Source organism: Artemia franciscana, chromosome 1 (assembly GCF_032884065.1).
Source record: "Artemia franciscana chromosome 1, ASM3288406v1, whole genome shotgun sequence".
Classification (NCBI taxonomy): Eukaryota; Metazoa; Arthropoda; class Branchiopoda; order Anostraca; family Artemiidae; genus Artemia; species Artemia franciscana.
Genome location: NC_088863.1, coordinates 18,538,129 through 18,682,307, shown reverse-complemented (window position 1 = coordinate 18,682,307; position 144,179 = coordinate 18,538,129). Strand labels below are relative to the sequence as shown.

The 144,179-nt window shown below is 35.2% G+C and overlaps 3 protein-coding genes across 4 annotated transcripts in view; all 3 read left to right on the top strand.

Annotated features, from left to right (window-relative positions):
* LOC136026593 (cofilin/actin-depolymerizing factor homolog) overlaps positions 1-11,408 on the top strand; it is a 29,596-nt gene extending 18,188 nt beyond the window's left edge. Inside the window, exons 4-5 of the mRNA XM_065703309.1 lie at positions 2,790-2,918; positions 10,512-11,408. Coding sequence (XP_065559381.1) covers positions 2,790-2,918; positions 10,512-10,580 — 198 coding nt within the window. The 3' untranslated portion in view covers positions 10,581-11,408. The remainder of the gene's footprint in view (positions 1-2,789; positions 2,919-10,511) is intronic.
* A 15,892-nt stretch (positions 11,409-27,300) lies between these two features.
* On the top strand, positions 27,301-87,994 carry LOC136026585 (cyclin-dependent kinase 12-like). Its single transcript, XM_065703297.1, has 13 exons — positions 27,301-27,433; positions 47,062-47,794; positions 52,796-53,388; positions 58,419-58,658; positions 59,739-59,902; positions 62,159-62,355; positions 65,589-65,793; positions 68,585-68,853; positions 70,549-70,737; positions 75,996-76,278; positions 79,277-79,412; positions 83,903-84,028; positions 87,773-87,994. The coding sequence occupies exons 2-13, from the start codon at positions 47,073-47,075 to the stop codon at positions 87,787-87,789; spliced, it is 3,141 nt and encodes a 1,046-aa protein (XP_065559369.1). The 5' UTR covers positions 27,301-27,433; positions 47,062-47,072; the 3' UTR covers positions 87,790-87,994.
* A 12,045-nt stretch (positions 87,995-100,039) lies between these two features.
* Positions 100,040-122,757, top strand: LOC136026572 (uncharacterized). Of its 2 annotated transcripts, none has more exons than XM_065703285.1 (3): positions 100,040-100,170; positions 106,207-106,525; positions 121,241-122,757. In XM_065703285.1, the coding sequence occupies exons 2-3, from the start codon at positions 106,217-106,219 to the stop codon at positions 121,508-121,510; spliced, it is 579 nt and encodes a 192-aa protein (XP_065559357.1). In that variant the 5' UTR covers positions 100,040-100,170; positions 106,207-106,216; the 3' UTR covers positions 121,511-122,757. The 2 variants fall into 2 exon arrangements, with proteins under 2 accessions (XP_065559357.1, XP_065559349.1); XM_065703277.1 differs by having other exon boundaries at positions 100,045-100,156.
* The last annotated feature ends 21,422 nt before the right edge of the window (positions 122,758-144,179 follow it).

The window sequence follows — 144,179 nt, the reverse complement described above, 5'->3', positions numbered from 1 at the left end:
TAATGAAATTTGATATTTAGAAGGAATTCATGTCTCAGAGCTATTATTTCAAATCCCGACCAGATCTTTTGATATTTGGGGGAGTTGGAGGGGAAATCTTGGAAAACACTTGGAGTGGAGGAATCGGGATGAAGCTTGGTGGATAGAATAAGCAAATGTCCTTGATACGTGATTGACGTAACCGTACTGGATTCGCTCTCTTTGGGGGAGTTTGGGGGAGGGGTTCAGTGATTTGGCGAGTTTGGTGCTTCTGGACGTGCTAGGACGATGAAAATAGCTCTTGTGTTTTCGGATAATTGTTATCTAAAGCGCGTTATTGTTCCTAGGTTTTGCCCCCCCCCCCCACGTGATACTTCTTGACGCATCCACTCAGATGCTATTCTCTCAATATTAGAAATTATAGGAAGTGTTTTAAAATGTGATTTTTGTCAGGGAATAACAGCAAAGAGGCGCTGAATATGTAATTATGCACAGTATCACAGAATTTCATCAAATAGTGTACATATTTGATGGGGGCTTTATTTAATTAATTTTCTATAAATATACTTTAAAAATATCAAAATCGTTTAGTTGCTTTAGTTAATCAGTTTGTCGAAGAAAAAATTAGACACCAAAGTTTCTGAATTGTGGTGCAGGATAAGATTTCGTGGTGCAGGACAACCACCAAAATAAACTTAACGAAATCTCAATTTTAAGAAGCTTTAAAGATAACATACCAGATCTAGTCGTAAAACTTTCAGGCCACGACCCCCCTCCTCCTTGTAGGTGCTACAGGAACGTTGTTTTTCTTTTGTGGTCCTATTTTAAGTTTTTTTTGTTTTTGTTTTTTCATTTGATTTTATGTTAATTAAAAAAAACACAGCAAAAAAAGAAAGATAATTTTGTGACATGAGTTTAACTGATAAATTGGACTAAATAAACAATGATAATCTATTCATGCAACAAGAATGCGTTTGAGTTTTTTGTTTCGATAACAGCTTGACGTTTCTATCTTAATAATACGTTAATTTTTTGTTGTGTTAAATCTGAAAAGAAAATACTGGTCAACTAGACCGCCTTATCAACAAGGAGTGAGTCATTCCATTAGGTGACAATCTTTCGGGGAGTCATATGGGTCAATCCATGGGGGAGGAGCACATACCCCAATTCCTCTGAGAGGGTGATATATATACTTAATTACTTATATTTTTCAATATTGGCCCATGTTGTCAGTCTTTTCTCTGGGTAGAGATTAAATTAAAAAAAAAAATCAACGGAAAGTAAGGAGCAACATTAAAATTTAAAACAAACAAATTGTTTTTTTTGTTTTTTTACATGATGGGGACTGTTCCCTGCTCACCTCCTCGCTCTTTACGCTTAAATTAGACTTTTTATTAAAACTTTAAGAACAACTCCTGAATGTAAGGACAGTTGAATTGAAATAATAAGCATTTTTAAAGCGCTACGAAATTTAATAATAACAAGCGAGGGCTTGATGAGGGGGCAGCTCCGGTCACGTACGGAATAATCTCTATCTCACGCTTTGTTGCCACGAACTGTTTTAAATGGAGAGCTTTTATATCTTTAATGTTGATGTTGTAAAACCATTTGCTTGCATATTCACATTCAGAATATCATGTTTTTATTAACCACAATGAAACTTTTTAGGAGCAAAAGTTTTTCTCTTGATGTTAACTCTATTTTCTTAATATTTAATGAACAGAAAATGGAAAAAAATATACTGATTCTGTGACGCTTAACACAAATGTTCTGGCCAGAAAACATCGCATTAGCCAGAAACAACTCCAATCTGTTTTCTGTTGTTTTCTCTAATCATTTTTATGCCTGGTGTTATCTATTTAAACAGCAAGTACAACACGGGTGAACTCATCCTTGCATATATTGTTGTTGAAACCGTGAAAAATGTGTTTTTTTGTGTGTGTGTGATCTAAATAGCTTGTATAGTGGCTATAAACGAATACTTGTCAACCACTGTTACATCATATCCATCTTTGTCCCCAGAGAAAAGTGGCCTTTGTTTTGGCCAAAATTCACACGTAGCTGAGGGTTTTTGTGGCTGAGGTGTATTTTAATCAATAGTACATAAAAGAAAATGTTTGATTTTACCATAAACTGTCATCTTTAAGTGAGTATTGGGTCTCCTATATGTGGACAGAGGCCTTAAACACCTAATCTCTTTCCATTTTTTTTCTCTCGCTCAATGGGAATTCAGATCATAAAATCCCGGCTATAATCAATCCCCTTTGTCCTGATAGTTTGAATTGATTCTTCCAAAAGTGCTCAACACAAATTTTCTTAACATTTACTAAGTATGGCCGCATCTAGGGAATATTTAGGGGAGGGAGGGGTTGCTTAAAGGAGACCTAATCATGAACATGAAGGAGAACAAGAATGTTTTTATTTATTAAATTAAATTCAAAAAAGTTCAAGTTCAGGTGGGGGGGGGGGGGGGCATTTTTTATCTTTTTATTGGAAAGACTAAAAAGTTATATATCAAAATATTGGTCCTGCCTACCCCCATCCCCTAATTGGCGACCCTGGGAATACTTCTCTGCAGTTTCCATGACCTTTTCATGGATTCAATGAGCCCATAAAAAAGTAGCAAAGTAGCAAAATTCTAAGTGATCACTAGAAATCTGGAAACACGTATTCGTATAAAAATCATCCCTTCAGGGGGTAATTTGTTTATAAGACCCCTCCCATGAAGACAGAGTGGTTTGTTTTAAGAGCGTAAATGGTCAAAAGTATATTAGTATTAATAGCATCAATATAGCTTTATATTGTTTCAGGGTAAGAAGGAGAAACTATTTCTGATGAGCTGGTGTCCAGACAACGCCAAAGTAAAGAAGAAGATGTTGTACTCTTCTAGTTTTGATGCCCTTAAGAAGTCCCTTGTTGGAATAGCAAAGTATATTCAGGTAATTTCTTTTTTTTTTAAATTTAGCTGTATAAGCCTTGAACTTCGTTACGTTGCTATTTAGAATAGAATGGGTTTTATTTTCAATAATAGCTTTAAGCTAATTCGATTAACTTAATATTTAAAAAAGAAATTATATAAACTAAAGAGCTACAAAAAATAGCCAGATCAAAAATCTAAAAGCCCAATTACATTGAGATTTTGTTTCCTATAACAGCTCTAAGCTAACATGATCAAATTAATAAATGTTTAGACCAAGGAGTTAAAATAAAAAAATAGCAATGACGAAAATCTATATGCCCAATCACCTTGAGATTTCACTACTACAAAGATTTAGCTAGCGCTAATTTCGGGAATCAGTTAAATTCATCCATAATAGAGGTTCAGCTGGCGTCCTAAACTGGGTCAATCCAAAAATGAAGTTCAATTGATGTGAAGTTAGTCAAGGCTGAATCAAAAAGAATTTTTCAAAGAAATTTTGATTGATAAGTGTCTGAACCTGATGAAAATAGATAAAAAAAAAATGATAATAATAAATGGAAAGGTGAAATGAAAAAAGAAGTAAAATATTGGGGAGAGCTACTAGATAAATACAGGGAATAATACAGTATTAGTTGGCTTCAGAGATTAAGTTATTCATTGATTATGATAAAAATTTAGTCACAACTATCATTTAGTACAGAGTTTTAGAAGAAGCTGAGCTTCAATACTGATAAAAATCTCATTGCAGATGGGCCTCAAAGTAGCAAGTTGTACTTCAGGGTAAACAAAAAAATGCACACCAATATTTTACAAATATATTACGATATCTTTTCTTTTAGGGAGTGAAAGTACTTAAGTTAGTAGTCTAAGATAGTTATTTTTTTTTGAAAATTGATTTGGTTGGAAGGACGAATATGAAAGTGGATGTTGGACAATGGGGATCGAACCAACTTATGTTTTGCTTATTGTTCAGTAAGTTGGATGAAGATGGTATTGCTCCTACTCACGAGCAGCAAAGATGAACTTTTAGATGAACTAAAGAAAATTTTAGATCCCTTTTTGAAATGTTCTCAGTTAAGACATCTGATTTTATTTATAAAAATGCCAGACGAGACAAGCGTAATCAGGTGAAGGTTGAACGCAAACAACGAATAGTTGTTAAACTAGTCACTTGTCGGATTTATCACCTGTGGTAACGTAATAAACTAATGAACTTGACTTGTTTGAGTTAATTCTAATCAACTTGAGAATGAAACCTAAGGTCATTATCTAACCAAACAGCTAAGAGCTTTACGGAGCTTTCGATTCTCAGCTCATAGTCAGTGTTGCCAGTTAAATTTGTTTTAGGTAACATGACCAATTAAATGTTCAAATAATTAATGTTCAAATTAAACTTCAACTTTAAACTTTTGTCAAGGTCGTATTTCCGTGTCTTAAATAAGGGGTCGATTTCAAGTTCTGTAGAAAGAGAATCATTTAAAGTTTACTTCATTATATTTATTCAGTTTGTGTCTTACATTTTGTTGTCTTGATTTTGGCCGTATACGATCATGACCTTAGTTTTAGTTGTGTGGCTGTTGAAATTTTTTATTTTGACTTATGGTAAATTATTGGACTAAAAAAAGAAAAAATTTAATTATCAAAGGCTCTTGAAGTACCAGTAAAAATAATTGTGGCACCCGATCCGTGCTTATTAATGTTTACAGTTTATCCATTGTGAAATAAATATAATCAAAAGCACACATTTAAACTACTTAAAAGTCAATAAAATCTAAAAATAGAAGAAAATTGATTGTCTTTTATTAACTTTTAAAGTTAGAAATATCCATCTGCTTCCGAATGGGCATCGCATACTAATTGATTATTGCCACGGGAAAAATTTCGAAATACCAAGAAAAAGGGTTTTTTATATTGCTTCAGTATCATATTTTAATTCACCCGGAATGTGTCATGATGCATGTTATGGTATAGTAATTGTTTCCAAATTTGGAATAAGTTTTTATTCTATAGAAGAAAGCAAAGATTCTTGTCGGAAGATACGTAGACGGTGTTGACACATCAGCTGGAAATGTTTGTCCTAAAGTCTTCGTGGTTATTCTGTTGATAATTATCAACCCAGTAATGTCACTTAAATTAGGATTGGAGTCATATAATATAAAAGGGTTGCCATAATCCTTGTTTTGACCATACTGTTGGATTGTGTGTGTGTGACAACCGTGCTTAGTATGTGCCTAACCCCACTTCTGTCAATAGGCTCCCCGAAAATGGCGCACAATTAGGTTTTTTAAACAAGGCTAGTAAAATGTTTTGTTTTTTGTTTTTTTACGATTTTTGTGTGTGTATCCTAATTTATTCATGAGGCTAATGGTTTCTTATAGCTGATTTTTTTCTCCATTATTTTTCTCTTGGGATACAATAAAATAATAAGTATATTATGAATCAATCAATCAATTTCTGAAATACAGCATGGCATGCCTCAGATAATACTTTAATTCTATCATCATCAGAGAGGAATGGGCAGCCACATAGCAGATTATTTAGGGTTGAAACAGCCATTTCAGAATCATCTCTATGTCTTTCTTACTTTTATTGCTTCATTATCAAATACCTTGCAAATCCTTTGTCTTGACAATTATTTTTTCGAAGTTGGAATAGTTTACGGCAAAGGCAATAGGAAACTAAATGGAAGCGAGTCCTTAGTGTTTTAACATGATTGTGGTAAGTTCAAACTACTAGAGCCAGGGACAATGCAGTGCTACTCAGCAGAATTAGGAGGATTCTAAACAAGCTTGCATTGAGTTTAATCTAATTTGCTCATCATCAATTTACTAAAACTTGGATTTTAATCCAAGATCTTCAGGTTCTTTGGATCCGTCCCGGTATTTTTTTTATTGGTCTTGAAATTTTCCTGAAAAGGACTTTTTATTTTATTTATCGTGAAATAATGGTTGGTTGGTTTGCTGAATGTAGACTTGCACTTGAACTTCTTGAATAAACACAGTACGCAAGACATCTACTTTTGAAATAATGGTTGGTTGGTTTGCCGAACGTAGACTTGCACTTGAACTTATTGAATAAACACAGTACACAAGACATATACTTTTAACAAATGTATACATAGGTCAGATGCGTTTGCTTTGTCACACACATATACACACAAACAAGAAAAAAAAAGATGCGCTTTTCAATAAAGAAAGAAGAAAAAAGTAACTTGAGATTATTTTGGGATTTGCAAAATAATCTTGAACTTAACAGGACAACCTGCCACTGTGCACTGAAAGACTTTTCTTCCTCAAATTATATTAATAACAACAACCGTGATTCATATACCAGTTCAGATAACTTATATTTATCTATATACTAAATGTTGGGCGCGCCACCCAAACACCTAGTTGGTGGGGCGCTTCGCGCCCCCTCCAAGCCCCCCCGCGCGCTATATTAGTTACGCGCCATTGTAATTGTGTCCCTGTGTCCCACCTGTGAATATATATATATATATATATATATATATATATATATATATATATATATATATATATATATATATATATATATAAAAATAAGTTGTCTGTGTGTGGATCAGGTGACGTCATGTTTCGGCTGACGTCATGAAATTAGTTGCCATCATTTTTGCTTTGAAGGTGAGGTCGTTCAAGTTATATAAGACATATGTTCGCGTAGATTTCTATTAATGTTTAAGTTTACAATGACTGATGAAGATGCTCAAAGAGTCTATGCCAAAAAACTTGCTGCTGATAGAGAAAGTCAGAAAAGAAAGCGTGCCGAGGAATCAAAAGAACAGCAAGGAAACAGGCTTGAGGCTAAAGAACGCAAAACCGCGCAGTTAGATGAAGATCCACCTGGACAGCAAGAGTCAAAACATATTAAAACTGAAAATGATAGCGATGATGATTGGGTTTGGGATTTTGACTTGGAAAAGGTCATCAATGACTACCAGATTTTAGTTAAAAAAACAAAGGTTCGGCGATATGTATTTCATAGTGAAGCTGAAAAATAAAGAAGAAAAAGAAAACTGAAAAAAGAAAAAAGAGAAATTACAGACTGGGATACCGGGACACAAATGACGACCGGGACACAGGGAATATAAATGACGACCAGGACACAGGTATTTAAGAATATCGTTCAAAGACAAATTTTTAATTGTAAGAAGACCGTTGAAAGAGAAATTTCTAATTGTAAAATGACTGAAAAACCTACAATGGCAACGGTACCACCATCGAAGTAGATAACCAGTGGGTTTACGGCCAACCTACCATCTTCAAAGATACCACGATGGGAAGACTCTACACCGTTCACCCCAATCAACATGAATGCTTCTTTCTACGCCTGCTTTTGGTGAATGTACCCGGTCCGACATCCTTTGAGTATTTGAGAACTGTAAACGGTACTATACATGACACTTACCGTAGTGCATGCCAAGCTCTGAATTTATTGGAGAATGACCAACACTGGGATAACTGCATCAATGACGCGTGCGAAACGTCAACCCCAAGTCAAATTCGTACACTTGCTCTCCATCAGCTCCTACAGAGTTATGGGAAAAATATAAGTCAAAAATGTCCGAAGATATACTCCATCGAAAACAGTTAGAGACGTCAGAAATGACTTTTGATTTTACATCAGAAATTTATAACGACACTTTAGTTATTATAGAAGATTTGTGTGTACGTATGGCAAACAAACCTCTTCAGGATTTGGGAATGCCTTCACCTAACCGTATCGCTGCTGTTTCGACATGTGTAGAATTGGATCGTGAACAAAGTTACAGTACGAGTGATCTATTGTCGTATGTACAAAATAACATTTACAAGTTAACGTCGGAACAAAAAGACATTTATGATACGATAGACTCAATTTCAGGACGTATACAACTACCTGCTGATTTCTGTAGTTTAGTGACGTCCAAAAATGAATTGATTGAAAAAGTATTTCCGAATATTCTAAAAAATTATAAAAATAATAAATGGCTAAGTGAAAGAGCGATTCTCGCACCCAAAAATATAGACGTCCACGAAATCAACAATATTGTTTTGACCAAGATTCGAGACCAGGCAGTCCTTTGCAAGTCAGTCGACACAGTTTTGGAACCAAATGAAGCGGTTAATTATCCATCTGTATTTTTAAATTCCATATATCTTTCAGGGTTTCCACCACACGTGCTACAACTAAAAATAGGCGACCCACCAAAGCTTTGCAATGGCACGCGACTTGCCGTAAAAAAAAACAATGGAAAGCCTAATAAAGGCGACAATCTTGACAGGGCATTTTGAGGGTAAGGCTGTTCTTATTCCTCGCATTCCCATGATTCCAACGGATCTGCCTTTTCAATTTAAAAGATTGCAATTCCCAATTCGATTAGCATTTGCAATCACCATTAACAAAGCTCAAGGTCAATCATTAGAAAAATGTGGTATAGATCTTAATACTGATTGTTTTTCCCATGGACAATTGTACGTTGCATGTTCGAGGGTCGGTAAACCTGACAATCTATTTATATGCAGCGACAATTGGACAGCGAAGAATGTTGTATATTCGCAAGTTTTACGCAGTTAATTTGTATTGTATCCATCTATCTATCTATCTATATAAAAACGAGTTGTGTGTATGCATGTTTGTTTGTTTGTAAAAAGAGCGTTTGCATATGACGTCATTATTAGTGCATACGGCTTTGTATATGCACAGACAATGGGAAAGCCAAGAATGTTGTATATTCGCAATTTTTACGTAGTTTAACTCCTGCAGACGAAATGAATGCTTGCCTGAAAAATTCTAATTTATGGGCACACGTAAAAATATTAAAATTAACTACAAATATGCGTGTCCGATTGCAAAACGATGATTCTGGTCAAACATTTTCAGATCAATTGCTGGCAATTGGAAACGGAAAGCTTCCAGTAGTGGGAAAGCCAAAAATGTTGTATATTCGCAATTTTTACGTAGTTTGAAACACATATATAAATCTATCTATATTCACAGGTGGGACACAGGGACACAACTAAAATGGCGCGTAACGACTTACGCGCGCGGGGGGGCTTGGGGGGGCGCGAAGCGCCCCACCAACTAGATGTTGGGGTGGCGCGAAGCGCCACCCCAACAGCTAGTATATATATATATATATTTAACTACTTAAAACATGCGAATATACAACATTCTTCGCTGTCCCATTGTCTGTGCATATAAATAGATTGTCAGCTTTACTGACTCTTGAACATGCAACATATAACTGTCCATGGGAAAAACAATCCGTATTCAGATCTATACCTCATTATTCTAATGATGTGTCCCTGTGTCCCGGTCGTCATTTATATTCCCTCTGTCCCGGTCATCATTTGTGTCCCGGTGTCCCAGTTTGTAATTTCTCTTTGAGTGTCCCGGTCGTCATTTATATTCCCTGTGTCCCGGTGTCCTGGTCGTCATTTATGCCCCGGTCTGTAATTTCTATTCGAACAATCCCTGTGTCCCAGTCGTCATTTATATATCCCGCCTGTGCCCCCGGCGTCCCCGTTGTAGTTGTGTCCCTGTGTCCCGGTCGTCATTTATATTCCCTGTGTCCCGGTCGTGATTTGTGTCCGGGTGTCCCAGTCTGTAATTTCTCTTTGAGGTTCCCGGTCGTCATTTATATTCCCCGTGTCCCGGTCGTCATTTGTGTCCCGGTGTCGCGGTATGTAATTTCAACAGTTGACAAACATGACGTCAGTCGACAAACAACTTCATGACGCATACAGCTCAATCCTTATAATTTCGTCAGTCGACACACAAACATGACGTCACTCGACAGACACACACACAGACAACTTATTTTTATATATATAGAAGATAGATAGATATAAAAATAAGTTGTTTGTCTGTCTGTTGACTGACGTCATTATAAGGATTGAGCTGTATGTCGTCATGAAGTTAGTCATATACCAATTCAAAAACGAGTGTATTCAAGCCGAAGTAGCTGAGCTGGTAAAGCGTTATGTTCCAGGTTCTAGGTCCGAGAGGTTCCAGGTTCGAACCTTGGCTTTAGCATTGATACAAAAGAAGAAAAAAACTAAAAAAGGTAAAAACTACAAAAAAAAACTAAAAAGAAAATACTAAAAAAAACTAAAAAAGAGAAATTACAGACTGGGACACTGGGACACATATAACGACCAGGACATATAATTCGCAATAAAAGGAAGTTGTTACATTATACTAGTTTCAAAAATGGGTGCAAATATACTTATTGTAGCTTTTTGGCTTACTAATGTAAATTAAAAGTAAAAAAAGGAGATAAATAAAATAATTATAATCAGCTTTTTAATTTTGCTTATTAATGCGGGATTTCTTCGTTTTTCTTAACTTGAGTCTCCTGTCATATCCTTTAATCTGTATAAAGTCACTCTTGTCTTCTTATTGTATTGCTTGAAATCTTTTCGGTATTGAATTTGTTGCACGTGCAACTCTTACTATCGTATATAGCTTACATCCACCAATAAGGAAGAAAGCATTGAGATTTACATGTGACGAACCTTACGAGCATAAAAAAAAATATGTGGTTTTACTTTTTAACACGTTTCAAAAGTTTAAGCTTATAAGATTATGAAATTAATCTTTTCTTTTTTAGGCAACTGATGCTAGCGAAGCTGCTGCTGAAGCCGTGGAAGAAAAACTTCGCGCCACTGACCGCATGTAAAGGAGTTCATTTACATTAGGAAAGCGTTTTTTCTCTTCTTGTTTTCATATTCCTTTTGGCACAGTTGGAAAAGCGACTTTATAAAAGTTTCTTATTTCTAATGTCATGTGATTTATCAGTTGCTTTTTGTTTAATTTTTATTATGCTTTTTCGACAATTTAAAACTGAAAGCATTGCTATTTCAATAAATTGAATGAACAGTGTTAGAATATACAAAAAACAGCTGTGTTGTGCTTATTGTAACAGTATGTTCAGTGTGAGTTGAAATTTATGTAGAGGCACTAACTTTTGCCTTAAGTAAAACAAATTCTTCTTTAAACTTTTTCTCTGTAGCCAAAGCGTAACGAATCAGGAAAAGTGCCCTAGTCACTTTCATTGGAGTGTTTGTACCTGGTTTTTGTTTGGAAGTGAGCCAGAATTTTCAATGTTGCTGGCGTAGTACACATTAGTTTGTTTTTTTTTTATTGTAAAAAGGGCCAAAGAACAAATATGTCTGTTTAAAGTTCATAAAGTTAGGAACATCACATATGGGATTTTTTTCATTCGATTATTCGGGTGTATTGATCAGTTTGATAGTTAATCACGAAAATATTAAAAATAAAGAATTCCATATTCTGCTTAAATTTTAAACACGTGCAGTGGTGGCTGGTGATTTTGAGAATTACTGGTTCTTGAGTCTATCTGGGATTAATTAGTAGTTGTACGTTTTCTTGATTCGTAAAATAGCTTTCCTTCTGTGTAGATGGCATGAAAGCGATAGAGTGGCGCTCAAATGATTTGAATGTTTCAATGAAAATATTTTTCACTTAAATAAAATAAGTTGATGTATTTGTGTTTACTTTTCAAATAGTACCGATTCGAGGACGATCCGCTTTTCGTTTGACCCTAGATGGTTGGCCGACAAGAAAAATCTTCGGTAATCGGTAAAAATCTTCGGTAAATAAGCTGCATGTAGGGTATGACGATCTTTCTTACAAAACAGATGAGCCGTGTCTGATAAAAACAACAGTATAGGGGCGCAATAAGCGTTATAAATCATGCTCAAACCGTTGCGGTTGTAACGGCTTTTGTTTGGGGATATTTTTACGTAAGCGACGCGTAGGTTTTTCACGGCTTGATTCACTAGGGATGAACAGGTAGTAGAAAGTGTTGGACCAAAACACAGACCAAGCCAACTAACTAAAGAAGAACACGGCAGAACTACAGTCTCTGCAACGAATGGAGCGACCGCATAAGGGGTATTAAAACAAATAAAACCGCATTTAGACGAATTAACTGACAATCCAATCTTAAATAGTTCATTGGTTAATTTAGTAAAATTGGAAAGTAATCCACGGCGAGTCCGGGCAATAAGGAGAACGTCGTCTGCATATGCAACAGAAGACAAACCAATATTACTGTATGAAACAGAACTTTTAAGGGGATGCAGAGACAATGCAAGCACACATTTAAATATACAAGGAGACAATACGGAAGCAGTTACAACCTATTTATTTCTAGCAGCAGTTTACACACATGGCAAAAACCATGAGACTAAGTCGGAAATCCTGATAAAAAAAAGAAGAATAAAACAAGAGCTCATATGACACATGTGACGAGGTGGGAAGAGCCAAGAGCTCATATGACATGAACTCTAGCAAAATTATAAGAATCAATAGATTAATTTAAAAGAAAAATCAGAGGCTTAATGCCGGCCGGGATTTAAAAAAATAGCTCTGAGACACAAGGTCCTTTTAAATATCAAAATTCATTAAGATCCGATCACCCAGTCGCAATTTAAAAATACCTAATTTTTTTCATTTCAAATAGTACATAATGTGAGAAAATTAGTATTGATCTTAACGTGGGATCTTGATAAGTAAAACTTCTTGAAATCGTTTTCCTATTTTATACCATAAGCGACAACTGACCGCAGCACTAAGTCGCTCGAGGCCAACAAGACTACGCACGCTCCTCCTCCATCCCAATCTATGGAAAGCCTCCCTCTTTACACCCTCCCAAGAAGTTCCCTCAAATCGTTCCTTACGACATTGTCCTACCCCATTCGAGGACGATCCGCTTTTCGTTTGACCCTAGATGGTTGGCCGACAAGAAAAATCTTCGGTAATCTGTCATTGCTTCATCTGCGAAAACATTTCTTAGTCATCTCATCCTTTCACCATAACCCTAGAAAGCGGGATTGAGTCACTTTTCTTACAGCTTACTATTTGAGATACGGTCAGTCAGTCGGGTATCCAAAATAATCCGTTGGCAATCTCTGGAAAAAGTCGTGCAGCTCCTCTTGTTTTTCGAAGCGCCCACGGTTCAAAACCATACTTACCGGCTGTCATCACTAGCTTCGAACATTTTAATTTTGGTTCAGGTTCTTTTATTTTTTACAATACAACGTAAGAGTGACCTACTCCCGGCAGAGAGCATTGCGCGAATGGCACGGAAGTTATAAATGAAAACAGCAACTTTCTTCAAAATAAGAAAGAGAAAAGAAGACTTATCTGATTCGCAGACTTATCTCCCTATTCCTCGAAACTTTTTTCAACTGAGAAAAAACAACCTGGGCTATGGCTATTCTACTTTTGACATTTTCACTGCATCCACAGTCTTTACTAATAATACTAACTTGGCAAGTGAAGCTGTCCACTTGATCGATCTTCTCGTTACCCAGCATCACCTCTTTACCTTCACTTATCTCTAGTCGTCCTGACATTAATTTTCAAACTTTTATTCTACCACTCTGAACTCGCAAAACATCTAAAGTTTCGTTCATTTTGCTAACATTTTTACCTAAGATGCTTAAATCGTCAGTAAAATCTAAGTCTAGGGAGTTTTACTTCGCCATTTGCTTCCGTGTTCTCTCATTGCCTTTGCTGTGCTATTTAGGACAAAGTCTATTAAAATGATCCATGTAAGTGGGTATAGGACGCAACCCTGCTTAACTCCTGATTTAGTACGAAACCAGCTACAAACCTCATTTCTACCTTAACCGTAGCAATGTTATTTTCATAGATAGTACTATTCACGTTAATGTATTTATCTGGTATACCATACAAGGATAGGACCTTTGTCAAAGTTGTTTTATTAGCTTAATCGAACGTTTGGTCATAATTTATGAAATTGGGTATTAATGGTGTTCAGGCACTTCTTATTATTAATCTAAGAATGAAAATTTGGTCTAACCATTTAAGTAAAAAACCAAAACCTCTTAAAACTTATCTACAGCATCTCGAACTCTAAACGAGTATCATCATACTAATTAATTTGCTTCCTACAGAAACCAGGCTAATGCTTTTATAATTGCCACGCTCACTCTTAGCTACATTTCTTACAGAGGGGTTTAATTAGAGTTTTCCTAAAATACCACCATATACGGTTTATGGTACAATGTTTGGCAAAAAAAATGTGAATGAAAAATAAACTAGGAACACGGTAATACCAAACAGCTTTAGAAGGTGCAACTTTCATATGTAGGTGCGGTTGTCTTCGGGAATAAACAGATTGGTGATGTTTCAGTTTTATGAACGAATAGCCTTGTCCAATTTAATAAACTAGTCTTTTCTTATCGGTTCTCCGTAGAAACACTGACGGAAATGTGGTGCTCTCCTAACAACCCTATCATTTTGAAACAATCCTTAGAAAATTACGGTTTTCAGCTATGTGTAGATTGAATTGTAGTCCAAGGGAGAAAAAACATGTATTTTGATGTCCTTAGCTCTTTAAAGCTCAAGAATCGCTTTTTCCCAGTGGCTTCATAAAACATATTCTTAAATAAGCCTTTTCCTTATTCCCACAACCTCTAGACATCCTGAATAATCCTTAGAAATCAAAACCAAGACATAGAAATCCAGGCAAACTCATAAAAATCAAGACCAAACTGTAGAAATCAAGGGCAACCTCTAAAATCAAGACTAATACATAGAAATCATAACCAATGCACAGAAATCCACATGAATTCATAAAAATCAGGGTCAACCGTTGAAATTCTGACCAAACCGTAGCCATCATGACCAATCCAAAGAAATCAATAGATCAATAAAGGGAAATCCAGAAGAATACTTAGAAATCACAACCAGTGCATAGAAATCCACTCCAAACCATAAAACCTCAAGACTAAATTGTAGAAATCAAAGGCAATCTTTAAAAACCAAGACCAGTCGGAGACCAATGCACAGAAATCAAGAGACCAATGCTTATGAATCCAAACCAAACCATAGAAATCTATAGCAAACTATAGAAATCTAGACCAGCCCATAGAAATCAAGACCAAGCCGTAGAAATAAAGAGATCAATATGTAGAAATCTTGAGTAACCCCATAGAAATCGAGACCAACACATAGAAATTCAGACGAACTCGTAAAAAACTAGAGACCAATGCGTAGAAATCCAGAACAATCCTTCGAAATCGAGACTCATGCATATAAATTAAGACCAAACCATAGAAATCAAGGCATTCTTCTAAAAATCCAGACAAGTTCATAAACATTAAGACCGAACTGTAGAAATCAAGAGCAACCCCATAGAAATCGTAACTAATGCATAGAAATTTAGACGAACTCGGGAAAATTAAAAGATCAATGTGTAAAAGAACAACCCAGAACAATCCTTAGAATCAAGACCAATACAAAGAAATCAAGACCAAACCATAGAAATCAAGACCAAACCGTAGACATCATGACCAATACATAGAAATCCAGACCTAGCCACGAAAATGAAGAACAAACTCTTGAAATGAAGGTCAACCTCTAAAAGTCAGGACCAATTCGAAGCAATCAAGGACAGCATCTATAAATAAAGAACAATGCATACGAATCATGACCAGGCCCTAGAAATCCGGACAAATTCATAAAAATCAAAACCAAACTGAAGAAACCAAGTGGTTAATCTGTAGAAATCTAGAGCAACCCCATAGAAACTATGACCAACTCTTAGAAATGCAGACGAACTCACAAAAATCAAGAGATCAATATGTAGAAATCTAGAACAATCCTTAGAAATCAAGATCGCATAAACGGAAAGATTCCATTTTTTTTTAAACAGTTTTTCTCAGTCTTATAATCGAGCGTAAAATTTACACATTGATCTAGATGTCAAACTTTTCAGCCTGTAAAAAAAATGCTGAGCCTAATTGATCATTAGTACAAAATATATAGCCCGTCAAAAAGTTTTTGAGGTACATTCTTTTTTAATAATTATAACTCTGCTTCTATGCGGTTGAACTGATTTCTGAAAGAAAAAAGTAAGTTGTATCTATTCTATTCGTTCTTTTCTCTGTGAAATTCCAAACCCAGGCGTGTACTACGGAGACAGGACCTAAATAAAAGAGACAACCACAGGAAAATAATGTAAGATTTGGACATAAAACCTAACCAATTTAATATGAACCAAAACCTATTCACAAAGATCTGTTAAATATATTAAAAAAAAGCATAAATCTGCATATAATTCAAAGTCTCGCCTTAGTCCGAGCAACAATTGGAATAAGAAACTTGGCAATTATATTCACTTAAATTAGTGCTATTCTGTTTCCATCGTACCTAAGTGAAGATTGCACTTGCAGACCATGCGGAAATAAATTCCCTAACCTAAGCGGAGAGCGATGCAGAATAGCGTTCCATGCGCTAAATCTTTCAAATGAGCCATTAAATGTCACTAAAAAGTCCTGGTCACCCAATCGCCCCAGCTTTTCCACTTCAGACACGATACCAAAAGTGCTGTTTTTAGTGCCATTTGGAACTTCCTGATGGTAGAATTTATAGGAAGGGCGTAGAAAGGGACACAATTTGCTATGGGACAGGGGGTGGGGGGGGGGGGGTTTACTACCCCGATTTTCACTTGATTTGGGAAAATTGGCTCCATATTTACTTCCCCCCCCCCCCGATTTTGACGAAATGACTCCACTGGACGTAGATAGGATTAATATCTTTTACATCAGCTATTCAATATTTGTCTAGGTACCTGCCATATCAATGAGCCGAAAAACAATACGCTCATACCGATACGCGTGATATAAATACGTCCTATACCTATACAGTGTGCAGCCCTGTCCCCAGGGACTATGGAGGCTCATATCCTCACCAAAACCAAAGATATTTGACCTTTGAACTATGTCGAACAAAATGGCATTCTCAAAATTGTGATTGGATGACTTTGGGGGGAGAGGGCCTTTAGGGAGGGGGGCTAGTTGCCCTCCAATTTTTTTGGTAACTTAAAAAGGGTACTAGCAAATTTAATTTCCGTTCAAATGAGCTATTATACATCTCTCTATGATGTTCTAGTCAACCTTTAGCCCTACTAGGAAAAAAAGAACAAGAAAAAAAAGGAGACAGATCAGTGCTACCTATGCAAAAATGTCATTTTCCTTGTTGTTCAAGGAATGGGGTTGTAATTTCCCATAAGTAAGTTTTCGACCGTAATGATTTGAACTTTTCATTTTGATTTGAAGCCATTTTTGAGGTGTTTCAGACTTTTTTTGAAATCACCATAAATTTCTTTTCGCAATAAACTTTTACTTTTAAACTATTCCTGAATCAGTGTCAGATGGCATTTGTTTTCACTACGTAGTTTTTTTCTAAACGCATTTTTTAGCTTTTAGTTACTATTTGAAGGGATTCGCTCCATTTATTAAGGGGTTTTGGGCCAATTTGTTTTGAAATATTTGGAAACCATAGAAAACGTTGGAAATATTGAAAAACCGTAATGAAAAAAACACCCGGTGCTGATATGACCGATTCCAATACATGCGACACCAATATGTCCAATAACAATACGGTCATTCCGATACGTTTGATATCGATCCGATACTGATACAGCGTACAGTCCTTTCCCCAGGGACATATAGGGGATCATGTCATCACGAAAACCATATATATTGACCTTTGAACTATGTGGAATAAAATGGCTGTCTCAAAATTTTGATTCGATGACTTTGAAGAGAGGGGGGCTAGTTCCCTTACAATATTTTGGTCACTTAAAAAGGGCCCCAGAAAATTTAATTTCCGTTCAAATTAGCTATTACACACCTCTCTATGATGTTTTGGTCACCCCCTAGCCTGCTAGAAAAATAGAAAAAAAAAACAGGAGACAAATCAGTGCTAGGCTACCCATGCAAAAAAGTAATCTTCCTTGTTGTTAAAGAAGGGGGACTTTAATTTCCCTTTACAAGGTTTTCAACCATGCTAATTTATATAGTAAAAAGAGGGGTCTCAGGCTTTTTTGTGAAATCGCCATAACTTTCTTTTTGCAATAAACTTTTACTTTTAATACAAACCCAAATAATGGTTACCATTCCCGAATCAGTGTCACATGGCAATTTTTTTCACTAGGTAGTTTTTGTTCTAAACACTTTTTTAACTTTTGGTACTATGGACTGTGGTTCACTCTTTATTAGGTTGCAGGTACCACTGCAACCGTGATAAAGATGGGTGAAGTTTAATAAGTGAGGACTCCCTTAGCCTATTCATTTTTCAGCTGAACAAGCTTGTCTTCCTTATTACGATGATAATTTTTATATGTTTATATATATATATATATATATATATATATATATATATATATATATATATATATATATATATATATATATATATATATATATATATATATATATATATATATATATATATATATATATAATATATATATATATATATATATATATATATATATATATATATATATATATATATATTTATACTAGCTGTTGGGGTGGCGCTTCGCGCCACCCCAACACCTAGTTGGTGGGGGCGCTTCGCGCCCCCCCCCAAGCCCCCCCGCGCGCGTAAGTCGTTACGCGCCATAATAGTTACGCGCCATTGTAGTTGTGTCCCTATGTCCCACCTGTGAATATAGATATATATATATATATATGGTTTTAACTACGTAAAACTTGCGAATATACAACATTCTTTGCTGTCCCATTGTCTTTGCATATAAATAGATTGTCAGGTTATCCCCCTGTTTCCCCCGGTGTCCCCGTTGTAGTTGTGTCCCTGTGTCCCGGTCGTCATTTATATTCCCTGTGTCCCGGGTCCCGGTCATCATTTGTATCCCGGTGTCCCGGTCTGTATATACATTCGTTTTTTAGTTTTGTTTTTCTCCTTTATTTTTTTCCTTTTTTTTTCTTTTTTAGCTTATTTAGATTTTTAGATTTTTTAGTTTTTTTTATTAGTTTTTAGTTTTTATTTCTTTTTAGTTTTTTTGTCCCGGTCGTCATTTATATCCCCCTGTTTCCCCCGGTGTCCCCGTTGTAGTTGTGTCCCTGTGTCCCGGTCGTTATTTATATTCCCTGTGTCCCGGTCGTCATTTGTATCCCGGTGTACCGGTCTGTATATACATTCGTTTTTTAGTTTTGTTTTTCTCCTTTATTTTTTTCCTTTTTTTTCTTTTTTAGTTGATTTAGATTTTTAGATTTTTTAGTTTTTTTATTAGTTTTTAGTTTTTTTTTCTTTTTAGTTTTTTTGTAGTTTTTACCTTCTTTTTAGTTTTGTTAATTTTTTTTTTTTACTTGTGTCCTGGTCGTCATTTATACTCCCTGTGTCCCGGTGCTTTGTTGATTGCTAATCGAACATTCCTTTTGTCCTGGTCGCTTTCTCTTTGAGTGTCGTCATTTATTTTTTTCTTTTTTAGTTCTTTTAGTTTTTACCTTTTTTAGTTTTTTTTTAGTTTTTAGTTTTTTTAGTTTTTTACCTTTTTTTAGTTTTTTTAGTTTTTTAGCTTTTTTATTTTTTTTATTAGTTTTTAGTTTTTTTGTAGTTTTTGCCTTTTTTTTTAGTTTTTGTCCTGGTCGCTTTCTCTTTGAGTGTCGTCATTTATTAGTTTTTTCCTTTTTTTTTAGTTTTTTATTGGTTTTTACCTTTATTCTAGCTTATTTTTCAGTTTTTTCCTTTTTTTTAGTTTTTTTTTATTTTTTATTTTTTTTAGTTTTTTACATTTTTTTAGTTTTTTTAGTTTTTTTAGTTTTTTAGCTTTTTTACTTTTCTTATTAGTTTTTAGTTTTTTTTTGTAGTTTTTGCCTTTTTTTAGTTTTTTCAGTTTTTTTTTTAGTTTTTTATTGGTTTTTACCTTTATAGTTTTTTTAGTTTTTTAGCTTTTTTATTTTTTTTATTAGTTTTTAGTTTTTTTTGTAGTTTTTGCCTTTTTTTAGTTTTTTCAGTTTTGACGTCACCTAATCCAGTTTTTTCAGGTGACGTCACCTGACACATCCATCCACACATCCACAGACAGACAGACAACTTATTTTTATATATATAGATATATATATATATATATATATATATATATATATATATTTATATATATATATATATATATATATATATATATATATATATATATATATATATATATATATATATATATATATATATATATATATATATATATATATATATATATATATATATATATATTTATATATATATATATATATATATATATATATATATATATATATATATATATATATATATATATATATATATATATATATATATATATATATATATATATATATATATATATATATATATATATATATATATATATATATATAAATATATATGGGGTGGCTTCGCGCCACCCCACCACCTAGTTGGTAGGGGCGCTTTGCTTCTTATTACCTATTTTTTAGTTTTTTTTTAGTTTTTTTTTCTTTTTTAGTTTTTTTTGTAGTTTTTACCTTTTTTAGTTTTTTTCTTCTTTTGTATTAATGCTAAAGCCAAGGTTCGAACCTGGAACCTCTCGGACCTAGAACCTGGAACATAACGCTTTACCAACTCAGCTACTTCGGCTTGAATACATTTACCTTTTTTAGTTTTTTTATATTTTTTTTATTATTTTAGTTTTCTTTTTCTCATTTATTTTTCAGTTTTTTTCCTTTTTTAGTTTTTTTCTTTTTCAGTTTTTAGTTTGTTTTTTTATTAGTTTTTAGTTTTCTTCTTTTTAGTTTTTTTGTAGTTTTTACCTTTTTTTAGTTTTTTTTAGTTTTTTTGCTTTACATTCTTCGCTGTCCCATTGTCTGTGCATATAAATAGATTGTCAGGTTTACCGACTCTTGAACATACAACATATGATTGTCATTGGGAAAAACAATCCGTATTCAGGTTTATACCTCATGATTCTAATGATTGCCCTTGAGCTTTGTTGATGGTGATTGCTAATCAAACATTCAAAAATTTAAAGTATCATTATATTTTTATTACTAACCTTTCATTTTCAGTCGCTAAGGCTTGATACACAGAGAGATGTGTTTGTCTAGGAATTTTGGAAGCTGGAAGTGGGACTTACGAAAAACGAGACAAAGGTGACTGCTTGTCTGTCTCTTATCTTGATTGTTGCGGACGACCTCAAGAAGAATAAAATTATTTGTAAGTGAAAGAATAAAAACATCAGTATAAAAATACTAAATTGTGCCATATTTTACCATAATTTCGCAAAATATACCAAATTGTATGTGATTGTACTAAATTGTACCAGTAGAGGTGAAATGTATTAAAATGGTACAATTGTACCACTGTTGGCATCACTGCAAGACACTTTTGAGACACAGCCTCCACGCACGCTGCTCTGAACCTCTGACTGAATGGCTGAGTCAAAATTAAAATTACCCCACATCCTTTGAAGATGTATTAATCATAGTCTTCTACATTTTTTTGCTTGAATTAATTAGGGAATTCTTTCAAAACGTCTCGTTGTAACCGATCGATCTAGAGTTTAAACATTAAGATTGAAGATAGATAAGTTGAATTTACAAAAAAAGTATTTTTCTGATGAAAAGGGGCCAGAGGTCCCAACAATTCCTTTGTCAAAAATATAAAGCTGCAAAATGTCAGCAAGTTAATAAAGTAAAACAGATAAAACTAAAAAATGAAGGAAAATAAAATGTATATTAAAAAGGTTTGAAAATGAACATATTTAAAAGGGAAAGAACAAAACAAGCAAACGAACGTTAAACTTACCAAAAAAAAAATAATAGAAAGGAAAATTACCGGTACATTTTAACAGTAATGAAGGGGGCAAAGATTTTTTCATGTCTAAAGGTAAAGCAACGAATGGGGGACAAGTTAGGAACGGGCTCAGAAACAGTTTGTAGCAAGTGATGTCTTTCTAGGGGGTGTCTTTTGGGGAAAATATTTTCCGTGCGAAGGTTTGTTATTGCATTTTTGCAAACGGAGGTACAACATACTTTTCCTGTGCTCAAGTGTTTTCAACCTGGCATTTTCTAGAAAGAATGGGTACAGAAACTAGCCTTCTTTGAAAATTATTCTCATGTCTTTTATTTGAATTGATTCAATTGTTTCTGATTCTTCACAGGAGATGCCAGAATGCCAAACTGGACAAACATATTCAACATGTGGGTGGACAAAGGAGGTGTAAATTCTTAAAGAAGAGGAGGGGGAACGATAAATTTATTTTTTAGCTTAAGCAGGAATATGGAAGCACTAGCTTTATCGTCAACATCATTAACACGGATATCCCCTTTTAGTAGAAAAAATAGTGACCCCAATGAATATAATTTTTGGTCCCTGTCTTGCACTGATTCTGGGACCATTGCTTTTGTTGAAGCCAAAATAATTTCAATGATTTCAATAAGTTAAAACTGCAACTTAGAATGTTATCTCGTTAAATAATAACTACCGTATCGACAATTCTACTGACGAATTCAGACACTTGGGACTGAACTTATTAGGAGTTTCAGAAACTCATATCCCAGTAGAAAACACATAATTAGGCGACATAGAATTAATGCACTCAGGCGGGACGGATAGGATATATAGGATATATAAGAAGTAGACCTCATGATGAATCAGGAAGGCTCTAATCTTGTTTAGGTTGGGAAAGCATTGATAATAGAATGCTAATCGCTCATTTCATACTAAAAAGTGCAGGGTATCATTCAAAGTAGTATATGCCCCTGTGGAATCGACTGACGGAGATAGCAGTGACTCAGATGAATTTTAATTACAGTTACGGAACATATAGACAGGGCCACAGGTAGAAATGTGGTGTCTTTATAAGGAGATCTCAATGCCCAGGTCGTTAGAAATAGGGGTAGATGGTATCCTAGCCAAGGTAAAATTGGTGTAGGAAAAGAAAACAGTAATGGCTAACATGCTGCAATTCTGTAGGTAGAACGATCTAGTTATAACCAACAGAGTATTTAGTCATAAGACAGTTCATAAGTTACCATGGTATTCACATAATGGTAGGCTAACCTTGTTGATTATGTCATTGTAAACTGAAGACTGGCAGGATCAATACAAGATTCTACGATATATATGAGTGTTGTTGTTGAAGTTAAAAGTAAAAAGCACCATCTAGTAGTGTCTAGGATTAATTTAAAGTTGAAATTTCTAAAGTGTGCCAAGAAGCCATGATGTTGGTAGACTCCAGGATGAGGATTCGAGAAAAACTTTCCAGCAACAGTTGAATACTACGCTGGACGATTTAAAGTTTGACAATGTAGAAGATGGATGGAATAATTTTAGAAAAATAATTTGCGAAGTTGCTGATGGTATCTTAGGGAAGAAAGTTAGGAACGCAGCTAGGATTATTAGTGAAAATGCTTTTTGTTAAATAGAGAGGAGAGAGGGCTTGTACAAGAATTTTCTGACTGATAGATAATTTGAAAATAACAGGAATGTGAAGAAGGTAGAGCATACATTAGAATATGAATTAAGGAAGCATGAAGTGGAAGCCATGGAAAAAATTGACGAAGATCTGGAAGATATAGCTAGACTATATAATAGCGTCGTATAGTCCTAGTTAAAGATATAAATTAAAGATACAATTAAAGATAAGGAATAAGTTAAAGAGAGATGATCAGGACATTTTGAGATTGCGCTGAACCGGGATAGAGTTGCAGCAAAAGATATAAAGGAAAATAAAAAGTTTGTGATCCCTTGGACGTGAAGGAAATTATACTTATTTTGTGCTAAAGAAGTAGTAATAGAGTTTAAAAATAATAAGGACCCAGGTGCTGATACTGTGGTAAAAGAGTTTTTTTTTGCATATAGTGACTATGAGGTTTGAAATAAGTTGCTGAGGATTGTGTATCTGATTCTTGAAAAAGAGAAAATACCTAGCGATTTTAAGAAAACCCTGATTAAACTCCTGCATAAGAGAGGTGATAAGAGTGAGTGTGGTAGTTATAAAGGCATAATGCTGGTATCTATAATTACCAAATTACTTATTATGATAATATTGTTTTAGACTTAACCATATTGTTGACAAAGTTTTAAGAGAAGGACAGTGCAGATTTCGGAAGAGCAGATAAAATACTGACCAAATTTTCCCTCCTTGGTTAATAATTGAGAAGTGCTGTGGTCATCAAACACCTTTAGTCTTCAATCGTATAGATTACAAGCAAGTGTTTGATTCAGCTGATTGAAGAGGTTTAGCAGAGGTCGTATCATCGTATAGTATACTAGACAAATATATTAAAGTGATATATGGTGATAACACTACTCCGGTTAAGGTAGGAAATGAGGTTAGTTGCTGGTTTTGCATCAAATCAGGAGTTAAACAGAGTTCTGTTCTATCCCCCTTTTACATGGATCATTTTGATGGACTTAGTCTTAAGGAGCACACGAAAGGCAAAGGAAGAATACTGAATCAAATGGGAAAGAAAAACTTTCTGTTACTTAGATTACGCTGATGATTTAGGCATCCTAGATGAAAGTGTGAAAAAAATAACTGAACTTTTATTGGTTTTGCGAGTTCAGAGTGCTAGAATAGGCTTCAAAATCAATGTTAAGAAGACTAAGTCGCTAAGACTAGGAACAAGCAAGGATGAAAAGGTGACGTTCGGTAACGAAAAGATCAACCAAGTGGACAGCTTCACTTACCTTGTAAAGATGGTGGGTCCAGTGAAGATGTCAAAAGTAGTATAGTCAAGGCTCAGGGTATTTTTTTTTTCAGTTCAAAGAAAGTTTGAAAGACCAGGAAGATAAGACTACGAACCAAGATTAGAATAACAGAAAAACAGTGATGACAGTGATCAAATAGGGTTCTAAATTTCGGGCTCTAAAAAAAAAACAGAGGAAGATTTGCTAGATGCTTTCCAGAGAAAGGTTGAGAAAGGCAGGATACGGTTCAATCCCGCTGTGTAGGACTCTAATAAGAGAAAGTTTGAAATGGCTAGAGTCCGTTTGGCGAATGAAGGATGACAGATTGCTAAAAATTATCCTTTTCGGTCAGCCATCTAGGTTAAACGGAAAGCAGGTCGTCCTTGGTTAGGGTGGGAGGATGTCACAAGAAATGATTTGAGGGAAACGGGAACTTCGTAGGAGAGCACGAAGAAGGAGGTTTTGAATAGATAGGAATGCGAGGAGGAGCGTGCGTAGCTGTGCTGGCCTCAGGTGGCTTGGTGCTGTGGTGAGTCGTTAGTAGTAATAGCATAGGATTTGTAGTAATTTCACCATTGGAAAACTGTTCGACTTTAATTATGCTCATCTTTGGTTTAATGTTGCTCTTTACTTTTCTTGAAAAACTTCCTTTGTTGAATTTTGTTTTTTTTCCATTTATACATAAACAGTAAAGAATATTTCAATTTTGCGCGATGGATCTCTTGGGCCGATTCAAAGACCTTTTTCTCTTCACAGGATTAATTTAGCTGTACAAGCAACACGTTTTGTTGTTTCTGTACTAATTTTCTTGAGGGTGTGGGGCAGATGAGAAACAGCGGTTCAAGGGCGCTTAAATAAAAATTTAGGGAAAATGTACAGCCAATTTTATTTTGAGTTATCTCATTAAAAAAAAATAATAAAAATAAAACAAGAGATACAAAGTAAGATCTGTGAAACCTTAACAAATTGTAATAAAAAGAGAAAACGTATACGAGAATATTCATTCAGTATTTATAGATAAGGCATTGACAGACCTTTAATATTAGAGTGGCTAGTTTATTTACAAGATATGCAGTAAAACTGGTTCCATTAATGGCTAGTTACATACAATTTACCCCCACCCCAGATCTTAGATCTGGGGGACAGATCCCCCTCCTGTCCCATAGAAAGTTACGCCCCTGAAAGAAATTAAACGCTAACTGAATGAATGAAACCATAAAATTGACAATCAGAATTTGGGAGAGATTCTAGTGAAAGAATCATGAAAACTAAGTTTAGAATTGCAATTCAAGCAAAATACGAATCGCATAGTAAATTTTTAAAAGATAAAAGACTTTTGCTGCAAAGATACTAGCTTTTGAGATTAAAACAGAAGATACTCTATTTTAAGTAAGAAAATTTTACTACAAAATTAGCAATACTAACAAACACGTAGACAAAACTGAGTTATTCCTTTTCAAAGCCACTACCATCAATGTCAAAACGGTCTCTTTCACTACGTAATGGAGCAGAAAGTTCGCCTATAATTCTTGATATTCTGCATCTTTCAGGCTTGAAGCATCATCACATTTGGCATATGCTTTATCTTTATGCTCAACAAAGCCGAAGGTTGGGGGTTTCTGGACAGCCCAAATATTCTTCAATATGGAACATATGGTGAATTTACTTTCGATATGTTTAAGATAAACAGCATGCGCCAGGTTACCAGGATTTAGTCTTTATCTCGTTGTCTACAAGGATGTCCCTGCCTTATTTATCCCGAAGAGATAATATGACGAGGTAAAAAAAAGGTAAAGGATACGACACTAGCTTTTACAGTCCCTACCGGCGGTGCTGATCTCTGTTTCTTGGCCCTTCAGCCAGGAAGTGCAATGGGGGTTGGGAGTCAACCATCCTGTGCTTTCGCACACCCTTCCTGTTTACCTTCCCCAGGTTTCTCCAGGTACCCATTTAGAGCTGGGTCGACTCTGGCCAAGCTTAGAGAGTCACGCCACTGACCCCCGTCCCAAACTGAACAATTAGGTACACTGGGATCCGAACCCGCGTCCTCTCAGACAAAGGATCCTGAATCCAGCGCACCAGTCCACTCGGCCAATATGACAAGGAACGTGAGCAATAGCTAAGAGCTTTGAAAACAAATATAGCTTAACTCAGAAACATGAATAACAGCTGATATACTCATATTTTTGGATAAAAAATGAGTTTTTGCTCGCTCAAATATAAGCTAAACTAATCAAGCCACTATGATGAACCAAAATATTTTTTTTTGTAAATTACTATTTGATGACTTTTCAAAATTTGGCTTCCTGAACAAAATGACCCATGCCAATTATTTTAATTGCAGCTAGGGATATACTGGTAAGTTAACGGACAAAGAATATAAAGTCAGCTTTTATTTTAGGTCAATCATTGTGATGGATGGAACTACGTAACATTTGTCCTTTTACAAAACTAGTTACAATTGCTGTCATTATTTCAATTCGCTATTACTCTCTTCAGTAATTTGGCCAGTTCAGTAATTTGATGTCAAAAAGTTACTTTAAACACGCGTCGAAGGATATTAGGCTACACTTATTTAACGTCTGAACTGCTAATTTAGTTATTTTGGATTAAACATGTCGAGTCAACTTCAGTCTGATTGCTGAAGCTTTTGCAAATTTTGTATTTCTGTTTTTCAAAGAAAATAAGTGACAGCTGCTTCCCATGATAGGTGAAGAAGGAAAACACGTCAAAACTTCAAACTAGAACTGAAGGAAAGATGTTGGAGAGGTGGAACTTAAGCAAATTGCGCCAAAATTATTTTGGAGACTGAAAGCTTTTATCAAGTGTGCATTTATCGCTGCCTTGCCGTAATTGCAGCAAGTGAATTACAGATGGCGTTTAAAATTAAATTTCATAACATTCATGATCATGAAGAGAATGATTGAAAATATTTTTTAACAAATTGAATTGTTTTATCTCTACCAATCCTCTGTGATAAGATATAAATTGGGGGATAACATTAGTTATAGTCAAGTAAGTACTGTTTATTTTGTTTAGAGTCCACATCTGTGGTAATAATATTAAATGACAGATTATTGTAGGCTAGTTCTGTTGACTAGATTCTCATGTTCACCACTATCTACTTACGCCATTAAGGGTATTTTAAGCTACTGCCCCCAGATCCTCACCCTCTAGGACACTGATTCCTTATAAATTACGAAAACTTTGCTTTTAGCACCAATGAATGAATGTTTATAGTTCATTGTTTAGTATAAAGTCAAAAAAACCATGTAAAGAAGGTATGCCTTAGCCTCACTGTCTGGTATATACTAGTTTCACAGTCTGGTGTGTCCCCTGGTCAAAGTACAGAAAAGCCAAGTCTTAAGAAAACCCTAAATTGTGAGAAGTAGCCTATCTTATAAAAGGCTAAACACCCCTACTATTCCTAGGTCTTGGGTAGTACTTGATCTTGGGCAAATGTCTTCCTAAACTTAAAAAGGGGATAAAATTCTAGTTTAGCGACTTTTGGCTATCTTGGAAAGGGGTTAGGCTAAGAAAATGAAACTTTCAGGGGTAGGTCTAAAGGCTAAAGTATATCCCAGGATGGTATTTTGAAGTACCTACCTCTACTCCTTCTCCCTCTTGAGGGACCTGACCTTTGATGACCTTTAAAAACATGTGTTATAAAAGTGAAACCCTGCAAAATAGATCTTCTGCTTAAATGAAGTAGCCTACAACAAAATTGTTTTCAGCTTCACAACTTTGGGTAAAATTCTAGTCCATTGACTTCTTGCTATCTTGGAAAGTTGCTGGGCTAGTGAATTGAAACTTTCAGGGATGTGTCTACAGGCTAAAGTATATCCCGGGAAGTTATTTTTAGGTCCCTAACTATACCCCTTCCCCCTCTTCTATATAATGCAGCTTTTTGTTCATTACAGCTTATATTTTGGTCAAATTTGGTCCTATATTACAATTAAAAGTGTAAATCCTTGCTTACCTTAGAAAAATTCAACTTTTCACTGTTTTTTAAGCTACTATATTCCATAATTAGATCACAAGCATTGAAAAACAATTATTACCTTTTATGGTATAGTTAAGACTGGAATGTAGGCATTTAAACAAACCCTCTTGTCAAGTTTAGATAACAATGTTTTGAAGTGTTTTATCTAAGCCTTTAAACAGGGTTAATTTAAGGGGTTTCTCACTCCAAATTATGATTAAGTGCAGGTTATCCTTAGCAATTCTTCTAGTAATTATTTATGCAATATAATTTTTTTTTTATGTTAATCTATGGAAACTTTCAATATTTATTTATCAAAGAAGAGGCTTTTTTAATTGATGTAATATAGAATGTGCCAGCTATATGTGATTACTATGGTGCTACAACAGGGCAGTTGCCCAAATAAAAACTTCAACAATTTCGTTATTCAAGAATTAGTTTTTATAATATGGCAACCCTGCAAGTCTTCTGTTCTTTCTTAGTTAAATTTTTTTTTCTCTTATTGGCTTTTCAGGTTTGTTTTTATTTATTCAAATTTCTTGTGTGTTCAAGGGCATATGCAAGTTTTTGTTGGGGGGAGGAGGGGTGAAAAAAGTACTAAACATGGAACGATTTGTTTATATGTGTTTTGTTACTTTTTGCGAGTTGAAAAAATTTGGGGTGGGGTTGAAACTTGGTAGCCAACCCCCTGGGTACGGCTTTGGTAGTTTCTATGTTTAAGTGTATCAATAACATCTACCTTTTAAATCATAATGGTGTAGAGAAAGTCCATTTTTTCAAGAAGGCTCAATAGCAATTTTTAAAAACCTGAAGAGAGGCAAAACAGAAATCCGAGACCAGTGGCGTCAATTACAAGAGGGACAAGGGAATCACCCCATACTCTCCCTCTAGATTTTTTTTTTAAATACTTTCATTGAAAATGCCTTTATTTGTGTTTTCTTTGAAAAAGAACGACAGATTCCCCCCCCGCTATATTTTCAAAATGCATTTTACACCTCTCTAAAGTTTGTGATTTGACACTGTCTTAGACAGGACCTCTCAATTCAACAAACACAAAGAAGACTTACAAACATCTTACAGATTTGTTAGCAATCTTTAATGATATTTCCGTCATTATAAATTTTTCACAGATATATTAAAAATAAGAATGCTAAAATACCTTATAACTTCATCAAAAGCTCCTTTCAGATCCAGGAAAGCTGTTCTGGCTTGCTGGGGAATTGCTATGTCACTCGTAATTACCTTTCCATGTGTCATCCAGTATTCAAAAGAGTAATTAATGTAGAGTCCATATATTGAGAAGACCATTTATTTTAATGGCAATGTAAAAGGGGCTGCTTCCTCGTAAACGCCCCACTCTTTACGCTAAAGTTAGACTCTTTCTCTCAACTCTTCTTTTTAAAACAGTAAAAAACTAAAAATAACTTTCCGGGATATACTTTAGCCTGTAGACACATCCCTGAAAGTTTCAATTCACTAGCCCGACAACTTTCCAAGATAGCAAGAAGTCAATGGACTAGAGTTTTACCCAACTTTACTCAATCCCAATTTAGCCTATAAGGTTTTAAAGATATACAAATGCATTGGTCAATATTGATATTACCTGAAAAATTATTTTGGGTCATGAAAGTATTATTAATAGATGCATTTTGACTTTTTGAACATCTTTTCTCTCTTGCAAAACTACTGCAAACTCACTGTTATGGAGTTATTATATATTTGCACATTAAGGGGTGGGGGGTAAAGCATAGCATACATTAAATACAGCAATGGTTAGTTTATGTATTTAATATATGCTATGCTTTACCCCCACCCCCCTAATGTGCAAATATATAGTCCAAATTTGTTTCTAAACTATTACAGATTCACAAATTTCAAATATCCAATCAACAAAAATGGAAATGATTGCAATTCTGTAGGCTATGTATAAATACAAGAATATTTGGGCCGGAATAACTCCATAACAGTGAGTTTGTGGTACTTTTGCAAGAGAGAAAAGATGTTCTAAAAGTCAAAATGCATCTATTAACAATAGTTTCATGACCCCAAACAATTGTTCAGGTAATATCAACATTGACCAAGACATTTCCCAAATTTTGAAAAAAAAACCATTGATAAGGCTCAGAATTCTACTAAAATAACAGGAATTGCCTTTTCAGAACTAAAGGCAGAGAAAAAGCAACTGGTAACTGAAATTTAAGGTAAAATATGGTTTTGTCAAAATTTCAATAGGAATACCTGTCATGTAGGTGAATTTCAGGGCCCTCTAGAGGGAGAAGGAGTAGAGGTAGGTATTTAAAAATACCTTCCTGGAATATACTTTTGCCTGTAGACCCATCTCCAAAAGTCCCACTTTCCTAACCTAACCCCTTTCCAAGATAGCAAGAAGTCACTTAACTAGAATTTTACCCCCACCTCCACTCCTTCTTCCTCTAGAGGGCTCTGAAATTTGCCTACATGACCTATTTAAATTTTGACAAAATAACATTTTACCTTAATGTTCAGTTACCAGTTGCTTTTTCTCTGCCTTTAGTTCTAAAAATGCAATTCCTGTTATTTGAGTAGAATTCTGGGTAAATTTATAGCAAACCACATAACTGGCTTTCATATAAAGTTTATGTGCCACTTGATGCCTTTTTTTATGCTCTTTATGAATATAATAATTGCTTCTACTGCAAATTCAGATTTAAGCACCTTTTTGGCTCTTAAAAATGACAAATTAAAAAAAAATGATAGTTCATATAACTGACTTACCAATAAAGCAAATATACCACTTGATGCCTTTTTTATGTTCTTTACAAATATAATAATCACTTCTACCAAAAATTCAAATTTAAGCACTTCTTAAGCTCTTAATAATGACAAATTTTCAATTAAAGTACAAGTTAACTGCCATTTTCAACAAAATAATGCTATGTTTCTCTGCACTGCTTTCAACAAAATAATACTACATTTTTTCAGTGCTAAAATTATTTATAATAAGGTTAGGTTAGCTTAAAAAGTACATAAATCTGAAATTACTGTAGAAGTAATTATTATATTTGCAGAGCATAAAAAAGACATCAAGTGGTATATTCACTTTACTTGAAAGCCAGTTATATGGTTTGCTATAATTTACCAAATTCTGAGCCATATCAATGTTCTTTTTTAAAATTTAGGAAATGTATTTGCATATCATTAAAACCTTATAAATTAGGATTGAGCAAAGTTGTGAAGCTGAAAACAATTTTGTTGTACTTCATTCAAGCAGAAGATCTATTTTCCAAGGTGTCACTTTTATAACACACATATTTTAAAGGTCATCAAAGGTAAGGACCCTCTAGAGGGAGTAGAGGTAGGTACTTCAAAATACCTTCCCAGGACATACTTTAGCCTGTAGACCCATCCAGGAAAGTTTCATTTTCCTAACCTAACTACTGTTCAAGATAGCAAGAAGTCACTAAACTAGAATTTTACTGTAAATAATATGAACAATGAAAGTCACCCCTACCTCAACTCCTTCTCTCTCTAGAGGGTTCTGAAATTTGCCTGCATGACAGGTAGACATGACTTGACCAATTAAAATTTTAACTAAACAACATTTTACCTTAATTTTCAGTTATCACTTTCTTTTTGTCTGCCTTTAGTTTTGAAAATGCAATTGATTAGAATTGTAAGGGATGTCAATGTTTTTTTTTCTTAATTTAGGAAGTGTATTTGTATATCTTTAAAACCTTGTAAATTAGGACTGAAAAGGGTTTTGAAGCTGAAACAATCTTGTTGTACTTCATTTAAGCAGAAGATATATTTTGCAAGGTTTCAATTTTTTAACACACAGGTTTTTAAAGGTCTCTAAAGAGAAGGAATAGAGGTATGTACTTCAGTGTACCTTTCTTGGGACATACTTTAGCCTGCTGATTCATCCCTTAAAGTTTATGGAACAACAAAGTTATGGAAACTACAGCTTAAAACAAATGTTAATATAAAAAAATTTTAAATATAGTAATGATTTGAAAATACCACTTAAGACATGTCAAAGAAATTGCAGTAACAAATGTTATTCTACTGTAGCAAACCATGTATTGACATGCAAACTGACTTTTTCCATACATGACCTAGTTGTACACTTCCAAATATAGTCTTTATCAAAAAAGTATTAAGTCTTGCTGTGTCCATTGACACATTGTTTTGTTTTGGTCAACACCCCCTTATCCTGGAAAATTCTAATTGCCTCTCCTTCAGTCCTTGGCAAATCCTAAATTTTCATTTTTAATATCCATGGTTAAACACTATTTCCTTTCAACACAGATTGCAAACTGAATGAATTTTACCCTATCATCTGAAAAATGAGTTCTTACCAAAATTCACTTCTCAACAGGACTTGAGTGCAGTGGCTATAAGACACAAGTACCAAATTATGTTGCAGCAACATAACCCCACTCCTTCTCTCTCTGTTGGACAGTGACCTTTGATGACCTTCGAAAATCTTTATACTGTGAAGATGAAACATTTGAAAATAGATCTTCTGCTTAAATGAAGTACAAGACAAATGTTTTCAGCTTCACAACTATGCTCAATCCAAGTCTATGAGGTTTTAAATTCCAAAACTATAAGGTTGAAAAGATTTGCAAATACATTTCCTAATTTAGAAAAAACAAGAACTAAGAGCTCATATGGATTTTGTGACAAGGTTCGAAGAGCCAAGAGCTCATATGGTATGAGCTCTAGCAAAATTCTAAGAATCAATAGATTGCTTAATAGTCCTTCTAAATTTCAAAATTCATGAAGATCTGATCTCCCACTTGTAAGTTAAAAATACCTCAATTTTTTATCTTTCTTCAGCCCCCCAGATGGTCAAATGTGGGAAAACAACTTTATCAAGTCAATTTTTGCAGCTCCCTGACACGCCTACCAATTTCCATTGGCCTAGCACGTCCAGAAGCACCAAACTTGCCAAACCACTGAACTCCACCACCTAACTCCACCAAAGAGAGTGGATCCAGTCTGGTTAGGTCAATCACATATATACAACATTTATAAGCATTTTCCAAGATCTCCAGTTTCCCCCATCCAACTCCCCCAATGTCAAAAGATCTGGTCAGGATTTGGAATAAGAGCTCTGAGACATGAGTTCCTCCTAAATATCAAGTTTCATTAAGATCTGGTCACTCTTATTTAAGCTAAAAATACCTCAATTTTTCTGATTTCCCCAAATTAACAACCCCCAGCTCCCTCAAAGAGAACAAATCTGTACCAATTATGTCAATCTTGTATCTATAACTTGTCCTTATTCTTCCCATCAAGTTTCATTGCAATCTCTCCACTCTAAGGGTTTTCCAAGATTTCTGTGTCCCCCCTCCAACCCTCTATATCCCCAGATCTGATTTGAGTTGAAAATCCAACTCCCTTCAGTGTCACCAGATCTGGTTGAGATTCAAAATGAGAGTTCTAAAGCACAATATCCAAGATATCAAATTTCATTAGGATCCGATCACCCATTTGTAAGTTACAAATACCTCACTTTTTCTAATTTTTCAAATTGCCCCCCCCCCAACTCCACCAAAGAGAGTGGATCCAGTCCAGTTATGTCAGTCACCTATCTTGGACCTTTGCTTATTCTTTCCACCAAGTTTCATTCTGATCTCTCTGCTTTAAGCATTTTCCAAGATTTCCACCCCCCCCCATTACACTGGATCTGGTTGGAATTTAAAATAAGATATCTGAATTTTGTGGTCCTTCTAAATATGAAATTTCAATAAGATATGATCACTCTCTCGTAAGTCAAAAATACCTCATTTTTTCTAATTTTTTAGAATTAACTCATAGAATTATTCACTCATTTGTAAGTTAAAAATACCTCGTTTTATTTAATTTTTCAAAATAAACCATCCTCCCCCAACTCCTCCAAAGAGAGCAAATCCGCCCCAGTCAGTCCAATCATGTATCTAGGACTTATTATTATTTTTACCACCAAGTTTCATCCTGATCCCTCAACTCTGAGCATTTTCCAAGATATTTGGTTCCCCCCTCAATTCCCCCCAATGTCACCAGATCCAGTCAGGATTTAAGATAAGAGCTCTGAGACATAATATTCTTCCAAACTTCAAGTTTCATTTAGATTCAATCACTCCTTTGTAAGTTATAAATACCTCATTTTTCTAATTTTCAGAATTAACCTCCCCACAACTCCCCCAAACAGAGCAGATCCATTTTTGTAATATCAATCAGGTATCTAGGACTTATTTTTCCCACCAAGTTTCATCCTGATCCCTCCATTCTAGATGTTTTCCAAGATTTTAGATTCCCATACCCCAATTCCCCTCAATGTCACCGGATCTGGTCGGGATTTAAAATAAGAGTTCTGAGAAACAATATCCTTCCAAACATCAAATTTCATTTAGATCCCATCACCTGTTTGTAAGTTAAAAATACTTCATTTTTTCTATTTTTTTCCAAATTAACTGACCCCCCACTCTCCCCCAGACGGTCAAATCGCGAAAACGACTATTTCTAATTTGATCTGGTATGGTCCCTGATACGCCTGCCAAATTTTATTGTCCTAGCCTAGCTGGAAGTGCCTACAGTAGCAAAACTAGTACAGACCAACAGAATTTGCAATTGCTGTATGTCACTTGGTTAATACCAAGTGCCATAAAAACCATTGACATGACTTAAAATTTTACTCAAGTAACAGGAATTACATTTTTTCTACAGAAAAAAAAACTGACAACTGAAAAATTAAGGCACAATGTTATTCAGTCAAAATTTCAGTAGGTTTAGAACTGTCAAGTAGGCAAAACTCCCAAGATTTACAAATCAGAAGAGGGGTGAATTGAAGCTTGTCAATACCTTCCCAAAGTATGTTTTGACCCTGGATTTATTACTGAAAGTTTGATTTTCCTAACCTAACCCCTTTCCAAGATAGCCTTGCTAAACTAGAATTCTACCAAGATGTTGAATAGCAGATAATTCTAATTAACCAATTTTATGCTCATTTTCATGTTTTTATTTGCATTTTGACAATTCATCAATAGTCCTGTTCCAAATGGCCTCAAAGGCTTATAGCTCTAGACATAATGTATTTCCTGCTCTATTATATACAACAAATTGCCAGTTAGTCATATCAAGTAAATCATGTTTTGATAATATACAGGCCTATATACATTTTCTGATGAACATAGTACTGAGATAGCTAAGAAAGAAATAGACAAGACATATCTTTGAATCAGAATTTCACCCATTTGAATCAGAATCAGTCATTGGCATTGACATGAACTCAACCAACCCCCCCCCTACCATCCAATGCACAAATATATGCCCTCAATTGCATATATGCCATGAATTTTCCAATTATTTTGAAAAGCTATTAAATCAATTTGCAGAAAAGTGTGATAAACAGAAAAATTCAGTGTATATGTGCAAATCAGGTCATATATTTGCTTATTTGGGGGGGGGGGGTGTTGGTAAGGTCTATTTTCCAAAGCAGTAAATGTTAAATTTGGCTGCCACTATGTCCTTAAACCTAAAAAAGTTTTTTGAAGTCCCTAACAAAGCTTGAAAGTCTTCTTGTACCAAAACTTTGTTTTACTTAATGATAATTGGGAGATGGTAATGTTGACAATGAGGGGGGGGGGATTAATGCCAGGTTTTTCTTCTCACTCAATTGGACTATCTGTCTTAACTTTTTCTGCATTTAGCCATGACTTGATGCCCGTGACTATTCCATTTTAATTCAACCAAGAGTGATGAACAGTGAATCCTTTGGTAGAACCCCAACAGCTTGACTTTAGTTCATCATTGTGGAGTGACATGAGAGATGTAAGAAAAGTGGGAGATGGTAACGTCGGCAATGAGGGGGGGGGTATTAATGCCAGGTTTTTCTTCTCACTCGATTGGACTATCTGTCTTGGATTTTTCCACAATTAGCCATGACTTGATGCCCATGACTATTCCATTGTAATTCAAAACTTAATGATACTGCAAAAGTATGTTCTTCCAGCCAAGTATGTCAACCAAGGGGTCTTTTTAATATGTCAGTGTCCTAATGACTGCAGAGCAATTTCAAACTATAATGTTCAAGTCTTCTTGACAACAATTTAAAAATGATTGTTGTTGTCTTAGATATGTATTGTTGGAGGTTCAATTTCTTTTTATATTGTTTTGTTTTTTGTAAACTAATAACTTCTCTTAAGTAGCCATTGATGTCAAACCCTTAATTACCTAACCCTTATGTCATGGTTGCAATTGTGGCCACAACATAATCAATCAATCCGTTGCCCATAGTAACAAAATATGATTCTGAAAGGACTCAAGTAAAGGTGCTCAGGAATGGTAACCATTTTGCAGGTTTAATTTAACTTTAATTTTTTATCCTGAAAAAAAAAAAAAACTCAAGCCTTCATGTTGTGAAATAAAAAATCCTGGAAAGAGCCATATGGGAAGCCAAATGGTTATATCACCATGATATTACCTGTGGCTTTCCTTAAGATGATAATTTTATAGCTGATATTGCCTTGTTTATATCTATTAGTCCTGGTTGAGCTTTGTTGCAGTAATGATTCTGGGACTGTTTTAATTTTAGTTTTAAAGGTTGCATTGTAGTTTAGGTCTTATTTGATTTATATGTGTTTTGCTGAGTATGGCCCTTGGATATAGGGCCAAAATATTTGTGTGATGTTTGAGCAAGTTTCCCTGTCTTATAAATATATCTTTTATTAGTTTGCCATCTGGACCTTTGTCTGAAGCTAAGGCTATAGGCCAACACACAGATTCTGTACAGTGAATCTAGAAAGTCAAAGTTGTGGGAAGAATACTGAGATTTTCTTGTCCAGCATTAGTATTGTTCACAGTGCAGTCCTGCAAGGAATAATGCAGAGACCTACACTTTTTAACATTTAAATAAATGATACTTAATAGCTATTCAGAACAAGATAATAACAACTTTGAGATTATTGTTCCTTCTAGTCAGTCCTCATTCCAGTATGACCTTGATAAGTTCAGTAATTGAGAAGAAAGGTAGCATTGCAGTTTGAAATCCAGAAGTATTGAACAATCTGCTTTGAAAAAAGTGTTAAACTCAAAAACAGGCCTATTATATAGCCTCCACTGATGGACGTCAATGCCCTTTCCTTGGAAGTGATACTGAGAGAGATTTTTCAAACAGTTCGTGGTAACGAACTGTAGTAAGGAGCGACCCGGCTCAATAGTAACCAAAACTCTAAAAAATGGAATTTTGATACCAATACCTACATCAAAAGAATCGCATTTTAATGCTGATTTTAAATATATAAGTTTAATCAAGTTTAGTCTTACCCATCAAAAGTTACGAGCCTGAGAAAATTTGCGTTATTTTAGAAAATAGGGGGAAACGCCCCCTAGAAGTCTTAGAATCTTAACGAAAATCACACCATCAGATTCAGCGTATCAGAGAACCCCACTGTAGAAGTTTCAAGCTCCTATCTACAAAAATGTGGAATTTTGTATTTTTTGCCAGAAGGCAGATCACGGATGAGTGTTTATTTGTTTGTTTTTTTTTGTTTTTTTTCCCAGGGGTGATCGTATCGACCCAGTTGTCCTAGAATGTTGCAAGAGGGCTCATTCTAACGGAAATGAAAAGTTCTAGTGCCCTTTTTAAGTGACCAAAAAAATTGGAGGGCACCTAGGCCCCCTCCCACGCTAATTATTTTACCAAAGTCAACGGATCAAAATTCTGAGATAGCCATTTTATTCAGCGTAGTCGAAAAACCTTATAACTATGTCTTTGGGGACGACTTACTCCCCCACAGTCCCCATGGGAGGGGCAACAAGTTACAAACTTTGACCAATGCTTACATATAGTAATGGTTATTGGGAAGTGTACAGGCGTTTTCAGGAGGATTTTTTTGGTTGGGGGAGGGGTTGAGAAGAGGGGGATATGCTGGGGGAACTTTCCATCGATAATTTGTCATGGGGGAAGAAAATCTCCATGAAGGGAGCGCAGAATTTAATAGCATTATTTAAAAACACAATGAAAAAATAAATATGAAAAAGTTCTTTCAGCTGGAAGTAAGGAACAGCATTAAAACTTAAAACAAACAGAAACTATTACCCATTTGAGGGGCTCACCTCCTCCTAATACCTCGTTCTTTACGTTAAAGTATTTTTAGTAATTTCAACTATTTATTCTACGGCTTTTGTGATTCTGGGGTCATTCTTAATGAATTGGGACAAAATTTAAGCTTTAGTGTAAAGAGCGAGGTACTGACGAGGGGGCGAATCCCCTCATATATGTAATAAAAATATGAGAATACAAAAGTTCTTTACGTAAGCTAATTTATAAGTTACGTAAATCTTTTACTAATAAAAATATTCGTAAAAAATTAAAAGTTCTAGTTGCCTTTTTAATTGACCAAAAAATCGGAGGGCAACTAGGCTTCCTCCCCCGCTCTTTTTTTCTCAAAATCATTCGATCAAAATTATGAGAAAGCCATTTAGCCAAAAAAAAAATTCAAATTTCGTTTTAATTATTCCTCTGCGGAGAGCCAAAATCAAAACATGCATTGATTCAAAAACGTTCAGAAATTAAATAAAAAAAACAAGTTTTTTTAACTGAAAGTAAGGAGCGACATTAAAACTTAAAACGAACAGAAATTACTTCGTATATGAAAGAGGCTGCTTCCTCATCAACGCCCCGCTCTTTACGCTAAAGTTTTTTACTAGAGTCAAACTTTAGCGTAAAGAGCGGGGCGTTGATGAGGAAGCAGCCTCTTTCATATACGAGTAATTTCTGTTCGTTTTAAGTTTTAATGTCGCTCCTTACTTTCAGTTAAAAAAACTTAGTTTTTTTTATTTAATTATGATAAAGATAAAGAGCTTTCTCATAGATAAAGAGCTTAAGTTTGACTGGCTAAGTCAATTGGAAATCAAAAATTCCAGTGCCCTTTTCTAAGATTTAGCCTTGTTTTCAACCAGTTGCTATTGAATGGGCTGTTACTGACTGCAGGGTCTTTAAAAAAATTGTTATTCTAGTTTAATGGCCCTTGTATTTCAGTATTTGTTTTGAAAGAATCTTCAGATAAATAAAGAGTTATTTCTAAGTGAGAGACAAAAGAAGGGTGGAGTTAGAAATTAATATATAACCCTCCGGGTATTCACAACCTTTGTTTGGGGGCTCATTTGCCAGTAGATAAATACATTCTAAGACCACACTGGCTATTCATGACACAAAGAATATGAAGCAAATAAGAAAAAATAATGAATGAAAAATAAAATTAGTAGGCAAGAAAACGAGGGTAGTGTCAGCCAGTGGAAAAATATGAAGCAAAAATAAGCAGATATTTCAACAAGGACCTCTGTCAAATTGTTTTCAGTGCTCAGAAACACAAAATCTAACTTTTTATAGTAAATTTCATGAGAAGAGAAGACAATTTTCCCTCTCTACTCTTCTCATGTCTTTTATGTCCTTGTGAAGTTTATTTCAAAAGGTTATATTTTGTTTTCGTTTTTTATTTTTTCTGAGCACTGAAGACAACTTGGCAGAGGTCCTTGTCAAAATATCTGCATATTTTCGTTTCATAATTTCTCACTGGCTGACACTGCCTTTGATTTTCTCGCCTATTTGGTTTTATTTTTATTAATTTCTTCATTTGCCAGTAGATCTTGTTCAAGATGTTCTTAAACAGTCATCAGTGTTACATACAACTTTTTTTTTACTTGTATTCACTGCTTTTACAATCAAATGAAAAATAACCTGGATATGATATGAGAAGTCTGGTTGAATATAGCTATTTAAATTGGCGCAGCTGAAGGGTAACATTTCTTAGGCTTGCAGAAACAAAAAAATTTGATTTGATATAACTGTAAATTTGATTTTTTTTTTTCTTACAAAATGTATGTTTAAAATCAAACACTGTCCATGTGCATGTATTACCTTAGGCACAAGATTACCAAAGAGATTAACTAGACTGTTGATTAGATTGATGAAACTCTGGTTGAAGGGGTATTAACTTTTTTTAAGCCCAGGAAAATAAGTATTATCAAAAAATATCATTAAAAGCAGAAAGTGATGCCTAAAAAGAAATGCTCATCTGGTCTTTTGGCTACAGGGCAATTTTACCCTATAGTTCCAAGGGAGTACCTTATTTTACCCATTTTACAACACTAGCGCATAGTCTTATAAACCATCTCATCTCAAGGCACTGGTTCAGAGAGTTGGATGGATTGCTTTCAACAGTGGGCTCCATGATTGTCATCAACTACACCACAGAAGAATGGGCATTTAATTATTTTACATTAACAAACTTTTTCCTGTTGAATAGTGTTGTTTTCAAATGGTATCATTTCAATACCAGAAAAAGCATGAATTGATTTTGGGGAGAGATATTGTTGGCTAGGGGAGAGCTTTGCATAATAAATAAAAAATTATTTTTTATGTACAATTTTAGGTTGTAACAGCCTCTAGGCTTGAGGTCACTAGGCTAGCCTGAGTAGAAGTAAGTAGGTTATATAGATAGCATATGCATTAGTTGGTGGGTGATGAACAATTTCAGTGAGTTTGTTATTTTTTTAATGGCTGTAATGATTGCCAACTTAGTGTTTTTAGGAATTAATGCTGTAAATGGGTTAAGACAACCTGCTTTGCTGGTAAAAATCCATTCTGTTTTGGTTTGCATTGAAGTATAGGGGCATTGAGATGCTAATAGTAGTCTTTAATAAATATGGTTGTGCATGCTGACACTTCATTTTCACTAGATTCCACTATTGTGAAGGGAGGACTTCACCATCCACAAAAAACCACCACAGTGTGGTCCAGAAAATAGTTTGGTGCACGATTGGTGTTGGGTTGACTGGTGATAAGTCGAGACAAAATTCACAAGAAATTTGATTATAAGTTTCTTAAAGTGTTACTGCTGTGTTTCTGAGGCTAACTGATTCCGCAAGAATTCCAAAATCTTATTTTTTTAGCTGTTTTAGCTGTTCAACAACTCAGCAGCAAGACTAATAAAGTTCATTTTCTTTTGGTTTTCGTTGCTATCATTTGGTTGTGCAGAATGGTTTCGCAGTATAGTAGAAGTTGCAGTAACGTGTTTGTGGTACACAATATCTGCTGCGGGAAGATCCAAATTCGCTGCTAGAATTTGGCCGCGAACTTTCTCAGACCAGTGATCATTTCGCTTTTGACAAAAGTCCCACTAGTATCTCACCAACCTCTGTTGTGCGGACGTGAAAGCTGTTTTTGTTCTTATGTGTCTTCTTAAAAACCACTCTACTTGAACAAAACAAACATTCGGCTTTGAAATCGAATTGATCTGTAAGGCGATTTTAACTCCTCCTATGGGACTCATTTTGCTTAACTAAGGACGCAAGTGCTGGTCAATGGCCCTTGCGTTTGTGTAAGAACTTCGGCATGACTTGTGAAAACAATCCCCCACAACAGTTGTCACATCAGTTCTTTTTCGCTTTTTACTTGATTCGTTTCGGTCCTACTTTAGTTACAACAACTTTCTCATCCGCTTTGAGTATTCCTTTCTTACAGATTAAACAAATCATCATTCTAGACTAGAATTCTACCCCATAAAATTACGTAAGGAGTCACTTTAAGCGAAATGAAAACCAAACTAATTTAAAAATTTTCAGGTATTTTTCCAGTTGAATTAAAAAATTAAGATTATCACTCAGACACCATGTATATTTTTGCAGTTTATATGATAACTTCAGCGATTCTGTAAAAATTGTCATGAATTATTTAAGTTTCAATAGACAAATCATATTTTTTGTTAATTCTTGCACCTCTAGTGTACCTCTCTATCTACCGCAAACCCTTACCAGCATCATTTAGAAAGTAGAATTTTCAGACAAAGAATCAGACACGCGAAAATCCTTCGAAACTCGTGGACGATGACACTTCTCGAAAAAAGTCAGACTTCTATGTACCTCAAATTTCTCGTATATTCTCATATTTCCAATTTCTCTTCCCTCAAACCTCTCCATCCTCAATCCAAGTTGCTGTAATGTTCTGATATGCTAGGGATTTTAAATCAAACCCCTAAACCACTTGCTAAATTCGGGATTGTCTTTTCAGGACGGCTTTCTTTACATTAAAAAGTTGAGCCTGAACTTCAACCTGAAATAATTCAAATTTGTGAAAGAGCTTGGGCGGCAAACTTTTGGATTTGGAATCAGCACATATTTTTTAGTCGTATAGTGGACTTCAAACATTTAGTTTCATGTTCATCAGCAATAAAAGAGCCTAGAAATGACACATCTAATCGCATTTGCTGGTATTTACTCAATCAACAGTTTTTGCCTCAACCTCAAAAAACTCAAATTCGGGAAGAGCTAGAGCGGTAAACTTCTCAGATTCGGAATCAGCGCATATTTTTTTAGTCGGATAGTGAAAGAATCATTTGCATAGCAATTTGTTTGAGGTCAATCCACATTTTTACTAGACTACATGTAGGGTTTTAGGCCATGACAAGTCGATTATTCATATTAAACATTGTATTTCCTGGCATTTTGGCCATCTTTATGTAAAGAATGAGGTATTGTGGCAATATTTAACAGCAAATGGTACTTTTGCTACTTAAAAAGGACACTTAAGTATTTTGATTCTGCTTTAAATTAATTCCTTCTCAATATTATATAATGACTGGTCTGGTGCAACCGTTTCTAGGAAAAATGAAAAAAAAAGAATACACATCAGGCTACAAATGCAGACCTGCAATTTCCCCTGTATTTCTTTGGGGGACCTAATGTCTTGAGCTTAGGAACAGTGACACTTTTAATGGTGTATTTCTTATTATTTGGATTTGAGGTAGTTTTTATGGGGTTTATGGCTTTTCTCGATATTCTCAAAACATTTAATAATTATAAATTATGCTCCTGTCAAATTGGAGTAATAGTTTTTTTTTTCTGAATCAATGTCCATTCTCACAAGGTAGTTTCTTAGAAAACGCGTTTTCGGCATTTACATTTACTGCGGCCTTAGATTTACTCTTCACTAGATTGCAGCTAATGCTGGAACCATGGTTGCTCTTGCAACTAGTCTGGTCCCACAACAGGAACAAGAAAGAATGACCGTTTCTCTAGTTTGTAGTCTTCTTCAGGTCCTTTTTTTGCTGTAGATATTGTGGCTATATTTTAGTTGGCTTGATGTTTTTTTTTATACAAGCAATAAATTTAATAAATTAAAATAAATTGACTTAATATTTAATTTCAGGGATCAGGGCTTCCACCTTGTGATCCAAATGAGTAGTTTTTCCCAAATCTTAAACTATTTTATGTTGTTTTTTTTTGTTGATGTTAAAGGTAAGTTTTCACTTGGCAAAATACATTAACATCAGACAAAAAATAATTTTAAATTATGTAAAAATATTAAACTAAGGGGTGGGGGTTGTTTTCTTTCCTTTTGGGGTAATAGGTGTTCAAATCTTATCTTTTTTTTCTGCTTGACATTTATAGAACATTTTGAGCTGGCTGAACATATTATTGTTGACAAATAATAGATTTACGAATATATAAAACTACTAAGATGGGATTGAGAGCAACTCGTCTTTCATTTCAGGTAAATGAATACTTCCCAAATCTTTTAACTACTTTCTGTTGTTTTATTTTTTAATCATTGATACACAATGTAATTTGCACTTTACTTAATACATTTATATTGAATAAAAATACATTTAAAACTATTTTAAAATGTAGAAATGAGAGGGTCGTTTTTCCCTTTTTACAGTAAATAAGTGTTCCCCAAGTCTTAACTCTCCCCTCTCTCCTAGATATTTACAGAAAATTTTGAGCTGGTTAAATATATTACTGCTGGGAAATAATAGATTTGCCAATATATAAAAATATTAAGATGGGATTGAGGACAACAATTCTTTCATTCTAGACAAATGAGTATGTCCAGGCTTATAGGTTTCTAAAATTTCTTATTTGTATGCTATTTTATAAACAAATCTTCCATTTTTAATATACAAGTTTAGTTTTATAAAAATAAAATCTGACCAAACGAGCTACATAGCTGTAGTCTCACTGTTATTTGAGGCAATTTCTGTTTGTTTTACATTTCACTTGTGCTTGTAATTTTTCTGGTCATTTTCAGTAAGACCTGGTATTTAATTTTAGTTTTTAAATTTCATTTATTTGTTCATAGTAATTTCTGCTTGTTTTAGGTTTGACTTATTATTTGACTTCAAATTTGTTCGTTTTGTGTTTAATATGGTTCTTACTTTTTTTATAATTTGGTTTTGCAAGATCTTTTTTTTTTATGGCACTTGGTATTAACCAAGTGACATATAGCAATCGCAAATTCTGTCGGTCTGTCTGTCGGTCCCGGTTTTGCTACTTTAGGCACTTCCAGGTAAGCTAGGACGATGAAATTTGGCAAGCATATCAGGGACCGGACCAGATTAAATTAGAAATAGTCGTTTTCCCGATTTGACCATCTGGGGGGGGGAGTGGGGGCCCGGTTAATTCGGACAAAATAGAAAAAATGAAGTATTTTTAACTTATGAGCGGGTGATCAGATCTTAATGAAATTTGATGTTTAGAAGGATATTGTGTCTTAGAGCTTTTATTTTAAATCCCGACCGGATTTGGTGACATTGGGGGGAGTTGGAGAGGGAAACCTCAAACTTGGAAAACACTTAGAGTGGAGGGATCAGGATGAAACTTGATGGTAAAAATAAGCACAAGTCCTAGATACATGATTGACATAAACGGAAAGGATCCGCTCTCTTTGGGGTAGTTGGGGGGGGGGGTTATTTCTGAAAAATTATAAAAAATGAGGTATTTTTAACTTAAGAACGGGTGGTCGGATCTCAATTAAATTTGATATTTAGAAGGATATTGTGTCTCAGAGCTCTTATTTTCAATCTCGACCGGATCTGGTGACACTGGGGGGGGGGGGAGTCGGGAGGGGGAAACCTAAAACTTGGAAAACACTTAGAGTGGAGGGATCGGGATGAAACTTGGTGGGAAAAATAAGCCCAAATCCTAGATACATGATTGACATAACCGGAACGGATCCGCTCTCTTTGGGGTAGCTGGGGGAGGGGTTAATTCTGAAAAATTAGAAAAAATGAGGTATTTTTAACTTACGAACGGGTGATCAGATCTCAATGAAATTTGATATTTAGAAGGATATCGTCTCTCAAAGCTCTTATTTTAAATCCTGACCGGATTTGGTGACATTGGGGGAAGTTTAGGGTGGGGGAACCTAAAATCATGGAAAAGTCTTAGATTGGTGGGATCGGGATGAAACTTGGTGGGAAAAATAAGCAGAAGTCTTACATACGTGATTTACATAATTGGAACGGATCCGCTCTATATGGGGGGGGGGGATTAATTCTGAAAAATAAGAAAAAATTACGTATTTTTAACTTACGAAGGAGTGATCGGATCTTCATGAAACTTCATATTAAGAAGATCCTCGTAACTCAGATCTCTTATTTTAAATCTCAACGGGATCAAGCGTAATTTAGGGGACCGGAAATCTTAGAAAATACTTAAAGCGGTGAGATCAGGATGAAAATAGAATGGAAGAATAGAAACATGTCTAAGATACATGACTGACATAACCGGACCGGATCTGCTCTCTTTGGTGGAATTTGGGGGGGGGGGTAATTTTGAAAATTGAGGTATTTGTATCTTACGAAAGGGTGACCAGATCTTAGTGAAATTTGATATTTAGAAGGATCTTGTGCTTGAAAGTTCTAATTTTAAATTCCGACCAGATCCTGTGACATTGGGGGGAGTTGGAGGGGAAACCGGAATTCTTCGAAAACGTGAAAATTGGGGTATTTTTATCTTATGAATAGATGATCGGATCTTAATGAAATTTGATTTTTAGAAGGAATTCATGTCTCAGAGCTCTTATTTCAAATCCCAACCAGATCTTTTGACATTGGGGGGAGTTGGAGGGGGGAATCTTGGAAAAACACTTGGAGTGGAGGAATCGGAATGAAGCTTGATGGATAGAATAAACAAATGTCCTTGATACGTGATTGACAGAATCGTATTGGATTCGCTCTCTTTGGAGGAGTTGGGGGGAGGGGTTCGGTGATTTGGTGAGTTTGGTGCTTCTGGACGTGCTAGGACGATGAAAATTGGTAGGCGTGTCAGGGAGCTGCACAATTTGACTTGATAAAGTCGTTTTCCCAGATTCGACCATCTGGGGGGGGGCAAAAGGGAGGGGAAAATTCGAAAAAATTAGGTATTTATAACTTACGAGTGGGTGATCGGATCTTAATGAATTTTGATATTTAAAAGGACACCGTGACTCAGAGCTCTTATTTTAGATCCTGACCGGCATTAAGCCTCTTATTTTCCATTTCAAATCAATCTATTGATTCATAGAATTTTGTTAGAACTCATACCATATGATCTCTTGGCTCTTAGCTCTTCTTGCCTCGTCACAAGTGCCGTATGAGCTCTTAGCTCTTGTTAATAATAAGTTTTAGCAAAATACTGTTTAACCATAATTGTTTATTAAATATATTTTCTTCAAAAGCTTCTTAGTTTGACGTCTTGGCAACAAACTTTATGTTTAACGCATTTTGTTTTGGTTTATATATATTGATGGTTTTATTTTATCTGTTATTATCCATAAAAGGATATCTCTTATGTTGCTCCCATGCACAATTATGTTGTGCATGGCCTATTAGAATTCTCTTTTTAGCATTATTAATGAACTGGTTTGTTACAGGATTTCTGATTATGGACCATGAAGAAAGAAGACATCATTCCTTGAAGAAGAAAAAAAAATCTAAGAAGAAATCGAAAGATAATTCTGAGGAAAAAAGAAGTAGACATAGTCAAGTAGTTTCGGATTTAAGTGATTCTGAACCTGAACAAGGTGAAATTGATGACACTGAAGGTGAAATGAGTGAAAACGATTTCTTGCCGGCTATGGCCAATGAATCTTCTTCAGAAGCTAGCCCTGAATTTGAAAAGCGAAAGAAAAAGAAGAAGGAAAAAAAGAAACATAAGCACAGCTCAAGCAAGAAACATCGTAAGAAAAAGCGCCGCAGGTCTAGAAGTTCATCTTTAGATTACATGGATGAACCACCGGTTATTGTGAGGCCTCCTGATTATGTGGCCTATGACAGAGGAAGGACATTTCCTGGAAGACCAAGGTCCTCGTCTGGAAGATATCCAGATTATAAATACAGAAGGAGTCCTCCCTATTCTAGTCGCTACTCTCCTCCTTATTCTCCACATACACCCCCTCTGCCTCCTAAAGCTTATGAAAAATTGGCCCCCTCAAAGATTGAGCAAATATTAAAGAGACCCAGTTCAAGATCTTCATCTCCTGGTGAACGTTATAGGCAAAGGCGCAAGTTTGATAGGAGTCGATCTCCCATAGGTACACCAAGCAAGAAGAAAAGAAGGAGCAGATCAAGAAGTAGGGAACTTAGAAAGGATCGCTCTCCTCTAAGGTCTGTTTTGTTTAATACTTTATGTAAGGGAACTCAAAATCTTTTGCTATAGAACCTTAAATCAATATTGTGGTCATTGCTGTCTGTGTAATAGAACAGAATCAGTGGAGGGGAAGTCTCCCAGCTGTGAGGCAAAAAGAAAAAGCCTCATTCAGTATCCTGTTCTGTGTTTTCATACTTTTCTTGTGACCAAAACTAATTTGAGTGCAACATGAAATCATTGCAATGTCGCATTTGCCCCCGAATTGTATCAAATCAAAATTTCAAGGTAGTCCTAATAGGTAGTAGTAACGTTGGAGAAAATGCCTCTTGAGTATATATGATAAGTGAGGACCCACATATTAGACCTTGTCAAAATTTGAGTCATAAGAGGATTTTCAGTATGTGTGATTGAAAGGTCTTTTGTCAGAACCTTAGGCTTTTGAGCCCTTCACCCCCTTTTCCAATATTTATGTATGCATTTTTTCTTAATAATTAGAAAGGATATTTTGAGGGTTTCAGAGTCCACTAGATAGCAAATCCTTGGCTAATTTTGCATTCAGAAATCAAAACTCGTCGAGCAAATATTTCGCAAATGGTAGACATGTCACCACGTTCTTGAAATGTAACTCCCGCTAGTATTTTCAAATCACTGGATTGGAAGGCCTTGAAAAGAGCCCTTAAGTGAAATCTCTTCTATTTCTTCCTAATCCTCTCCTAGGTCATATAGACGTGTTACATCCCAAGGCAAAAATCTTTGATTTTTTACTGTCCTTTTGACTTGTCACCGCCTCTCTGAGACTAAAATCCTCTCTCTAGACAAGGGTGTTGGAAAACTTTCTGGCTTAACAAGCATTCAGAATTTTTGTTTTTTTTATTTACATTTATTATTTGCTTGGTCTCCTTGTAAGTTACACATTTCTCCAGGTGGTGCTCCAATCTGTTCAACCTGTTCAAACAGTAATCAGTATCTTTCTCTGCAAAATAATTGTTTGTAGAGGGGATAGTCTCCCTATTTGACTAAAATTTCTATCCTCCAAGTATAGTTTTAAAACTAGGAGACAGAAAGGAGTTTCTTGGGACTACATCTAGTGACGAATGAGGGTGCAAGTAGTTCAAGTCTTAATTTATAGATTTCCGCCATGGCAAACACTGAGGTATAAGGCAACATATTATTTTGTGAAAGAGATGTTTTCTTTTTTTATTGTTTCAGCTTTAAGGATCTGTATAATATTAGGAACATTATTTTGACCAAATACAAGCCTATGAAATATACTTATTTATACAGAGGATTTTCAGCAAATAGCTTGTTATATTTCCCCCCTTTATCCATGAAGAGCTTGGGTACTCATTTCAAAGATTGAAAAAATACCAAACACATTTTACCTGATTCATTCAAGTATATCACATCCTTCCATGTGCTTTCGTTGATTCCCATGTCTTATATTTTTTTTTCAGCATATATCATACAATACAGGATATGACCAATGCTTGTTATTAATTTTTCAGAGTCCATTTTCTTTTTTTCTTAAAATATTGCCTTGCTACATGATTTTTCCAACTTCAAGTTGAAGTGTGGTGAAGTGATTTTTTCCACTTTGGAAGGCAATTTTGTGGCTCGGCGAAGCCATTTTAGCTAGGTGAAGCAATATTGCATTCCCTGTGCAAAAAGTTGGGTAGCAAAGTAGCAATGCTTCTTTGCAGTTATCAAATTTGTTGGAAGATTTTGTCTAAAAATACCATTTTTACGTATAAAAGTACTTTTTGCTTAAAGAATTGCTGTCAAAACACAAATTGTGCTGCTAAAGTGGTGGCAGCTTTTGGAGTTCTGTCGAATTCTGCTACTGGCAGCCTTGGAACTTTTTCCTTGCCCGATTTGCACTCTGTCAGAACTAAACTTAAGGGGGAGGGGGTCATCCTTGCAAGTATCACCTAATCAGAGCTATAAATGTAAGAAAATTTAGGAAATGGAAGTTCAAAGGGGCTTTGGAATCGGTTGGTAATTATGCCAATTTTGACTCCAGACATTTTCAATGTACCGACTCTAACTCCAACTCCTAAAACTTTAAACATAATTGCTCCAACTCAGGCTCTGAGCTGTAATACTTCTCTTTTCATAATGGCCCCTTGTTTATCCTTTTTGTAAAAAGTACATATATTTATCAAATAGTTTTTTAAATATAATTCTAATAGCCCTGTTAATAGCTAATATTTACCATATAAATTTATATTCATGATTGTCAAAATTTCTCTAGATTACTGAAGAGGTATCTTTCAATCTATTAAGCATTTTTGTATCTCTGCATCTTTTATGTAATGTATTTGCGAATATTATATGTACATTTTTATGGCACTTGGTATTAACTAAGTGACATAGTGATCGCAAATTCTGTCTGTCTGTTGGTCTGTCTGTCCTGGTTTGCTAGTTTAGGCACTTCCAGATAAGCTACGACGATGAAATTTGGCAGGCTTATCAGGGACAGACCAGATTAAATTAGAAATGGTCTTTTCCCCAATCCTACCATCTGGGGGGAGTGGAGGGACAGTTAATTCGGAAAAATTAAAAAAAATGAGGTATCTTTAACCTACAAATGGGTGATCAGATCTTAATGAAATTTGATATTTAGAAGGATCTTGTGCTTCAGAGCTGTTATTCTAAATCTTGACCAGATCCGGTAACATTGGGGGGAGTTGGAGGGGGAAACCGGAAATCTTGGAAAAGGTGAAAATTGAGGTAACTTTCTCATACGAATGGGTGATCGGATCGCAATGAAACTTGATATATAGAAAAATTTTACAGATATCTTGGAAACCGGAAATCTTGGAAAACGCTTAGAGTGCAGAGATCAGGATGAAACTTGTTGGGAAGAATAAGCACAAGTCCTAGATACGTGATTGACATAACCGGACTGAATCCGCTCTCTTTGGGGGAGCTGGGGGTTGTTAATTTGGAAAAATTAGAAAAATTGAGGTATTTTTAACTTAAGAATGGGTGACTGGATCTTAATGAAATTTGATATTTAGAAGGAACTCGTGTCTCAGAGCTCTTATTTCAAATCCCAGCCAGATCTGTTGACATTGGAGGGAGTTGGAGGGGGAGATCAGATTTCTTGGAAAACGCTTAGAGTGGAGAGATCGGGATAAAACTTAGTGGGTAGAATGAGAAAGTGTCGTAGATACGTGATTGACGTAACCGGACTAGATCCGCTCTCTTTGGGGGAGTTAGGGGGTGGGGTTCAGTGCTTTGGCGAGTTTGGTGCTTCTGGACGTGCTAGGACGATGAAAATTGGTAGGCGTGTCAGGGACCTGCATAAATTGACTTGATAAAGTTGTTTTCCCCGATTTGACCATCTGGGGGGGCTGAAGGGAACTTTTTAACTTACAAGTGGGTGATCAGATCTTAATGAATTTTGATATCTAGAAGGACCTCATGTCTCAGAGCTCTTATTTTAAATCCCGACCAGCATTAAGCCTCTGATTTTCCTTTTAAATCAATCTATTGATTCTTAGAATTTTGCTACAGCTTGTGCCGTATGAGCTCTTGGCTCTTCCGGCCTCGTCACAAGTGCCATAGGAGCTCTTAGCTCTTGTTCAGTAGTGGGGCGTTTCTGTCTTAGTATTGTGTGAATAGAAAAAAGTGAATAGAAAAAATTCTATTCACTATAATTAATCTACAATAATTTTGCTAATTATTCACGCTTGTTTAGTAGTATTTAACTGTATTTGGCTTCACTCCATTCTTTATGTGTTTCCATAACAACTCCAAAGGGTCTTTAATTATTTAAACCTGACTTGATTCAGGGAAAATCTGCTAAAACTTTATAACTCCAATTCCAAAGGCATGGTAATCTCCAAAGCCCTTGAAATTGCAACAAATACTAGGACATTATATTAATTTAATGTATAACTAGAGCCTTTATTGACACATTTTTGTTGTAAAGTGGACTAATTTGCTCCTTGATTGATCAGAATTATGCCATAATTTTATTATGCTTATAACTGAAGGGTTCTACATAAGTTCATTAAATTTATTCATTATCAACTATACTTCTGGGATTTTGACCAAAATTTCAAGATTTTGATTCAGAATGGTAAAAATAGTGATGGGTCAATTGAGCAGGATCAGAAATGATTGTAGATTCCGGATTGAGATTTTTCTTAGTTTCAGAACAATTTGACCAGGTAGTTTCATTAAAAAAAATTGTTTGGTATTCATACCTGATTACATGCCTGTATATCACCATCTGGGTGATTGAAAATCAATGAAATCTTTAGATTTTTAACCTTTACTTTCATACAGTATTTGCTAAAATATTCCAAGAGCAGCTTGCCTGTATTTTTGTGACATTGAGGGGCTTAATCCTGCTTCTGTTTTTTGGCATTGTAGTCTGGTCTTGATTTGTTTGTGGTTTCTTTTGTTTTTGAAACTCTTCCCCTTTCTTTAAGCTTTTCAGCCCTTTCCTTAAGCTCCCTCCCATTTCCTTGAGCTTTCCTTAAACCTCTGTTTGTTATCTATTGATTTCTTTCTTTCTCTGTAATTTTCATGTCCACTTTCCCCATGTCTCTCTCTGTATTTAGTTCATTTTATTTGAAAAGATGGACGATTTCTGTATTTCTGCCTATGCTTGCTTCAAGAGAGAAGATATATGGCAATACATTTGCCAAATATATCAGGATTGTAAGGTGGAATTGCCAATAGATTTAATTTTGAGATCATCTGTATAAAAATTGGACAGTTTTTTTTATTTAAATTAAGTATTTTTTTTAATATACTTTTGTCATGTTTGATGAAATATGTAAGTTTTATTTTGTGTGTTTTTCATTGTGACTTGATTGGTGAACTAGTTCAAAAAGCCTTAATTGAGTAAAGGGGCCTAAGAGGTTAAACTATAAATGTATGGAGTATTTACATATATCTACAGAATGTGTGTACTATATTTAAATATTTTTTTCATAGATAGGATATCTGCCAGTATTTAGGTCAATTAGTATGACTAGTTTTAAGTGACCTCTTTATTTTAGAGCCGTAAGGCGTCCTGAGCCTAAGACACCACCAATCATTCCTAAATCACCTCGAAGTCCGAAAGTAGCACCAGTTGATACCGGGATTCCCTTAGTGGCTACAACAAAACCTAAAACACATCTTTTAGATAGGTTAAATATGTCTCATACAACTCTATTTGCAAAGCTTGTAAAGCAACAAAAAGACACGTCAAAGCAGGAGATGGAGCAAGTGCCAACTCCCACTAAAAGTGAAGAAGTTTTTGAGCCTGAAGTAATAGAAGTGCCTGTTTTAGAAACAATTGTTGTACCCCCTGAAATTGTGAAGAGTGAACCATCTAAAGTTGTCAAAGATGAACCTGTGAAAGTAGAAGTGGAGACAGTGACCTCTAATAAAGTAGAGGGGGAATCTAGTTCAATTGAAATTAAACAACGAACCTTTAGTATATCCAAGTTACCTCTTCCCCCTGGAATGGTAGCAACAGACTTCGAAAATATTGAATCTCCACCATCAGATACAGATACTATCAAAAGACAACCAGTCAAAACAATGACTTCAATCAAAGAAGCAAAGAAGGGGAAGTCTTTGCTGAGGGATTTGCCCATGCCTGCAGGTATTGTTTTAAAAGCTATTGCATGCGCATACTACAAATATATTTATATTTGTAATATGTACAGATTTAGACCTTGAGATAAGTATACACTGGCTAATTCAAAATGTGAAACTTAAAAACAAACAGAAATTTTCACAAATATTTAGGGATTAGCATCTTAAACTCCCCTGAAAACTATAGTGTTATTTGTGCTTTACTGAAAACTAAGTAGATTTATTAAATTTGGACTTCCAGCCTAGACAGTTGATATCTCTATAAATTTGGATGGATCAATGTAATAAATTCTAGAGGAAAGGTTTTCCTTCAGTTCAGTATGATTCTACCACTTCTGACCCCCCCCCCCCCCCTAAAGCACTGAGGGTCAGTTATTGCTTTACTGGAAAATAAATAAAAACCTTTAACTGAATATTTTCCTTAGCCAACTGATTTTCTACATTTTAAAGGAATGGATCCTGAATAAAGTAATCATTGGTTAAAATGTATTGCGTGCTGGACTAATGAAACTAACTTGAATTTTACAAATATATTACCTTAAATTACCTTAAATCGCATTTGCCAGCGAGATAAGGATGTAGATCCTCCTGTAGTTCTCGCTGGTGGTGAGTGATGTAATTATGTTGGCTATATAGATGTTAAGAAAAACATTCATGTAAACTTGAGCAGTATTTGCTGTTTTAATGTTATGATGGGAAAAGGCTAAAAAAAATATTGTTTTATGTTTGGTACAGCAAAATAACACCAGCTAATGGGTAGAGGGGGCAACCATACACTTATTTGGGGTAATTTTGTTTGTTTCTAAGTCTTCCTTATTAATTTCAATTCCATTCATTTTAAATTCTTCACACATGGTATTTTCCATACATACATTGTATTGTATACATACATATTTTCCATACATTGATATCTTTCTTAAGCCAGTGGTGTCAATTGTCGAAAATCTGGGGTTGGAGATCAAATTGTATTCTTCAAAGTTTATGGTGGAGTCAAATTTTCCTTTTCAATTTGTCAAGAAAAGAACAAAAAAAGCATTTATTAATCAGAAATATTCTGAAAAGATGTTTTTCTATATCCAGGGGAGTGGGGTATAACTCCCACCCTCTCATCTTATTGACACCACTCTTATAAGCCAATTTATGTTTGCTTAAATTTAAATTTTCTCTTTACTTTCAATAGAAAACCTTGTTTTTTAACTTTTTTTCTGTTTCTTTTTCAATTGATTTAGTCTTTGCATAACTCTGGCTAATAAGCTTGATTAATTATAGCAGTTGGTTTTTACTAGTGCTAGAAACGTTTTAGTAGTTACTGTAGTGAGACTTGTTGGGGTAAGAGGGCCTGCAGTGGACCTGTGTGTTTCAATATTAGCCTGGTGATCATATACAGCAACATTAAAAACCCTTGAATACCAGCTTTGGTCAAAATCAAAACACATTACACATATATTTAAAAATAGTGTTTGATTTCGACTTACATAATACAATATTGACCTTACATTTATAATTTTAAGTCTCAATAGTCCTCTGTTATCGATTTTGTCGAAATCTAATACTTTCTGAGATACGTAGACCTATATAATGCTTTTGAACTTTTTATTGCAGTTTTAATCTCATATTTTTGATCAATAAGCTCATAAACTCTTAAATACGAACTTTGTCAAGATAAAACAAAATTTTGGCTGTCATAACATAAAAAAGAGATACATGCCATGTTTGCTCAAAACAAGTTTTTCCTAAAATTAGTCTATGGAATGTAATAGGAATATTCACTATTCATTCATCATTGACACAGCAAAGTTTGCAAACAGCATTCATCATTGAAAAAAGTTTTCTTTAATGGTATCTGCTGGTACTTAGTGAACAGATTGGATGTGCCTCTAGACCAGTCCAAAGTAGATGTCACTAGTTCAAACCACTGTTGCTGATACCTCAGCAACAGTGTGTTGCCAATACCAACAAAAGCCACTACCTCAAGTGTGTGTCAGCTAGCCATTCGATCCTTTGTTCTTCGAGTTCTTGCTGGGTTATAAGAAAAATCTCATTGCATATCACTTCATTTTATTTTTGAAGCATCTTTTTGATCTTCAATTGCTTTCAAATGGCTCACAAAACTGACATACAATTTGAGCTACCCTTTCTCTATGTCTGTCTACCTTAGTCCTGCCCTAAGATGGAGGATAGACTAGGTGGACTAAGATGGATGGAGTGAAATTACTCATTCTTATACAACCTTGCAAAGGTTATGTCAGCTTTGCCTCTCACAGCAACTAAAACTGCTGGCTTTACTCCAATTAGCCATGGCTTGGCTCTGAAGTCTGTCATCACTTCCACATAAGCTGATCAAATTCAAAAAGGAACAGACTCTGAATTTTCTTCTGTGGAATGATTTATTTTCCACAGAGGAGGGAACAGGATTTCCTGGCATTATTTGAAGAAATGATCAAACATTAAACAAACAGAAGACACGTTTTTTAAACTGACAGTAAGGAGCAATATTAAAGCATACAAGAACAGAAATTATTCTGTATACGAAACAGGCTGCTCCTCCCTCATTACTTTCCTTTTTATGCTAAAATTTGACCTTTTGTCCTATTTCCTTAAGAACAACTCAAGAATCAAATTAGAATCAAGTTCGATTTGAATCAGAAAGTTTTTTTTTAAGTACTGAAAACTTTGACGCGAAGAGTGAAGTATTGAAACAGAGGCAACCCCCTTCATAGGTAGAACAATTTTGTTTATTAAAATTTTTAATGTTACTTCTTACTTTGATTAGAAAACTCTTTTTTTTTAATTCAGTAAAGGATAGGCATATTCCTTAAAAAACGCAAACGCAAGGATGAGCAGGGCTGAAAATAAGACTTGGGGGACTCCCCCTGTCTCATCGTAATTTAAGTGCCTGAGACGCAATTAAGGGTTGGCACCCTTCCTCAAAATCTACTGGCTATAGAAATCGCTGGGAAGCTTGCAAGTTTAAGTGACTTTTTATTCTCATTAATTAAAAATCAAGTATTGGATGGATGATATTGAACACATTCAAAAACTTCTGATTAAATTTTAGACTGCTTATTATAAGCTGAATCAAGTCCATAAATGTCCACTAGTCATGGAAAAAAAAGAATTGGCTGCTGACGTGAACAGTGCTGCTCTGCTATGTTGTTAGTTCTCGTTAATGTGTTCTTAGTTTTTTCGTCGGATAAATACATTCAATGTTCCAACAACATGAGGGAACCAAACCAGATTTTTCGTGTTTTCCATTTTTGGTTGTTTTAGAATCCAGTATATTAGACTTCTGCTTCATTATGGTTGAATGCTTGCTCAATGTTAGGTCCAGGACACTGGTGAAAAATACTCCTAACTTTTTATAAATAATCAAAACTTATAATAATTCACACGTTAGAGAAAAATCTCGGTAGTGGATGTTTTGAACTCCCAAGGGTCCTGATTTTGTTTGCTGGGAAGGGGGGGGGGGGGGGGGTGAAAAGCCAAAATGGTTTTTCAGCTCGTTGATACCTAAATTTCTCAACGGGGTTTGGATTCATTGGATTAATGTTGTTCTTGCACCTGATCCTTGTCTGTGTAAGTAAACCTGTGAAACTCGGGAAAAATACTTTTGCACTAATAGAGTTGTCATTGCCCCTTTGGCATTCAGATTTCTATAGTACTCTTCTAAATGAAGAAATTTTAGGGGTGCTAAACACCGTCTTATGGCTCCGAAAGACCTTTCATTGAGAATTTCAAAAATATGGTCCGCTAAAAGTGCACTTATTGATTTTTAGGCACCTCCCTAAAAAAGTCCAATAATCACAGTTCTTGTATTGTTGGCTGTACAACTGTGTAATATTGAATAAATCCCCTTGTACATTGACGATCTGGTGCAATGCGCGGTGATGTCATTGAGTTGTGCTTGCGTTGCGTGGAAGTCCTTCATATCTACGTGAGGAACTTTCGCACTGGATATATTGCACAATATTTTTTTCTGATTCTTATGTTAAACCTCAAAGAAAAAAAACCAAAAAACATGGATCCAAGGTCAACCCCCGTAAGACCCAATCAGTTTAAAATAAGTACCTGTTGCCATGATTTTACAAGTCAATTAGTTTTGTATGCTCACGAGTGACCATACGTTCTTCTTTTCCTTTTTATGCCAAAAGACAGTAAAACATTTTTTTTACCATTGACGTTTAATTTTGTATTAGTAATTATAGTGGTAAAATTCTAGTTAATTGACTTCTTGCTATCTCAGAAAGGGTTTAGGTTAGGAAAATGAAACTTTCAGGGATGGGTCTACAGGCTAAACTATGTCCCGGGAAGGTATTTTAAAGTACCCACCTCCACTCCTTCTCCCTCTAGAGGGTCCTGAAATTTGAAATTTCACTGACCTATTGAAATTTTGACAAAACAACATTTTACCTTAATTTTTAGTTACTAGTTGCTTTTTCTCTGCCTTTAGTTCTGAAAATGCAATTCCTGTTAGGCTATTTGAGTAGAATTTTGAGCCATATCAATTTTTTTTTCAAAATTTTGGAAATGTATTTGCACATCTTTAAAACCTTATAAAATAGAATCAAGCAAAGTTATGAAGCTAAAAACAATTTTGTTGTACATCAATTAAGCAGAAGATCTATTTTGCAAGGTTTCACTTTTATAACACACACATTTTTAAAGGTCATCAAAGGTCAGGGCCCTCTAGAGGGAGAAGGAGTGGACGTAGTTGCTACAAAATACTTTCCCTGGACATACTTTAGTCTGTAGATTCATCCCTGAAAGTTTCATTTTTCTAACCTAAACCCTTTCTGAGATAGCAAGAAGTCAATTAGCTAGAATTTTACCATTATAGTTGTTATTATTTGATTTATTCGGATCGAAAATCATTCAGTATTACATCTGGAAGTTAAGAAAATATATATTTGTGTTAACAAGTCTTGACAGGCAACATTTAGGTGGTGGGGTTTAAGATAAGGATGTTTTTCTTGGATATGGGTTTGATTCCCGGTAGCGCTCTTGGATTTCATCGTCATAATTTTGTTTTATTTGTAGTTGGACCTGGTACAGACGAATTGAGTCCTGATGAGGATGGTGAGATGCGTCCAGCTCAAACGCGAGAAGTCACATCTATTCGTAGTAGTTCTAGGATTAAGCGTCCCAGAATTATTAACAAGCCCCGATATAGTGACGATAGAGAATGGGGTAATCATTGTGTGGATATTTATGACGTGCTCAAACCTGTTGGCGAGGGAACTTACGGACAGGTCTATAAAGCACGAGATAAAAATTCAGGTTTGTGATTAGTTACTTTCATAGACTTTACTTTCTAGATCACTACTTTTAGTCGTCAAATAACTAAAGACCAACCTCACCATTGAGGAAAAAATCTTGTTTTTTAATCTAATCTTGCTACCAAATCGATCACAGAGCAAATAATGCTAGCCTAGTGTTTCATTAATAGGATAGGAGAATAGTGAGTTCATTTAATTTAACAAATATTTTATATAATTTAATTGTTTGATTTATTTTTTTACTTAAATTACTTATTTATATAGTTAGTTGAATAGTTTAGATAGCATAGTTTGTTTGTTTAAATATTTTAATGTAACTTATATTCTATTTTACAGTTTTATTCAATTTAAGTGGCTAATTTGGTTTAATCATTTAATCTTGTTTAAAAGCATAATCAAAGATAAGGTTAGCTTACTCTTTCACCAGTTGGAGACGTGAATAGTGAGCTAATTTAATTTCGTCTTTTTTTTTATTTCGTTCAATTTTTAGTTTATTTTAATTTAATTAGTTTAACTTAGCAGTTTATTTATATAGATTTTTAAATATATATATATATATATATATATATATATATATATATATATATATATATATATGTAATATATATATATATGTAATATATATATATGTAATATATATATATGTAATATATATATATGTAATATATATATATGTAATATATATATATGTAATATATATATGTAATATATATACATATATATATACATATATATATATACATATATATATATACATATATATATATATATATATATATATATATATATATATATATATATATATATATATATATATATATATATATATATATATATATATATATATATATATATATATGTAAACAACGTTGGTTATCTCTTTGATGTCCCCTAAAATTTGGGCTGTGTACACCTATCTATGATGTTTAAGTAATTTTTTTTCCTCGTGACAAACCTTATAGTATGTAACGCATCTCTAATTATTATTAAAAGTTTAGATTGATTTGCTCTTTTTAAAGATGCGTGGTATTTTTTTTCATTTTATGCAAGGGATTATTTTAATAACATTTTTTGCTTTCAGGTGAATTTGTTGCCTTGAAGAAAGTTAGATTAGAAAATGAAAAAGAGGGCTTTCCAATCACTGCAGTTCGAGAAATCAAAATTTTACGTCAGCTAAATCACAAGAATATTGTTAATCTGAAGGAGATTGTGACAGACAAACAAGATGCTTTGGATTTTAGAAAGGTAATTAATTAGAAAAAAGGGTAATCAATTAGCTTTTAGAAAGGTAATTAATATTATAACTTTACGTTTAGGTTCTAATGGTCGTAACAACACCTGTGTTTTTCGAGGACGGAACCTACTATTGACATTGGGCTTGATGACGTGGGCATCAGCAGTGGATCCAAGTTTTTTTTTGGAGGGGGTCTAAGATTTTTATGCCTCTTTGCTTGTATCCATAATGTATAGAGGAAATAAGATGGTGATTGGGAACGAGGAGAAAGGAATCAGTAATTCAGAAACGGGAGAAAATGCGAACTATTTAAGCGATAATGGACAGCAACCAGCTTACACGAAAAAAAAAAAAAAAAAAGCAAACTCTGAAGACACTTGAAGAAAATCATCAAAAGAATAATCTAGATTAACATCAGATTTTTGTGATCCGGAAGTGATATGGCCAAATTTAATGTTGCTCTAGGGTATATTGCAGAGCTGAAAACTCCATAAATAGATCCTGGCGCGTATTGTTTAGCAGTGGAAATTTTAAGTTTAGCAGATTTTTTTTTTTTTTATTTGATTTTCCGACTGTCACACGTGGACGGAGTTCTTTCAACCCAGACTTGTAAAACGATATCCTTTTTATTCCTGGTTTAGTTTTGGTTGTATTTGCCTAGTTTTTGGGTCTTTGACGGATTTCTGTACGTTTTCCTACAATCCATGGTGGATGTAATTTAATAATTCCTGTACTCCTCGTACAGGAATTAGGACTGTCTCTCCTAATTCCTGTACGTTTTAAGGTTCGACTTTGGGACGCAGCCTCTTTAACTCTTTAAGAAAACGAAGTTTTTTCATATTTTGTGAAAAAAAAACCGCCCGATAAGGGACTTGAACCCTTGACCTTAGGATTAAAAGTCCCACGCTCTACCGACTGAGCTAACCACCTGCATGTGTGTAAATATAACTTTTAAATACCTTTTAAAAATTTCAAATTAACATGGGCTCTTATGGAGAAATGAGTTAATTAAGTGGCTAATGCGTGGTTTCTGGAAAACAGGGAAGGAGTTATCGGATCGAGCTGAAATTTCGCGGATAAGCTCCTGGGCTGTAGAGGACCTTAACTTGTGAATTTCAGCCCGATCGGACAGCGTTAAAGGGGGGGGGGGGGTTGGGGGGTCGAAACTTTCGGGGGGTTAAGATTTTCCTACGAAACTTTCAAGGAAACTTACTCGGAGAATTCCGCATCGAATGAGTCTTCGTACACCCAGATCTGATGTCGACTGTGACCTGTAGGCGTGGCAGAAAAAAAGAACATGAAAATTAAGTTGCTATGCGTTGTTTCTGGAAAATAGGGAAGGAGTTATCGGATCGAGCTGAAATTTCGCGGATAAGCTCCGTGGCCCTAGGGGACTTTAACTCGTGAATTTCAGCCCCATCGGACAACGTTAAAGGGGGGCTGGGGTTGGTGGGTCGAAACTTTCGGCCAGATTTTCCCCATGAAGAAAAAGTCGGAGGGGGATGAAATTTGGCAGGTTTCTTAGTTGGAGCTCGGGCTACGAAATGCATCCCTCCCCATCCCTCTGCGACCACTGGAACCGAAGATCGCTTAACATTGTCGTGGTTCGCCTCTTTATAGAGGCACGAGTGTGCCTCCTTGATCTCATTACAAATGATGCTTTCACGCTATATTTATATTTTTTATATTTAAGACTGTTACGTTATGTAATCTACAAAGCAAATTTTGTTCGCAAAGTAGCCACTATCAAGTACATTCGAGCTCTGAATAAAAATGTACGTTACGAAGGTTTATGCTGCGTCATGAAAAAGTGAACATAGTCACAACAAAATGAAGTTCTAATGATCAATTGATGGTTTTCACGCTTGCTCAGATCATCCCCATTCACATTTTTAGCTTTTGAATCGTTTGCTAATGATAATTGTGATGAATTTAGCCGATACTTATCAAGACCGTATCCAGGAGGGGGGGCCGCCCCTCATCCCCCTGAAATTTTTCTGCGACTTGTAAAAATGTATCAAAAATTCTAATAAGCGAAATTTGATGCGTTTTCCAATTTTTTTTTCTATCACAACTCCCTATTCGAATAAAAATCCTGGATACGGTTTTGATGCTTATGAGTGTTTATGAAATATTTACGATAGCCTAGTGTGAAAGGATTTGCTTAACTGTGAAAGGTTATATTTAACGTAAGGTGATTTAACTGTTTAGTATTGAAAATTACGTACGTAGTATGAAATGCGCTTAACTGTTAATTATAATTTCAGGACCGGGGATCCTTTTATTTGGTGTTTGAATATATGGACCATGATTTAATGGGCCTTATTGAGTCTGGACTAGTCGATTTCAAAGAATCTGATAACGCAAGCATTATGAAACAACTTCTTGAAGGGCTATCTTATTGTCATCAGAAGAATTTCCTCCATCGTGATATCAAGTGCAGTAATATCCTAATGAATAACAGGTACAGTATTTCATTATTAATGTTTTTTCCCTGCTAAGAAAAAAAATAGATTGAATATATCAGTTGTTGTGCGCATACCTTCTATAATTTGGAAATTAAATTTACAAAGGGTGGTATAATGTGGTTTCATATTATGCTTTTTTGCTTAAAAATAAAACTGTTTATTGTTTGACATGGAAGTACTATGGTGATCAGGAAAAAAAGCAAAACACACTGGATGTTATGCAAGTTAAAAGTCACTTGATAAAGTCGACTAAAAGCTTTCTAGACACCACTGATGACATCTAATATTTTGAAAACATGCACATGTTCTGAGAGTGAACATAGATTTGGGGAATTTTAATTTTTGTCTTTTAATTGAAATCGACTAGCTCTTTTGGTATAGTCATAAAACTACCCAAAACAAAGGGTGTGTGTTGCTCATAGAAGCTGCATGATGCAACTAAGCCAGACGTAAAACTTCCTGGGGACTATTCAGTGAGTCGACGAATTCCTCTATTTGGGCGTTCTGAACCTAAGCGATAACAACCGCTCAACAGTATATAAACGGTGGCTCGCCTCCATGAGTTCCAGTTTCAAAGTCCTTATAACCTTTTGGCATAGCAAGGATCTGCCAATAAAGTTTTAAGACGCGACTTTTATCAGTAACTGTATCACCATCATCAGAATACACTTGTGGGAAGTTTGGACGCTGAAGGTCCAGCTGAAGGTTCGACTTGCAGCATTTGAAACTAAACGCATCCACTGAATCGCTGGAATTACTTACTTTGACGTAATCTTAAATTCCGAACCTCTCAAACGCTTTAAAATTCAACCAGCAATCCCCACCAAGGTCAGCAACTTCGGTGACTCAATCACATCCAATGGATTAGTCAGGCCCGTCTCCTGAAAATCATCTTTGAAGACTAGATTCACGGTTTTCACCCTCGCGGCTGTCACCAAAGAAGTGAACGTACAAATCCACGCCTCACCGTCTCTTGGACCTTCTTTGTCCGTCAGAGAATCGAGAGGCATAGAGAATACTCATTACGCAACCATTGCACACCACTGCACACCATTACGAAGAAATAGGCTTCAAGACTACCTCAAGGATTGACGGGTCTTAAAACAGTAATTCATTCAAAGATTTATTGGCAAAATATTGTCTGACTACTTGTCATTGGCATAATGTTTGCTAGTGAAGATTAAATTTATGCGTAGTGATTTGACAATGCAGCTAAAATTGTTTAATAAACCCTAAGGACCTGAAAAATAGCTACTTTAGACCAGAAAATGAGAAAAGACTCAATAGTCAATTGGTCACAGATCAGAGATTGGGACTAGTAATCGAAAGCACCGCTTCTGTGTGGATATACGAAGGCAGTGTTAGTCCTAAGTCTATAGGAGGAAGGACCTACAAAAGGATTGTATGGAATTTTGGTTCCCTATATTAATATACTCATAAATACTAATCTTGTTTTTTTAAACTATAGGGTGGGTCCTCAGACTAAGCTTAGAGATATCCCTATACTCAACTCCTCTATGTGTTAATTTAAAGATCTAGATTGCTCGGGTGGAGTTTCTCCCCTTCATTTTTGAATGATTTGAGTCTCAATTATTAAGCACATTTTACTCAAGAGAAGATAGTCTGAATTTATTTTTGAGAGAAAAGTAACGTTTGTACTTATTAGGAACTTTGAAATCAATTCTTCGATCCTTAATTCCATAAATTGTTTTGCTGAATTATTTTGAATAACACACCGCTTGTATACCGGTAGTAGCTTACATACTTTATATCTAGTAGCATGCTTATCAATGATGAGCAATACTGCTTAACCATGGGCCACAATTGACGTTTGAAAACCATAAAATATAAAATTTGCTCCAAATATCCTACTACTTTTTATATTAACTATGTCAAAAGGAAGGTAAATTTGTATATCCCTAAGGAGCTTTTAAAAGATGAAAGAGCTACGAGTGGCTTGTCATTCCTGCTTTTTTCATCCCTGCTTTTTTACAATTCTAGTTACATCATTTTGTGATATAAATAGATAAGGTGTGGTAAGAATGTGCTAATGGCGATGCTCATTTTTTACAGGACGGCTGTTTCCAGTAGGCTATCACATTTAGTTGACCAATGCTTATTGCTAGACAATATTCTAATAACCAGGGAAGTGCATTGGCAAGGCATTTTTAATACAGCAATCATAAAGCTGATCATTCAACCCCAACCTTGTGAAAATTCAATCCGAACCATATGAAAATTCAATCCGAACCATATGAACATTCAACCTGAACCATCTAAAGCTTCAACCCAAACCATATGAACATTCAATCCGAACCATATCCATAACAAAGAATTTGCTGGTGATGATGATTAAGGTTTAAGTTGGATTCAGAAACTAAACACGTGAAAGTTTTTAACACTCTGGAACACCATCTCCATGGTACAAGATAGAAAAATTCCAGAAGTTGGTTTCAAGACAACATTTGCCATCGCATGATGATTGTCCTTTCTGATTCGTCAGGGCTTTGATACTGAAGGTATTAGTGTTAAAAAACAGTTTGATGATCGGCGGTGTGGTACGAATTGCTTTTGCTTTTGTGCCCAACATCAAGAAAGAAGTGTTAGAGATTTCTCTTTGCATGGTTGTTATGGCCTTGTTGGTCCTTGCTTACTAGGGTCCTGTTGTCTGGTTTTGAAGGTCTAACTTTAAAGGGGATTAATGTGCTGGATCGTTTATTCTTTGACTAATTTGGATTCTCCTTAATGTGCAAGAGACTTAAAGGGATACCCTTTTAAGACTTTTACCGCAACGCCTGAACATCTTTATGGCCGATGTAAGTGTTGTGTTGAGTCAAGGAGACTGATTGTGACCTAGTATGTAATGGGATATTTATGCAGCTAAGCCACTCAGTATAATGATTATGATTCTACTCATTGATGGGAAGTGCTAAGTAATTATACGGCCGAATATTTTGCTACTTAAATAAGTTAATGAAATACAGCTCCCTTGCAGGGAGCAAGATTTCGTGTGTGCTTGGGGGGATGATGTTGTTGAACTATTGTTAAAGCGTCATCAGAATGTGTTTAAAATTTGGTGCAAAGGTAGTTTTCGAATTTGTTTCGTCATCTGTAATGATGAATGTGCTCAAATTTTTTGTTTTTTTTGTTTCCGTTCTTTGATTTTAAATGCACTACACCTGATTGATGCTATATAACTTTAGTGGCTTACGAATTTGATTCAATGTAGGGGTCAAGTAAAGTTAGCCGATTTTGGACTAGCACGTTGGTACGATGCTGAAGACAAGAAAAGGCCATACACCAATAAAGTCATTACACTGTGGTACAGGCCACCAGAATTACTTCTTGGTGAAGAGCGATATGGTCCATCTATTGACGTTTGGTCATGCGGCTGTATCCTCGGTGAACTCTTCCTGAAACGGCCCCTGTTTCAAGTGAGTTTGTCCTTTTATACTTCATTTGATGGTTTGTTGTTAACAGGACATGACAAACTGAAGCTAAATTTTTCGAATTTTTATAAAAAGTTGTACGAGTACTTGTTTCTGAACAGGTTTATCCTGCAGGCTAGTCAATGCTGTGATCCGTGGACATGCTAAAAGATATGTAAATTTAAATGTTGCTTTTGTGCTTGTTTTTATTATATTGTGTTATGTTTATTGTATGTTCATCGCGTTTATCATTTATTATATTTTTCTTTCTTTATTTTGTTGTTGTTGCTTCCATGTAATACAATGTAAAAAGAAAAAAAAATCTTTATTAATACTTTTAGCGGGTTTCTTAAAATTAAGGAAGGGGTGAAATAAATAAAGTAAAGAAAAAATAGGAAGAAAAATGAGGTTGCCCGTTAATGATAGGCATGCTGTTTTAGTTTATATAAAAATTGAGTTAGTTTATTGCATGCGATTTTCTGCGAATCAAATCAGAATTAAAACCATCAAAAATGAAATTATGTTGGAGTTTATGTCAGGTGAAGGGGAAAGGCAAATTCTAATACAAGCCCAAAAATATGTGAATTGTTGGAGAAGTACAGAAAATGACGAGAAAAATCACAAAATCATGAAGTTTCGTGAGCAACAGTCTTCTGTTCCTCTTCTACTACTGGGCGCCAAGTGCTAAGTTTTGTTCACAATTTCAATTCACAACCTCCTCCCTAAATGTCTTGTATAGCCCTAGCTTACACACACACATATATATATATATATGTATACATATATATATATATATATATATTTATCTATATATATATATATATATATATATATATATATATATATATATATATATATATATATATATATATATATATATATATATATATATATATATATATATATATATATATATATATATATATATATATATATATATATATATATATATATATATATATATATATATATATATATATATATATATATATATATATATATATATATATATATATATATATATATATATATATATATATATATATATATATACAAAAAACTAAGATGATAATTGATGAATTCTTACTTACGGCTATAATGTGTATCAAGTATCAGAACATATTTTCTTGTTTTTCCCCATTTTTGTCCATGTTTTCAAGTCATTTCTTGATAGTACAATATAATTTGATTTATAGAAACACAGTTATTGAATTTGAAATGTGATACTATTCACCTGGTAGAATTGTTACGTTTGAGAAATATTGTAAATCTACAAAATTTTTGGCAAATCCACCAAATCACGTTTCTGAAACGTTTGTAAGAAGACATTGTAAATCTGTTGGTGAAATAACATCATTTTTTTCCAATCTGATAGCTGTGTTTCAGATGAATCAAATGAAATTATGTTCAAGAAAAAATGATTTAGAAACATGGATGAAAAAAGAAATGTGTTTATGTGATTAAACGAAACTTGCTGCATATTATAAAGTAAGCAATTCATCATTTTCATGGTAGTTTTTACATATTCTATGGTTATATATGAGACCATTATGGGTTACGACTGGGGATGAATTGTCAAAAGCGTGAATAAAACCATGAAAATGAGCACACAAGTAGCAGTATATAAATAGCCTTCTTTTTGTTCTAACACGTCTCCTTCTAGCGGGCTGCCATTCTACACCTTTACCTATAAAATTTGGGCTTTGGACTTTGCTCGGCTGAAATAACTACTGAAGTGGAGATTACTTCAGTAAACAATTACTCGTCTGTAAATTATGAATATACCTGTAGGCTTTAACTATTAATTTTGGAAATAATTAAAAACAACTCCGTACCTCGTTTTCCTTTTATGTTCTGTCAAAACCATTGAGTAGGCTAAGGAAGCTTTGTTTATAGTCAGTGACATCAGTCGTACTAGAGTTTTCGTTTGATGATATGCAATATATATTCTCCCCCATTGACTACTTGTATTTAAAGGGCAAAGGCGTTGATAAATTAATGAAAGATTGGGCAGCTCTCAATTCTCCTGTTAAATAGGTTGATTCCAATTTTGGTCGACGGCCCTTTTTGGGACCTCCTCTAGATTATCATAACTAGAGAATCGTTATGCCCAATGGTATTCTTTAGTCATTATTCGACTTCTGTTGCGTTTTGTTCTAGCCACCTCAATTAATCAAATCATTTTGCAGAAATCAATTGTCTCTTGTAATTTTCCGACTAATATTCAAGTGCCCCAACATCATTAGATTTATCAATAATTCAAGTCAGCAAATTCAGTTTGATAATCTGGATTAATATTTGCTTTTTGGAATTGTAGAACCATTATGTGATATATCTGGACATCTTATGAGTTGGAGTAAATTTAATGTCCATGTGGGGCAGCAGTTATAAAAATAAGATCAAAGATAATTCACACCATTGTGTGGCAATTGGCAACCTTGATTTTCTATACTTAGTCAATGTGTTAAAGTTCCATCTGTGTATATGATACATGTTCCATCCTCTACGGGCAAAATAAAGATAGTGTCCTATATTATTTGATTAGGTTTAGAGTCATTTCATTATGGTCCCAGCAATAGCTGCAACCTAGTCGCCTATTTCTTATTTCTTTACTGTTTTATAATCCGTCTCCACTCCTCTCAGAATAAGGTATTGATATAAATCCACCTGTTTCACGCTTAATATTTCTTGAAAATTATTAATTTGTTTGGAACTTCTTCTATTGTTACATCCTTAATTAGATGCGAACTTGTCCTTTCACGATTTATAATAATTTAACATATTTCAACTATTTCAGGGTAATACAGAAATGATGCAACTAGAAATAATATCTAAAGTCTGTGGCACACCTGCGCCTGCTGCTTGGCCAACGGTGGTAAGGCTTCCGTTGTGGCAGTCGTTCAAGCCTAAGAAGATTTGTAGACGACGATTAAAAGAAGATTTCTCTTTTATGCCTTCCAATGCGTTAGAATTACTAGACAAAATGCTTGAACTGGATCCCTCCCGACGTATTACTGCCGACGCTGCCTTGAAGTCCCCTTGGCTAAAAAATGCAGTTATTGAAGAGTAAGTTAACACATGTTCTTGTTTGTGTCAATTTATATATACAGATATATATGTCTAATAGTCGTACTCTAGGATTGGTTCCAGTAACTTCAGTTTTACTTTCTATCAGGGGTGGCCACGGAATTAAAGTTGGGGGAGGATGCACAGATAAAATTTGACTTCTTCATTAGTATTTTTACTCCTCCGACCCTGTAACTAGTGCATTTTGGACGTTCTGGAGGGGTCACTTGCCCTTAACACCACCCCAGGATCCACCCGTCTTTTTGAACTCAGACATAGGGAGGGGTGTGACTTTTTCCGAGACGCAATGACACATTTTCATTTCGGATTACTTTTTAGCTTTTTTTTTCTTTCAAAATATTAAGGTTCTGCAGAAAAAAAACAGAGCTACAGCTCTTCAAATTCTCACTAGTCTTCAATTTAAGTGGCCTTACTAGGGCGTCAATTAAAAAAAGAAGAAATATGGGCGAAAAATCGACAAAAAATAGTAAAAAATAATGGCACCAAGTAGCTGAAGAAGCCGTAACTCACCTTTGAACGTGTTTTTGTCTTGGGGAATCAACAGAATGTTTTAACGAAAAGCGTGGCCAAACTTGACTAATTAACATTTTTTATTGATTTTGGCTGTTCAACAAGGTCACGACAAAACGTGACATTGCCATAAAAACTGCATAATTTTGAAATAACCAAAAGAAAAATAGTAGAAAATATTGGTTTTCAGGTATGAATTTCAGGTATGAAAGTCCAGAAAAAAAAATGTTTTCATTCTCATGTCCTTGGTACTTAAAAAAGCCTTTTGTTATGATTAATTTGTACGGTTTGCACTGAGACCTCCTTGGTTTTCAGTATACACTAGTCACCCTCAATCTAACATTATTCTATTATTCCAGAGCTGTGGATTCGATTATAAGTTACAACCGACACACACTCGGGCTCTAGATATTGTCAATATACTGACTTCAACTCCGTTCAGCAAATATTTACTAAAAATTCGGCTTCACAGCCCGGTTTTAAAGGTTAATTTAACTATATTTTATAAGTTATATTTTACTCCGAATCCAGACATTTTCAATATACCGAGTCCAACTTTACCACTCAGACTCCACAGCCCTGCATTGTACAAATGAGTATATCGAGCGGTTCGTTTTCCTCTCGTTGTTTTATTCCTTACCCTTTTCTTAATGACCAGTACTTCAAAATCTGTGGAATTATTTGTAACCTTTTGGAACTACGTCCTAGGGTATGCTTCTTTAGCTAGTTTATTCCAAACCGTACTGGTACCTCTATCTCAAACCACAAGTATGGTGGGATGGTTGGGGGTCTTACTATTAGCGTGCCTTGTCTAAAACTGTTGGTGGGGTTTTTAATCTTTTTAGCCTCCTACATTCTGTTTAGGAACTTTATACATTTTGTATTAGAAAAATAACTATTTTTTCGGGAACAAAATGACTTTCTAATATTATCATGATACTTACAAAATGAAATTTCTAAGAAGCTTTTTCATGAAAACGCTTTTGCTAAGGATTGAAGTAAGAAAAATTTGTAACCCAGAAAATATGTAGCTCATTAATATGGTATTGCATATTTGCTGACAAAGATACGCCATTTGTTTCGGAAGACGATAAAAGAAAGTACAAATCTAAATGAAAAAAAAGTGTTTAAATTTTTTTTTATAACAATATTTCTTTTGATTAGGGGTACAACGTTGAACCTGCCTTTGAATCAAGACTGTCACGAAATGTGGAGCAAAAAGAGAAAACGAGGTCTCAGAGATCAGCAAGACACAGGACAAGCGATGCCCCCTACCAATGGGGCTGTCAACTCCGAATTACCTCCTGGTAGACCTCAACTTTTCCGACCTGGGACAGAGGATGACAGTGGCGGGTAAGAAATCCCCAGTTATCCCCCTATGTTGTCCATCTTGATGAAATGAGCTTCTTCCTTATGGATCGTTGGTTTTTTGTTTCTTCGTCAGTACGTTAGCAATTGTAAGGCAGAAATCATGTCAAAGTTGGAAGGTAGTCTTTGTATTTTTGTAAACGAACATTTTGTTGTTTTTATTATTATTTGCTTGTAAATGCTTCATAGCATTTATAAATGATGTAATATAGTTAATATAGTATTTACATAACTTTAGTGGGGTGGAAGATATCAAAAACAGAATATAGTTGAAATTCTGCAAATATCAAATATTTTCCACTTATTTTAGTATGTCTAATATAGTTTTTGGCTCTTAAAAATTAAAATTTTTCGTTCAACACATTTTATTGAACTTCTGACTAAAATGAGAAATAAAAAAAATTTTGTTTTTGAGGAGTCGAAAAAACTGTATTTATAAGAAAAATATAAGTCCATTTTTTGCAAATGAAAGCAATTTTATTCGCTTTTAATCTGATCAATACAGTTTCGTATTTAAAGATTCTTTAAGCTTATCCATGGATAGGCTCCAATCAAAACTAGAGTGTTTACATTGCCTTTCATTGACTGAATTTTATTTTATTTTCAATGGCGTGTGAAGTTTACTAAGCGGGGATTCCCTTAGCCTATACATTTTTATAGCTGAAGAAGATTGTGTTGCTTATGAAGATGTTCAATTTATATATATATATATATATATATATATATATATATATATATATATATATATATATATATATATATATATATATATATATATATATATATATATATATATATATATATATATATATATATATATATATATATATATATTATATTGCGAATTTTTGAAAAGGTAGGGCCAGATGACCATAAACTTTGAAAACTATGAAAATATTCTATAGTTCAGTTATAAAAAGGAATGGTTAAATCGAATTTTGAAGGTAACATAGACAATTTCGTAGGTGACAAATGATTCACTGTTGTTATTTTTCGTGTCGGTAAATTTATTTTCTTAACGAATATACAGGACAGGCACGTACGCAGGAATTTTTTTCGGGGGGGGGGGCAAAACCTTCGAAACAGCAGATATAAAGTAGCACTTTTTTTTATTTAGTAGCTAAATAAATGCAAAAAGCACGTACATCAGAAAATATAGATTAACTTTAATCTGTAGTATTGTAGCGGACGGGGGGAAGAAGACTGAAGCTTCAAAAGTACGTTTTAGGATCAGGTTATGTTCATAGCGATTTATAACCAGTGATTAATCTATTATATCCCACTGAAAGGGAAATTTTAGGGTTAACAGCTCAATATGGTGCTGTGGTGGGTAGTTCTTCTATTGCAAAAAGGTTTTAATGAAAAATGATAGTTTCCAAAATTGATCCATTGAAAGCTGTACTTTATCCTGAAAAGGGGGGATAAACACCCTAATATCAAGGATAATTCTATTTTGCTATGGAAAGCAAACTCTCTTTACGAGAAAAAAATAACACTACAATCGCTAATTACTTCAAAGAGGGTAAAAAGTTAGACAGGAAATGAGTTAATAATTGGGCAATGACTTGACCGAATAATTGCATGCTGTAAAATCCAAAAAAAAGGCTTCACACCTGTATCTAGATTCTTAATAAATGTCCTACTTTTGCCAGAAATCCCAAAAAACCATGGAGAAGTTAAACATTTCACAAAATTTCGGGGGGGGGGGCAAAGGCCCCTCCCCCTCCTGCGTACGTGCCAGATACAGGGTGACCCGATGAGTTGAATATAACATTAATTACTGTTTGACATGAGTTAAACATTAAGCACCAGATCAACCCGTTTCACTTTGGTGATGTGATCTACCAATAGAGGAAAATAACGTTACTTTTGGAGACCTGTCTCTCCCTTTAACCACTCAATGGAGGATGGGGGGAGGGGAGAATAAGAAATCATAAATGGTAACATGCACAGAATATTACGTATTTAGGAACTACTCGAGAATTTTTTTTTCGTTAACGGATTTTATTTAGTTAGATTTCATTATCAAATTTAAACGGTTATGTAGACAATTTGGGTAGATGACAAACGATTCATCATTTATTTCCGTGTTGTCGTAATTATTAGTATTTTTTTTTGAATATACAGGATGTCCCCGATAAAGGGGACATAGCATTAATTAATGTTTAACGTGAGTTAACCATTAAGTTAGTAGACAAGCTAGCCCTATTAAGTCAGAAAGTTATTCGAACCGAAAGTTTACTCTGACAAAACTATATATAATTTTTCTTTTACCTCCATTGGGTGCACATCTCTATCTTGGGGTGGTAAGGAGTAGCTATATTATTTGAAGTTATACTTTAAAAAATATTTTGCGTATTGAATCTCTAATTAAGCAAAAATGCAATTCAAACGCAGGTTTTTTCAAATTGGGGGGGGGGAGGGTTGCCTTTAAAATTATTAGTATTTTAGGGTTTGAGTGAATACAGACGAAACATTCTTTCTTTTTCCTCGTAGGTTCCAAATAGGTAACCTGCTAAAGAGAATGTCATATGAAATTCTGACGTTATCCTCCTTTGCTCCCTAAAAGGGGTATGTGTGCTTCCCACATGTCCCGAATCTACTTGCTTTTAAATGTCCCTAAACACGTTGAGTATTTAGTCATAAACTTCGATAAGCTACTCAGACAGCATATGGGCTCTTTTGGTGGCAGGACCTAATGATATTATACCAATACACTCTTGAGGTTGTCCTTGTTTAATGAAGGTTTACATTTTTTTCTTAAAACGACGACTTTTTTTTACAAACAAATTTAATGGATTGACTTCCGAGATCTTGTAGATAAAATCAAATATGTATTAAGTATAAATGAAATAGGCATGCTTTGTATTAAAAAAAAAAAAAAAAAAAAAAAAAAAAAAAAAAAAAAAAAAAAAAAAAAAAAAAAAAAAAAAAAAAACGGTTTGCTCTTGGTGCCAAAATGTATGAACTTGAAATTGTACCCAAATGAAACAATTTAAACTGCAAAGGAAAATAAAAATTCGCCGAATGGGTTTTAAGCGCCACACACGAATGTGGATAAAGTTCAAAATGTAAAACAATCAAGGTAATAAAGATTTGGTTAAAAAGGGCACATGTACGTTGGGGTATGTTATGTATAAATCGTTTAACTTGTAGTCAAATGGCTAATAGTTGACAACGATTATCGGTTAATATTAGCAGGATCTTTACAGGAATTTATGGGAAATTTCCCGTGTTTTCTGTGGAGTTACCCATAATTAGTCGAGAGGTTTACTACTTAGCATTTTACAAACAAGTTGCTAGTCTTTTACCATTCGTGTCCCATATCCTAAATCTCCTTGATATCCCAAATGCCAGAGATAGGTCGATAGGTCTAACTAAACTGGTCACTTAGAACCAAATGAGTCACTTATTATTTCTTAAGAATGACGAAAATAATGTTCAGGACGTTCTATCCCACCTCGCATCAAGGATAATAGATTGTGAGGCTTTTTGTTTCTAAGGGGTCATTGAGGTGTATGAGCAAATGAGAGAATTAAGGTAATCTTATCAAAGAGGATCTTTTACACACAGATATTCACAATTTGATTGAAGTGTGAACTCTATTTTTGTGGAGTTCCTGGTCTTGAGGACACTTAAAATGACTGATTGGAAATCTAATTTGACAAAGCAGTCTAACTAGTTGACGAATACATATATACGAGTCTTTTTAAAATGAGTAAGAATTAATAGAAATAATAAATGAGTTATGAAATGAATTTGTTTATATGAGGCAGATTTATCAGCAAAATTTGTTGACTCAGAATAAGAAAAAAAGAAACACCAAATAATACAATTAAAAAAAAGAAGAAGTAACAGGATGTTTGTGTCTAGTGAATAAGTTAAGTTTAAATTCAATCGGTCTGATTTTTCGGGTAACCTCGGCTTTTTGCCGTGCAAATTTTAAGTATGCTGTTCAGCCTTCTCTTGTTACTTTTTACTTCTCTTTTACTTCACTTATTATCTAAATTTTTACTTTTATCTAAATTTTTACTTTTATCTAAATTTTTGCTCAGATTCAATTTTTGCACAATTTCAGAGGTGTTCTCCGATTTCCTTTTTGTCAACAACCATTAGAATAGGGATTCACTGCACTGAATTTTTTATTCGAAAGCCAAATTTTTTTGTTTAGGTGCTCTCTAGCTTTAAGGCTCTTTGGGTGGTCTTCAAAGAATATGCTGTTCAGCCTTCTATTGTTACTTGTTACTTCTCTTTTACTTCACTTTTTAACTCAATTTTTACTCTTATCTAAATTTTTGCTCCAAGGTTAATGCTTAAGTAATTTCTGAGACCACACTGACTAAGCATTACTTGGTGAAAAAAAGATATTTGTAAAGAAGAAAAAACGAGGATATTCCCATGCAGTAAAAAAAAAGCAAATGTTTTTGCTAAGACCTCCACCCGAACGCTCTCAGTGCAGAAATAGAAGAATAAAAGCAAACTATATAGAATTACTTTTAAATAAAAAAAGACCCTCTCCATGCAAGGGTGATAGAGTAAATTGAGCTACTCTGAAGTAGCTCAAGTAATTTCAGATTCACTCAGTGATATAGCTTGTAGCTTGTAAGTAACTCAAGTAACTTGAGTGATGATATCACTAGCACACAACAGGATTTAAAACTTCGCCCTGTCTGCTCAACCTCTGATCTGAAGGTGCTGAATATTTTCTGAAGTATGTCAAAACTTGCTTTTAACTTCAAGTTAAACTTAAAAAATTGGATATGCCTGTGATTTTTTTAAGCTTAATAAATTATAAATTAGCCAAGATTGGGGGGAATGTGGGTGAAATTGAACAGTTTTATCACCTTCCAACACCTAAATCTTTCTAAAAGGGACTCTTTGTATTTATAAACCTATTATTTTATAGTAATATAATTAGCCTGAATTGTATGGGTCGCATGAACAATGTGGTCTTTGCTGCTTTAAAATCTATAGGAAATTAACTTTGTTCGGAGAACCCTTTGAACAAAAATTGTTTCAGAGCAGGCTGCCACACCTCTTCGCTTACTTACATTAAAATTGAATATCAGCAGAAATACTAAAACTCAAACTAAGCTCTGTTCATGTAGTAAAAATGAAAATAGTAGAAGTGAGAATAAATCGAAAAGGAAGAAGAAAATAGAATGGAAAGGAAAAATGAAAACGAAGAAATTGTGATTTCAGTATAGACGAAAATCTATTTTTAAAGTTAATTTTATTCTTAGATCTTCACGAAGTCTAAAAGCAGAAGCCAATCAATTCAGAGAGGGGAATAACGGGGCCGTATCCAGGCCACCTTCCCCACCACCCAGCGGAAGGAACAGTTTGAGGCCGTCAGATTATCACTCAGAGAATTCCATATCGTCGCCATTCACTCGAAACATAAGCCCTGGAGTGGGAAAACCCTTACCACCTTCTCTGAAAGAGAAGCTCCGGATTGTGGAGCAACTTTTAGTGCAAAAGAAAACGGTGCGAGTGGAGCAAATTCTAGCATTATTTAGAGATGTGGTAAGTTCTTATTAACTCGTTCAACTGGGCTAATCCAATAATTCTTAACTTGTTTGACGGCTCTCATCCCACCATCTTTTCCTCCTTTTTCTCTTGTTCCTTCTTTCCTTTTCCGTTACTCTTTTGTCTTTTCCGTTACTCTTTCCGTTTTTCTTCTTTCTTTTTTCCTTGCCCTTTTTCCTTTTCTGTTACTCTTTCCTTCTTTTTCTCTTTTTCCCTTTTCCTTACTTTTTCCTTTTCTCTTATTCCTTTTTCTTCTTTCTTCTTTTCCTTTTTCTCTCTTGCTTTTTCCACTCCATTTCTTTACTCTTTTTCCTTCTTCTTTTCTTCTTTCTCTTTTGGTGAAGTGTGCAATTTTATTTATTGTTTTCTTCTTGTGACAAAAGTATACACATCGAGTTCTCTTCACTATCTACGTTTATTTGAAGTGTGTTTTTTTTTTACCTGAATTATCAAACAGTTCGTGGTAACGAACTGTTAGGAGCGACCCGTAAGGAGCGACCCGAACGTAAGGAGCGACCCGGCTCAATAGTAACCAAAACTCTAAAAAATGGAATTTTGATACCAATACCTACATCAAAAGAATCGCATTTTAATGCTGATTTTAAATATGTAAGTTTCATCAAGTTTAGTCTTACCCATCAAAAGTTACGAGCCTGAGAAAATTTGCGTTATTTTAGAAAATAGGGGGAAACGCCCCCTAGAAGTCATAGAATCTTGATGAAAATCACACCATCAGATTCAGCGTATCAGAGAACCCTACTGTAGAATTTTCAAGCTCCTATCTACAAAAATGTGGAATTTTGTATTTTTTGCCAGAAGGCAGATCACGGATGCGTGTTTTTTTTTTTTTTTTTTTTTTTTTTTTTTTTTTTTTTTTTTTCCAGGGGTGATCGTATCGACCCAGTTGTCCTAGAATGTGGCAAGAGGGCTCATTCTAACGGAAATTGAAAGTTCTAGTGCCCTTTTTAAGTGACCCAAAAAATTGGAGGGCACCTAGGCCCCCTCCCACGCTAATTATTTCACCAAAGTCAACGGATCAAAATTCTGAGATAGCCATTTTATTCAGCGTAGTCGAAAAACCTTATAACTATGTCTTTGGGGACGACTTACTCCCCCACAGTCCCCGTGGGAGGGGCAACAAGTTACAAACTTTGACCAGTGCTTACATATAGTAATGGTTATTGGGAAGTGTACAGGCGTTTTCAGGAGGATTTTTTTTGGTTGGGGGAGGGGTTGAGAAGAGGGGGATATTCTGGGGGAACTTTCCATCGATAGTTTGTCATGGGGAAGAAAATCTCCATGAAGGGAGCGCAGGATTTACTAGCATTATTTATAAAAAAAAAACAATGAAAAAATAAATATGAAAAAGTTCTTTCAGCTGGAAGTAAGGAGCAGCATTAAAACTTAAAACAAACAGAAATTATTACCCATTTGAGGGGCTCACCTCCTCCTAATACCTCGCTCTTTACGCTAAAGTATTTTTAGTAATTTCAACTATTTATTCTACGGCTTTTGTAATTCTGGGGTCATTCTTAATGAATTGGGACAAAATTTAAGCTTTAGTGTAAAGAGCGAGGATCTGACAAGGGGGCGAACCCCCTCATATATGTAATAAAAATATGAGAATACAAAAGTTCTTTACGTAAGCTAATTTATAAGTTACGTAGATCTTTTACTAATAATTAAATAAAAAAAACAAGTTTTTTTTAACTAAAAGTAAGGAGCAACATTAAAACTTAAAACGACCAGAAATTACTTCGTATATGAAAGAGGCTGCTTCCTCATCAACGCCTCGCTCTTTACGCTAAAGTTTGACTCTTTCTCTCAATTCTTCTTTTTAAAACAGTAAAAAACTTTAGCGTAAAGAGCGGGGCGTTGATGAGGAAGCAGCCTCTTTCATATACGAAGTAATTTCTGGTCGTTTTAAGTTTTAATGTCGCTCCTTACTTTTAGTTAAAAAAAACTTGTTTCACTCTTATAACATTTTTTCAATCGACGAATTCTTTTGAATATTTTGAATGGCCATAGTTGTGATGATCATTACCATCTATACTTTGCTGATATTGTATTTCCGATTTAACTAAGTTCGATAGATAGTAGAAATAGAGTTTTATGAGGAGGAGGGGCTTTCTGAACCTTAGATAACATTATTTTAAATTCCTTACAAAATCCAAAATTACAAACGGGACCTATCATACAGTCTACTTTATTTTTGTTCAGGTGGAATATTCACCTAATAATTAGTCGGTTGTCGGTTTAAGCGCTCCAATCCTGAAAGCCATCATCAGTAGCACCAATTAGATGGATGAGGGGGCGTTTGTCTTCCCTAAATTTTTGTCCCTCTTTTATTAATAAAAAACAACTTTTTCGATATTTTGTTGTTGAAAAATTCCCTTTTTATGGCACTTGGTTATTTACCAAGTGACATATAGCCTTTCGCAAATTCTGTCGGTCTGTCTGTCTATCGGTCCCGGTTTTGCTGGTTTAGGCACATCCAGATAGGCTAGGACAATGAAACTTAGCTGGCGTATCAGGGACCAGCCCAGATTAAATTAGAAATAGTCGTTTTCCCGATTCAACCATCTGGGGGGGGGGGGAGTGGGGGAGGGCTAATTCGGAAAATTAGAAAAAAGGAGGTATTTTTAACTTACGAAGGAGTGATCGGATCTTACTGAAATTTCATACTTAGAAGGACCTCGTAACTCAGATCTCTTATTTTAAATTCCGATCAGATCCAGTGTCATTGGGCGGAGTTGGGGGGCAGACCGGAAATCTTGGAAAACGCTTAGAGTGGAGAGATCAGGATGAAACTTGGTGGGAAGAATAAGCACAAGTCCAAGATGCGTGTTAGAAGAAGCTCTTTGAGCCTTTCGAAGATGTATAAGCTATTTGTCTTTTCTTTTCTTATTTTATGTTTTTTAATGTAGTCTTTGGCTAGAATGAAGTATTGTATTGTATTAGTAATTTTCCTAATGTGTTTTCTGTTCTCTTTAAGAATGCCAGTGATTTCCAGTCTCGAAAGCTGGTGGAGAATCTAGAGAATCAGTTATTGTCTGCAGCATCTGCCAAAACCCATCAACAAATGAACGCTGGTCGTTTGGACGTTAACGAAGCCGTTTTTAATGTCGAAGGTATATTTCTTGTTTCTAAATTCAAGCTGTACAAATCAAAATGAAGACATTACTTGATAAGATGTATATATGTATGTATATATATATATATATATATATATATATATATATATATATATATATATATATATATATATATATTTATATATATATATATATATATGTATATATATATATATATATAAATAAATAATTTAGAAGCCAAAACGAAATATTTCGGCAAGGACCTCCACAAGCCGTCATTAGTGCTTGAAAAAAAGGGGGGGAGAGAAAAAATAGTTATATATTGAATAAAATTAACCTTTTGACGTAAACTGTATCAAGACAGATACTGGCTGATCTCTATCTCGACACAGTTTACTTCTAAAGTCTGTTTTGTTCTGTGTTCAATATTTTTTCCTTCCCTTTTTTTGTTTGCAAAACGTCAAGATTTAAGATGTTTGCTGCGTAAATATTTTCCTGAGAAATTATTTGAAAAAAAATAATAACGGGGAAAGGATTGATTGAACTTTGCTGTGAAGCTAAGTTGAGAAATAACGCAAACCAAATATTTCTCTAAAATGGTGATTTTGACATAACCCTTTCTTTAGTATCAGTACTTAGAAAGAAATCTTAGGAGGCTCAATAGTAGAAAGAAATCTTAGGAGGCTCAATAGTAGAAAGAAATCTTAGGAGGCTCAGTAATAGAAAGAAATCTTAGGAGGCTCAATAGTCTTTTATTCTTAGGAGTCGTGCCACACAGTACTTAGAAAGAAATCTTAGGAGGCTCAATAGTAGAAAGAAATCTTGGAGGCTCAACAGTAGAAAGAAATCTTAGGAGGCTCAATAGTCTTCTCAAAAGCAGTGCTTGGGATCTCTTAACAAGAAAGATATTATATCAGACTCAATAAGTTTTGTATAGGATCTTTTTATTAAGGTCGGTAAACAAGATTATTCTGTCCAAACTGGTAATAACATTTCTAATGAGAATGTGAAATGGACTAAACACATACCAGTCACTACATGCTACAAGTAGTAGCTCAGAAAGACTGGATAAAAATGGCTTACTCTTGGACTTCGATGTTACATACTTTTGTATTTCTTTTTGTAGTACTTCTTTTATCCTTAGGTCTTCACGGGTAGATTTATTGATTGGTATGTTATTCACAATCAACGCCTCCTGCTCTGTGATAGCGGCCATTCGAATTACAGTTATTTTGCACATCAATTTAAGACCTTGACGTATGATAACGGGTGAAATGATGTTGACGCTGTCCCTGTCTAGTGAGAATATGACAATCTGGTAATCAATGAAAAAATGCTCTTAGATTAATAATCCTCAAAATGCCTCCTAAAAAATTTCAGCTCAAGAATACAGTGATGTACTTAGATGTGTGGTGTTTGTGATCAAAGGTTAATATGTTAGCCTATCAAGATGGACATGGTGATATCCATAGAACCGGAAAGGTTCAACCCTTATAGGGTCAGGGGTTATAGGATTTTTCTATAGGAAGGGGTTAAAACCGAAAAAATGAATTTTTGGACCACTTCTATTCTTTTCATCGGATCTTTTGGTTCACGAATGGATTTATTGGTAGATATCTTAATATTTATCAATTCACAGAACAAAACATAACCACTATTATGATGTCAAAACACCTGATATTGGTCGGTGGTTATCAAGGCAATCAATCGCCCCCCCCCCAAAAAAAAACAACAAAAAAACTAAAATTCATACTTACTAAAAATGATCTCTTCAATTACTCTCTTAAACAAAGAAATATAACTAATATTTTTAATACTCTGATCAAGATGGTTTCAACTTTTAATTCCCCTCCGCAGCACTGAAAATCTCGGGCAAAACAATCAGTGGAGTATTATTCTCTGCAGAAGATTGAGTGAAATAATCGTGGACCGAGGGTCTCAAATTTGCTAAACTATCAAAACATAAAAGATCTGCACCATGTTGTAGCATAAAACTAAACAGAAGTGTATATAACGCTCCTAGTCCAGAAGCTGGCAGTATTCTTATTCGCTCATAGATGTACTGTGCTGAATTCCGTGGTTGTAGGCCAACCAACAACCGAACAGCGTTATTTTGTAGAACTAGTACAGACCGGACAATGGAAGCAAATGTACTAAGCCAAACGTAACTTTAGACACCGAGCAATCGAAGCAAATGTACCAAGCCAAACGTTACTTTGGACACCGGATAATGGAAGCAAATGTACCAAGCCAAACAAACTTTAGACACCGGACAATGGAAGCAAATGTACCAAGCCAAACGTTAATACACTACAGTATAGATGGAGAAGGGAAAAATGAACGAGGCAGAAGGACAAATGGTAGATATTGCGGATAGATGTAGATATTAAAAAGTAACTTGATGCTAAAATAAAGTTAGTTTGGCAATGGAATCACTGCAACAGTATCATACTTGATTATAGTCCATTTAAACTCTGCCAAATTTATTCGCAAACTGTGATAATTGTGGCAGAAATAGTGCAATTGTGGCCAAGTAGCTAGCCCTTGTAGCCAAACACGCACATAAAATAATTCAGTCCACCACTGATAAACTAAATACAGATAAAATGGCTTTTCTTCACTGCCTGTAAAAACCTCGTATTTTGTCCTTAATAATTGTTGGTGACTTTATACTTGGACCGCCTTTAGATTGTCATTCTTGGAGTATTGGGTATGCCCTGCATTGTTTTTTCGGGTTTTACTCCGCCATCTTTAACCAATCAATTGGATTAAAAGTTGAAACGTCTTATGTAAGTTCAAAACTAACCCTATAATAGGCAAATGATGTATTAATTTAAGCTGTTCGTTCATTAGTAAAGTTATACTCCATTCTTTACTGTCTTTGTACTGTTAGAGTTGGGCAATACAATTCATCTGTACTACTAGCAATACGTAATGAATAAAGTAATTTTGAGTATGGAGCTCTTTAATCGTTGATTCTGGCAAATCTCTATCTCTGGAAAATATTTGAAGAACTTGGTATTGTTGCATGTCAAGTCTGGACTTGGAATGAGGCGTAATATGTTAATTTTACAGTGGAATGCTGAAAACCAATAGAACGGATTTTGCTTATTTGGTGGCGGGACATATTTTTTAATGCATACCAATCATCATGATGGTATGGAGTATAGACATGTTTAAAATACAAGTTTTTAACTGGGAGTGAAAGTAAAAAAAAAAAAAAAGATGGTTTCGTATGAACTAGAACTAGGTTACTTGGCGGCGCTCGACTTTAACAAGGTCTGGTCGCAAATTTTATTAGGCAGTCGTGAAATACAGCTTTTGTGAAAATGTAATTCATTAAGTTAATTTTTTCTTATTGAAGTTTTAAATCATCTTCGAATATTAATTCATCAGCGAGTTGAATTTTAACAGATGTAGAAAATAAATCGCCATCTTGATAAGAAACATATAAATGTGTTTAAAATAGAAATTTTTGACTAATTGTTTTCTGTCATCTTAATTTAAGATCAGGGTGTAAACCGTAATAATGTTCGAGAACTCTTCCTGCTAAGACTGGCCTGAAGGAACCCTTCTGGAGAAACTGTGGCCTAAAACTGCATTTTACTCCATATCGTTGACACCTCCCAAAGCAAACGTATAGACACACAATCCTCAAAATTTATAAAAAGTTTCCAACAAAATGCCTTTGTTTGACCGTTTTGACGAATGAAAATATCCGAAGCCTACAAATTTTCATCCGTTCTTATTAATGCAATGCCGTTATTAGTAGACATATAATAGGGATCACTTTCTATTGGGTCATTTTGGCCTTTTCTGCAGAAAGGGTCAAATGATTTCTAAATTGTGTAAAACTATTTTTGATGTTACTAGTGGATTATTTAAAAGTTCAAATAACCATAGAAAGAAATTGGTCAAACTGATATCCAAAATATAACACTTAGATTTTCTCATTGATGGTAAAAAAAAAACAACCCTGGATCAGTTTTACTTTTGGCCCTTACTAGCCCTTTCTACTTATTATTAGCATATAAGGATAAAAGTTTGTCGTTACAAGGTATACGCAATTGTAACCTTAATTGGTGAAAAATATATAATTTATTTTGTGATTATAGATATTCACCCTTTACACACTCTAGAGTTACTAAAAAAGAAATAACTTGCATTCGAATATATCCTGGGAAAGAGGGGTCCCCAAAAATATTTTTCATACTCTTGCGTGGTATGCCTCTACTATAAAAGATACGTCTGAGATCAATATCAAATGAGGAAATGTCTGTCCGACTCGTAAAAAGGTAAAAAAAGTGAATATAAACAAATTTTTGATGCGTTAGTTTTTTAAAGTTTCTTTTTTTTAACCCTCACCCCATAATGAGGAAAATGTCGAGGAATCAATTTATTTTTTGGCCCTTGCTAGCACTTTCTGTTTACTATTAGCATTTAAGGATAAAAGTTTGTCGTTATAAAATAACAAATACAGAAGCAAGTGCGTTTTGTTGATTCAGTTTGTGTTCTTCTATTTTCAGGTCAGACTGCAAATCGCAACAATTTTGAATCAGATAGCCGCCTGGGCACAACAGGCGTTCGTTCAGCATTAGCTCGATTATTTGGTCATTATGGAATGAATGCTTCCGGATTGCAGCCAAATGAGAGTAAGTAAGGAGACAAATTGAAATCTATTAATTATATTTATTTTTAGCTTAAATGAGGAACGATAACGAGTATGTACACAGGGAGGAGTAGATACAACCCCTCTCTTAATGCCCGAATAATCAAATCTTGATAAAATCCTATATTCACCCTATGAACCCCCCCCCCTCGTCCCCTGAAAAAAATATGTTTATAAGCCTGAATGTGAAATTTCTAGTGTAAAAATTGGCTACCCTTCTGCATGCCTGAAGATTAAGAATTTATTGCCCCCCTCTGAAAGGAGTTCTGTTTATGGGTCTAAAGGGAAAGTTGCGAGCATAAAAATTTGACAAAGGGAGAGATAAAGCAATTAAGTTTGAAACTTGTTTAGTATCATTAAAGAAAAAGTCAACTGAAAAATTTGAGGATATTCAATTTTTATAGAAGTGTTAAACTTTTTAATGTTTGTTTAACGTTTAATGTTAATATACGTTTTTGTTATATACCTTTATTTGACGTTTGTAATTATTTAATGTTTAACGTTTAAAGATTCATACAAGGCAGCCAATATTAACATCGATTAGGCTTTATAGTCGTTTCAAACATTTTTATTATTGGTGCACTAAGATTTATTTCGTTTTTCTAAAATTAATTGTTAGTCTTTTGCTCTTTTTTTATTTTTACAAGATTTAGTCCTTCTGGCTGTTTTTGGCAAGAAAGGAAACGCCACACCTTTCTACTTTCCATTTCACTGTAGGAATGGTTAAACCTAATTAGCTCAGTATGTAATATAAAAATATTCAATTATAATATAAGTGTATACCATATAAAAATATAAGATACTATAATATAGTGATAAAATAATAATATGATAATATAATATGTATATATAGTATCTAATATTTTTTTAAATATTAAATTGATCTTTATAATAATTATCTTAAATGTTTTGGGCTGTCAAGGAAAACAGAGTAGTAGACATAAAAGAATTCCACATGCCTGTTTAAGGTATGTGAATAAAAGAGTAAAGAAAAGCTAAGTTTTTTTTGTCTCAAACATTGCAAAACATTTGTGATCATTTTCATTTTTCGTTTTTTGTTGGATTTGCGATTGCCTAGATATGAATGTTTTAAAAAGAGACAATGTCATCTAGGATTAAGAAAACCCCCTCCCTATAAAAATTTATTTCTGACGTAATTACCATCCATTATTTTTAGTTTCAATGAAAACATAATATTAGCAAAGTACAAGTTGTTTTGTAAACTTTTTTTTTTAGGATAGTGATCGTTATTTTCCACGTCATCATTATAATAATGTACCTTATAGTGTATATTTCCACAAAAGGCACAACATAGCATGCTAGAAACCATTAAGAATTAGGATATCGTGAGCTTGTGTGACTAATATCAACAAGCAATACAATAAGCAATTCTTTCTGTAAAAGTCATAACTCTTGTCGGATTTTCAACCAATTAGAGTACGGATGGGGTTTTCGAGTGAATGTATATTAATATACCCCAATCTGATTGGTTAAAATGCAGACGAAAGTTTGATGCTTTTGCAAGTGGGATGCAACTAATAACGTTTAAGAATTGTGCACATTAAAACAATGATAAAACAGTATTGAAGTTGTGTTTAAAATACAAGCTTGATTTGGAATGATCTTCAAAGGGACGTTTTCTCTAAAAGTATATCTCTTAACTCCTTCAAAGGAGATTTTACTGTAATGAGATTTTACTTAGTTTGTTACTGTAATGTTTTGAATTATCTTCAAAGGGACGTTTTCTCTTAACTCCTTCAAAGGAGATTCGCCAGTCATTTGAGATCTTGTGATGATTTGCTGTAAAAGAAAAGCGGGGAAATCAGGTGTTTGAGAATACTCAGTACAATGAAATTAGGAATAATAATAAGATAAAAATGACAATAGCCACTTCAGTAAGTATATTCTGTATTTTCTCACTCCTAAGTATTTATTATTGCGATCCCGTCAAAATGAACTAGAACTGTTGAACCAAAGACCAGGAGATCTATCAGAAAGAACGCGGTATAATATGTTTCTTTCAAATGCTTTTTATCATTATTATTTTCTATTTCATCATTTGATAGTTGAGGTTCTTGGCTCGTTTTAAAACGTTTATAAAGTTATATTTTTCTATATAATGTTTTCGGCGCATAAAAGGTGTCGATTTAAAGTAAATACACTAATGAGAAAAAAGACATTTTCGAAAAAGAAAGAATAGATAGAAAGAGAGATTTAAAGGAATTACACCGAAGAAAAAAGGGAAATTGTGGAAATAGAGAGATGAGAAAAACACATGTTGAAAGAAATTACACCAAAGATAAAAACAGGAATTTTATGTTAAAAACTATTCTTTAGCCTTAGTTATACTGGTATATTTTTAATGACGTGTTTTTGCAACCCAATCAAAGTATTCGTTATATTTGGAGAGGAGAATAAATCTGTAGCAGTAAATGTGGACTTTCATGGGAATGGAATTTCTGGAGAGACAAAAAACTCAACCTTTTTAAAACCTTATTGGTTATTGTGTGAGGAACCCTAAGCCCGATACCGATCTTAATTAAAAGCTTAATTGATCTTAGTTAAACGATTTTAATTAAAGTTTAAGCATTTTCATTTCTTTCTAATTTACAAATTGAAAGGCAGCGTTGCCTCTGACTTAATATATAAGCCAGTAAAAGGAAACAAAAGTCTTTGAATAATAGCTTTTTTTCTCTGTATTTGCACGCTGGCTTTTTGGACATCAGCTTTTTTAAAGATCATTTCACATGATCTGATCTGGTTCTGATCATGGTAACTAATAATGGGACCAAAGCGTTTCCATAAATACTCCTCCCATAATATACTCCTTCCATAAATACTCCTCCAAAGTTCATTGTCAAGACAAAGTAAGCAAAGTAGGTGTTACGCCCAGTTTGGTTTTTATGCAAAACTAGCAGATATTACAGCCAGTTTGGATTTTATTCTTGAGTGCAGAAGTGAAGGTTCTGGCTGAAATCTCTGCTTTGTTTTTGTAAATTTCTAGCTAAAAAATTTCCTCGTTGTTTTTGTCTTCGTTACGTTATTTATAGCCAGTATCGCCTTGGAGCAAGTCTTGCAAGTACGCATGGGGAAGGGAGTTCTTCTTGACACCTCAAAAGCTTTATAAACTTTCGATAATTTACTGTACTTTTCGCAGAATTCACTCTTTTCGACTCCTTTGACAGACCGTATATCAAGCTTCACAAAAAAAACGGTTCGATCTTAATTTCCAGAGCTATAATGAAAGAAAGATCAAGATAGCGAGATTAAGCTTCAGATGATCTGATTATGTTCTGATCGTGGTAACTGATAGTGGGAAGAAAGCTGTCCCATAAATACTCCTCTATTAAGGTTTATTGTCATGGTAATCAGTTTAAGCGAAATTGCAGCAAGTTACTGTGATGGATACCATTATTTTAACTCGTGGCAACTCTGGTATAGTATTTCGAAAATCCTTAGAGAGAGAGAGTGTAAAGCATGATTTTAAAAATCTTGTATATTTGCCATGTCAAAATGATCTGGCTTTAACAGTTATTTTATCTGTGTTTAAAAACGTTTCGAAAATATGTCTATTACCAAACCCTTCCATCCCATTCCTTAATGCATTTCAGAATCTTTAAAAACTATTTTGTTATCCTTTCTTCTTTATAGATAGAAAAATTGGAAAATCAAGCACAATTTTGATGTTTTTTATTTTATATTTACTAATATATTTGTTATTTTTCAGGCTTCACGAAAAGATGATAGAAGAAAACCTTGATTTTATATGATGGAATCAGTTTTCTTATGTGTCAGTCGTCTAGACTTTCAAAGAGGAACTTTCAAGTTTTGTTATTTTATTTTGATATATTTTTCGTTCTAACGGATTTTTTTTCTAAGATCGAGTTATTTTCAACGGATGCCTATTTTGTAAATTTAATGTTTTTATTAATACAGCGACTTTGATTGATTCTTGTCTTTCATGACTGGCAACCAGGAAGGAGATGATCTTAGGGTTTTCGAAATCTCCATATTTTCACGATTCTCCTTTGTTTTCTTATAATTTGTCAATTGTTTGCCCTGTTTTCACCCCCCCCCCCGCCTTCCTATCGAAATAAAATGATATATAAATGTTAAAGGAGATAGAATTATAGGCTGACAAACTTATGTGACTAAATTGAAACCCTCAATTTTAGGTATAATTGCGTAAAACTAATAAATGATTGTAATACCAGTTTGCTAAGATGAATTTAATAGTTTGTCTGGTAAAAGGTGAGAACAAAGAAAGCTGCTAGGGGGATTTGGTCTGCTATAGATATGAAAGAAATTCATGTATTTTTTGGGGAGCTTCAGCAAATTCTGGAATCTTCAGATTGATCCTTAATTAAAACATTGTTCATGAATGGACTTGGAGATTCTAAGTTTCTGTTAAGTGGAGTGTCTACTATTAGTAGATATTCTTCTACTGCTACTTTGCATCTAACATTCTTCTACTTTGCATCTAAGTAGATTAGTTACTGTATAGCTCTTTTAGTTATCGAAATCTTCTACTATTAGTAGATACTAATAGGGTCTAATACTAATTAGGTCTACTATTAGTAGATACTCTTCTACTTTGCATCTAAGTAGATTAGTTGCTGTATAGCTCTTTTAGTTATCGAAATCTTCTACTATTAGTAGATACTAATAGGGTCTAATACTAATTAGGTCTACTATTAGTAGATACTCATCTACTTTGCATCTAAGTAGATTAGTTGCTGTATAGCTGTTTTAGTTATCGAAACCTTCTACTATTAATAGATACTAATAGAGTCTAACACTAATTAGGTCTACTATTAGTAGATACTCTTATACTACTACTTTGCATCTAACATTCTTCTACTTTGCATCTAAGTAGATTAGTTACTGTATAGCTCTTTTAGTTATCGAAATCTTCTACTATTAGTAGATACTAATAGGGTTTAATACTAATTAGGTCTACTATTAGTAGATATTCTTCTACTTTACATCTAAGTAGATTAGTTACTGTATAGCTCTTTTAGTTATCGAAATTTTATCTATATTACATTTTGTGTGTATGTGTGTGAAAGCAAGATAGTCTAAGATCAAAACGAGATGTGAAAGAGTGTGAGTTCATCCCCTAGCCCATTTTCATCTGGAGGAATCTATTTAGACTAAACGTGCAATATGGGTGCTGCGCAAGGATGGAAGGAAATGTAACAAAGGAACGTCTAGAATCGCTAAGATTTTCTGCAGTTTTCATTTAATTCTAAAATTTTAGCCTTTTCATGAATTATTAAGAAGCTTATTCTTATCCGATATATAACTGAAAGTCTGCATTTTTGCATAGGTTTTTATACTTCATGGGGGAGGAGGGTTGAAAGCTTGAAAAGAATATTTTCATCAATATGAAAGAGTGTGAGTTCATCCCCTAGCCCCTTTTCATCTGGACGAATCTGTTTAGACTAAACGTGCAATATGAGTGCTGCTCAAGGATAGAAGAAATGTGACGAAGGAACATCCAGAATCGCTAAGATTTTCTGCAGTTTTCATTTAATTCTAAAATTTTAGCATTTTCATGAATTATTAAAAATGTTATTCTCATCCAATTTATAACTGAGAGTGTGTATTTTTCCATAGGTTTTTATACTTTATGGGGGAGGAGGGTTGAAAGCTTAAAAAGTATATTTTAATGTCACAGTTTTACGAATTAGGGTCTGAAATACCGAAAAAGCTTTTCAAATATTTTTATATGACATTTTTTGGATGAATGTTGCTCTTAAGGTATAGCTCGACCATTGGTAGTGTCGAAAATGGGATGTGATCCACCTTCATAATGAACCCTGCATATCTATTCATTAATGTAAATGCCAAATATCCACTTTCATAAAGGACCAGAAATTGGGTAGTTTTGTTCATTTGGGTTCAGAGGCAATTTTTTTTCCTTCTGTTCGTAACATGGGTTTAACCATGAAATTAATTTTCGTTTTCAAAATGAAATTTAATTGTTCAAACAAACATAAGCTTTAAATAAATGAATATATTGCAAGCTTTGAATAGACTTTGTTTTAAGAAAAGAGTGAAAAAAGAACTTGCTATGTTGATTTTTTATGCAGGAAATTTTAGGGTAAAATTCTAGTTAATTGACTTCTTGCTATCTCAGAAAGGGTTTAGGCTAGGAAAATGAAACTTTCAGGGATGGTTCTACAGGCTAAAGTATATCCCGGGAAGGTATTTTGAAGTTCCTACCTCCACATCTTCTCCCTCTAGAGGGCCCTGAACTTTGATGACTTTTAAAAATGTGTGTGTTATAAAAGTGAAACCTTGCAAAATAGATTTTCTACTTAATTGAAGTACAACAAAATTGTTTTCAGCTTCACAACTTTGCTCAATCCCAATTTATAAGGGTTTAAAGATATGCAAATACATTTCCTAAGTTTTGAAGAAAAAAAAACATTGATGTGGCTCAAATTCTACTCAAATAACAGGAATTGCATTTTCAGAACTAAAGGCAGAGAAAAGGCAACTAGTAATTGAAAATTAAGGTAAAATGTTGTTTTGTCAAAATTTCAATAGGTATAGACCTGTCATGTAGGCAAATTTCAGGGCCCTCTAGAGGGAGAAGGAGTGGAGGTGGGTATTTTAGATTACCTTCCCGGGACATACTTTAGCCTGTAGACCCATCCCTGAAAGTTTCATTTTCCTAATCTAAACCCTTTCCGAGATAGCAAGAAGTCAATTAACTAGAATTTTATTAATTTTAGTTTTAGAGATATATTCTAGAGGAAATCCTAGTTCTAGATTAACTGTCGAAGGATGCCAGTATGAGTTTAGGGCATGTATTTATGTCCAAATCTAAATTATCTAATTTAAATTATCTAAATTATGAATATTATCTTATTAATATTATTATATAAATATATAATTATATCTATATATGTAAAAATAAGTTGTTTGTCTGTGTATCTGTCTACTGACGTCATGTTTGTGTGTCGACTGACGTCATTATGAGGATTGAGCATTATTCCGTTATGAAGTTGTTTGTCGACTGATGTCATGTTTGTCTACTGACGAAATTACAGATCGGGACAACTGGACACAAATGAAGACCGGGACACAGGGGATATAAATGACGACCGGGACACTCAAAGAGAAATTACAGAGCGGGACACAAATAACGACCGGGACACAGGGAATATAAATAACGACCGAGACACAGGGACACAACTAAAACGGGGACGCCGGGGGGGGGGGCACAGGGGTATATATAAATGACGACCGGGACACAGGGAATGTTCAAGGGCAATCATTAGAATAATGAGGTATAGATCTGAATACGGATTTTTTTTCCCATGGACAATTATATGTTGCATGTTCAAGGGTCGGTAAACCTGACAATCTATTTATATGCACAGACAATGGGACAGCGAAGAATGTTGTATATTCGCAAGATATAAGTATATAAGGCTTCGACCGGGACACGGAATATAAATGGACACAGGGAATATAAATGACGACCGGGACACCCAAAGAGAAATTACAGACTGGGACACCGGGACACCAATTGCGACCGGGACACAGGAAATATAAATGACAACAGGGACACAGGGGGGATTTATAAATGACGACGGGGACACAGGGAAATGAACATGCTGGAGTAGTCACTCGGTGAGAGAGGGTGTCAGAACGGAGAATGAAGGTCCCAGGTTCAAATCCTGGTTAGGCTAAAAAAGGTAAAAAACTAAAAACTAAAAAAAAACTGAAAAAACTAAAAAAAGGCAAAAACTACAAAAAAATCTAAAAACTAATAAAAAAATAAAAAAGCCGAAAAACTAAAGAAACTAAAAAAAGGAAAAAAAACTTAAAAAACTAAAAACTAAAAAAAAACTAAAAAAAAGGAAAAAACTGAAAAATAGAAGAGAAAAAGAAAACTAATAAAATTAAGAATAAAAATAAAAAAAAAATAAAAAAGATAAAAACTAAAAAAAAAGTAAAAAGAAAAAACGAAAAAAAACTAAAAAAGCTAAAAAAAAGGTAAAAACCAATAAAAAACTAAAAAGAAAAAAAGGTAAAAAACTAAAAAAAATTTTCATCTAAAAAACTAAAAAAAACTAAAAAAGGTAAAAACTAAAAGAACTAAAAAAGAAAAAAAACTAAAAAAAGGAAAAAAACTGAAAAATAAAGGAGAAAAAGAAAACTAAAAAAATATAAATAAAAATAAAAAACTAAAAAGATAAAAACTTCAAAAAAAAACTAAAAAGGAAAAAGAAAAAAAACTAAAAAACCTAAAAAAAGGTCAAAACCAATTAAAAAAAAACTAAAAGGAAAAAAAGGGAAAAAATTAAAAATTTATTTCATCATATACCAATTCAAAAACGAATGTATACCGGGATGACGACCGGGACACAGGGAATATAAATGACACAACTACAACGGGGACGCCGGGGGCACAGGGGGATATAAATGACGACCGGGACACAAGGAATATAAATGACGCCCGGGACGCTCAAAGAGAAATCACAGACTGGGACACCGGGACACAAATGACGACCGGGACACAGGGAATATAAATGACGACCGGGACACAGGGACATAACTACAAAGGGGACGCCGGGGTGCACAGGGGGATATATAAATGACGATGGCGACTCAGGGTATGGTCGATTAGCAATCACCATCAACAAAGCGCAAGGGCAATCATTAGAATCATGTGGTATAGATCTGAATACGGATTGTTTTCCCATGGACCATTATATGTTGCATGTTCAAGAGTCGGTAAACCTGACAATCTATTTATATGCACAGACAATGGGACAGCAAAGAATGTTGTATATTCGCAAGTTTTACGTAGTTAAAAACATATATATATATATATATATATATATATATATATATATATATATATATATATATATATATATATATATATCTATCTATATTCACAGGTGGGACATAGGGACACAACTACAGTGGCGCGTAACGACTTACGCGCGCGGGGGGGCTTGGGGGGTGCGAAGCGCCCCCACCAACTAGGTGTTGGGGTGGCGCGAAGCGCCACCCCAACAGCTAGTATATATATATAAATAAGTTGTTTGTCTGTGTGTCTGCTGACTGACGTCATTATGAGGATTGAGCATTATCCCGTCATGAAGTTGTTTATCGACTGACGTCATGTTTTTCGACTGGCGAAATTACAGATCGGGACAACGGGACACAAATGACGACCGGGACACAAGGAATATAAATAACGAGTGGGACACAGGGACACAACTAAAACGGGGACGCCGGAGGGAGGGGGCACACGGGGGATATATAAATGACGACCGGGACACAGGGAATGTTCAAGGGCAATCATTAGAATAATGAGGTATAGATCTGAATACGGATTTTTTTTTCCCATGGACAATTATATGTTGCATGTTCAAGAGTCGGTAAACCTGACAATCTATTTATATGCATAGACAATGGGACAGCGAAGAATGTTGTATATTCGCAAGATATAAGTATATAAGGCTTTGTATATGACGTCATTATAAGATGACACTACAGACCGGGACACTCAAAGAGAAATTACAGACCGGGACACAAATGACGACCGGGACACAGGGAATATAAATGGACACAGGGAATATAAATGACGACCGGGACACTCAAAGAGAAATTACAGACCGGGACACAAATAACGAGCGGGACACCGGGACACAGGGAATATAAATGACGACCGGGACACTCAAAGAGAAATTACAGACTGGGACACCGGGACACAAATGACGACCGGGATTCAGGAAATATATATGACTACAGGGACACAACTACAACGGGGATGCCGGGGGGCACAGGGGGGATATATAAATGACGACGGGGACACAGGGAATGGCGCGAAACTCCCCCACCAACTAAGCGTTGGGGTGGCACGAAGCGCCACCCCAACAGCTAGTTAATTATAAATATTATTATATTATAAATATAACTTATAAATTATCTAAAAGGTTGGAGTTGAATCCAACTGCAAAAACGTAAAGGTCTCAAATAGGTACTAAGAAAACAAAGATACCTAATATAAGAGAAAAAACTAACCGTTTGAAATATTTAAGAATAAAAATATAAACATGAACTGCTAAAAAGGTCATTATCTTGCTGAAAAGTATCCTCATAGTTGTTTCTCCTATTCGATTTTTTAATTTGAATAGTTTTTCGTATACCATGAATGTATCAGTTCGAATTCTGAAGGAGATATCTATGAATTTCGTACCTACCTAATGGATTTGAGTGCAATCCGAAAAAAACGCTTCAAGTAATGCGAAAAATGGTGAAAAGTCTGCTGGGATAAGAAGGTAATTTTGTTACTTTCGTTGACCAATCAAGACCGTTTCAAGTATATTAGCTCTGGTAAGTACGTACGGATAAACGGAGAAAAAAAAAAAAAAGAAAAAACAACAGCGGGAATATTTTTTCAGCGAGTAAATAATGAATAATGAATTATGTCAAGTTTGGTATTTATTCTTGAGTATGGAGGTAAAGGTCTTGGCCGAAATATCTGCTTTATTTTTCTAATTCATTGGCTGAAAAATGCTCTCTGTTTGTTTTGTCTTTTTTTCTTTTTTTTTCATGCTTATATACCCATTGTGGTATTAGAACCTACTCTGGCAAGTACGGAGGCGGGGGGAGGGATTTGTTCTTGAAAGATGAAATGTTTTGTCCTCCAGTAATTGTGACCTTGTCTTCCAAATGATGCGAATAGTGAAAAGCCTGTTGGATTAAATAATTTTCTTAATTTCGTTGATCAATCAAGACCTTTTGAAGAACGTTGGCTCTTGTAAATTCATACGGAAAAACGAAGAACAAAAAAATCAACTAAACAACAACGAGCATATCTGTTGAGCCGTTGAATAACAGAACAAAGTAGATTTTACGGCCGGTTTAGCTTTTATGTAAAACTAGCAGATCTTACGGCCAGTTCGGATTTGTTCTTTAGTGTAGAGTGTTCTGGCCAAAATCTCCGCTTTGTTTTCGTAAATCTCTGGCTGAAAATTTCATCGTCGTTTTTATCTTTTTATGGCACTTGGTATTAACCAAGTGACATATAGCAGTCGCCAATTCTGTCGGTCTGTCTGTCGGTCTGTCGGTCCCGGTTTTGCTACTTTAGGCACTTCCAGGTAAGCTAGGACGATGAAATTTGGCAAGCGTATCAGGGACCGGACCAGATTAAATTAGAAATAGTCGTTTTCCCGATTTGACCATCTGGGGGGGAGTGGGGGCCCGGTTAATTCGCAAAAAATAGAAAAAATGAAGTATTTTTAACTTATCAGCGGGTATTTGGATCTTAATGAAATTTGATGTTTGGAATGATATTGTGTCTTAGAGCTCTTATTTTAAATCCCGACCGGATCTGATGACATTGGGGGGAGTTGGAGGGGGAAAACCTAAAGTCCCGGTTTTGCTACTTTAGGCACTTCCAGGTAAGCTAGGACGATGAAATTTGGCAAGCGTATCAGGGACCGGACCAGATTAAATTAGAAATAGTCGTTTTCCCGATTTGACTATCTGGGGGGGGGGGGGGGGAGTAGGGGCCGGTTAATTCGGAAAAATAGAAAAAATGAAGTATTTTGAACTTATGAGCGGGTGATTGGATCTTAATGAAATTTGATGTTTGGAATGATATTGTGTCTCAGAGCTCTTATTTTAAATCCCGACTGGGTCTGATGACATTGGGGGGAGTTGGAGGGGGGAAACCTAAAATCTTGGAAAACACTTAGAGTAGAGGGATCGGGATGAAACTTGATGGGAAAAATAAGCGCAAGTCCTAGATACATGGTTGACATGATCGGAACTTATTTGCTCTCTTTGGGGTAGTTGGGGGGGGGGGAGTAAGTCTTAAAAATTAGAAAAATGAGGTATTTTCAACTTACGAACGGGTGATCGGATCTCAATGAAATTTGATGTTTAGAAGGATATCGTGTCTTAGAGCTCATATTTTAAATCCCGACCGGATCTGGTGATGGGGGCGGGGAGTTGGGAGGGGGAAACCTAAAACTTGGAAAACACTTAGAGTGGAGGGATCGGGATGAAACATGGTGGGAAAAATAAACACGAGTCCTAGATAGATGATTGACATAAACGGAACGGATCCGCTCTCTTTTGGGTAGTTGGGGGGGGGGGGGTAATTCTGAAAAATTAGAAAAAATGAGGTATTTTTAACTTACGAACGGGTGATTGGATCTCCATGAAATTTGATTTTTAGAAGGATATCGTGGCTCAAAGCTCTTATTTTAAATCCTGACCGGATCTGGTGACATTGGGGGAAGTTTGGGGTGGGGAGACCTAAAATGATGGGAAACGCTTAGATTGGAGGGATTGGGATGAAACTTGGTTGGAAAAATAAGCAAAAGTCTTGCATACGTAATTTACATAATTGGAACGGATCCGCTCAATTGCGGGGGGGGGGGATAATTCTGAAAAATAAGAAAAATAACGTATTTTTAACTTACGAAGGAGTGATCGGATCTTCATGAAACTTCATATTTAGAAGGACCTCGTAACTCCGATATCTTATTTTAAATCTCAACCGGATCAAACGTAATTGGGGGGGGGGCAGTTGGGGGGACCGGAAATCTTAGAAAATACTTAAAGCGGTGAGATCAGGATGAAACTGGATGGGAAGAATAGAAACCTGTCTAAGATACGTGACTGACATAACTGGACCGGATCTGCTCTCTTTGGTGGAATTGGGAGGGGGGAGGTAATTTTGAAAATTGAGGTATTTGTAACTTACGAAAGGGTGACCAGATCTTAAATGAAATTTGATATTTAGAAGGATCTTGTGCTATAAAGTTCTAATTTCAAATTCCGACCAGATCCTGTGACATTCGGGGGAGTTGGAAGGGCGGATCCGCTCTCTTTGGGGGAGTGGGGGCGAGGGTTAATTCTGAAAGATTATAAAAATGAGGTATTTCATTAGGTTCTTTAGGATTCTTTAGGTTCTGACCTTCTCACAAGTACCAAATGAGCTCTTGGCTCTTCCAACCTCGTACCATATGAGCTCTCGGCTCTTCCGACTTCGTCACAAGTGCCATATGAGCTCTTAGCTCTTGTTTGTTTTTGTCTTCGTTACGTTATTTATAGCCAGAATGACCTTGGAGCAAGTCTTTCAAGTACGCAAGGGGAAGGGATTTCTTCTTGACATCTCAAATGCTTTTAAGACTTTCGATAATTTACTATGCTTTTCCCACATTTCACCCTTTTTTCGACTCTATTGACAGACCGTATATCAAGCTTCACAAAAAATGCGGTTCAATCCTAATTTCCAGAGCTATAATGAAAGAAAGATTAGGATGGCGAGGTCATGTTTTACGAATGAAGGATGACAGATTGCCAAAGATTGTGATTTTTAGCCATCCATTTGGGACCAAGCGAATAGCAAGTCGTGTCCAAATAAGGGGGGATGTGGCAAGAGGAGTGTGCGCAGCTGCACTGGCCTAAGGCTAGTTGGAGGTGCATTGACTTGATAGTAGGATTAGCAGTTTGGCCCGACTTTTGTGCTCCCCTGAAGTAAATCCGTACGTGTATACTTGTTGTGGTATAACCGTAAATCCGATCTGGATTTTAAACTGCACTAGAGGCTACTATAAATTCCTACACACTGAACCATTGGGAATATTTTGGACAACACATAAACCATTGGACAGTTTGCTCTGAACCATCGATTGAATCGTGTATTTCAATCGTATTATTTCTTAAGTCATGTCAGAAATGGAACGCAGCAGGCTTCTATATATGGATTCTCATTGTCCCTTGTGTGAAATCGTTGAATACCTTATAGCGGCATGTATGACCATTGAGAAACTTTGCAATTGATTCTTCAAAACAGTAAAACCTGTATTCAATCAAAACTACATTTTGTCCCTTCAAAATATTATTCGGTAATAATATTTATATTTATTACAGATTAGTATTTATATATAGGGAGCGACCATTTATATTTTTTTCTTTACTAAAGAAGATTAAAAAAAAAAAAATCTCAAAAATATTCTAGGGGGACTGCCATTTTTCAAGGCGGTGGGAAAGGTGTTCCTAAAGATGTTTGTCGACTTCGAGGAAATTTGCTACTGATGGTAAAATTCTAAATGACGTGAAAGTAATTCTTATTTTAGTTCAACAAGACTTGACCTCTAATAGGGATTCTTTAGAGATATTTATAGAGTATTTTTGGTTGAACAGAACGTAACCTCTTCTAGGGATATTTTAAAACGTACCAAGTTTGCTTTTGGTTGAGGAGCTTTAGCCTAACTAAGTTGTGGTAACCATAAATATTACTTAACTTTTTATGCAAAATGATTGTTTTAGTTATTGATTCAATTAATTAAAAACTAGCTTGGCCTTTTGAATAGAAAATAGCTCTGCCGGTCTTTCGGTATATTCTAGTGCTACGAACGGACTCGGGCCTTCTGCCCTTGTAAATGAAGCCGTTTGTTATAATTTCACTCTTATGATCATGACGTCGAATATCCTTTACTCCAACCTTTGGGCCTCATCTGATTTTCATTATCTTCTGCTTCTAAACTAATTGTTTGTGTCATTTTTTTTCAACTCCATGGAGGTGGTAATATCATACAGTGACGGTTCTGGCCTAACAAACAAATAAAACAAAGATAAGCAAAATAAATAGAACCAGTATCCTTATTTAGGTTTTATAATTAGTTGTAGCTGTTAATTTTTTTTTAAATAACAAAATTTTTTTTTTACAGTTGCGAACTTGATTTCCCTTTCATCAGTTTTCCAAGCTCAAAAATTTTATAAAATAATAAGTTCTGAATTAAAAAATTTTAAACTGAGATTAGAAATCATCTGTAAAACCTGACTTAGCCATCTCGAGCTTTCTATTATTATACCCTTAGAAAGTAAGATTGAACCACATTTTTCATTTTATATATAAGGCCTGACTAAAATTATTATACCATTACTAAATATTTTCCATATCATAAATTGTTAAAAAATTAAATAGAGTTCATTACTTCCATACAGTAAAACAAGAACATTATAAAATATTGATCCTTTATTTGAAAGCCTTCCCTCATCAGGCACGAACAAAAAAAAAAAAAGATTGAAAGCTGAAAAACCAGAATTCCAGTTAAAGATAATAATATACCAATTATGGTTCTCATTTGTGGATCGTTAATTCACACAATTTTTCAGGTCAAATTTGCCAAATTTTCATTTATTAAAAATTTTGTTGATTGAAAATATTTCATATTCGTTTAAATCTGATTATTCTCACTTTAGTCTCAGTAAGATTTTTAATAATCTTGTCAGATTGATTGCTTCTAATCCTTTGGTTTGGTTTGGTTTTATTTTCTTACTTTTTATTTACTTTACTTACTTTTATTTTCAAGGAATAGTGATGAAGATATGGGAAAAAATATAAATTTCGGATTCAATTTGCTTTTACTTACTGCCAACTGTGCCCTCTATTTTATTATAATAAAAAAAAAAATTCAAAAGTTACAAAATCATTATAACCGTCAGAGGGGTAAGTTACCCCTCTGTTTCCCTCTAAAACTGCCTGACATCAAACTCAGTTTTTGGACTATATCTCCCAAATATTTAACAAATTTTTTTTTAATTGTGTAAATTATTAATGTTGTAAATCAACTTCCCTTAAAAATACAACAAATCTCAGTTATTCCGAAACATTCATCATAATTCAAATACAACCTCTTCCATAATACAAAGACGGCAGCGCTGAACATCCCAAAGGAAAGATTCAACCACTCTAGAGAAATTCTAGCTTCCATAAAAATAACAAAAGTAGAAAATTCCTTCAAGTATGAAATTAACTCCTAGGATAAAAATTCCATCCTACGATTTTTACAGCCAAACCAGCTGAATCACTCAATCTATAGAGTATTTTTTGGACTGTGTTTCATTAGTAAGGCTTTCAGATCTGCAAATTGAATAGATATTTCATCTTGTGCGCACTGAAAGGAGAGATGATCTCTCTATTTGATTCGTGCGCTTATACCTGTATTTCACAGATTGTCTGTGTTATTGTTCAGTTCTCTTGTGGCTTTCTATGGAAATAGAAAGAGAGAAAAGAAAAGAGATTTGGTTTTGAGATATGTAGCAAGTTTTCAATGTGAGTTAAAGAAGGTAAAATCTCAGATTTATTTTACAAAATAAAAGTCCAAAATTCAAGATAGCATAAGATTTATTAAGAAAGAATTAGCTGGAAAATAAATATATGATACTAATCCTCACAAGGGTCCAATGCTTGCAGGGGTGTCAATTCACTGAAACTTAAAGGGGAGGGGACCAATTGTATTTTTCAAAATCTAAGGGGAGAGAGAAATCTGGGGGTACATATTCCACCCTCAGTTTACTCCACTGATGTCCTGTAAAGAATTTAAGGGTCTATTTACATTTTGGCAAAATAAATTACAAGGGTGGACAGTGGATATGAGGGATGTGGAACTCAGTTTGTCTCTAATTGGTAATTAAACTAAGCAATTTTCAAGCAAGTAAAGTTCAGTTATTGCTACCATAATTTAGTTCCAATAGTTATGACTCGATAAAAATTTTGAATAAAATATTGACTTTATGTCAGTTTGAAAAAAAAGGCAAAAAGAATAAAAAAAGGCGCAACTTTAGTAAAAAATCAAATATCGCAACATTTTTATAGTTTAAAGTTTTCTAGAAAAAAAACGTCTGGTGAGCACTTGGGACTTACCTTCCCCTTGTAAGTATATCCTTAGTATTAACAGGAAGATCGAATGCCATTCATTAAATTCTTTACGATTTTTTTCCGACAGTATCTTAAATCAAAAACGGTAAATCCGATATACAGTAAACGGTAAAAATCAAATAAACGGTGAATCATTTTGATTTAAGATCGAATGCAATTCATTCAAATTCTTAACACTTTTTTTGCCCAACAGTATCTTAGGCTAAATCATAAACGGTAAGTGCATACATTTATACCTTTTTTTTATTCTTCTACTTCTTTTAAAAAGTATGTGCCACAAGAATTTTCCGTCCATAAAAGACAACGGTAAAAATCAAATATACGGCAAATCATTTTTGATTTAAGGTCGAATGCCATTCATTCAGATTACGCACATATTCATACCTTTTTTTTTAAAATTCTTCTTCTACTTTTAAAATGTATGTGTCACAAGAATTTCCTGTCCATAAAAAATAACGTTAAAAAATCAAATAACCGGTTTATCATTTTCGATTTAAGGTCGAAAGTCATTCATTCAAATTTTTAGCGTTTTGTTTTGCTCGACAGTATCTTAACTCAAAAATGGTAAACGCATATATTTTATATCGTATGTTTTTATTCTTCCACTTTTTTCTTTTATTTTTAAAAACCATGCGTCACAAGAAATCCTGTAAGTAAAAGCGACGGTAAAAAAACAAATAAATGGTATATTATTTTGATATAATGGTATATTATCACGCTTTTTTTGCTCGACAGAATCTTAAATCAAATATATGGTAAACGATAAAACATCAAATAAACGGTAAATTATTTTTGATTTAAGGTTGAATGCCATTCATTCCAATTCTTAGCGTTTTGTTTTACTCGATAGTATCTTAAACCAAAAACGGTAAACGCATATATTCATACTTTTTTTTTAAAATTCTTCTTCTACTTTTAAAATGTATGTGTCACAAGAAGTTCCTGTCCATAAAAAAATGACGGTAAAAAATCAAATAACCGCTAGATCATTTTCGATTTAAGGTCGAATGCCATTCATTCAAATTCTTCCGCTTTTTATGCTTGACAGTATCTTAAATCAAAAACGTTAAATGCATATATTTTATATCTTTTGTTTTTATTCTTGTACGTTTAATGTTTACTTTTAATGTTTTATCGTTTAACATGTATTTGATTTAAGATTCTGTCGAGCAAAAAAGTGTGAAGAATTTGAGTGAATGGTATTCGACCTTAAATCAAAAATGATTTACCATTTATTTGATTTTTTACTGTCATTTTGATGGACAGGTAATTTTTGCGACACATACTTTAAAAAAAAGTAGAGGGATAAAAAAAGAGGCATAAATATATGCTTTTACCGTTTTTGATTTGAGATACTGTTGAGCAAAAAAAGCGTAAGAATTTGAATGAATGGAATTCGACCTTAAATCAAAAATGATTTGCCGTTTATTTGATTTTTTATCGTTTACCATGTACTTGATTTACCGTTTTTGATTTAAGATACTGTCAAGCAAAAAAAGCGTGGAGGATTTGAATGAATGACATCAGAAAGACATCCCCCTGTCAATGAATGACATTCCCCTGAATCCTAAAATACCTAAAATACCCCCTAAAATAATTTAGCGTAAAGAGTGAGGTAGTTAGGAAGAGATGAACATATATATGCGTATATGCAATATATGCGTAATAATCTCTGTTCGTTTTAAGTTTTGATGCTGGTCCTTACTTTCAGTGGAACATGGAACAATGGAATTTTTTCTTTAAAGGTGAAACTATATCAGTGAATAATGAATTTGTTTACCTTGGCGTAAAGTTTACTAGTAATGGGAAATTCAGTGGGCATCTGGATCTAGCGAATGCAAGGGGGAGGTATATTAGCGGTGAAATAGCGAGGAGTAGTTTTAGACGGGCGAGAGACACTAGAGTACATAAAAGGATTTGGACAAGTAAGATAGTACCGGTGATGCATTATGGAGCCGAGATCTGGGGCTATCGTAAAGGTCCAAAACTTGAGGTGGCTATGATGAGATATTATAAGAGGATGTTAGGACTATGGGATTCGTTTAGTAATTTGGTAATCCAGGGGGATTTAGGGCTAGTATCGCTGCGATCTATGAGGCTAGTAACCATGGTGAGACATTGGGTTAGGATACTGGGTATGCAGGGATTTATGGTAGCAAAGGCAGCATACTTAGAGGCATTGAGACAAAATAGTAAAACAGGGTGGCCGGCGGAGATTAAGGATATCTTAGATAAGTGTGAAATAGGGGAATGGTGGAATGAAGGAAAGGGGATTATGGGTATGGAGGAAATAGTAACAAGGGAGGTATAAGAGAGGTCGAAGAACCAAGAAATACAGATATGGTGGGCAAGTCTGGATCGTTCAGGGTCGTCAAAATTGTATACACAGATAAAGGGTAGTTGGGGGGAGGAGGTATTTTGGAAGGTTGGGTTAAGTAGAGAGGATTCGAAGGCTTATTTGGATTAGAGGGGAAATGGATTTTTTATTGGGGAGAAAAGGAAGTATCGAGGGAGAAAAGGGGAGAAGGTAGAATCTATTGCTTGTCCTATGTGTGGATCTCAGGATGAAAGTTTAATACATTTTTTATGTGAATATGTCGAATTGAATGAGTGGAGGCGAGAGATGTATGGTAAAGTAAAATTGAATGAGATATGGATGGTAGATAGAATGAAAGAGACAAATTTCCTGAGTATTAAAAGGATAGCAAGATTTGTAAGGATTGCAGCGGCACATCGGGAGCGTTTTCTTTAAATAGTATTAATTTAATGTAGTTAATTTGTTGTTTGTTTTTTGTTTTGTAAATTTCCTATGGCCCACGGGCTTTTCTGGAATAAATTATTATTATTATTATTATTATTATTATTATTATTATTATTATTATTATTATTATTATTATTATTATTATTATTATTATTATTATTATTATTATTATTATTATTATTATTATTATTATTTTTATTATTATTATATTATTTTTATTATTGATTTTTTCATTTTAAAAAAAAATTATGCTAGAAAATCCTGCGCCCCCTTCATGCAATTTCTCTTCTCCCATGACATATTTCTCCAAGGGAAGATCCTCCCACGTAGCCCCTACCCCCCAACCAAAAAATCCCTCTGAAAAGGACTGTACACTTCCAAATAACCATTAATGTAAGCAAACACTGGTCAAAGTTTGTAACTTGCAGCCCCTCCCCCGGGGACTGTGGGGGAATAAGTCAGCCCCAAAGACATAGTTATTATGTTTTTTGACTATGATGAACAAAATGGCTATCTCAAAATTTTGATACGTTGACTTTGGGGAAAAATGAGCGTGGGAGGGGGCCTAGGTGCCCTCCAATTTTTTTGGTCACTTAAAAAGGACACTAGAAGTTTTTATTTCCGTAATAATGAGCCCTCTCGCGACAATCTAAGAACACTTGGTCGATGGGATCACCCTGGAAAAAAAAAACAAAAAAAACAACAAACAAATAAACACGCACCCATGATCGGTCTTCTGGCAAAAATTACTAAGTTCCACATTTTCGTAGATAAGAGCTTGAAAATTCTACAGTACGGTTCTTTGATACGCTGAATGCGATGGTGTGATTTCTGTTAAGATCGTTTGACTTTTTGGGGGTGTTTCCCCCATTTTCCAAAACAAGGTAAATTTGCTCAGGCTCGTAACTTTTGATGAGTAAGACTGAATTTGATAAGACTTATATATTTAATATCAGCATAAAAATCCGGTACTTTTGATGTTTTATCTATTAATATCAAAATCCCTTTTTTTAGAGTTTCGTTTACTATTGAGCCGCGTCGCTCCTTACTATAGTTCGTTACCACGAACTGTTTGATTACTAGCACAGTTGGAATTAAAATGATCCCAAAATAAATTGACCAGAATTAACCAAAACCTTAAAAGCAAAAGTTTGGAGACAGCATTTACAGCAATAGAGTTCGAGCGACATTATCATTTTTTTTTAAAGAAATTGATAAGCTTCGTTGCCTTGTTGTGAGTTTCTTGTTGTTCTTGCCTTACCAACTTAGTTAAAATGCCTGTTACAAACTTGCCTGATTCTGTTTGGCAAGTCTTCAGAGTTGCCCGTAAACAGTTAAACAATTACCAAATTTGTCAAGTGCAGAAAAAAATGAGAAAAAAGATCCTAAAACAAAATCCTTAAAATCCTTTTCAAATGAAAGTATGCTAAGAGAATTTTCTGGCAAAATCGTCCGTAAGACATTTTCTGGGGGAATTTTCAGCGAGGATGGAATTATCCAAGAGGGGGATTTTCAAGGATGATATTTTAAGTGGGAGAATTTCTCCGTGGACGAATTTTCCGTGGGGCAGTTAATTTTCCACATAAGGGGAGCCGTGTTTTCCGGGATTACTTGAAGACGATAATGGTTTATCTTGTTATGTTTGGCTAAATAAATCCTATAACTGATTAAATATAAGCCCTATAAATGTATTTTTGAGAAGAAGCAGTCAAACTGAGCGTATCGAAGTAGAACGATGTCTTTTTCAACTAAGTGCTTTCAGAAATAGACGTACCCCCCCCCCCCCAAAAAAAAAGAAGAAGAAGACAAAAAATAAGCAATAAAAACTGAATAAGGATGATTTTTGCCCGGTGAGGAAAACGAAAAGATAAAGTATATATTTTGACAAAGATGTCCGCTAAAACACGTGGAAAAGGAAAAGACTAACGTGAAAAGGAAAAGCTAAAACATGTGAAAAAGGAAAAGAACAAAGTGGAAAAGGAAAAAACTAACTTTTTGAAGTTACCTGACGACTGACGAAAATGAAAGATCATTCACGAATTAGATTGGGTATTAATTTTTTTCACCAGCAGTTAATGCAGCCTGTCTCCTTAAACAATTTTATGTGATGACTAATTTATCTTTCTTTTTAATTTATTAAAAAAGCATGTTCTTTCAATTGAAAGCAAGGAGCAACATTGAAACTCAAAACGAACATAAACTGTTCCCTATTTGAGAGGAGATACCCCCTCCTTAATATCTCGCTCTTCGCACTAAAGTTCTTAGCACTTTTGAGAAAGCTTCCTATTCTAATTAAACAGCTCTTGTATTTCAGGAGTTGTTATTAAGGAATTAGGACAAAAATTAAAACTTAGCGTAAAGGGCGATATATTGAGGAGGGAGCATACCCCTCATATACGAAAAAATTTTCTTTTCGTTTTAAGTGTTAATCTTGCTCCTTGATCTCAGTTGAAGAAAAAATTCTTTTTTATTTAATTCCTGATCTTTTTTTAAATAATACTAGAAAATATGCATCTTCTCTCCATTGAAGTTCCTTATTCACGATTCCTTGGAATAGTAGAATAACACTGGATACAAATGGGGGTGATTAACATGAACATGACTTTCGAGTCCGATTTCCAGATAATAATATTTTGCAAGAAAAGTTATGTATGTGTAAACCCAGGGGTTTTCTTATTTTTAGGTTACGTGGAATGACTCACGAGAATACAAGTATCAATGTATCTAAAAGTGAGACAGCCACTATTCAAGAAATTGAACCTCCCAGCAACCGTACTTTTTTGCATGGTACACAGATTGGAACTGAGTTCATAACCACCGAAGAAATTGGGATAGTATTAGTCGTATTTTTACTATGGATTGGTGCTGTGATATTGTTTTTCAATAGATGGGGGAAAATAAGAATGCTTGAGCCCTATCAAGTTCCATTTTCTGAAGCAGAGCCGGATTTGAAGCCAAATCGTCCAACCTTCTACAACCCAGACGGAACATTAAGCCTTATGGTGAGGATTTGAAGAAATTTAGACCTGAAAGTGCTTTTATGAAGTGAGACAGTGAGAGAGAGCGAGGGAGAGAGAGAGAATGGAGGGGGAAGAAAGGGAAAGAGAGAGAGAGAGAGAGAAAGAGAGAGAGAAAGAGAGAGAGAGAGAGAGAGAGAGAGAGGGAGAGAGAGTGAGAGAGGGAGGTTGGTAGAGCATCTCGTAAACATACCTAACGTTTGTTGCATTCTTTTACAAGGTTGGCATGTGACGACCTATAAATATCGCATTGCATTTGCTTAATTTCCCAGGGGTTTTGCCGTTTGTTTGAAAACAGTTACAAAAGAAGGCCCCCGACTTCGATTTTAAAAGTTTTATTCCAAATATCCCCAATGCTTGATATATATATATATATATATATATATATATATATATATATATATATATATATATATATATATATATATATATATATATATATATATGTATGTATGTATATATATATACCACCATTTTGTTCAGCATTGTTGAAGGTCAGAAAAACCATGCATAAACTTTTAAGAGGAGTTTTACACGGAGGAGTTTGTTATAATTCCTACACGTTTTTTGGTTTCCTTTGCTTCTCTTTGCCGACTCAGCTGTTACATGTGGAGATGTTGCGTGGAAATTTGTGTATGGAATATCACAGAATATCCCTTCAAGGAATTTTTTTCTTTCTTAATTTACCCTCCCTGAAATTACCCCCCTTCTTTCCCGAAAATTCCATCCTAGTTGAAAATTCCCCCTTTGAAAATTTCTTGTGCACGATTTCATCCTAATCTCTTTAGCATACTTCCATTTGAAAAAGACTTTTATTTTTAATCTTTTTTCAAATGATAGCGGAACCCTCTAATCCTTTGAAGAATTTTTTCCAGAAAATCCCACCCTCAGTAGGAAGCTGTCCCAGAGGAAAATTTCCACCATGAAGAATTTCTCCCACGGAAAATTCCCCTCCCCCAACAGAATAATCATCCAGAGAACTCCAACTCCAATGAAAAATTTCCCCCAACAATTCCCCCTAGACATCACCACATGTAAAATTGAACTGGCAAAGAGAAAGTAAGACATATAAAAAGAGGTTCGTAAAGGAGTCATAGAAAATTTCCCTGCATAAAATTTACCCTGGAAATTCACACCCGGAAATATCCATCCCTACGGAAAATTGTCCAAGAGGAAAACCTTTCCCCCACAGAAGTGTCTATATACTTCCCATTAACAAATTCCATACGTAAACAACGAGGAAATTTCATGACTTACAGCCCTTTCCCCGAAGGCATATTTATTCAACCTTTCAGCTTTGCCGAAAAAAAATGTCTCAAAATCTTGATCGGACGTCTTTGTGGAGAAAGAGGTGTGTGAGGGGACTAGCTGCCGTCAAATAGCTTTGGTTACTTAAAAAGGACTCTAGAACTTTCGATTTCCGTTTGAATGAATCCTCTCCCGATATTCCAGGACCATTAGTTTGATATGATTATTTCTGGAATAAAAAAGCAAAAACACATACATTAGTGATCTTTCTTCTAGAATAAAAAACAAAATTCCACATTTTTCCAGCGGGTGCTAAGAGCCTCTACGGTAGGGTTCTCTGATACGCTGAATCAAATGATGCGATTTTTGTTAAGATTTCTTGACTTTTGAGGATGTTTCCCCCCTTTTTTTGAAATAAGCAAATTTTCTCTGGCAAATTACTTGGAATCAGCGTTTTTACTTTGGCTTTTTAGCCAATTCCATGTGTGTATCTATTGATATCGAATTCCGTTTTTTAGAGTTTCTGCTACTATTGAGCCGGATTTCTCCTTACTTCTAGTTCCTTATCACGAACGTCTGAAAAGTTAAAACAGCTCAGAAGTCTTAGGAAAAGCTTTAATAATAATTTATCGGCTTTACTATCAATATCTTCAGCAAGTAATAGTGGGCTACCGTTGGGGCAAAGTAAGGGCTCTGTTCCTACAAAATGAAGGTTTTCTACTCAATATTGAACCAACTGATGGAGATACTAGTGACTCAGATGAATTTTACTTACAGTTACAGGAGCAAATAGACAGGGTACCAGGTAGAAATATGGTGTTTTTGCTAGGAGATTTTAATGCCCAGGTTGGTAGAAATAGGGATAGATGGTATCCTAGCCTAGGTAATTTTGGTGTAGGAAAAGAAAACAGTAATGGCTATAGGCTTTTGCAATTTTGTAGGTATAACAACCTAGTTATAACCAATACGGTGTTTGGTCACAAAATGGCCCATAAGTTGACATGGTATTCACGTGATGGTAAGACAGCAAACCTTATTGATTATGTTATTGTAAACAGAAGACTAGCAGGATCAATACAAGATACTAGGGTGTATAGGAGTGCCGTTATTGATGTTAAAAGTAAAGATCACCATCTAGTAGTGTCTAAGGTTAATTTAAAGCTGAAATTTCGGAAGAGTAACTCCCTCCCGGAAAGTTATGATGTTGGTAGACTTCAGGATGAAAATTTGAGAAAAAAAATTCCAGGAACAGTTGAGTACTAAACTTGAGGGTTTAAAATTTGACAATGTGGAAGATGGATGGAATAATTTCAGAAAAACAATTTGTGAAGTTGCTGATGGTGTCCTAGGGAAGAGTGCTAAGACAGCAACTAGGAATATTAGTGAAAAAGCTTTAGGTTTAATAGAGAGTAGAAGGGGTTTGTATAAGAATTATCTGAGCGATAGGTCGTATGAAAACAAAAGGAATGTAAAGAAAGTGGAGAAAGCTTTAAAATATGAACTAAGGAGATGTGAAATGGAGGCGATGGATAAAATTGCTGAGGATCTGGAAGATGCGGCTAGACGGCATAATAGTAAAATATTATACTGGCATGTTAATAAATTGAAAGGGAGTAGCCGATCCGGACTAGTCCCAGTTAAAGATAGAAATGGGGTCACAATTAGTGATAAGGAAAAAGTTAAAGAAAGATGGGTGGAACATTTTGAGAATGTGCTAAACCGAGATACAGTTGCAGGAAAAGATATAGATGAAAATGAAAAAGTTTGTGATACCTTGGATGTGAAGGAAGATTTGTTTAGTGAGGAAGAATTAGCGACAGTACTAGAAGGATTAAAAAATAATAAGGCCCCAGGTGCTGATAGTATGATTAATGAGTTCCTTAAATATGGTGGCTCTGAGGTTAGGAATAAGCTACTGAAGATTATGAACATGATTTTTGAAAAAGGGGAAGTACCCAATGATTTTAGGAAAACCTTAATTAAACCACTGTATAAGAAAGGTGACAAGAGTGAATGTCGGAATTATCGAGGCATTAGTCTGGTCTCTGTAGGTAGCAAATTACTGAGTAATATGATACTTTTTAGACTGAGACATGCGGTAGACAAAGTTTTAAGGGAAGAACAATGCGGTTTTAGAAAAGGTAGAGGATGTGTCGACCATGTTTTCACTCTTAGGTTAATAATTGAGAAGTCCCTTCGTTGTCAAACACCTTTGGTCCTTAGTTTTATCGATTATGAGCAAGCTTTCGATTCTGTTGATAGAACAGCGTTAACAAAGGTCTTATCGTTATATGGTATACCAGAAAAATACATTAAAGTGATTTGCGCTATGTACGAGAATAATACTGCTGCGGTTAAGGTAGGAAATGAGGTTAGCAACTGGTTTTGTATTAAATCAGGAGTTAAGCAGGGTTGTGTTCTATCCCCCTTTATATGGATCATTTTGATGGACTTCGTCTTAAGGAGCACAGGAAAGGCAATTGGAGACCATGGAATCAAATGGGGAGGAAGAACGCTCCTGGACTTAGATTATGCTGATGATTTAAGCATTTTAGATGAAAGTGTGAGCAAAATGAATGAATTTTTAGAGGTTTTACGAGTTCAGGGTGCTAAAATAGGCTTGAAAATTAATGTTAGGAAGACTAAGTCACTAAGGTTAGGATTAAGTGAAGATGAACAGGTGACCTTATGTAACGAAAAGATTGATCAGGTTGGGAGCTTCAGTTACCTTGGTAGTATTATTAGTAAAGATGGTGGGAGCAGTGAAGATGTTAAAAGTAGAATAGCTAAAGCTCAGGGTGTTTTTTCACAGTTAAAAAAAGTTTGGAAGAATAGAAAGATAAGCCTACAAACCAAGATTAGAATATTGGAAGCTACAGTGATGACAGTGGTCAAATATGGCTCTGAAGCATGGACACTCCGAAAAGCAGATGAAAATTTACTAGATGTTTTCCAGAGAAATTGCCTACGGATTGTTCTGGGTACCCGGCTGACTGACCGTATTTCAAACAGTAGGTTGTACGAAAAGTGTGGTTCAATCCCGCTTTCTGGGGCTATAATGAAAGAAAGGTTGAGATGGCTAGGCCACGTTCTACGGATGAAGGATGACAGATTACCGAAGATTGTCCTTTTTGGCCAGCCGTCTGGGGCTACACGGAAAGCAGGTCGTCCTTGTCTGGGTTGGGAGGATGTCATAAATAAGGATTTAAAGGAAATGGGAACTTCCTGGGAGGGTGTAAAGAGGGAGGCTTTAAATAGATTAGGTTGGAGGAGGAGCGTGCGTAGCTGTGTTGGCCTCAGGCGGCTTGGTGCTGCAGTGAGTTATTAGTAGTAGTAGTAGTTTCCTCGGGAAAGGACAGAGAACTATGCACATATGGAACATATGGAACTAATATGGAACCGAGGTTTCATGGACAGCATAATTTAAAATAGAAGAGTGGAAATGTTACACCTTGTTAAAATCAGAGCAGTAGGAGTTTTTCAATCTGTTTTAACGAAGAGCTTAAAGTGAGGCTCCTGGACTCATACCCATAGCAACCCCCAACTCTGGCATTAGATCTAGAGGTGTATTGTGCCTCTTTCGATACAAAATCAGTCGGGTAGGGATTTGTTATGGTTGATTATACATTAACAGTTAAAAATTATTTAAATCAAAAATGACAATCAAGATTTGTGGGCTAAACACATAGCTTGATTTTTACACAAGTAAGTATTTAAGGATTTTTTAAAAATGTAATACAAATATTACAATTGCATAAGTTCCAAATAAATAAGCAAATAATAAAAGTAATAAACAAGAAAATTTTCGAAGTAGTGTTAAAGTTTGACGTTTGTTGAGCCCTCGTCCCTGGGTAAGAGCTCCAAATTATTTATATTGCTCATTTAAAACAGTTAAATCTGAAATTAAATTCACACAAGGATTTTACCTCTTAAGTGACGAGGGGACCAAAAGTAGAATGGGACTGCTCCCCTTCCATATCTCCCCATCACAAAATTCGCAGAAATAGACACGTCGTGGCTCTTTCTTCTCGTGATCACTCAAGGATTATTAAGGGAATAGTAATAAACTTTTATATCAATTCTTAAGTTTTCAGTATGACTGCCTTAAAATCCACTAATGCCGTTTCATATGCCCCGTAGTTGTTATTTAAGGTTATTTTGACCTTTTTCATTAAAAATAAATATTACAATTTAGAGGGTTTCAAATCAAGAAACAATAAGCACATACTTTAAAACTGTGTCTTATCCAGGCATTCAGTAATTTTTGACGTCGTTTCTTTCAAATCTGAGCCTAATTTTGCGTAACGAAAGTTTGAAGTCAAAACATGGTAAGTTCAAATTTCATGAAAGATATTTGATTTTAAAAAAATTTGGTATTTAAGGATTCATAAGCCTTTTTTATTACAAATCTAAGACTAATTTTGCAATATCATATTCTAAAATCAAGGTATGCCTATTACAAGTATGCATTTCACAAATTGTGTTTGATTTGCACCTAAGTTGACACTGTTTAACATATTAATGTGATTTAGGGGTAATTCATAAATAGTGTCTAGTTTTAGTCTTTAATAACCTTTAGGTTCTACATCAGAAATCTAATGCTAATTTTTCAAAACAGGAGTACAAGATCGAAATAGGTGTTTGATATGCAGTAGAGTTCGTAATTCACGAGCTTGATCATTTCAAATCTGAGGCTAATGCTACTATATATTATTCCAACATCACCTATGGCGAGTGAATATTGTATAAAGGATGTTTTATTTCCCCCATAGTTCGTCTTTAAGGCGTGATAAGCGAGTCAACCATAAATTTCTAACAAAGGCTGATAATACAACAGAGAAACTTAAAATTTAAGCCGGGTGAGTACATAAGAGTCTTATAAATAATCTTTTGTTTTCACCAAAGATGATAATCTAGCATTTCTGAAGTCATTCATTACATATCTGAGACTAATCATGAACTATTAGAATACCAAAATAAAAACACGGTGTCTAGTCTACATATTTCAAAATGGCGTTTTATTTTCCCCAGGGCTGGTGTTAAATGATCTCTAAGCTTATCTACTTTAAATTTATAGCAAATGTTGCATTGTAGAGCCACACAGCCAAACTAAACTGTAAGTATATATCTCCATAAATGGCTTAAGTGAAAAGTGAAAATCTACGACTGTCCGTAGCCCCCCCCCCCCCTACCAAAACTTCTGATCCTATTACATAGACAACTACTACCGTCAATACTCTTAATCTGGCCCTTCTTAATACGTCTATATCTTCTTTGTTGTTCTGACCAAGACAATTCCTACCCTGACTAGACTCACAACAGTTCGTCCTACCATGACTGCCCCAAATGTGACCGCCGCTGTCACGTTTCTGCTATTGATTAACGTTAGGTGCTATTACTAAATAAAACTTATTGGGCAGCGTTAGCAAGATTAGTGTAAATAAAAATTGCCGATTAAAAAAGAACGGCAATTGAAATGTTATAAACCTAATCTTTTCATCAAAGTTATAGAGCAAATTTTGAAACTAAAACAGACTGAAATTAGTTTACTCTCTAAGAAGAGTCTGATAAACGAGTCGAAATTATAATCAATGAAAAAATGAGATAGAAAACGAACACAAGTTACACGGACATGCAAAGTTGAATGCAGAATGAATATAATGAATATAAACTATAAACTGAATATAAATGAATATAAAGTGAGATGTCACTGCCTCTCGAACCCTCTGAAAAAGCTAGGGTGACATTTTTGCTTATGTATTTTTTTGTAACAGTTTCTTTCGCCGTAATATTAGATAATTAAATTCTAATTTGATTAGTATTAAGGATTTTATTTTGTGTCAGTATATTTTTAACAATCCATCCAGTTTTAACGGTCTAAGAACCATTAAAATCTCAACGGTTTTTCCTTCTTTTTAAATAGATTCTATTCAATAGTACAAACCAAAATTAGTTGTGTAAACAAAGCTTTTAGTTTAAGGAATCTATTGAGTTTTCAGGAAAATACAATGGGCACCCTCAGCTTTGGAGGGTATTTATGCCATACTGTATGTAGCAAGACAATTTTTTTTGACATTTAGTTACAAAACAATGACCAGCAATTGTCCCTAGGAACTCCAGTTCATTGTATATTTCATTTCTTAATTCATTGTAATTTTTGCTTATTATAGATTATAGATCATGTATAAGCTATTTTACTGCTTTTTATAAGTTTCAAGCTCACTCTTATATATCCATAAAAAACCTTTGTTTTATATTTTAGAAGGGAAACATATTCAACCTTGAACTCTCCTTGTTAATTTGTAAGACTAAAACACAGATCATTGTCCTTTGACCTGCCTTTTCTCTAGTTTTCACTACCACTACTAGAAAACAAAGGACCGTGTGATTTCCACATAATGGAAGTCGTTCTACGCAGTAACCCGTCTTGGGACTTTGTCCTTCATTAATCTTTTCATGACACGTTATTGCCAAGATATTCCAATATAATCACCTTGTATTCTATTGTTCGTTGCTTTGTTTGCAAATTACCTCATTACCTAATCTTTCTCCCGAGACCAATTCTTGGTCATATAAAATACCATTCAAACTATAGTTTCAACATGAATTTCACCCACCCAACTTCCTAAGGTTCAATTCATTTAATTTCAAGCTTTCTGAAGACAAAAAGGTAAACCTAGATCTTTCATAGCTGGTCACAGCAGTTTTAGAAATAAATATTGTCAACTATTATTCTTCCCCAGGGTTCCCTATTTTGGGTTTCTTAACTCACATCTAGATTTTTTTTTGAATTATTTATTGATTTATTTTTATTTATTTTTTGCCACCATCCGGTTCTTCGGGTTTTCTCCATTATAGTCTGAGCTCTTCTCTGTGATTCATAGCTTGAAAAAAAAAATCATTCATTTTATGCAAATATCAACGATACTTATTTGGTAATATGGATAACGCTTGTTAAATACTTTTAAATTTTTCAGCTTGGAAAAATATTCCTTGAACTCTCCCAAGTCCCCCGAGTCTTTTATCCTATTTGTTTCTCCTCTTAAGTGTCAATTGCTAGACTAGAGGGATGTCTTTGAAATAAATAATTAGCCGTACTGTCTTAAGCATTCGAAAGCATAGGCAGCGCCATTGCGCTGTCTATGTAAAGAGCGATGTGGACACAATTTTTTTTTTTTGGGGGGGGGTTGTCTTATACCAGAGTACTTCGTATAAAAGGAGTTGTTGGATAAACTTCGGAAAGGGCTCATTCGATTGGAAATAGTAAGTTCAAGCGCCCTTTTCAAGACTCGAAAGTGATTGAAGGGCAACCAAACCTCCCCACGCTTATCATTTCCCCAAATATATCCAATAAAAATTTTGAGATAGCCATCCTGCTCAACGTAGTTGAAATGTCCAGTATTTATGTATTTGAAGATTAAACCCCCCAGAACCCTCAGGGCAAGGGGTTTGAGTTATGCCCCCGGAGCACATAAGTTTTTTTAATGGAAAGGATTGTCGTATAAACTTATTGGGCTTATTGGGTTGTAACTCAGAATCTCTAGTACCCTTTTTAAGAGTCAAAGTGATTGGAAGGTAACTACCCCCTCCCCGGTTTATTTCTCCAAACGGATCCAATGGAAATTTTGACTTAGCCATTTGTTCAAAAGCAGTCCTAAGATCACATAACAAGGCCTATGGGGCTGACACAACCCTCCATAATCTGCGGCAAGGGTTGTAAGTTATGCCCCGGGATTATATAAGGTCCCTAGAGAAGGGGTGGTAGTGTGAACTTTATAGGAAGCTCATTTGATCAGAAATTTAAAGTTCTAGTTTGCTTTTAAGAGTAAAGTGTGATGGAGGGCAAATAGCCCCCTCCCTTACATTCTCTGTTCCCCAAACGAATCCGATGAACATTTTCAGATAGCCATTTTGTTCAAAACAGCCCAAAGAGACAGGAAGCATATAATCCCCTTATGGAAGGGGTGGTAATATGAACTTTAGAGGAAGCTCATTTCTTATAAAAATTGAAGTACTAGTTCCCATTTAAGAGTCAAATGTGATGGAGGGCAACTAGCCTACCCCTCCATGGCAAACTCTGTCCCCCAAACGTATCCGATCAAAATTGTCATGGAGCCATTTAGTCTACAATAGACCAAAGAGCACATAACAATGTCTTTGGGGTGAATAGAAACCCTTAAAGGTCAAGGACAAGGGTTGTAAGTTATGCCCGGGAAAAGTTTTTCATTTTCCTCTTTACTACACCGAGTTTACACTTATAGTAAGGGCATTCTTCATTCGGCATACCTATGTGCATAAGCTACAGGATGCTTAGATTGCATTAGCGAAATATATTGAAATTTTATCATGGATAAAAAAAACTAAAGGATACAAACTTTAGTACATACAGATTTTATTAATACAAACAAATTTACAAGCATTATTTAAACACAGAAAAAAGCAGTTAAAACTCAACAAATGGAAAAAACGTGAAAAAACTTATAAAGGATAAAATATAAGCAAATAGACCCATTAATTAAAGAAAGGGCGGGGGCCCTTAGCAGCTAATTCCAGAGGGGTGGGTTGCTATTTAAAATTTAACCACATTAAGAGTTATTTATGGGAGGTCCTGGTGAAAATACCTAATTTCTATTGCTCCATTAGATACACCTGCCTATTACAATGTTATTAATTTTCTAATGTAATCTAGACAGGTTGAGTTAGTTATTGAATCAATGAAATGTTGAATAGCATCGGTTTTAGATTTTTCATTACGTAAATGATTACGTATTGAAGATTTGTGCTAGAACGAGTAATTTAAAAAGACACAAACTTTTTATTGTAAATAAAAGTTTTATAATAGAAAAAAATTTAAAATCAAGAAATCACAGAAATAGCAGTTAAACTGAACAAACAGAAAAAACAAGGGTAAAAGCTTATAAACATAAGTTTGTAAGTATGACGGCACTAGAACCTTAAGGTCCAAATCGTTGGTGCTAATTTCCGTTTCTTGGCCCTTCCGCCAGGAAAAGCTTATAAAGAAAAAAAAATAAGCATAATTTTAAAGGATTAAAATTCAACATAAGGGAAAACAAAATGTTGTTAAACCTGGTATAGGATAAAATATAAGCAGAAACAAGCGCGAATTAAAGAAAGGTGGTTGTCCTAACGACCGATTCCAGAGGGCAGGGGTTGTTTTTAGAGGTAAATTTAAGCCATATTATGAGTTCTTTCTGAGAGGTCTTAATGAAAATGCCACGTTTCTTTGAGCCAAGACCATGCATATACATGCCCCCGTGACAACATGTGGCTGATCCTTCCTCTAGAAGGCAATTTCAGAGGGATCCAATTCCACCAGGGGCCTAGAAAACATTTTTAACGGTACCCTAGCAAGCAATTCCAGCGGGGCCCCCTAACATCCCATGTCAACAGGGGCCCCCTAGCAATCAGTTTCAAAGGCGGGGCAGTTATTTGAGATATAATTAAACCAAACTGAGAGTTATCACTGAGAAGTTTTAATGGAAATGCTAAGTTTCTTTGAGCCATGGCTATATCTATTCACGTCACCGTGACACCATGTGGCTGACCAGCCCTCTGGCGAGCAATTCCACCGGGGCCCACTAACATCCAATTCTACGGAGGGCTTAGAAACCACTTCCAATGGGACCCTGACGAGCATTTCCAGCGGGGCCACTAACATCCAATTCCAACGAAGGTCCCCTAGCAACCATTTCCAGAGGGGAGTTTTTTTTATTAGAGATAAATTTAAACCAAATTAAGAGTTATTTAAATGAGGTTTTAATGGAAATGCTCTCTTTCTTCCAGCCATGGTTATACATATTCACGCCACCTTGACAATATGTGGCTAGCCCACCCTAGCAAGGAATTCAAGAGGCGAAGGATTGTTATTGCACATAAATTTAAACCATATTCGGAGTTATTTCTGAGCGGTCTTAATGAAAATGCCTCATTTCTTTGACTGGATTGTAGATTTCGTTCCCCCCACCGCTGAAAAATTCCTTTAACACCTCTCACCTTAAATTCAAGCTTTAGAACATGATAGTCCAAGCAATTCACGTCATCGTCTTACACTATAGATGGCACACGGCACCCTCCGCCACCCATCAAAGTGATGGCCTCCACGGCAATTCTCTTCACCGTGACATTATGTTGCTGCACCCCCCATGACAACCCTATGATATGCATTATCATTCCTAAGACATTTTCCAGATATTTTCTTGTTAAAAGTCAACTTTAAATTCATTGGTTCTAGTTTTTTGCCAGTCAACCCTCCTTGATATACCATGATATTTCACGCAACTGTGCCATACCCTTACAGGCTCCTTGGCACCCTCTGCCGCTCCATCATCATTCCTAAGTCTTTTTTTCATTTTTTTTTAAATAATTGATAACCAATTCCACTTCTGAGCCCCGGTTACAACGATTCCACCTCCGATTCTGCTGGTTTACACCCTGGATCACCGATTCTAAATCTGACTCCGGCTGTGTCAGTTCTAGTTCTCTCACTTCCGTCCCCAATTCCACAGTTCCGATTCCGCAAATTCCACTCCAAGTTCCTTGAATTCCAAGACTTTTTATGCAGCTACATCCGTGGTAATCTATTGTGGGTCACTGAAAATAGCTACTTTATTATACGTTTTCAATCATTATCATTTTTACATTGGAAGGATAAACACTCACATGGAACTTGTTGTGTGGAAATTTTTTGTCTTGGAACTTGATGTGTGCTGATTTCTTATTCGTGAATGTTGTTGTATGTTGATTTTTCTCTTTGTGAAACTTGCACAGTGATTTTTCTCCTTGCAAAACTGTTTTTCTTCATTTAACTTGCTGCGTGCTGATTTTTTTTCACGGAACTTGTTGCGTGCTGATTTTTGTTCGTGAAAGCTGTTGCACCTTGATTTTTTCTTCGTGAAACTGGTATATTGATTTTCCTCCTCGTGAAAACTGATTTTCTTTATGGAACTTGTTGCGTGCTTATTTTTGTTGGTGGAGCTTGTTGCGTGCTGATTTTTGTTCGTCAAAATTGATTTATCTTTTACTGAAACTTGTACATTAATTTTTCTCCTTGCAAAACCTGATTTGGTTCATGAAACTTATTGCGTGCTAATTCTTGATCGTAAAACTTGTTAAATTGATTTTTCTCATCTTGAAACTGATTTTCTTCATGGAACTTGTTGCTTGCTAAATTTTGTACGTGAAACTTAATGTATGTTGATTTTTTCCTCATGAAACTTGTACATGAATTTTTCTTCTCGCGAAAACTGATTTGGTTTATGAAACTTGTTGCGTGCTGATTTTTGGTTGTAAAACTTGTTACATTGATTTTTCTCATCTTGAAATTGATTTTCTTCATGGAATGTGCTGCTTGCTGAATTTTGTTCGTGAAACTTGCTGCATATTGATTTTTCTCTTCGTAAAAATATGCATTGATTTTTCTCCTCGTGAAACTGGTTTTGTTGATAGAACTTGTTGTGTGCTGAGTTTTGTTCGCGGAACTTGTTGATTGCTGATTTTTGTTCGTGGAACTTGTTGCATGTTGGTTTTTCTCTTCGTGAAGCTTGTATACTGATTTTTCTCCTCGTGAAACTGATTTTGTTCTTGGAACTTGTTGCACTCTGATTTTTTTTCCTGGAACTTGTCGACTGTTGGTTTTTGTTCGTGAAACATATTGCATGTTGATGTTTCTCTTTGTGAGCCTTGTACAGTGATTTTTCTCCTCGTGAAACTGATTTTCTTCATGGAACTTGCTAAGTGCTGATTTTTCTTCGTTGAAATTGTTGCATGTTGATTTTTGTTCGGGAGAGTTTTTGCACCTTGATTTTTCTCTTTGTGAAACTTGTACATTGATTTTTTCCCTCTTAAAACTGATTTTGTTCATGGAACTTGCTGCGTGCTGATTTTTGTTCATGGATCTTGTTGCGGTTTGATTTTTGTTCGTGAAACCTTTTGTGAAAATTCTCACAATATCATGCAAGATCGTGTTAATAACTTGCAATATTTTGATAACACTACGAAAAAATTCGATAATATCGTAGAGTATTCGCATTGTATCATGTGGGATCTTAATAATGTATTGCAAGATATTTGGTAATTTCAAGAAAGATTTTGATAATAACACATAACATTTTAGAAATGTTTGATAGTATTTTGACTGTATTAGATACGATTTTGCTAGCATCATTCTAGATCTTGATAATAACTTGCAAGGTATAGGTAGTGCCAAAAAGGATTCTCATAATATCTCACAAGACTTTGAAAATGTAAGACAAGATTTTGAACAGGACTTGATAATGTAATGCAAAACTTAGATAATACCATGTAAGGTATTGACAATATTTGACAAGATTTTGATAATCTTGATAATACCAGACACGATTTTGATATCACTATGTTAAGTTTTGTTAATAAGTTTTTAGTTAATAGGCTAATAAGTTTTTTTTTGTTAACAATTTTGATACTACCGTATTATATTTTGGTAGTAGCGGACACGTTTTGATTTTAGCTGAAAATATTTTGTTAATAACTTGCGAGATTAAATGATGACTATACAAGATTTTGTTAATAAGTTGCATGATTTTAATAATACGATCTATGGTCTTGAAATTGTTTTTTAATGTTTTAAAAATATCAGACAAGATCTTGTTAATACTCTTACAAGAGTTTGGTAATACTTGGCAAGATTTTGGTGACCTTGATAATGACAAACACGAGTCCCATTAATACATATTATATTTTAGTTTTTCTTCCGAATTGGCATTATTTTACAGTAAAAACAAAGGTATTAGCCAGGAATTGGGGCTATTGAAAACGAGACATGTTAAGAAAATAATTCTTGCTTTATAACATATAAAAAATAACTTTTAACACATTTTGAAGGTACTTTTCGGTACTTGTTAATTAAACAAAAGACACTCAAGAATTACGCTTAGGTTAGATCTAAGAAAATCGGTTTCCTAGCCACAAAGACAAGTGATGGATGATAGAATGTATTGGACTTATACGATTTGAACTATATATTTGTACATTAAGGGGGGGGGGGTTAGGTTAGGTGGCGCGGTCCAAATACTTACCTCCCCCTAATGTGCAAATATGCAGCCTGAATTATATTATTATATAAACTAAAGGTTATATGGAGATTATATTTCTTTAGGATTAACGTAACTTTCACTTCTTGGGTGTATTTCGTTTGATTAACAAGCACCCACTTTTCTCAGAAAAATAACTAAGTTATGTTTGAATATTTTAAAAGCAGTCTATGTAATTAAACAATCAACATATATGATGAAAATATGTCACTTAAAAGAATATTATAGTCTTTAACTGTAAAAAAGGGAAGAAAAACAACCAGAGGCACATAGGAAATTGCGAAATTCAAGAACAAAAACTTAATTTGCATTATAAACATGCCAAATAACATACACTACAATCCTAATTCGTCTTTTATTCTAGACCGGTGGATCGATACGAAAGGGTGCAAGGCCTTCTCTCGCTCCGTCAGAAATTGTTGTTTACTCGCCTGATGGAGATACGATAATAAATGAAGCATTTTATCTTATGGATTGTGCTACTGAAGGTTCAGTTGAGGACAGTTCCTTTAGACCGAGACAAAATTCCGTAATTCTTTTTTCGAATTTCAAGCCAAATGATTGTCGACGAACAAGAAGTGTGAATGATTTGACACTCGAGACTAGTAATAAAGAAGTGGGTGAGTCTCAATAGAAAGCCTAATAAAACACACTTTGGAGATACATAATATACTTAAGAAAGTGGTTTTCTTCGATAACGTTCGAGATTATATTACAATACAGAAGCAAAGGCTCAGTATAAAACCTTTGAAAATGTGCTATGGAGATACGCAAGAGAGTCAAGAAAGTGGCTAGCCTCAAGGACGTTCAAGGTTAGTACTAAAGAAGTGGCAAAGTCCCAATAGAAAGTGATTATCTTCGATAACGTCCAAGATTATATTACAATACAAAAGCAAAGGCTCAATAGAAAACCTTTTAAAAATGTGCTATGGAGATACGCAAGAGAGTCAAGAAAGTGGTTAACCTCAAGGACGTTCAAGGTTAGTACTAAGGAAGTGGCAAAGCCTCAATAGAAAGCCTAATAAAACGCACGTAAGATACTTAAGAAAGTGGTTTTCTTTGAGAACGTTCAAGATTATATTACAATAGAAAAGCAAAGGCTCATTAGAAAACCTTTGAAAAATGTGCTATGGAGATACGCAAGAGAGTCAAGAAATGGCCAACCTCAAGGACATTCGAGGCTAGTACTAAAGAAGTGGCAAAGTCTCAGTAGAAAACCTTAGAAAATGTGCCATGAAGCTGAACAAGGAACTTCAGAAAGTGGTTACATTCACGCATATAAAAGTTAGAAAAAAATGGCTTGATTTTGAAAAGAAAACCTGATAAAATAAACTACAGGAATACGCAAGAGGCTTAAGAAAGTGCTTAAGTTAAGCAACATGATTTGGTTTGGAAAAATCCTAAAGATGAGGAAAGAAGAACACAGGCGAACACAAAGGTTGAGTAATATTACTTTTCAGTGCAATGGTGCAACCATTTCCAGTCTTGTAAATATCCATTTATCGTCTTGTTTAATGTGCTCTAAGGATACCTTTAAAAGGTGGTAAATAACAAAGTTATGAATTGAAGATAGACTAAATAGAAGTGAACACACAAAAAGTGTGAGTGATCTAATATCCAACGTCTGTGAGGAACAAGATCAAGATCTTTATTTAATATTTTCCGGGGTAACGCTTTACAAACTGGTATTTAAGAAGATGATCAGGAAGAGTAGCATGAACTAGAGAGCAGCCATTAACTAATTTAACCAATTTAATTAGTCATTTAAATTTAATTAAATTTAATTGACTAGAATTAATTTATTTAGATTTAATTATCCATTTAATTAGCCAATTTAGGCATTTTAACCAATTGGAGGTATTAAAAAAGATTTGGAAGTGAGTTGACATATAAGATTATGTACCAGATTCTGCATCAAAGTAATAAACTTGGACCAAGGTTCTCACGAGAAGCTACTCTTCAACGGGTGCATAACATTTTCCCTTACTTCTAAGAGCAAGGTAAAAAGAAAGGTAAGATGAATAAATTAGAAACAGGTACTTTAGTAAATTTCTACTTAACTTTAAATTGTTAGTTTTACACAACATATACAGATCTTTCTGCACGCAGTAGCGTATTACAAACAAATATGTTTTTAGAATCAAAAGAATTTTCCCGCTCCAAGAAAATTATCTGAAAATATACTCCATGGGTAATTCTTTCATTCTTATATCAAGTTAAAGTTGCTTTCAAAATATCAGCCCTGAAGAGGTGGATGGAGAGGTGTTTGCATCTTCAAAGAATATCTTGTTGAATAGGCTTTGGAGCCACACAAGTAGGTGGACCAGAAGTTTTTTTGAGGTTGCACAGCATAATGGGACAATATTAATATCAGGTAACAGGTAATTTATCTGGAAGTTTTAAAATCCTTTCATTCCAGTAAAGGAAGCACTGACCCCAAGCCACCGTGCGTCGATGCCTGAAGCTTACATTGATGCATTGTCTTAATATATTGAATAATAGCAACTGTAATGAACAAGACTACTTCTGTTTGAAAATAAAATATATTTATTGTTCATGAGATGGTCAAAACTAATCAAATGAGTTACTCTGCTCAAAGAGCATTTCAGTAACACAGCCAAAGTGATTTCATTATCGACGAATATTAAGGGGATCACTAAACTGAAGGCCTCCTTACTCTTGACTGAGCCCAGAAAAAGCAAATTGAACTTGAATTTGAAAATTCGCTAGAAAAATATCAATGATTCAACCAAGGTTAATTGCTACCTCTATTTTACAAACCAATGGCGTTCACTTCCTTTTTCGCATTTTTTTATATTTAGTTTTTTTTTACCTAAAAAAAGAGGGCGAAATACCAACGGGATAAGGTTAGAAAGGAGCCATGTCGAGTGATTAAAAATGGGACGAAAAAAGCATTTAACTTGAAGAGTCAATATGAATAAGGACGCATGGTTTTTTTTTCTATATCAAAAAGCAAAGAATTAAAAACTTTTCACAAGAAAACTCGAGCTGGGTCTTTAAGAAAAGGTACACAGTCATGAGCCCAATCAAGTGACTCTCATTTTAGCTGTAATACTTTCCGTGTCTATTTAATTCGACGGAGAGTCAGTAAAGTGCTTCAATCCCTAGTGGTTTAAGTCCCTTGCATCACAAGTCTCCCTTTTCTAATCAAACAGACATGTAAATCCAACGATGGCATGCGGGCTGCTTCCTGTTAATTAAATAAAAAAAACAAGTTTTTTTAACTGAAAGTAAGGAGCGACATTAAAACTTAAAACGAACAGAAATTACTTCGTATATGAAAGAGGTTGCTTCCTCATCAACGCCCCGCTCTTTACGCTAAAGTTTGACTCTGTCTCTCAATTCTTCTTTTTAAAACAGTAAAAAACTTTAGCGTAAAGAGCGGGGCGTTGATGAGGAAGCAGCCTCTTTCATACTCGAAGTAATTTCTGTTCGTTTTAAGTTTTAATGTCGCTCCTTACTTTCAGTTAAAAAAACTTGTTTTTTTTATTTAATTTCTGAACGTTTTTGAATCGATGCATGTTTTGATTTTGGCTCTCCGCAGAGGAATAATTAAAACGAAATTTGCATTTTTTTTTTTTTTTTTGGTTAAATGGCTTTCTCATAATTTTGATCGAATGATTTTGAGAAAAAAAGAGCGGGAGAGGAAGCCTAGTTGCCCTCCGATTTTTTGGTTAATTAAAAAGGCAACTAGAACTTTTAATTTTTTACGAATATTTTTATTAGTAAAAGATTTACGTAACTTATAAATTAGCTTACGTAAAGGACTTTTGTATTCTCATATTTTTATTACATATATGAGGGGGTTCGCCCCCTTGTCAGATCCTCGCTCTTTACACTAAAGCTTAAATTTTGTCCCAATTCATTAAGAATGACCCCAGAATCACAAAAGCCGTAGAATAAATAGTTGAAATTACTAAAAATACTTTAACGTAAAGAGCGAGGTATTAGGAGGAGGTGAGCCCCTCAAATGGGTAATAATTTCTGTTTGTTTTAAGTTTTAATGCTGTTCCTTACTTCCAGCTGAAAGAACTTTTTCATATTTATTTTTTCAATGTGTTTTTAAATAATGCTAGTAAATCCTGCGCTCCCTTCATGGAGATTTTCTTCCCCCATGACAAATTATCGATGGAAAGTTCCCCCAACATATCCCCCTCTTCTCAACCCCTCCCCTAACCAAAAAAATCCTCCTGAAAACGCCTGTACACTTCCAAATAACCATTACTATATATTAGCATTGGTCAAAGTTTGTAACTTGTTGCCCCTCCCATGGGGACTGTGGGGGAGTAAGTGGTCCCCAAAGACATAGTTATAAGGTTTTTGGACTACGCTGAATAAAATGACTATCTCAGAATTTTGATCCGTTGACTTTGGTAAAATAATTAGCGTGGGAGGGGGCCTAGGTGCCCTCCAATTTTTTTGGTCACTTAAAAAGGGCACTAGAACTTTTCATTTCCGTTAGAATGAGCCCTCTTGCAACATTCTAGGACAACTGGGTCGATACGATCACCCCTGGGAAAAAAAAACAAAAAAAAAAACAAAAAACAAATAAACACGCATCCGTGATCTGCCTTCTGGCAAAAAATACAAAATTCCACATTTTTGTAGATAGGAGCTTGAAACTTCTACAGTAGGGTTCTCTGATACGCTGAATCTGATGGTGTGATTTTCGTTAAGATTCTATGACTTCTAGAGGGCGTTTCCCCCTATTTTCTAAAATAACGCAAATTTTCTCAGGCTCGTAACTTTTGATGGGTAAGACTAAACTTGATGAAACTTATATATTTAAAATCAGCATTAAAATGCGATTCTTTTGATTTAGGTATTGGTATCGAAATTCCATTTTTTAGAGTTTTGGTTACTATAGAGCCGGGTCGCTCCTTATCACAGTTCGTTACCACGAACTGTTTGATATTTGCAATCCTCACTGGTGGTACAACTTTTATCGTGAACTCATACGACCAAAACGAACTAAGTTAAAAACATAAACAATTCATTTCTTTTTACATCAATATTTTCTCGTCTGTTACTTGTCCTAGAATGTAAAGCTTAAAAGATGTATCTTACGATTCCCGATCATGACTATGAAAAGGCGGGGTGACTTTTCCAAAGTAACAGAACTGGAATAATGAATGAAGCTCCAATCATCCAGCAATGATTTGCTCAGGCACAGCTATATTGTCACTGTAATGCTTAAGGACTGGGCTTGCAATTTTAAAGATTCCAAAAGAATTGCCGAAAATATACACAAGCCAATCTGAAATGGAGAATTAGAAGTGCGATGCATGTTCAATCACAATGTGACCTTTCCAATCTGCATAGCTATGCTGTTTTTCTCCATAACATGGAGTTTAACAAACGGTCTTTGGCAAATATACCAGAAGGGTGAAAATTTCAGGTTTAGCTTTTAGGTTTACGAACAATGATTGACAGCACTGTTCTTGTGCAGTTTTAACTTTTGTTTAAACTAAGGGGTGTAGCTACAGTATTTTTTAGGGGGAGGGGGGCAAAAGGGGGTACTATTGAAGCAGGTACTATTCGAGCGGTAGGGAAGAAAAGTAACTATTTAACAAACACATTTCTCTGCGAATTTAGAAACATTTTGCAATACATTATAAACAATAAACACACATCAAACAATCATAAACATAAGTGCTGATACTCAACTTTTACTAAAATTGTCAGCAATGAGCTACTGCACACGGCAGCAGTTTAGCATAAACAAACTTCCGGGTGGGCGAAGGTGGATGTTATAGACATTTGGGTTTTTTTAAGCCAGATTCACCACTAATAGGGGAGAGTCGGGTAAGACGGACCGGGGGGCAAGACGGACCTTTTGTCATTGCTCGACTTGAGCCTCACCTTTTTATCACTTGTAGAGCTAGAAACAACGGCCATCTAGTGGCAAGTTTCGGAGCGAAGTCTGAGAGTTGAAGCCAATCTTGTGTTCGAGAAAAATATTTTTATTCGTTTTAACATTCTCGAAACCGGCTTTTGAGGTAAATGTTTTTCTTTTCTGGTGTTTCTAATGTTCTGTTTTATACTGTGGTAATTTTTCTTACAAATATGGAGTTCTAGGAGAGTGTGTGAGACATTAATTTTTTTCAATGCAGCGCCATCTTATGTTATATTTTTTAACTATTCCGAAAAAGCAGGTTTAGGGTAAGATGGACCACAGAGACAGCGGGTAAGACGGACCGGTCCGTCTTGCCCCCTATCATCTGGGATCTTTTTCGAAGTTATTATTTTTTACGTATTTTGTGAATATTGTGTTGCATTTATTGTTCCCGCATGTCAATTAGAAATATATTAAGCTGTCTCTCTTTTGCAGAATGGGAAAGTATACTAGGAAAACCACCCGCGGTCTCCACGACCAGGACTTACTGAGAGCAGCTGCTATGCGAGTTAAATCTGGTTCGCCGCTTCGCAAAGTTTCGAAAGAGGTTGGTTTGCCACGAAGCACAGTGCGAAGAGCAGTTGCAAAACTCGACGCAGCAGAAGATCTCCAGTCAGTGGAGTTGGCAACTACCTTCAACTTTAAAAGTGTGTTCTCAGCAAACGAAGAGATACTTCTGAAGGACTATATGATCACGGCACAGCACATGCATCATGGACTTACGAAAAAGTAACCAGGTCAGCTTGCATATGAATATGCCCAGGCCAAAGGGAAGAATATGCCGAAGAACTGGACTGAAAATAAGTGTGCAGGAAAAGACTGGATGAATAGCTTTATGAGTCGTGTTGGGCTTTCCCTAAGGTCCTCCGAAGCGACAAGCCTTGACAGAGCCACCAGCTTCAACAGGACGAATGTCAGCGAATTCTTCAATAATTTAGAAGAGCTGCTTATAAAGCACAAGTATCCGCCGAATAGAATATATAATCTACCGTTATAATCACCGTTCAGAAGACACCAAAAGTGGTTGCAGAAAAGGGATCGAAGCAAGTTGGACGCATTACTTCGGCTGAGCGAGGGACGCTGGTAACAGTCGTAGGGTGTATCAACGCAGCTGGCCAGTCGATAGCCCCTTTCTTTGTCTTTCCACGAGTGAACTGGCTTCAAAGTTTTCTCAATGGCACGCCCCCTGGAAGCACAGGAAAATGCCAGCCGTCTGGATGGATGACAGCCGAAATCTTCCCGGATATGATACGCCATCTGATCTCCCAAACCAGTTGCTCGCCCACAAATCGACTTCTGCTGATTATGGATAACCATGATTCGCATATCTCATTGAGCGTGGTTAATCTTTGCAGAGAAAACGGCATTGACGTCTTAACGCTTCCGCCACATTGCAGTCACAAGCTGCAGCCTCTTGATGTTGCTGTTTATGGGCCATTCAAGCGATACTACAATGAAGCAGCTAACTCGTGGATGATTTCGAACCCAAACAGGAGGATTACCATTTATGAAATCGGAATATTCGTTGGAATCGCTTTTCCAAGAGCTTTCGTCATGGAAAACGTACTAAGCGGGTTCCAAAAAACAGGAATATACCCTTTCAATAGGAACGTTTTCCAAGATCAAGACTTTCTCAGCGCCTTTGTGACAGACCGACCAGCACCAGAGACGTCTCCCATGACAGGCCAGTCTGCAGTTCCATCAACCAGCCCTGGCGACGAGAGCTTGAATAACGACGGGCTGCCAACTACCAGTAGCTCAGTGATTTCTGCGACTATGCCAGTGACTCCAGAGTCGGTTCGTCCTCACCTTAAGGCGAGTTTCTATGCAAGAGACGGAAAAACGTCTAGGAAAAGAACAAAGTCCAAAATTCTGACGAACACACCTGAAAAAAAAACAGACTGGAAGAAGAATTTGAGTTGAAAAGAAAAAAATCAGAAAAGAAAGCTAAAAGAAAACGGCCTGAAAAGAGAAACCTCTCTAAACAGCCTGGGAACGGGGAAGACAGCTTCGATGAACATATCGTGCTGGATGATGAAAGTGGCTGACTTCTGGATGACAGCTTGCATTTGGATGGGTCAGAGGAGGAGGAGTTTCTTGATGGAACCGAACCAAAAAGTGGGGATTTCTTGGCTGTGAAAGTGTCGACCAAGAAGAGCTTCAGGAATTATGTTGGAGTTGTGTGTGATTGTGAATCTGATGGTTTCCAAGTTCAGTTTTGGAAGCGATTACCTCCATCGAGCAAATTCATGGCAACTGAAGAGATGAGCTTCGTGCGAAAAGAAGAGGTCATCATGAAGCTGCCAAAACCGACCCCTTCGGGCGGAACGACGAGACAGTCGGCTCAGTTCGTTTTCACGTAGATTTGGCCTCGTACAGTGTTTAAATATAGTTATTTGCTAACTTTTTACTTTTTTACTTACTACTAGTATTTTAAGTATTCGAAATAAAATTGTTTAGAGACAATCAATCTTTTTGAGCAATTGGGTCCGTCTTGCCCAAAGGACTGGTCCGTCTTATCCTATGGGGTGGGCAAGATGGACCTTTTGACCAACTTCAGTTTTTTTTATCGGAAATACGGCTGATTTATGTGTGAAGAAGGTTTCTTTACGTAACTCAATGTTTTGGGGATAAGTTAGACACCTTTCGTCAGTCGTTGCTTGTTTCCAACCTCTTCCGCAGACGAAAAACCAAAATGGGGTCCGTCTTACCCGACTCTCCCCTACTGCAGCGTATATCCTCCTCCATTTCCCCCAGCCTCCACGCGCAGCACAAGATGCTCAATTTCATAACTGAACCAAGCTCTATTTTAATAGCCCCAGATATAGAGCTATTCATTTGCTCGTTATTTTGAATGGATTTTTACCCATAAGATATAATTTGTTATACTAAACCTTTAATAGCCTATACGTGATTTATTGAAATGCTACTTATTATTTTTTTATTAAACTAATTTGTTTGTTGGCTCACCAATTTATATTTATAAGTAGCATTGATATCAGCAGGCCACGTAAAGCTGAAACAAAAGCTTGGCATCATTACGGCAGAAACCTTAAATTAATTAAAAAGTGCCAGAGATGTCAACTGGAAGGGAAAATTGACTCCTAGAGTTTGAAACTACCTTCCCCTTTGTATCACTGTTAAAAAAAACAAATTATATAAAAAATACACAAAAGTTTTTCTTGTGTAAATATAGGTAAGGGGTTATACATTTTCGGGGGAGGGTTACACTGGTTATCGGTTTTTTGTCTATAATTCTCTTCACAGCCAAAGCTCAGGCTTCTAGTGCTGCATGGTAAAACTGGTAACAACAAAAAAAGAAAATGAGTTGGTGCCGCTTATGCGTGCACACAAATTTCTAACTTGTGAGAAAAATACATATATTTTGTTAAATTCATTTTATTCTATTCTCAGCAGAAATTTCCCTCAAGTAGCGCTGTCGTTGTGCGAAAGGCTACTAATTTCAATCATAATTCTTAGCGCATTTATGTCTTTTTGGAGCTGGTTAAAAGAAATTTTTAAAAAAGTGAAAATAGCAAGAAGTCAGCATAGTATCCTACATAGAGGCAGTTGTAGGGTTAGTAGGGGTAGTATGTAGGGGTTAGTAGGGGTTAGCATGTGAATCCAAAGCGCAAGGAATCGATAAGCGCTTATTAGTCATTTCAATTAGAAACAAGAGAATTTGGATCTATATTGGATTCTCAATTAAATACTGGACATAAAAAATAAAAAATTAAATAAATCTTGGAGCGGATCCCCTTCTAATAAGTTCCATGACCAAACTGCAACTGATTTGACCTATCTGGTTACAGTACGAATATCGTTATAAAAAGCACAAAGTCTTGCTTTCGTTTTCAAAGGTTTGTTTTTCATTCAGGAAATTATAGTCACTGTATTCTTATTCCTTCCTATTCTTCAATGATTCCATTTCTGTCCTATTTACGGATTTAGTGACTTTATTCATTTTTGCTTTTAAAGGTTTTAAAACAAGAGAATCTAATCTTGAAGTGATAGTTTATAGAAACTAGAAGTATCTTAAATATCAGGGAAAAACTGACCTGAGCAAAGGATTTTAATTTTGCCATTAACTAGGCTCACCTTTTTAGCTGATGATAAGGTTTCAAAGGCTTTATGTTCGGAAAAATACTTAACAAGCTTAACAGGTTTAACAAGCATAACCAACTCTACAAACAAAACATAATAAGTCTCAACAAGCCCGCTTGTAAATTTGATGTATACCTGAAAAAACAATTAGATGGTTGAAAAACGAGCATAATGAGTATTATAGTTTTTCACTCTACTTTGACAGGAGTAAATAATGTACTAAAGTATCTTTGGTGGTTTTATTTTTGATGAAAAATTTAGTACTTTCTATGCATTGTTAGTGAAAGCACAAAACAGAATCATTTTCGAAGAAGGTAGCTACATGTTAACTCAGTTTTACAAGCTCTACGTTTAATAATAGTTTGGCCGAATTTTACTGACGAAAGCTGATAGGCTTGGAGAATTCGCTGTTTTAAATAGCCCAGCTGGGGTCAAAAAGAAAGCAAGTACGTCCGTGAATGAAGTGAGAAGAGGTTTTAAGAACTTGTTTGAAATCAAAAGAAACTTCATGGGAGGAAGAATATGAAGAAAGTAGTGAGGTGGAGCACGAGTAAGCATCTCAGATGGCTAGGTGCTGCGATGAGTTGACAGCAGTAACAACGTATGTTTTACATTCTTACGAGCTTATGATACATTCTTCCGTATATTACTAATTAAAGGACCCTTTACGTACAAGCTCCTTTACACTTACAATGAGTCCTGTTAGTCATAAGTTTTGATGTCACATTTTATTTTCATGTAAAAAAAGATGATTATTTAGATTTAATTCTCGTCAATTTTTAATTTGTAGATAACAAATAAATTCATGACCGTACTATAATTTACTTGGGAATAAGTATGACCTTGGAAATTTCTAGATTTTTCATTTCTTTTTAATACCTTGAACCAAACGGCTATCAGTTTAAAAATCTATGAGCTTTCCGGCCAGCCGTAAAGCCTATTTTGATTAGCTTATGGATGCATAAGCAACTCGCACCAACCGCTCACTTCACCTAGCTCCCCAAGGTGGTTACCTGACCTTTTCCTACTCTGAGTCTCGCTGTGGAAGTGCTTCAAATAGGTTAGTTCCTGTGCTCCAGACAACAGCCTACAACTTTACCGGTTGGAAAATAATCGTTATAGGAAATTTGTGCTTTTATACTTTCTTGATCAGTATATTGCTTATTCTTCTTTGGAAATTGCTCGTATAACCAACCAATATAATCAATCATATAACCAATTAGTAATCACAATGAATAAAGAGGGATCAGTAGGGATTCATTCGCACCACAACGCCAGAGTTGAATAATGATGGGTTTCTCGAGACAAAACCGACTGAAAAACAGTAAATTTCTTTGTTAACTTAGTTAAGGATTTAACAGAAATCAAATCAGGAGGCTTAGGTAAGCTGCTTGCTATGGTCGTCCTAATTTTTAACTATTTCCTTGGTTTCCTTATATCTGTGGTAATATTTTGTCACCTTTTCTTTACTGCTAAATACATTCATCGCCCGTTTTATTCAACATCCTTTGGCTACGAGCTAAGAAATCTAGATCACGAGTAGGGTATTTCTAATGCTAAAAATTTGCCCTTTTTTCTCAATGTTAATTAATTCCCTTTTCTATGGAAGGGCTAAAAGCTGTCCTAAGGGAAGACTTAGCCACCCTATCATATGCTTTGTTACGCTAATGGTTTCTTATAGGATACGGCAATCCATTTTGTTATCAAAAGCGTAGTTTATTAAGACTTTCTGAGAGAGCAATAATTTACTGGCAACTGCTGAAAGAAGAAAGAATTAAAAAAAAGAAAGATAAAGTGTATGACTAGAGAACAGATGGTAAGAACAACAAATCGCATTTTGTGACGCGTACCTTTCGACGAGCATGAGCAGGGATTCTCATTGCTCCTTTGCACAGGTATGTCTGTAGCTGTATTTCTCCTGCTGAAAAAGATAGATGTATGCTAAACTCCCCTCTTGAGCTTAGAAGTCGCATCTATTTTTTTCTACATTGGTAAGGTCAAGTAGACACGTTACTTAGTCCCCTGATAATAAATATAAGTATATGTTATTTAGAGATTATTAAAGAAGTAAATAACATCGAAGACCACACTGCCTTTCCATGACGAAAGTAAAACAGTTCAAAATAGGGCTGAAACCTTTTTATTGACAGTGAATAGATATAAAATTATTTAACTGGATATTTCGAACTCATATACAGTGTTCATCATCAGCAGTAAAACTAAAAGACATGAGGATTCACTGTCAATAAAAAGGTTTCATCCCTATTTTGAACTGTTTTACTTTCGTAAAGAAGTAAAAATACAATAAATACTTAAACTGGTATTGTAGATTACTTTGTTTCAAGATAATCCTTACACTTTGTCATATATGCTTAAGATATACTTTTAAGGCCAAAATTTTTCATTTAGAATCAAAATTGTTTCAAATTGTCTTTCCATACTCAGAGGCAAAGACCTTCATGTATTATTACCTTCAAATGTTCAAACTCAGATACCTTCAATGTATTATTTCTTCCTTCCCCCTCTCCCCCAACCCCTTGGTATGGAAGAGGTGGGCCATTACGTATAGGGAGAGGGGGAAGCTCCCATCAATGTTTTCAGCCTCTCGGCAAAAAAAATGAGACGGTAAAATCGTTGCGCGAAGTGCCACGATTTTTCGACGCCACCAGAATTTTTTGTTCTTTTAAAGAAAACTGGGAAACACTGACACGTCATCTACAAAAATCTTGAACTTGGTCGGTAAACGCAGCAGTGTTACTGACCCTTGCCGTGATTCTACGGTTAAATAAAGAACTGAAGACATACGGTTAAATACGGTTACATGAAGACACTGACATGAAATATGAATGAATAAATGAATGCATTTAATACCCATCAATGGACAAGCAGATGGGACACAAAAAAGAAAAAGATACTAGTTCATCTGACACAAACAAAACAAAACAAAACAGCCAGAAACAGATGCCGACTACTGATGCAAAATCTTGGTACACGGATGGGTCTCGACAGATGAATTATACCGGTCAATTTGGGAAAGAATCGCTTCTTCAGGGCTGGTAACATTGTAATGGTGCGTAACATACCTATTGCTTGCCCACTGTGGTAAACACAGCAAAAATTTTGCATACTTGTAGTGCAGTGAACATAATTTCAGTTTATCTGTAGCAGTAAAAATGCGCCAAAATGGGCTAAGGTACAGATAGTGAGGTAAAACCATAGCATTGTACACCTGGGCCAACAGATGACAATCAAACTTCCACTTATTTGCCACTATACAGCTATCCGTAAAAGAAGACCGCTTCTGAAAATGAGAAAGCAGAAACCGCCGAATCTCTAGCATTGACCGCCCAAAAGGGAGGTCCAGATACACAATACATTCCGCGATCTCGACAATAGAATCATCGAGTGTGACGCTCCAACCAGCATCAGATTCGTATCAGATTTCGAGTTAAAAAGCAGGACTTAAGACTTTTCAGCATTAAACGGGCTCAGGTTCAGCACATCATCCGCATAACCAGTCATAGACAGATCAATACCACGCAGACTATAAGTCATAAGTGACTTTGATTGTAGCCTTACAATAGTGTTATTACATGATGTCGATAACTAAATAGCACCTTGTCTTACCCCCTTGTTTACTGCGAGAAGGGGATTTACACGCGGAGAAACAGCAAATTCGTATAAGAGACTAGTACACTCATTAGCTAGTTGAGGGAGTCTAAATTCCGCTTTTAGATTTTCATACATGTCAGCCAGCAGGGCTAGGATGCAGGGGTCAACATCGGCCAAACCGAAATCAAATATAATCTCCTCGTGGAGAATCAAATGCGCGTCTTACATCATGGCAGCTAAAGCAATACTTTCACCGTGTTTTTCTGCGTCAACTAAAGCAGATACCAAAGTAAAAAAGGGCATGACCACACCCAAGGTGAGACTGAAAACCGAACTGGTGGGCTTGATTGTACATTTAGTTTGCAACTCATCAATTATCAAATTCTTAAAAACTGTACAAAATAAAGTTGCAACTTAAATTGAACGAAAAGATGAATATTCAGAAGGAGGTTTCTTCTTCTAAGGGATAGGAGTCAAATATCCAATTGACAAAGAATCAGTGACAAATCCCAGATAAGAATCACGTATATTCGTAAAGAATCACGTAAAGAATCACGTAAAGAATCACGTATATTCTTTCTTGAACTCTCCATCAATAAATCAAACGGTACACAAATTTTCGCAAAAAAAAACATTGCATGCATTCCCTGTCCCAGTCATTAGCATGAAATACAGATTGCTTTTTCGGAAACCGGTTAAAAGAAGGGTCACAAATACCGATCAGAGCACTAAAAGACAAAGGAAAGTGATCTAAAGTAAGACTGGGATCACAAACAACAACTTCCCCGATAGTTACGGATGACGCATGGCAGATAAAGTTTAAGTTAGAGGTACTACCCGAATTATGGACGTAAATAAAACTCTCATTCTTCAGTGCAACTACATAATCATCATTAAACAGACCAAAAATAACACTCGGGCGATCATACTCACCTGAAGAATTAAGCGGTTCGGTTAGATCACAATTGAAGTTACCAGTCACAATACAGCATAAGCCCTGCTCTTTTCTTTTCTTAGCAATCATTTAAATAATCGAGCAGCACTAAAGGCAAAAAGTCTCTCAGATTGGTCGTCACGATATTTCGTGGGCAGATAAATGTTTAGCACAACAAAACTCTGGATTCTAGCTGCCAAAAAGTCACTTGATGAATCGAAGGTAGACAAAGGAAAACACGACCTCTAAAAGGTTGCTAGACCACCACAAGGCCAGCCACAAGATTGAGAACGGCGTGCAGCGACTGAGAACGCTTTGTAATTGGTTGATAGTGCCAAAAAGCCCAGGTTGAAAGTAATTGCAAAGTGCCCCTGAACACACGTTATGTCACATTTAGATAAAAAGTCATTTAAAAACACAGGCCGATTTAGCACACTTCCATTAAGATTCTATTAGACAATCATATAAGAGATGGAGGATCCTTGGTCCATTTCTTCATTGCACCTTGAGTGGGCGGGTTTTAGACTCATTTTTATTGGAGTTTAGCACTGTTCATCGCCTTATTAGCCGGACACCTTACACTGTAGTATGTATGGCCTTTCTTTTTGCACAAAATGCAGAATAAATCGTTCGTGCACCTATTATTTTTCGTGGAGGTGTGGATGGAAGCACCGCAACGACCCCAAATAGGCGTCAGCACGTAATCGGCCGCTATGTGACCAACAGCATGGTAGGAAAAAAACTTTTCGGGAGAAATTTGAACTCTTCCACCGGCAGCTTCTCATAGCCGATCTGAATTGATAGCGCACAAAAATCTTCAAGATCCTTTCTGGTTCCAAAATACAGCTTAAGCACTTTGGAACGCTCAAAGTTGACAATGACAAGACGTGTACCAAAATCTCAGTCTTGGTCGGTTAGTGCAACGATTTTTACCAACACATGTCCTGATTTTATGGATGGTACCATAATTTTCCATTCGGTTAAATGAAGAACATGGAACATAGTAGGGCTTATCGTGTCGAATTTGTTCATATATAGCTTTGCTCTTTCAGTATAAATATAACATAAGTTAATAGTCTTGCTCAAATAATTTAATCAAAGATCAAGGATTCCTATTCCAAATCGTTAACCTTGTTGCTCGCTGCGATCTACATTTCAAAAACTGGTTGCGTGAAAGAAAGATGAAAAGGAACACGGTGAAAAACCTTAGAGGTGTTTCACAAAACAAATTCATTGAGGTACTGGGTAACGAAATCAAGCGTACAATTGTAGCTGATGTGAACGATAGCAGGTCATATTGAATTATTTCAGATACCAATCCAGACTGTGCACACAAAGAAAGGCTTGTGATTTGTATCAGGTACACTGACTGCGATGGCACCATCCAGGATAGACTTTCAGCCATCGAGCCCGTTGAATAAAAAAAAGGCAAAGAAATTGCCAATAAGATTCTAGAAGTGTTAGAAAGGGAAGGTGTAAGCAAAGAGGCACTTATGTTCCAGAGCTACGATTACGCAAGTAATATATCTAGTGTCCGAAAGTGTGTCCAGGAACACATGTAAACGAAACTTGGAAGACAAGTACGCTACGTTCGAAGCATGGTTCATAGAGATAACCTCATTGTAGAACACCCGTGCAGCAATAGTCCCATAGTCTGGAAAACGTTTGAGATCTTACAAGGACTGTACGTCTTTTTTCAGGGTGGAATGAAAAGAATTATTGCTTACAAAAGAGTACTAAAGAGGGCTGAATCAGTACTGGAGCTAAAGGATTTCTCAATGGCAATATGAACGTCCAGATTGGAAAGTTTGAAAGCATTGTTGACCAGCTTATACACCATTGTGGAAGTTCTCGAAGAGCTAAAAGAACAAAACGAGGAAAAAATAATAATAAAAGAAAAGTCTAAGTTCTGCACCGCCGCATAACCTGCTTTGACCTTATTCTAACTCTTATGTTCATACGCCAGGCCACATTCAGGACTTAGGTTCTTGCGGAAAAGCTGCAGGCCGAATACTTCAGTCTGATGACTGCTAACGAAAAACTCGATATCTTAGATTCTCTCCTGAAATCTCTGGATCTAATAGGGGTTGCAAAACTAGTAGCGGAAAAATAGCCAGTGACGAGTTTCAACTTAAACACCGTCCTAGACGTCCGCCTGCAAGTTATAAAAGGCAATTGCTAATTCTGGAGCCAACCCGCTGGATGACTGGAAACCATTCTACGTTAAGGAGGTTTGCGGTGTCCTTAGAGCCTTAGTGACCATTCACCGATCATTGGATGACCTAGTGACATTCTTTCACTAGGTCACTATGTCGTTGTTCATGTGCTTTTTATGGGAAAAAGAACTAAGCAGCTGTTCTTCCTCAGATTGTATGATTCTTTAGACTGAATAGCGATCAAAATTTTCGTATTGGAAATGGAAATTTAGTTAATTAATGATGAAAACGGTCGGCACAAATAATCAGCCAGTCGGTAAAATCAATCACTGCCCTCCCCCCCCGAACATTTTGGCTAGTAATATCCCAGTGGAAGAGGCAGTCTTCGAAACTAGGGAGAGAGGGCGAACTTGATTGAAAATGGAAAGTTCAAGCGTCCTTTTTTAGGTGCAAAAAAGCGACAAAACCCCTACCTCTGTGTGCCTTTTCTTACTACCTGGCCTCCGTGTAACACCCACGATGTCTAATAAATATTTAAAGATTGCCATTTCGTTCATAGTAGTCACCCCAAAGTCAAAAATCTCAATGAAGATCACACCACCAAATTCAGCACATCAGAGAAATCCATTGTCGAAGGTTGAAGCTCCTATATACAAAAATGTGAAGTTCTGTATTTTTTTCCCGCTAGAAAGATCACGGATGTGTGTTTATTTGTTTGTTTCTGTTTGTTTTTTTCCAGGGGTGATCGTATCGAAGTAATGGTCCTTTAAGAAAAGTTTCAAACGGATGTTAGAAGTTCCAATGCCCTTTTTAAGTGACAAAGTAGATCGGAGGGCAATTAGACCTCCCCCCTCCCACGCCCCCTTATCCCCAAAGTTGTCCTATGAAAATTTTCAGATATCCATTTTGTTCAGCATAGTTGAAAGATCCAATAACTATGTCTTTGAGGGTAAGATGATTCCCCATAGCCCGTAGGGAAAGGGGTGTAAGTTATGAAATTTGCCCATTGTTTACGTATAGTATTTAATATTGGAAAGTATACAGACATTTTTCGGTCGGATTTTGATTGGGGTGGGTTTCCACGGAAAGAATTTTGTGCGAGGAGGGAAGTTTCTGGGGTGAACTTTCCAGAGGAAATTTTACACTTGGGGGGATTTGACAGAATTGCTATATGAAATTATTTATATTTGTCTTCCTTTCTCTTTGCCAAGTCGATTTTGCATGTGGAGATGATCCGGGGGAATTTTCAGGGGGATATTTTCATTGGGTGCTGATTTCCGGGAAAGAGTTTCCAACGAAGGGGGTTTTCTAGAGTGATAGGTTAAACTCTTAGAAATCAAAGTATGCTGAAAAGAATTTTTCATGCTGAATCGTCTGTAAGAAATTTTACGGAGGTGAGAGGGAATTTTCAGCAAGGATGGAATTAATCGGAAAAAAAATTTCGGGAGGAGGTGTATTTTACGTGGTGAAACTTTCCATAGAGGAGTTTCATGTGAGGGTAATAAATTTTTCATGGAGGATGATCCAGGTCTTTCGGCATTATTTGAAAACGATCAGAAACTAAACAAAAAAGAACAAGTTTTTTTTTTCAACTGAAAGTAAGGTGCAGCATTTCAACTAAAAAGAACAGAAACTACTCCATCTATCACGGGGTAGCCACCTCCTCAATACCTTACTCTTTAGGCTAAGGTTTGATTGTTTGTCCCAATTTTCTTAAGAACGACTCCTGAAACGCAACGGCTGTTTAACTAGAATAGGATATTTTTTAAAAATGCTAAAAACTTAAGTGTGAAGATCACGGTATTGAGGAGGGGAGGAACCTCTTGATAGGTGGGGTGACCCCAACTAATGACAAGTTTTGCTTGGGGAGGAGGGAATGTGTTAAAAGAGACAAAAGTGGGCAAAGGACTTGTCACTAATTAATTTGAAACTAACAGCAGTAAGTCCTTGGGCCGAGAGGAACTTAATGTAAAAAAAAAGAAAAAGAAAATGGGTCACTGGCCCCTAGTCCAACTGTTTAAACATATACCCTTAAGTCCTTAGCCAAGGCAACCCACCTTTAGAAGTAAATATTAAAATCAAATAGAACTTTTGACAAAAATTGTCTTTATATACAACTCGATGAAACGCCTATATAATATGACACAAGAGTATTTTAAAAAGTTGTTCCTCTAGGGTATGATGTCGTATTTGAGTTACTCTGCTGCCTGATCCCGTGTGGTTCGTTCTTTACCATTCCAGCTGTGTGGGATATATTACGGTTCGTTATTAAAAAAAAAAAAAAAATTGAGAAAAACTGCATCTTCACAAGCATTATGGTTGCAGCGATAGCTGTAACCATAATGCTTAGAAGAATGAGCCACGGCCAACAGTAGAGAATGAGCCACGGCCAACAGTAGAGAATGAGCCACAGCCAACAGTAGAGAATGAGCCACGGCCAACAGTAGAGAATGAGCCACAGCCAACAGTAGAGAATGAGCCACGGCCAACAGTAAATTTAACACGCGGTTAAAAAAGGGTCTAGTGAGGAAAAATTGGCATCCACTGCTGATCAGGAATGACAACTATTATTTCGATAAGTTTCAATAGTAAAAGTTTGCTTAGTGAGAACATATTTACGAAAACTTCGAAAAATACCCTGTAACTGTCAAAGCAGCTATCCAAAAACCGGTTTTCACTCTGTCCTTAGTGGGACTAGGCGTTTATTCACCCGGAAAATACCCCCTCCCCGGATGGTTAGCTCCCAATCACTTTTGAATTATAAAAAAAGGACTAGAACTCTCAGTTACTAATCGCATGGAGCATACTCCGAAGTTTGGACCACAAGGCAGAGATGGTGACGAGGAAGGGACAGCCCCCCTCCTATACAGAACAAATTCTACTAATTTGGGGTTTAATGTTACTCTTTACTTTCATAACAACAGCATAGACCAGAAATATTCCCAGAAATCAAGAGGGATTAAATATCAATTTCACGTTTTGGATGTGTTTTTTTTTTTAAGTTTTTTGTACCCCTTCTGAAAAAAATAACTAACCAGACAAAAGTCCTCGATACGGCCCTAGGGATAATACATCAATTTCTACCCTCACCCTCCCCTTGTCTCTCTCTTAGAACTAATTTTGTGTTTAACCGAAGGTTCAATGAGCATTGAGATGTTTTGGCATTAAAATACACACTTTGAGATATCTCCCTTCCTCCCTAACTAGCCGAAATATTTTTAAAGGTCTAGGTAAATTTTACTGTCTCAGGTAAATTCTCTACTGATTTACAATTCCAAAATTTTTATATAAGGGCTTTAAACCTCTAAGATGGGGTTCTCTGTACGTTTGGTCGTTAGTTAGGGAGGGAGATGCCTTAAAGCGCATATGTTAATGCCACAACATTCCAACTCTCACTGAGCCTTCAGATAAATACAGAATTGGTTATAAGGTAGAGACAAGGGAGGGGGTGGGAGTAGAAATTTATATATTATCCCCATAGCTGTATCCAGGACATTTTTATGGGGGGGGGAGTTAAAAAACTTTAAAAATACATCAAAATGTTATATTAACATTTAGTCCCTCTTGATTTCTAGGAATAAATATGGTCTACGCTGTTGTTATAAAAGTAACGGGTAACATTAAACCCCAAAATGGGCACAATTAATTCGTTATAGGATGGGGTCTCCCCCTTCCTCATTCCCTCCTCCACCTCATGGTCACGGAAACTTTGGAAGGTGCTCTACGTCAGAAATTGAGAGGTCTAGTCCTTTTCTGTAAGTTGAAAGTGATTTGAGACCAATCAGCCACGGGGGGATATTTTCCGGGGGAATTTTTCTTGGGGGAATATTTTCTGTAGTGGGTTAGTTTCCGGGGGTGTTTTCTGCGGGGGCGTATTTTCCGCACTGTTTTCCATGGAGGTATTTTCTGGGGAGGTATTTCAGGCAGGGGTATGTTCCGTGAAGGGGGGATTTTGCAGAGGTAAACGCAGGCTCCCATGCTAAGCAAGGGCAAATAGGGGCCCAGTCAAAAACAAAGAAATAAGTGTTGAGAAACTGCGTGTTTGTAAAAAAAAGAAAAAACGGAATTTATAGCAATACAGCAATACAGCTAAACAAGAGCTCATATGGCACTTGTGACGAGGTCGGAACCTAAAATTAGACTCGATAATAAAGTTATCGATTTTGCTGTTCTTTGTTTATTCGCAATTATTACAAAAATAAACCTGCAAATACAATGCTACTGTAGTCGCTTCTCGTTCAGTATTGTAACGTTTGTTCCACCAAGTTTCATCCCGATCTCTCCACTCTAAGCGTTTTCCAAGATTTCTGGTTCCCCCCTCCAATGTTACCGGATCCGGTTGGGATTTAAATTGAGAGCTATGAGACACAGGGTCCTTTTAAATATCAAATTTCATTAAGATCTGATACACCGTTCGTAAGTTGAAGATACCTCATTCTTTCGAATTTTTCCGAATTAACCGTCCTTCCACTTCTCCCTAGATGGTCTAATCAAGGAAGCGACTATTGCCAATTTAATCTGGTCTGGTTTCTGATACACCTGCCAACTTTCATCGTCCTAGTGTATCTGGAAGTGCCTGAACTAGCAAAACCGGGACCGACAGACCGACAGACAGAGAGACGGACAGATATTCCGATTACTATATGTCACTTGGTAAATACGAAGTGCCCTAAAAATCGTTTGTTTCTATTGTATAAAGGGTCAATGAATAGTAATTTGCCTGATTAAAATAACTCAAAACAAAAGTAAAAAAAACAACTAGGAATAATGTTTTAAATAGACATATCCGCCGAAATATAATTTTAGGGCAAAACAAACCTATCACTGCGAAAGTAATAATAAATACAAATGTTTAAACAGACGGGATACATTTGGAAATTGTTAATATTATACAATTGATAGGTCTTTCTTAATTAGCCCAGATGCAGGTTAAGTTTAGCCAAAACGGTACAACAAACTAAAGTCCTGAGACGTCACTTTTTGTTTCGAATGAAAGCTGTGATAAATCTAAAGAGGTGTAACCTCTTTAGAGGTTAAATAAATCTAAGAGGAGTACTTAGCTGTAGGCTAATGTAATACTGCATGCTTACTTCGATGGTGTGGTTAGAAAAATCCTTCTAGAGGTATTAAAATCCCAAACCTTACTGAGGGTTATTCGGATAGATTTAGGATTCTCTCCCCGTCTTGAATAGGAGCAGTGGCACTAAGTCTATTTCAAAAAAGAAAGAAAATACTCTTCACTCTTAACTTCTCACCTCACTTTCCACCAAGTTCTTTGTTTAACCGTTTTTGATTTTCTTAAGCTTTGGTCCTTCAAAATTATTCTTAAGGTAAAACGATTTTTAAAATTTCAATACAGGCTTTACTCATTTCGTCTGAGAAAAAAGAAAAAAGAAAACAAAACAAGGAATTATTAAAAGATATTTCAAGAGTTTCAAGGTTTTAATTTAATTTTAGGAGGGTGGTCTAGTGAATTCAAAAATTTGCCAGGTCAATTTAGCATTTATCATTGTCTACTATGCTTGCGCTAAATAGATGCTTGATTCAAAATTCTCAAGAATGATCATAAATATCGTTTATTCAGTATGATAAATTTGAAGGAAATAGTATCTTAAAAACATGAAACCATCAATAAAGTGACGTTATTAGTGCGTTCATTGTATCTGATGAATAAGGTGTGCTTTTATACACCAATGTCAGGATTTCACCCCGCTTTCTAGACATAATTTTTTTTTTTCACGTTTACATAAATGGATTCAAAAAAGACTAAAAGTGCCCCCACCGTCCCCTAAAATAAAAAAATGCCTGTTTTGGGTCTTTATTTTTTTTTTTAATAAAAAAAACTAACCACCCTTCATTTTTGTGAACTGATGCTCCTGGTCTTACGCACAATTCTCTTAGTCCAGTAAAGAAAGGATCGCTTTGTCATTAATGACTGCCACACACAAAAAAAAGTATCTTACGTAGTGCTATCGCATTTACTCAAACTGCTCTTTAAGAAAATTAAACAAAAAAAACAAGTTTTTTTAAATGAAAGTAAGGAGCCACATTAAAACTTAAAACGAACAGGGGCTTTTCCTCCTCAACGCCCCGCTCTTTACGCTAAAGTTTGACTCTTTTTCTTAACTCTACATTTTAAAACAGTAAACAACTTTAGCGTAAAGAGCGGGGTATTGAGGAGCAAAAGCCCCTTTCATATACGGAGTAATTTCTGTTCGTTTTAAGTTTTAATGTCGCTCCTTACTTTCGTTTAAAAAAACTTGTTTTTTTGTTTAGTTTCTGGACGTTTTTGAATTAATGCATGGTTTGATCTTGGCTCTCCGCACATAAGTAATTAAATTGAAATTTGAATATTAATTTTTTGGGGCTAAATGGCTTTTTCATAGTTTTAATCGGAAAATTTTGAGAAAAAAGGAGCGAGGGAGGAGGCCTAGTTGCCCTCCAATTTTTTGATTACTTAAAAAGCCAACTATAACTTATAATATTTTACGAACGTTTTCATAAGTAAAAAATATACGTAACTTACGAATTAAATTACGTAGCGAACTCCTATATTCGTATGTTTTTATTGCGTATATGA

Excerpts from the sequence above, each read along its gene's own strand:
- LOC136026585 (XM_065703297.1), top strand. The coding sequence starts at position 47,073 with ATGGACCATGAAGAAAGAAGACATCATTCCTTGAAGAAGAAAAAAAAA. Across the intron at positions 47,795-52,795 it reads AAGGATCGCTCTCCTCTAAG|AGCCGTAAGGCGTCCTGAGC; the intron begins GTCTGTTTTGTT and ends TCTTTATTTTAG. Across the intron at positions 70,738-75,995 it reads ACAGAGGATGACAGTGGCGG|ATCTTCACGAAGTCTAAAAG; the intron begins GTAAGAAATCCC and ends TTTTATTCTTAG.
- LOC136026572 (XM_065703277.1), top strand. Across the intron at positions 106,526-121,240 it reads ACGGAACATTAAGCCTTATG|ACCGGTGGATCGATACGAAA; the intron begins GTGAGGATTTGA and ends CTTTTATTCTAG.